General features: G+C 36.8%; 2 protein-coding genes across 8 annotated transcripts; both read left to right on the top strand.

The window, feature by feature from the left end:
* Positions 1 to 14,402: 14,402 nt before the first annotated feature.
* Positions 14,403 to 41,900, top strand: LOC106846095 (cytochrome P450 2C19-like). Of its 7 annotated transcripts, XR_011494847.1 has the most exons (12): positions 14,403 to 14,612; positions 15,806 to 15,968; positions 16,150 to 16,299; positions 22,561 to 22,721; positions 23,898 to 24,074; positions 30,256 to 30,397; positions 32,965 to 33,152; positions 34,700 to 34,766; positions 35,292 to 35,415; positions 37,367 to 37,416; positions 39,538 to 39,679; positions 41,409 to 41,900. XR_011494847.1 is itself a non-coding variant. In XM_070486806.1 (11 exons), the coding sequence occupies exons 1-11, from the start codon at positions 14,445 to 14,447 to the stop codon at positions 41,588 to 41,590; spliced, it is 1,590 nt and encodes a 529-aa protein (XP_070342907.1). In that variant the 5' UTR covers positions 14,403 to 14,444; the 3' UTR covers positions 41,591 to 41,900. The 7 variants fall into 7 exon arrangements, 4 of the variants coding, with proteins under 4 accessions (XP_070342907.1, XP_014720158.3, XP_044609709.2 ...); XR_011494848.1 differs by lacking the exon at positions 37,367 to 37,416; XM_070486806.1 differs by lacking the exon at positions 35,292 to 35,415.
* A 17,399-nt stretch (positions 41,901 to 59,299) lies between these two features.
* On the top strand, positions 59,300 to 95,300 carry LOC106846094 (cytochrome P450 2C19-like). The gene is made up of 9 exons (XM_014864671.3): positions 59,300 to 59,496; positions 60,954 to 61,116; positions 61,278 to 61,427; positions 65,696 to 65,856; positions 67,026 to 67,202; positions 75,508 to 75,649; positions 78,487 to 78,674; positions 84,827 to 84,968; positions 86,661 to 95,300. The coding sequence occupies exons 1-9, from the start codon at positions 59,329 to 59,331 to the stop codon at positions 86,840 to 86,842; spliced, it is 1,473 nt and encodes a 490-aa protein (XP_014720157.1). The 5' UTR covers positions 59,300 to 59,328; the 3' UTR covers positions 86,843 to 95,300.
* Positions 95,301 to 107,412: the final 12,112 nt, after the last annotated feature.

The following is a 107,412-nucleotide window of genomic DNA, read 5'->3' on the forward strand; positions in this document are numbered from 1 at the left end:
TCTTTGATCTAATTGATTTCACAAATCTAACAAACTCATTAATCAGGATTCGTAACTGACCCTGACTGTGGATGTTGAGCACACCTGAATCCAGTTCTGTGAGATTAACAAGGAGCATGTCTGCACCGGGTCAAAATGATCCTGACTCTTTGAATTAAAGAGAGGCCCTTTCCATTGTCCCCAGATTCCAAACACAAATAAACAAGCGAAAACAAGAGTCAGGAGAGTCAGAGAGCCCCAGGCTTCCCTTCCAGTCACTGGCTTGCTATGAATTCTACTGTAGAGCTTCAGTTTAAAGTTCTGAGTTCCATTAAGTTACAAATAGCCCTAGAACGGCTAACACCTTTAAATGTTAGGAAGGTGGGAGAAATCACAAGCACCCAGGAGGCCAACATGGTACCATGACAGAACAATAGGGCTTGAGACAAATCTAGTTTTTCTATTCCAGACTGTGGCTAGGAAGCTGCATGACCTTAAGAAAGTTACTTAATGCCTTTTAGGAATGAAACTTCTTCTCTGACAGATCATGATAATACCTACCCTTCATCTTATCCTGCTCTTGAGGCTACAGAGAGAATTGAATGAAATAATAGGTTTGAAAGTATTTTGAAAAGCTGGAACTCTTTTACAAATATGAGATTATTTTCTAAGGTAATTTCCTTGTCCTGTGCAAAGTAGAGCTGACCTTTTGAGAAAGATCAAGTACCAACAGTAAATTGGAAGTGAACTGATGCTTTCAAGAGGAAGAGTGTTGTCTATAAACAGTGCATGCATTCTTGGGAAATCTTATCTCCCTTAAGATATGATAAAACACAGTGGATAAACTGCCAGACAGTAATCCAGGAACCAGAGTGACTCTGTCTTTGCAGTAACAGGTGCTTAAGCTAGAAAATGCTTTATGGCAAGTCACAGTAGCCCACACCAGCCCACTGATAGCCTTGAGTTATTTTGGTTTGTCTGGATCTTGGCTTTTATGGGATCTTAACTGTCTTCTTTTCCAGAACTTCACTGTGTGCAAAAAGCTTTTGTTTTAAATGGTTTATTGAATTATTTCAGGTATCAGAATCAGAGGGAAACAGTCCTGGGAATGATAATGATTAGAAAGAAAAGTCTTTGAACGTGCTAGCCATTGATCCCCAGGACTTGTGAAGATGGATTTATTAGACTCCAAATTTCCCCACTTAGGTCATGGATTATCTGGACAATCAGAGGACAAGAAACACATCTAACAGAAAGATGTTTCCACCTGGAAGAATGGCTCAGTTCCAGCCGGACACCTTGTAGCTTTGTTAATTGGGTTTGTTCTTGCAATTAAGGCAAATCAGCATATATGCTAGTGTCGGGGAAGTGGGAGAATTCCACCCTCGCTTTTCCTTAAGGTTCTTATGGCTGATTAATTAATCAAAGAGGCAGGTTAGCAAGAGAAAATCAAACAAAATTTAATAGCATGTATACATGGGAGAAACCCAGAAGAAACTGAGGAACTCAGCCATCTGGCTGAGGCCAGCTGTTTAAGTATCTTCAGCTATAGACAAGGAGGACATTGGGGATAGTGATTTGGGGCTTCAAAGGGGAGGAAGGCAATTTACATAGAGATGGAACGCAAATGTTTGTTAAACAGGTTTTGCTAGGCCCATAACATGGGTTTGTTGGTGTCCTTTTATCACACCTATTTTACATCATATTACCGCTATCATACAGTATGAGCTCCTTCCTGGAACAGGCCTTCTATGTTAAAGTCTTTTAGGCAGTTTGGCGGAAGGAAGGTCGGATGCTCTTCCCGAGTCTTTTGAGCCTTTATTATCTTCAGCTGGAAATAGTCCGCATACCAGAGTGGTACATCTTGGGGTGGCCTGCCCTGAAGCCCATCACTAGTTTTGTGGTTTCAGGCACTGCAAAACGAATTCTGCTCAAGGAAAGGTTAGCCAAGAAATAAAAGCACTTTCTCAAGAGGTTTAGTCCCTCTGGACTGGAAGACAATTTACAAGTTAAGCAGAGTCAGAAAGGAAAGTGAAAGTTCTGTATGTCTAAATTATACTGCCTAGGATGGGAGATTCAGATGCAATGTATTTAAGTATTTCCACATACCAAAGAGGTGTGGCGTTAGGTAGCTCTTTGGGAAAAGTACATGCATACAGAGTTATGTGGCCACAGATCCAGCACAAGTCCCACCTGAACACTGTAGTCACATAAAGATCTTCAAAGATAAATCATAAAACTGTCCTACTTTTTAGAAGATGGTGCTACTGGCACTGCCATTAGCGAGTGCAGATGTACCTAAAAGACCCCTGAAGTGAAGAGTTCTTCCCACACTGGACATGTGAAGACTGTTCTTCACTTTGCAGCTGCTGCTGTTACTGTATGGCCAGTTCAGCTGGAGGAATTAAAGTGTGCCTGGGGTTGCGGGCCACTCAGGAGGAGTCACCTGCCCTGGAAAGCCTGACAGGACCTGGGTAAGGTCCAGAAGACAGGAGGCATGCAGTGAACAGCTGGGGTCTGCTGCATAGACTGGGGACGGGAAACTCAGAAGGTTATGGGGCTAAATGCAATGCACAATTCCTGATTGGACCCTGGAACAGAAAAAGGGCATCAGTGGAAGAAATGGCGAAATCTGTATAAAGTCAGCAGTCTCATTAATAGTCTTACACCAATGTTAGCTTCTTAGTTGTGATGAAGGCATCATGGTTATGGGAGACGTTAACACTATGAGAGCTGAGTGAAGAGTGTATGGGAAATCTCTGAACCATCCTTATAATTTTTCTATAAATCTAAAATTACTGTAAAATATAGATAGATAGATAGATATAGATATAGATATATATAAAAAGTCTGTGGAGGCTGGATGTAACATAGAGGAATGAAATGGGCCAGGTTGGGACAGTCACAAACTGGTCAGCCTTTGTCTTGTCAGAGAATACCCACTGTTAACCTCTAGCCAATTATTGCGACCTGGAAACGCAGGCCCCAGGTTATAGATTTTCTGAGTTTTCAAGAGAATCCAGAAATCTGTGAGTGTGTGTATGACTGCGATTTTAAAACAATGGCTCAAAAGTTTTAAAAACATGTTAAGGACAAAGAAAACAGAACTGCTCCTGAGGATAAGTGGCCCATGTGTATGACATCTCTTCTGGGCACCACAGGAGTGAGTGTACAGGACGATGATCCCAGAAGCTTTAAAAATGCATGTTCCAAGGTCCCAACTTAGAGGTTCTGATTAGGTAGATTTAGGGTCAAAGCCAGAATCCTGCATTTTCATTAAAAATAAAACGTATCCCAGGATTTTGACACAGAAAGTTCATAGATTCCACTCTGAGAATCATTCCCTTTGAGGAATGAAATTCCTTTTCCCTTAGCTTCTTCACTCCCTTTAATTCAACTTCTTCTTTCTCTCATCATCAGTGATACAACTCCAAGGCCAGGGTTAAAATATAGGTCCAGAACATCACTGTCTGGTTTGGTCACTACCAGCTGCACATGGTCAGTGAGCAGTTGGAATGTAGGGCCTGGGTGGAAAATACACACAGGCTTTCAAAGACTTACGACATGTTTAAAACACAAAATATCTTACTAATAAACATTTAATATTGATTAAATGGTGAAATGGTAATATTTTAGTTATATTGGGTTAAGCAAAATATTTTAAAATTAATTTCATCTGCTACTAGGAAACAATTACATATGGGGCTCATGATTGTGATTCCCACTACATCTCTATTGGACGGCACTGGTGTGGGGAACCGGGTGAAGAGAGTTTTCTCCCCTCAGGCTTTAGTGTATAGGGGCAGAAGGAGTGCTTAGTGTTTTATATGTGCCCGGTTCTGCCCAAATCGCCAGGACCAGGGATTTCACATTTGGGGACAGGGCTCTGGGCAAACACACACTGTTTATGTCTCAGCATCCTCCCTAGAGAGAGAACAGTAGGTAGCTGGCTGAGATTTAGGGCCCTTGGGTCCTGGCCATCTCTGCCTCTGCCACCAGAGGCATGACTAACAGCCATTTACATAATTAATATATCACAGAAGGGTGGGACAAATGTAGTTCATTGTAGGTACCATTTCCAAGAGACACAAGGAAAGCTACCAATTCTGCTAGGTATTAAAGTGGGCACAGATTAAGGCAATGCCCCTACTCTAATTTCATATTAAGAAATAGTGTTTTCAGAAGACATCTATAAAGAGGTTTTTAGAAACTTTTTTGGCTGATGTTAGAGTAAGAGTCATTCAATGAAGAAAAGTTAACAAACATGGACTCTGAGAGAGGATAGAAATTCCACCACAAAAATGACAAAGCAGGATTACGAGATCTCGTTGGTGCTTTGGGTTGAGTAGAACATCTCAAACTCTATTTTCCATCTCATTCATTCATCAGATCTCCAAATGTATTATGTCAACATTTCCTATTCTTAATTCTTTAAAAACACCTATGTGCTTCAAAAGAAATTTTATCTATGTCTTTCTGATTCATTTATATTTAACTAATCAAAATGCCATTTTGTAAGAGGCAGTTGATGTCCAAAAAGATTCTTGATCCCCTTAATAATCCTGTTTCCTTTCAACTTGAAGGTACTGACATGTCTATACGGGAACCTGGATTCAAGTTTAAAGTCAGAATCCACGCAGTTCAAGTTGTTTTACAACTTGGCAAGGTGAATTTTACTGATTCAGTTTTAAAGAGCTGTCCCAGAATCTACACCTACCTGCTCATCCCTTTGAGGATCCTTTTCTTGGTCTCACCTGCCTGGGTCGTGTGTACAGATCTTTGTTGGTGTGTTTTTATTGTGTCATCAGCAAATAGAGACAGTTTTACTTCTTTCTTTCCTATTTGGATACCATTTATTTATTTTTCTTGCCAAACTGCTCTGACTAGACTTGTAGTACTGTGTTGAATAAAAGTGCCTATTGTGAGCATTCTTGTCTTATTCCTGATCTTAGGAGAAAAGCTTTCAGCTTTTCACCATTGAGTATCATGTTAGCTGAGGGCTTGACATATATGGCCTTTATTATGTTGAGATATGCTTCCTGTACACCAACTTTGTTGAGAGTTTTTTATCATGAATGAACGTTGTATTTTGTTAAATGCTTCTTCTACATCTCTCAAGATGATCATTTGGTTTTTTCCTCCATTTTCTTAATGTGGTATATCACATCAATTGATTGGCAGGTGTTGAAACTTTCTTAGATCTCTGAAGCAAATCTGGCTTGATCATCATATATGATTCTTTCGATATATTGTTGAATTCAGTTTGATAATATTTTGTTGAGGATTTGTGAATCTATGTTCTTCAAGGATGTTGGCCTGTAATTTTCTTTTCTTGCAATGTCCTTGTCTGTTTTTGGTATCAGGGTAATGCTGGCCTCATAAAATGAGTTTGGAAGTGTTCGCTCCTCTTGTCTTTTATGGAAGAGTTTGAGAAGGATTGATATTAGTTCTTCATTAAATGTTTGGTAGAATTTACCAATGAAGGCTTCTGGTCCAGGACTTTTGTTTGTTGGGAGGTTTTTGGGTTTTTTAATTCCTCTGTCTTAGAGACAATCATCTCAGTAAACTACCTAATTTTAAAAATAGCAAGAATTACAACCACTTTGGATAACTTTTTGACAATGGCTATGAAAAATATTTTCTTATTTTATGACTCATTAGTTCCACTCCTACTTATATACTTAAGGATTTTATGTATATGCCTACTAATAGATATGTACAAGAATGTTTACAAAAGCTTTATTCCTCATTGTCCAGATTGAAAACAACTCAATTGCCCATCTACAGTAGAATGGATGCATAAATTGTAGTATATTCATACAATTGATTATGCATCAACAAAAAGAGCGATTGTTACTTCATGCAAATGTGGATGAAACTCACAGTCGTAATGATGAACAAAATAAACCAACACAAAGAGTGGATCTCATCTGTATCATTCCACTTATAAGAAATTAAAGAAGAGACAAAACTAATATAGAGTGATAGAATTCAGAAACAGTGGTTTTCTATAGGAACTATGATAACAAAGGGGCACAGTGGATCCTTCTAGTATGTCTGGAACGATCTAGGAAGAGATTATACATCACACTGAGTTATACACTTGTATCTTTCATGTTTTTTATACCTCAATTTAAAAAGACAGCAATAGTAGAATGGGCTAGTATGTGGAACTGAGAATTCTTTGTCAACAAAGAATCAAAAAAAATCTCTGTTCACGTTAAAGAAAAATCAATAAAGAATTTACATATTTTAAGTTGTTAGGAAAAGCACATATAAAAATATTTCAATATTGATTCTTTATGTCTGTTATTGTTTTACAGATACACATATCTGTTGAGGTTAGCTTTGATCTTTTGGTAAAATATGAGAAAATATGTTATAAAAAATGAATTTAAGTTTTGCTTAGCTGAAACAACATGCAGAAAGCAATGATCCCAGAGCAGGAGATGAAAGAAAGAAAAAAATTAAAAACTGATGATTAATTGGATGAATTATTTGAACTTATGTTTTCTGAAACTGGTATAATCTCGACGGTGAGCATAGGATGTGACCACAAAGATATGTTTAGGATGTTGCATAGAAAAAGGGTTTTACTAATTAACTCACCGAATGATGTTTGCTTCAATTTAGTGGGGTCCTTAGTCTCAGGTGAAATTCATTGTCTGTTAGTGACTACTCACAGTCTTCAAGAGCCTAGGGAAGGGCAAAGCCACCTTTGCTAGAAAAACAACTTTCTGCGGCAAAGCTTTCCAGGTCCAAATGCTGTCCTTTTGTCTCAAGGGATCAGTGGAGCAGCAGTTCTGGTGCTCACATGATTCTGGACATTTTATTGGACAGCACTACAGCAGATTTTGATCCTTGATGTTTTCCCATGGAGATAGGAGGAGCTTGCTTGTGGTTAGTTTTCTGAAGCCCCTTTAAACTCTGACCTGCATTAACACAATGAGTCTTCTCAATGCTTATGTTATGTTGTACCTATTTTTATAAGATTCTTATAAAAAGCCAGTACCAACTTTTTTTTTTTTCAGAAAGATCAGCCCTGAGCTCACATCGGCTACCAATCCTCCTCCTTTTGCTGAGGAAGACTGGCCCTGACCTCACATCCGTGCCCATCTTCCTCTACTCTACATGCAGGACGCCTACCACAGCATGGACAGCCAAGGGGTACCATGTCCACACCCGGGATCTGAACGGGCAAACCCCAGGCTGCCGAAGCTGAACGTGTGCACTTAACCGCTGCACCACAGGGCCTGTCCCCCGTACCAACGTTTTATGTGAGCTCCTTTATTTTCGTTTTTTAATTTTTATTTTTTTAATTGAGGTAGAATTGACATCCAACATTATATTGGTTTCAGGTATACAACATAATAATTCCATGTTTGTCTATATTGCAAAATTATCACCACAGTAAGTGTAGTTAACAACTGTCATCACACATTGTCACAATTTTTTTCTTGTGATGAGAACTTAGCAACTTGCAAATATGAAATATAGCATAATTAACTATACTCACCATGCCATATATTGGGAGATTTTTGATTATTGATTCAGTCTTCTTACTACTAGTAATCAGTCTGTTCAGATTTTGTACTTCTTCATGATTCAGTCTGGTAGGTTGCATGTTTCTAGGAATGTATTAATTACTTCTGGATTCTCCAATTTGTTGGTATATAACTGTTCATAGTAGTCTCTTATGATCCTTTGTATTTCTGTGGTATCAGTTGTAACATTTCCTCTTTCGTTTCTGGTTTTGTTTGAGTCCTCTTCTTTTTCCTGGACATTTAGCTAAAAATGTGTCCATTTGTTTAGCTTTTCAAAAAACAGCTCTTAATTTCATTAATCTTTTCTGTTGTCGTTTACTCTCTATTTTATTCATTTCCACTCTGGTCTTTGTTATTTCTTTCCTTCTACTAACTTTGGGTTTAGTTACTTCTTTTTCTAGTTCCTCAATGTGTAAATTTATATTGTTTATTTGAGATACTCTTGTTTAATTAGTCGTTCATCACTATGAACTTCTGTCAGAACTACTTTTTCTGCGTCTCATAAGTTTTGTGCCACACACCCAGTGATACATTCAAAAGAATGACTGCAGCCTAAATTCCAAATACCAGAGAAGATTCCAGTCTCTGCGTGTGATATGAATATATAATTACCTATACACCAGACAGAAAGCAAAGAACTATATTAGAATGACATTATTAATAAACTAACACAACTATGAGTATTATTATAAAGATGAGAAAATAGATCTCATCAAACTTCATTTTCTCCAAGGTGACATAGCCGTCTTATGTAAAACTGCACTTGGGTTGTTGTAAGTGGCTTCTTTCTCGTATTATACTCATTCTCTTTATTTCAGGTGTCTGACTTAAGCCTGACTACCTTAGAAATAGACTTTTGTTCCTTGTCTTTTTAATGATATCTTTCTAATTTTATCCATGATTATGAATATACGTTGGGACCTACAATATTGATAATAGTCTAAGATAAACAAGTGATGAGAATGAACTTGATCTGCATTCAAGATATTTTTTGATTTCTCTCAACTTCTTCTCTGACCCATTGGTTGTTCAGTAACGTTATTTAATCTCCACATAGTTTTGAATTTTCCAATTTTGTTCTTGTAATTTATTTATAGTTTTAAGCCATTTGGCTTGATATAATTTCATCCCTGTTAAATATACAAGATTAATTTTGTGGCATAAAATATGATCTATCCTGTAGAATGTTCCATGTGTGCATAGAAGAATATGTATTCTGCCGCTTTTGGTGGAATGCTCTGTAAATATCTAAGTCTGTCTGGTCTAACGTGACAAGTCCAAAATTTCTTTAATGATTTTCTGTCTGGATGACCTATCCATTGAGGAAAGTGGGGTATTGAAGTCCCTCCCAATATTATATTGCTGTCTAATTCTCCCTTTAGATCTGTTAATATTTTCTTTATATATTTAAGTGTTCCTATATTGGGCGCATCATCTTTTTCCTTTCTGTTCCTCTAACTGGCTAATTTCAAGTATCTCACCTTTAAGTTTGCTGATTCTTTTTTCTGCATGATTGAGTCTGCCTTGAAGCTCTCTATTGCAATTTTCAGTTCAATCATTGTATTCTTCAATTCCAAGATTTCTGTTTGGTTCTTTTTGATGATATCTATTTCTTCATTAAACTTCTTGTTTTGTTCATGTATCATTTTCCTGATTTTGTTTAGTGGTCTTTGTGTGTTCTCTTGCATTTCACTGAGATTATTTTAAATGATTATTTTGAATTTTTTTTCAGACAATTCATCAATCTCGGTTTTGATTGGTTATTGGAGTTTTATTAGCTTCCTTTGATAGTGTTATGTTTGCCTAATTCTTCATGATCTGTGTAGCCTTGTGTTTGTGTCTGAGCATTTGAGTAACAAACATGTATTCTAATCTTTCCTGGTTTCACCAGGAAAAGATCTTCTTCTATTTGGTCCCTAGGCTGATGGGGTTTCCTCTGTGATCTCAGGTGAATGGGGTTGGAGCTACTTATTGTGGTTACAGCTGAGTCTGCACTGGGGTCTGTGATTTATTACCAGGTGCTTACGGGGGTGTGTATCCTGCTTGATCTCTGGGCATATGGGACTGCCTCCAAGAGCTTTTTCAGTGGTACTGCTGTTGGGGAAAAGGTCTGCTTCAGGGTGCACTGTTGATGATTTGTTCCTAAAGCATGGGAGGGCGAGGTTCCTCCAGGATCACTTAGTGGATGGTGCTGGAGGTAGGACCATTGCTAATGGGGCTGTAGGTGAGTCCACAGAGGAATGGAGGTGTTTTAAGATCTGTTGTCAGGACCATGGTTGGCAAGTCTGCCACCTGGTTGAAGGTCTACCTTCTCAAAATGGCTCTCTTCTGTCTTGGGCTCCACTGGGGGTTTGCAACCTCCTTCCTAGATCCTAAACTCCTACAAAGGCAGTTTCATCCATGAATTGCTGCCAAATTATTGTTTCTGTGTGGGTATGTGAGTGGTAAATTTTCTATTCTACCATCTTGCTGATGTCTGGTGATAACTTTTTATTTTTTTTAATTTTTATTTTTTTCAGATGTACATCATATTTCAAATTCTGTATACATTACATCATGTTCACCACCTGAACACTAATTATAGTGCATCCCCTCACATGTGCCCCTAATCACCCCTTTTGCCCTCCCCCCTCCCTCCTTCCCCAACAGTAACCACCAGTCCAATCTCCAATGCTATGTGTTTTTTGTTGTTGTTGTTGTTTCTATCTTCTGCTTATGAGTGAGATCATATGGTATTTGACTTTCTCCCTCTGACTTATTTCACTCAGCATAATACCCTCAAGGTCCATCCATGCTGTCACAAATGTCCGGATTTCGTCATTTCTTATGGCTGAGTAGTAGGTGATAACTTTTTAAATACAACACGAAAGTCACCATGCATAAAAAAAAAGAATTGATAAATTACACTTCATTAAAACTAAAAATTTCTGCTCTGTGAAAGACACTGTCAAGAGATTGAAAAGACAAGCCACAGATTGAGACAAATATTTGCAAAAGACATATCAGATAAGAACTGTTATCCAACATACACAAAGAGCTCTTAAAACTCAATGATATGAAAATGAACAACTCAATTGAAAAATGGGCAAAAAGTCTGAGAGACACCTTGCCAATGAAGATATACAGATGGCAAATACGCATGTGAAAGGATGTTCAACATGATACATCATTAGGAATTGTAAATTAATTAAAAATGAGATGACTGAAATTTAAAATGCTGACAACACCAAATACTGGCAAGATGTGGAACAGAAAGAATTCTCATTCATTGCTGGTGAGACTGCAAAATGGTGCAACTGGTTTGAAAGACAGTTTGGCAGTTTCTTTAAAAAACTAAACACAGTTTTACTGTACAATTCAGCAGTTACACTCCTTGGTATTAAATAAGTGAGTTGAAAACTTGTGTCACACAAAAACCTGCACATGAATGTTTTTGCAGCTTCATCCATAATGAACAAAGCTTGGAAGTGACCAAGATATCCCTCAATAGGTGAATGGATGAATAAAACATGGTACAATTATACAATGGAATCTTATACATTATTCTTATATAAAAAGAAATGAGCTCTTTAGTCCTGAAAAGACATGGAGGAACCTTTAATGAATATGACTAAGTGAAAGAAGCCAAACTGAAAAGACCATATATTTTAGGATTGCAAGTATACGACATTCAGGAAAAGGCAAACTATAGAGATAGTAAGTGTTTCAGTGATTGCCAAGCATTTGAGCGAGGAAGGAATGAATAGGTGGAGCATAGAGGATGTGATTTTTAAGACAGTGAAATTATTCTGTATAATACTATAAGGATGGATACATGTCAGTACACCTTTTTCAGAACCCATGGAAAGTATAACACAAAAAGTGAACTCTAACTTAGACTGTCATCTTTCATTGAAAATGATGTGTTGATGATGAGTGGTTGATCAGTTGTAACAAATGTGCCACTCCAGTATGGGATGTTGATGGTGGGAAAGCCTATGTGTGAGTGTGGGAAGGAGTATGTGTGAACTCTTTGTACTTTCTGCTTAATTTTGCCATGAACTTAAGAGTTCTCTAAAAAATAAAGTCTATTAATTAAAAAAGATAACAGTCTAGTTCACAACTCAAGCCAAGACAAAGTTTGCTTTACTCTGTGACTTTGGAGAGCTTCACACTGATGCTCTCCTGTCCATCCATTTGGTCAGCAATGGGAAATCTCTTCAATGAGAGAATCACTGAACTGTGAATGTGGAAACCTGAATTCTAAGATAAGGTCTAGAACGGATGCATTGGTGACACTTCACTGAATTAAAATTGCTCATTCCTAAAAATAAAGATTAGATTAGTTGACCTCAGAGATATTGTCTATCTCCAAATTATCTATGACTCTTTCATGCTGTTAAAAAAAGGGCCAGGGAGGACCCTCAGTAGAGTGAAGGAGAAGCAGGGCAGAGATACTTTCTCTCTAGGAATAAAAAGATTACTCTAAAGAAAGCAAATGAGCTTATTTTATCTAAAATAAGCTAGTGAATGTCTCTCAGAGTTTAAACCTGAGTCAAGCAGCAAATACTGCTTCTCTTTGTCCTAAATAAATGGTTCATTGAGACCCGGACTGATTTACATTCTCAAGGTTACCAAACCAAACTTTTCTGAACCCCATTTTTTTTGTTGTTGTTGTTGAGAAAGATTTGCCCTGAGCTATCATCTGTGCTAATCTTCTTCTATTTTTGTATGTGTGTCGCCACCACAGCATGGCTGACAAATGGTATAGGTCCACGCCTGGGATCTGAACCCATGAACCCAGGCTGCCAAGGCAAAGTGTGCCTAACTCAACCACTAGACCATAGGGCCAGCCCCCTGACTCCCATTGTAATCAACAGTTGCTGTAATCATTAACTAAATTAATATTTATGTTTAACATCACTTTTTAGAGTGAATCACAAAATACTGAATCATAGTACACACTCAGTAAATGTTGGTCAACTTACTTGAACTCAGCGTTTTGCTTGGAGATAGCATGCAGGGCTTGAGGGATGTGGGGCCTGAGCTCTACCGCCTGCCATCTGTGTGTCCTTGGCCAAAGTGCTGAAACTCCAAGACCAGCTTCCTCATCATTAAAATGGGAATAATTCTATCTTAGGCAAATATAATTTAGAGAACCAAAAGGGCTATTATGGGTGTCAAAATTCTCTAATTGTTAGTCTCCTTGTAAACATAAGAACTAAAACATTTTGTAACTGAGGTCTTGACGCATGTTACTTTTTCCCTTCCTAAAAGAGTTTAGAAATAACTGCACTAATCAATTTAGAACAAATACAATGACATCTTTAAAGAACATGCCTTTGTTCAAGCTTTCCGATTAGTTGTCTACTAACATGTATCATTCCAGTGATATTTAGATCCTCACAACCACTAAATGTTATCTCCTGTCAGGTCTGCATGTTGTGCTGGTTCTGTACTATGGGTCTGTTTAATGAAGTCCCTGCCTTTCATCCTTCACTGAAGCCACACCTGTTTTTCTGTCTGCAATCCCATCTGCATACTATACTTCATTTCATTATTTCTGACAAGGACAGTCCAAAAAGAGCACAGAATAAGCTGTGTCTAGAGGCAACAGAGACGGGGGAAGCCATAGTTTCTGAAGCCCTCCCCCACTAAATTCTCTGAGATTGACTCTTCCCTCAGTTACACTGAGCAAGTTTCCCCTCTGCAGTGATAGAGAGAGGAATAGAGTGGAGAACCTATGGCCCTTTTATCCTTGGAGTCAAATAAGGAACATCTAATTTAATGTGAAGCCTGTTATCTTGTGAACAGGGTCAATGGGGTGTAAAATCAGAATAATAATTTGGAGGGGTTTTTTTTTGTTTTTCTGAAATTGTTCTTGAGGCAGAGTAGTGTAAGCTACAGTGCACCACAATGGGCATCAGAAGATCTCAGTTCTAATCTCGGTCCTGCCACCTATGAGCTGTATGATGCCAGAGTCTCCGTTTATCCATTTTAAAAGTAAAAGATAACAAACTCTATTCTCCTGTGAGTTTTAGCAGCTTTAATGGTAAAAGATGTGTATGTTTACTTAGCACTTTACTTGATATATATATGGTTATGCAAGATGTGATTTATGGTAGCTGTTTTATGTTTAGGTGGCTATGTTATTACAGTACACTAAAATATTTAAAAGGCTTCCATTTTCAAGGAGAAAGTACATTGGTGTTTGATAAAACATTGCAAGATGAACTTTGTTTTATAAATAAAAAATAGAATCTACTGATTTCCCATAAAGTCACAAATTCCCAACCGATCATTCTGAGAATCCAGAATGTTGAACAATATCTTGGACAAAAATGTTTACTTCAATGGTTCTTTATCTTGACTTCAGTTGAAACCTCCTGAGGATTTTTGTTTGTTTGTTTGTTTTTATTTATCAATTTTAAAGATTGTCACCTGAGCTAACATCTGTTGTGAATCTTTGTTTTTTTCCTTCTTCTTCTTCCCAAAGCCCCCCAGTACGTAGTTGTATATTCTAGTTGTAGATCCTTCTGGGTGTGCTATATGGGATGCCGCCTCAGCATGGCTTGATGAGCAGTGCCATGTCCATGCCCAAGATCCAAACCTGCCAAACCCTGGGCTGCTCAAGCACAGCACTTCAATTTAACTACTTAGCCACAGGGCCAGCCTGTTTGTTTTTTAATTACCGCTTCCTGGCCCTCTCCCAGACGAACTAAACCAGAATCCCGAGGTTAAGGGATTAGAAAGAAGAGGAAGGCTAAAGATCACTTTATTTTTGTCTTTGTCAGTTTGCCAAAATTCCATTCAGAAGGGATTAGAGTTGATTCAGCTGATTAATTGGTCACTTTACACATCAGTCAAAGAGTCACATGTTAAATTAGCAGGAAGTGTTTTAAAGCTTTCGATTTCACACAGTTTTCTGAGCAAGAAGAGACAATGGATCTGATTGTGGTGCTGGTGCTCTCTCTCTCCTGTTTGCTCCTCCTTTCACTCTGGAAACAGAGCTCCAGGAAAGGGAAGCTCCCGCCTGGTCCCACTCCTCTCCCTGTTATTGGAAATATCCTGCAGATAGACGTTAAGGACATCAGCAAAACCTTAATCAATGTAAGTATCTTTTGTGTCTTGCAAAGGTAAGTAAATTAATCTTTACTTTTCAATAAAATATATTCCTGATGGCAAATGATTAAAATAGATCATTATACAGAAAATACTCACTGTGCATTTCAATGTTTTCCTTGCTTTTTTTAGTTTGTCAATGTCACATAGTTGTATGAAGTAATGCATTTTGGAAGAAGAGACACATTTAAGTCATATAAGATAGGAACAAAATAATAAAGTGGCAAAAGTCTGGAGTGCTGCTGCTTTTATTTGTTTCATAATCATTTGCTGTGATTTTCTGCCTGAAGGCAAAAAAGATTAGAGATTTTATTCATGAAGTTATCTTCTTTATGAGCTATGAATTTTGTTCAGATTAGTTGTGAAAATTAAACTTCTCTAAAGAAGGAAATTATGTCTAATTTCAAGAAATAGCTAAGGGCTCAGAACCAGCAAAATTGAGTGAAAGAAATAATCATTCAGAATCCATTGGGTAGTAATAGAATCGTTTTGGATTCTGCACACAGCTGCTGTCTATACCCTATGAATGCTTCAGGAGAAAAGAAATTGTTCTTCCATGAGATGATGTATGTTCTGGCACTGCCTCTGTGATGGCTTGCTCTCCTTCTGTGTTAGTAATCCCACTTGTTTCAAACTGAATTAGGTGTTAGAATCATCTGGGCTCATTTTTTAAAATATAGATTTGTAATATTCATTACAGGGCTACTAAATCAGAATTCTTCCCATGGGAAGAGTTCCACAGGTGATCCTGAAGTAATCAACTGCATGTTGTTCCAAAGGTGGGAGGCATTGGGGACTGATAAATTGCTCGAGCATCAGATGTTGACAAAACATAAGTTCAAATTTGGTTCTTCTATTTATTAGCAATGTACACTGCAAAAGAATTTGTATTTCTCTTACTTCAGTTTCTTTCTTTGTGAAACAGGGCAAATAAACTTGCCGAATGTGTTGATGTGAGGATTATGTAATCTGTATACCAATTGCCCAGATCATGGCACAGCATAGGTCTTCCATATGTGGCAGCTGTAATAATCAACATGCTTAGGAATAAAATTCAGAAATATTTAAAGCTGTGATGATAGAATAAACATATAGAATATATGATGATAATATCATGTATAAAATGTAGACCAATTTGTGACATCTTTTCCTAATATTTACATTATCTTTCCATTTCCCAGCTCTCAAAAGTTTATGGCCCTGTGTTCACCCTATATTTTGGCATGAAGCCCACTGTGGTGCTGCATGGATATGAAGCAGTGAAGGAAGCCCTGATTGATCTGGGAGAGGAGTTTTCTGGAAGAGGCACTTTCCCAGTGGCTGAAAGAGCTAATAGAAAATATGGTAGGTGTGTGTATGGTTGTGTGCAAGTTCAGCACTGGTAAAAGGGATGAGAAGATAGAAAAGACTTTACAGACTTAAACATCTCCTCATCTGAGCTTGTCCCATCCAGGAGGCTGCCAAGTGTCAGCATCCTCTTCCTTGGCAAGAACCTGCCTTCCCATTTCTGTTTCTCCTCTGATAGGAATAGTACTCAGCAACGGGAAGAGATGGAAGGAGATGCGGCGCTTTTCCCTCATGACCCTGAGGAATTTTGGGTTGGGAAAGAGGAGCATTGAAGACTGTGTTCAAAAGGAAGCCCGCTGCCTTGTGGAGGAATTGAGAAAAACCAATGGTGAGTGATTCTATACTCTGTGACTCTGACCATAAACTACTCTCTTTAATCATGTCTTTGAAAGTATTTCAGGGGCGGCAAAATAGTTCATTATGGGTTGTGGCTACCAGCCCTCAGGCGGAAGAGGGACCTTTTGTGTATGTCTGCTTGTTGAGTGCGTACACCAATGATTGTGCATACAGTGTGGGTATAAAAGGTCATTTAATCCTCTTCTGTCCCAATTTGTTCTTTTATTTCCAAAGCATTATATCATAAAAGTAGAAGGTTTTGAGTCTCATCGTTTAAAAGTTAAAGAGCATTTTCTTTCCCGTAGCATAATTGTGGGTTACCTATTCCAGAACATCTCACCAGAGAACACTTGTGAAAAGTGAATAACCATTCACACCCTTATGTTGCTGAACCAACTGACACATGTTCTCATTTAATTGGATTGTATTTGCAGGGTCATCCTCCCTGTCAAGTCTGAGGGTTTTCCAATGTCCCTGCCTACAGTTTCCACCAGTAATTATGCTATATATGGTCTATAATTTAATATATAGTTTTAATTGTTTTGGCATATCTTTATGCAATTCTCATCAATTATAATTTTCCTGTAAACAAAGCATGATTTAAAAACTATCAACTTGAATTATTTTGTATTACCCAATACTTACTATATTGAGTTACATATTTTATGAATATGTATGCTACAGCAAAATTCTGCAAAATGCAAGAATACCAACAAGCATAAGGATTTATTTAACTAGACTTCAACTATTATTAATCCCTCTCTCTAACTATAATTGGCTCTGTTCCCAGTTTTGCTTATTTTTCCCCATCTTATTGGGTTTTGGATTAAAATTAATTGGTAATTATTTACCTTTCAGTGCCACCTCTACTAACCTATGAAGTGCTTTTCACAATTGACTCTGATTTTCTGCTTGGATTCCAAATTTCCCTGTTTTAAAATTTATCTGTGAAATGAAGTGAAAGGAAAGGCTGCAAATCAGATTTTACCTGTGAATCTCTCTCCCTCACACACACATCTTCTAGGTGTTTTAAATAACCCTCCACCTCCTTAGCTAAAATAAAACCTTTTTTGAAAGTTCAGAACCCTGGAATGTTTGAAGGAGCCTGTCATAGAAACAGAAAACTCAGTAGGTTTCCTGTTATTCAATGCCCTATTGTTTCTTCACATCATTTGTGATTCAAGTCCTCTTTAATTCAATCTGTAGAAGTGAATTCAGGAGCTTTTTACACATGAAGTTTTTTGACCATATGATTACAACTTCACTTTATTAATCTCCACCAAAAAGAAGACCTTTCCTCTACTTTAATTTCTTTACCTATAAAATGATAGAATTGACGAAATGATGGTCAAATTTTAAAATGTATTAAAATATACTATTCTGTTGATGAATATGCAGAATAATATCCAAGAGGTCCAACAGGGCAGTTTTGCCGAAATAAATTAAATTTGGGGACTGATTGGAGATGGTGGACTCTACTTCCTAATATAGAAATTATTTTTGTGTTCTGCACATGAATTAAAGAAATAAAAGGGCTCCATTTATCGATTCAAGCTCTTTTGTTTGCCTTACCTGAGATTCAGTTTGAAATAAAAATATCTCATATTGCTTTTATTTTAGACAAATAGATCTACTTTGTTATTATTTTTTAACTATTTTATTTGGCCTTATTGGTTTATAACATTGTATAAATTTCAGGTATATGTTATTATATTTCAATTTCTGTGTAGGCTGCAAAGTGTTCACCACCAATAGTCTAGCTGTTATCTATCACCACATATACCTGCCCCTTTACCCCTTTCACCCTCCCTTCACCCCTTTTCCCTCTGTTAACCACTAATCTGTCCTCCTTATCTATGTGTTTGCTTGTTTATCTTTCACATACGAGTGAAATCATATGGTGTTTGTCTTTCTCTGTCTGATTTATTCTGCTTAGCATAATGTCCTCCAGGTCCATCCATGTTGTCGTAAATGGCACAATTTGGTCTTTTTTCATTCCTGAGTAGTATTCCATTGTTTATATACACCACATCTTCTTTATCCATTCATCCATCGATGGTCACTTGAGTTGCTTCCACACCTTGGCTATTGTGCATGATGCTACAATGAACAGAGGGATGCATAAATCTCTTTGAGTTGTCGATTTCATATTCTTTGGATAAATACCCAGTAGTGTGATAGCTGGATCATATGGCATTTCTATTTTTAATTTTTTGAGAAATCTCCATACTGTTTTCCATAGTGGCTGCACAAGTTTGCATTCCCATGAGCAGTATGAGGCTTCCCTTTTCTCCACATCCTCTCCACCACTTGTTATTTCTTGTCTTTTTAATAATAGCTATTCTGACAGGTGTGATGTGATAGCTTATTGTGGTTTTGATTTGCTTTTCCCTAATAATTAGTGATGTTGAACACCTTTTCATGTGCCTGTTGGCCATCTGTATATATATATAGATACATATTTTTTTAAGAATTTTATGTACTTTATTCAGCGTGCTTTGACCATACAAAACATATCTGCATTTTATAAAGTTCTTTTAAGGAAAGCAAATATAATGATGCAAGAAACTATATGTTTTTAATATACTCAATAAAAGTATTGAAAATTTCCCATTTGTTTCACATCATATCCATTCTAGTAATTACTAATGATCAAATAATGCTATGATGTAAAATGTTTACTCAAATTATTCCTTAATAGTGAAATTGTGTTGTTTTCCATGACCATTCTTTTTTTTTTGATTAAGGAATTTTATTTTATTTTTAATTTGGCTGACTTTTTTTTATTGAGGTAACATTGGTTTATAACATTATATAAATTTCTAGTGTGCATGATTATATTTCAATTTCTGTGTAGACTACATCATCTTCGACACCCAAAACTAATTATCATCCATGACTATACACATGTGCCTTGTCAGCCATTTTGCCCTCTGCCCTCCCCCCTTTCTCTCTGGTAACAACCAATCTAATTTCTGTATCTATGTGTTTGTTTGTTGTTGTTGTTATATTCTACTTATGATCGAGATCATACAGTATTTGATTTTCTCCATCTGATTTATTTCACTTCACCTAATACCCTCAGGGTCCATTCATATTGTTGCAAATGGCTTCTTTTTTTATAGCTCAGTAATATATCATTGTTTGTGTGTATATATATACATATACATATATATATATATATATGTATATATATGTACCCTACATCTGCTTATCCTCCATTCATCCTTTGATGGGCACTAGGGTTGTTTCTAGTTCTTGGCTGTTGTGAAAAATGAGGCAATGGACATAGGGATGCATATACGTTTACACATTCATGTTTTGTATATCTTCTTTGGAAAAATGTCTGTTCATATCCTTTGCCATTTTTTGATCGGGTTGTTCATTTTTGTTGTTGTTGGGTTGTATGAGTTCTTTATAGGTTTTGGAAATTAAGCCCTTGTCGCATATATGATTTGCACATATTTTCTCCCAGTTACTGTGGTGTCTTTTTAATTTTGTTGATGGTTTCCTTTGCTGTGCAGGAGATTTTTAATCTGATGTTGTCCCATCTGTTTATTTTTTCTTTTGTTTCCCTTGACTGAGTAGATGTGGCATTCAAACAGATATCCTAAGCCTGATGTCAAAGAGTGTACTGTCTATATTTTCTTCTAGGAGTTTTATGGTTTCACGTCTGACATTCAAGTCTTTAATTCATTTTGAGTTAATTTTTGTATATGGTGTAAGATAATGGTCTACTTTCATTCTTTTGCACATGCCCATCCAGTTTTCCCAACACCATTGCCTTTCTCCATTGGATGTTCATGGCCCTTATGTTGAAGATTAGCTGTCCATAGATGTGTGGTTTTATTTCTGGACTTTCAGTTCTGTTCCACTGATCTCTCTGTCTGTTTTTGTACCAGTACCATATTGTTTTGATCCCTATAGCTGTAGTATAATTTGAATTTAGGGAGTGTGATACCTCCAACTTTGTTCTTTATTCTCAGGATTGCTTTGGATATTCAGGGTCTTTTTTGTTCCATATAAATTTTAAGATTCTTTGTTTTATTTCCGTGAAGAATGTCATTGGGATTCTGATTGGGATTGCAATGAATCTGTAGATTGCTTTACGTAATATGGATATTTTAATTATGTTTATTCTTCCAATCCATGAGCATGGAATATCTTTCCATTTCTTTATGTCTTCTTGGATTTCATTTAATAATGTCTTATAGTCTTCAGTGTATAGGACTTTCACCTCCTTGGTTAAATTTATTCCTAGGTATTTTATTCTTTTTGTTGCAATTATAAATGGGATTGTATTCTTGATTTCTCTTTCTATTAGTTTGTTATTAGTGTATAGAAATGCAGCTGATATGTATGTTGATTTTGTACCCTGAAATTTTACTCTATTTGTTCATTATTTCTAATACTTTTTTGGTGGATTCTTCAGGATTTTCTATATATAAAATCATGTCATCCGCAAATTGTGACAGTTTTACTTCTTCCTTTCCCACCTGGATCCTTTTTTTTTTCTTGCCTAATCTCTCTGGTTACAACTTCCAGTACTATGTTGAATGAGAGTGGATAGAGTGGGTATCCTTATCTTGTTCCTGTTCTCAGGGAACTAGCTTTCAGTTTTTCATCATTGAGCATGATGTTGGCTGTGGGTTTGACATCTATAGCCATTATTGTGTTGAGATTCCTTCCTTCTATACCCATTTTATTAAGAGTTTTTATCATAAATGGATGTTGGATCTTGTGAAATGCTTTCTCTGCATCTGTCGAGACGATGATGTGATTTTAACTCTTCATTTGGTTAATGTGGCTTATCACATTGATTAATGTGCAGATGTTGAACCATCCCAGCTGGTTCAACATCTGGAATAAATCCCACGTGATCATGCTGTATGATCCTTTTAATGTATTGTTGTTTTTGATTTGCTAATATTTTGTTGAGGATTTTTATATCTATGTTCATCAGTGATTTTTGCCTGTAATTTTGTTTGAGTGTATTGTCCTTGTCAGGTTTTGGTATCAGGGTAATGTGGGCCTCTTAGAATGAGTTAGGAAGCTTCTCCTCCTCTTCAGTCTTTTGGAAGAGTTTGAGAGGTACAGGTATTAAGTCTTCTTTGAACGTTTGGTAGATTTCACCTGCAAAGATGTCTGGCCCAGGGATTTTGTTCTCTGGGAAGTTTTTGCTTACTGTTTCGATCTCTTTGCTTGTGATTGGTCTATTCAGATTCTCTATTTCTTCTTGATTCAGTTTTGGGAGGTTGTGTGACTTTAGGAATTTATCCATTTCATCTAGATTATCCACTTTGTTGGTGTATAGCTTTTCATAGTATTTTCTTATAATCCTTAGTATTTCTTGGGTGTCCATTGTAATTTCTCCTCTCTCATTTCTGATTTTCTTTATTTCATTCTTCTTTCTTTTTTTCTTAGTGAGTCTGACTAAGGGTTTGTCAGGGTTTTTTTTATCTTCTCAAGAAGATATCACTACCTCTTTTAGTTTCCTTGAGCCTTTTTGTTGTTTTTTTTTTATCTCTATTTCATTTATTTCAGCTCTGATTTTTAATCTTCCCCTCCTTCTTCTGACTTTGGGCTTTGTTTGTTCTTTTTCTAGGTTTTTTAGGTATAGTGTAAGATTGTTTATTTGTGATTTTTCTTGTTTCTTGAGACTATTATTGTTTATATATGTTAGGTTTTTTTCCTAGAAAGCATTTATACACTCTCCTTTTTCACACTTGTTCCTTCAAATACACGAATTCACCCATAATCTCTATCTCTTTAATTTTCCCTTATACTATTTTACAAATAGTTCTTTCAATTATTCATTGAATATAAAAAGTTAGAAATCTCTAATGATTTTTCCCTATATCAGTCCTTAATTGTTTACAGACTTTGAAGATAGAAGTGATTCTGCACTGATAAATTGTTCAGTGTTTTAAAAAGTGGCCTCTTTAAATGTGGTCTATATATATCCCTCCAAAATAGGAGGTATCTTGGGTTAGAATGGTATAAAAACAAGATGATGGATGTGAATAAAGTATGGGAAAAACTATTGTTAAACTAGCCAGGATATAATGGTCAACTCTAGTTTATTGTAAAAGTGATATCTTAATTTTATGTGTGGTGAATTTTTACTATTGAGGTAATATCTAGGTAGATATTGCTTTAAAGTTCCTAAAATTACTTTTCTCTGTTATCTCAAAAACAAATACTTTTATATGTATATTTTAATGTTATTTTTTAAATGTTTCCAATTCTTCAGCCTCACCTTGCAATCCCACTTTTATCTTGGGCTGCGCTCCCTGCAATGTGATCTGCTCCATTATTTTCCAGAATCGTTTTGATTATACAGATCAGAATTTCCTTAACTTGTTGGAACTATTGAATGAAAATGTCAAGATTCTGAGCTCTCCATGGGTGCAGGTAAGACCAAGATTCTTTCTTTCTGAGAAACCATTGATACTCTTTTCTCTGACAAGTCCAAAATTCTATATGGACCAAACTGTGAAGATAATGTTTGAATACCACAGTCCTGCTCATTGCTTAGTGGCATGGAGTAAAATTCTGGAAAAGATGCCCAAGACCTTTATTTTTTACACAAGAAAATGAGTGCCCAAATACCGATCTTGAATTCAGGTCCATTTGCTCCCTGTCCAGTGGTTTTTCCACTAAATTTCAAAGCCCATTTTCCATAAATGATGTAGGTGTCCAAAAAGTATAGCATTAGCATTCAACGGACATCCAAACCCTTGCTGAAAAGCTTCCATTACCCACTAGGATTGCCCTCCAATCAACACTTAGAGACATCCTCATCACATTGCTTGGCAGAAATATGCTCATTTAGGATATCAAGGAGGCGGAATGTTTGGGAGCACAGATGCTGCCAAGAAACTTTGAACAGAGAGGGAATGTCAGATGCCTCAGTTCGGATCCTAGCTGACAAGATAACTGCATTAGAAATGAAAACATGATTGGGTTTTATTGTGTATGAACCCTAAATAAACACAATTTCACCTTATGCTGGCCTGGCATGTCTGTATTATGCCTGAAAGATAATTGTGTGATCTTAGAGAAGTTACTTAACTGCTCTTGTGCACAGTTATTTTCTCCATAAAATGCTCACTCAGATATCATGGTATTTTCAAGACCTTCTCCATTCTAAAGTATTGATTCTGTTTGTGAGACTGCTTGAGGCAAATGAGAAACAGCAGACAGTAGCCTATGTTCTCTATCAGGTTACTCAAACTCCCTCAACCTCTGTTCCCATCTACAAAATGTGAATCATAGCAATTCATGCCACTTTATATTTCCAGGCTGGAGGAAAGAATTGATGTAAAAGATGAGAAATTTGATATAAATATGTTTTTTATTTTTTAAAATGATGTATGAATGTAGGAAATGATTATCATCTGTATGCTCTGGACATGGTTCTCTCCCTGAAATCTTTGTAAGTATAGAGAATTACTTTATATGTACAGTGAAAGGTACACACCATATTTTTTCATTTTTGTAATAACAATTTCTAACTTGTATTTGCATATGACATACATGTCATCATTAAGTGTTTTTTATTTAAAAAGTATTTTTTTTCTCTTTCAGGTCTGCAATACTTTCCCTATTTTTATGGATTATTTCCCAGGAAGTCATAATGATTTACTTAAAAATTTTGCTTATATAAAAAATTATCTTTTGGAGAAAGTAAAAGAACACCAAGAATCTCTAGACATTAACAATCCTCGGGACTTCATTGATCATTTCCTGATCAAAATGGAACAGGTAAAATGTTAACACAGCTCAATTATTTTATTCCTTGTACATTTTGTGGTTCATTAATTAATGCTGTAGTTACGAGGGATGTTTACATGGTCAGGCAAGAAATGCTTCAGAAGCACTGCACTAAGCATCAGAGAAAATTTAAAATTGAATTGTTAAATGACTAGAATACATTGACCCTGTTCTTAGGTGCTAATAATATACTTGAGGAAGGACAGGATGCACACTCAGGTGAAACGGATACGATTACAAAAAGTTACAAAATACAAAATGTTGAGCCGTAAAATGAAGATGGAAATGATCATTTGCACTCAGTATATGGAAGAGGGAGAAGGAAAGATTTGACCAGGGTGGGCTTCCTGAATATTCTGAGGTTTGAGTAGATCTTGAAATGTGTTCAATGAGGGACAAAGTAGGGAATTGCAGGTGGGTTGAATGGTGTATGCAGAAGTTCAGATGTGTGTGTTAGCAAAAAGATTAGGTAGATGAAAAAGGGAAGCCTAACTGAGTGTAATCGGAAATGAATTTGGATAGATAAAGAGTTCAAAGTTGATGTTGTCAAGTAATGTGTAAACATGAATTCTGGCATGGATAATTTTGATTTTTTCAGGAAGAAGTATGAGTCAAAACAAGAATGGAATTCAGACAATTATTAGGAAAAATTATCCTGTAGAGAGATCTGTATGATGAGAATGGAGCTCAAGGACTGTCTCAAGGAGATTTTTCATCTCTTTAAACTTAGACTTGTTGGCAGTCTAGGCCGTAGAAGTGCAGAGGAATCTGAAATAAAATCAAGTTTGTCCATCTTATATTCTCAGAGATCTAAGAAGAGAATCAACTAGGCTGTGCCACAGAAGTCAAAGCAGAAGCAACATTTTAGAAAAAATATGGAACAGATAATATTAGGAAATAAAGAATGCTACTCCTGGGAAGTGCTTGGATTTGATTAGACTTTATGTCAGAGGAGTTCTATAGAGAGTAGTTTCAGTAGAGAGGGAAGGATTGGAGCCAAATTACAGGGGCTTGTGTAGGAAATTTCAGGGATGAGACCAAATGTCCCATATGGGAAGTTCAGACAAAAAAGGGAGTATTTGAATGGTGAATTTAAATAGTGATAGGATCAAGTTGAAAAACTGAGTAAAAAAGGTGATATAGATACCATGAAGACCCTTGTGTTGGCACAAGGTCTCGTTTATGTCTGGTGAAGTAGACTCCAGAATAATCTGAAAAAAGCTAACTTTAGAGAAGAAAACTCTTTCCCCTGAGGCCACTATTATTTTATTCAACCACTTTGTAGCACTGGGAAGATATGAAAAATCAATTATTAGCGCAAGATGTGAAGCAAGTCAAAGATGCTGAAGGGGGTGATATTCAAAGAATTACTTCTAGAATTTGAGCTAGACGTGCAAATCATATGTTCTAGATGTAAGAAAGTGGGAAGATGAAACGATTTGAAGAAACTGAAAGAAGGAAAAAGCAAACTACTTTTCCTGTGCCTTCTCTTCTGTTAGAGCAATGATTCTTATTCTTTTTGGAGTCCTGTCAATTTGAGAATCTGATTAAATGTTTGGACACTTTTCGAGAATAATGCACCTACATGAGTTCACCATATTTTATACACAATTATTGAGGTTTCCTTGATGCTGTGAAGCCTCTTCATTAATCTCAGGTCAGGGAGAGCTCCAAGACCTCTGATCTCTCTATTTCAAGTGGTTATTTCCTGAATACTATTTTTTAAACAATATTGTTTCTCTGGCCTCACAATGTAATTAAGGTCCTGATTAATTTATTTTGGTAACAGCTATATTAAGTTATCATTCACATGTCATTGCACTTGCCAACTTGAAGTGCACAATTTAATGTTTTTTAGTATTTTCACAGAGTTCTGAAACCATCATCACAATCAATTTCATCACGTTTTCATCACTCTCAAAAGAAACTCCATACTCTTTAGCAGTCATTCCCCATTTTTTTCCCACACATACCAGCCCTGTGCAACCACTAATCTACCTTCTGTCTCTGTATATCTACCTATTCTGTATATTTTATGTAAGTTGAATTTACAATCTGTGGACTTTTGTGACTGGCTTTTTTCACAAAGCGTAACTGAAAGCATCACTTTCACTTAGCATGTTTCCAAGGTTTATTATCATTGTAGCTTGTATCAGAACTTCATTCCTTTTTTGGATGAATAATATTCCATTGTATGTGTATATGACATTTTATTTCTTCATTCATGAATTGATGACATTTCAATTTTTCCATTTTTTGGCTATTATGAATAATGCTTCTATAAGCATTTGTGTCCAAGTTTTTGTATGGATGTCTGTTTTTATTTCTCTTGGATATCTATCTAGGAGTGGAAATGCTGGGTCATATTGTAACTCTATTTTAACCTTTTGAGGAACTGTGGCTGTATCAAAAATCTAAATGGAAAAGGCAAAACTGTAAAACTCCGAGAAGAAAACACAGACAAAATGCAGCTGTACCATTTAACATTCAAATTAGCAGTGTATGAGTTCCAATTTCTCCATATCCACATCAAGACTTGTTAATATCTATAGTTTTTATTATAGCAATCCTAATGGGTGTGAAATTGTCTTTCATTGTAATTTTGATTTGCATTTTCCTGATGGTTGATTCTGTTGAGCATCTTTTCATGGTTTTATTAGCCATTCACATGTATCCTTTAGAGTCATGTCTCTTCAGATTATTTGCCCATTTGTTCTCAGGTTATTTGTTTTTATTTATTATTGAGTTGTAAGGTTTCTTATGTATTCTAGATAGAAATCCCTTATCCGATATTTTACCAATATTTTATCCATTCTGTGGATTATCTTTTTATTTCTCGATTTTGTCATTTGAAGAAGAATTTTGTAATTTTGATGAAGTGCACTTTATCTGTTTTTTTCTTTTGTTGCTTGTGCTTTTGGTGTCATATGAAGAAAAATTACCTAATACAAGGTCACAAAGATTTATGCCTATGTTTCCTTCTAACAGTATTATAGTTTTAGCTGTGTCATGTAGGTCTACAATCTACTTTAAATTGATTATGTATATGGGAGGTGGTTCAAGATGGCAGCATAGGAAGATCTTGAGCTCGCCTCTTCCCACAGACAGCAAATCTACAACTCCGTTTGGAATAACTCCCTCTGAAAGGGACCTGAAGATTGGATGAACAGAGCCTCCACAAAAAATGATAAAAGGGCAGCATCAAGACAAGTAAAAGAGACAGAGTCATGGGCTCACCGAAGAAGAACCACACCACAGCCACAGCAATCCACACTGGGGAGAGATCTCAAAGGTATGAAATGTTTCCCCAAGGAGCAAGGGATTTGAGCTCCACATCAGTCACCACAACCTTTAGATCCTGCGCAAGAGAGACAAGCCCCCCAAACATGGGCTTTGAAAATCAGTGGGGATTATGCCTAGGAAGAGTATTATACTATAGGAAATGGAAAACGTGCTCTTAAAGTGATTGTGTGCAGATTTGTAACTGAACTCAATTGGCTCGTCTCTCGGTGACTGTGGAGCCAAAAAGCAGAACCAAGGCTGAAGTGGGTGAAGAAAAAACAGGTTTATTGCTTGCAGAAGCAATGGAGAACACTGGGGATAGCTGCCAAAGCAGGGCCCCATGCAACTCCCCCCCCCACCCCCCGACCACCACTGAGTTTAGTGCAGTTGGAAATTTTATACACCAGAGTGCAGAGGATATGTTATAAGTGTGTAACATCTGAGCCAAATCAGGCTGTGTGTGCAGGCCATTACACAACAAGTTCAATGCAACATGCTTTTTAGAGCTGGAGAAATTTGCAGGGGTCCTGCTGCAACCATGTCAGTTTTGCTGTAAGATGGCAAAATCTGCAAAAATGAGGACACCATCTTCTGAAATAGCACATTTTGTTTCCTCCTTGTCTGGAAAATATTTGACAGATTATGTTTAGTTATGGATCAGATTTTCAGTAACCCTTTCCTTGCCTGGTTTCTGGTCACAGATTCACTCAACCCAGAAACCAGCACAAAAACACTAGTTTGAAAAATGCATAGAACATGGGTAAAGGAGACTCATTTATTGACTTTAAAGCATTAGCCAGAGAGTCACAAATGAGTCAAGACTCCCTCCGGGGACTGATACACTAACAGGAGCCATTTTTGTGATCTCAGTCTACCTTGCTAATACCAGCGTTGGTAGGTGCCATTTTTGAATTCTCCCACTAAACTGCTAGTGCCTGTGGGTGCACCCCACTGAAAACCCACCAGCCAAATTACTTCAGCAGTCATGGGCCTGTGTCCCAGACAGACAAGGAGCCACTCATGCCTGCCAGTGTGTCACAGCACTCACAGACACACTGAGCAGACAGCCATGGACTAGCCCCATCAACCAATGTGCCAAAGCAGTCACAGATGCACCTAGTAGCAGACCTTGGGCCAGCCCCACCCAACAATGTGCTGCAGCAGGTGTGGATGCAATTGGAAGTTGGACCAGGGTCCTGCCTCACCTACAAATGCACCAGAGTGATTGTGACTGCAACCTACAGCAGGCTGAAAGCCAGCCCTGACCACCAACATTCCACAGTTATGGCCTGGTTGCAACAGGAGGGCTCACGCACAGTAGGGATGCTTCTTGAGTGCCTGGCTCAGGTAGCCAGGGAAGACTGCTCTTCTGGGTCCCACAGGAAATCTACTCCATAATGTCAGTCCTTCGAGACTGGGAGAGGTAGCTGATGTAGGTGATACATAGAAACAAACAGAGATTTAGGTAAAATGAGGAGACAGAAAAATATGAGCAAAATGAAAGAACAAGATAAAATATCAGAAAAAGAACTAAATACAATGGAGATAAGCAATCTACCTAACATAGAGTTCAAAGTAATGGTCATAAGAATGATCACTGAACTCAGGAGAAGAATGGTTGAACACAGTGAGAGCTTCAACAAAAAGACAGAAAATTTAATAAAGAATCGTTCAGAACTGAAAAATATAAGAACTGAAATGAAAATTTATCAACTTCTTTCTCATCAAGCACTCCCCTGGATGCTGTAAGTGTTCAGCTAGACTGCAGAGTCCCAAAATAGTTGCTTCGGAGAGTTCATACCAGGTCAATTGTTGTTTCTGTGGAGGTAGTCATTCCTGGAACTTCCTAATCTGCCATCTTTGTGGCATTACTCTAGTACTGTCACCTTAATAATATTGAGTGTTTTGATTCATGACATGGAATTTGTTTCTTTTCATTCAGGTCTTCTTTGATTTCTTTCAGCATTACTTTATATAGTGTAGCTTAACATTGATTGGCTATGTGCATGTAGCCACTAAATATTCAAATTCACATCAACAGATAAAATATTAATATTGGTTTATGAGTACCCTGCTCTTCTTACTGAGTTTAAAGTAATTTTAATTTGACAAGCTTAGAAACCTGTGAAAAACCAATGCTAAAGTGGGAGATGACTGTCCATGTCTAGGAAGTACACCTGTTGAGAGGGTTAAGTCTGTCTTAATTTTGTTGCCTTCGTAATATTAGACATGCCACAGGTCACTTGTTCCTGTTAAAGAAAGAGAATTGAAGACTCTTGGTTTAGGTTTATTGTATCTTCTATGATATGGCCCTAATTTACCCATTTCTCTCAATTAAAATCATGTTTGCCTACAAATAAGAGAAAACCCAATTAACAATGTCTTAAGCAAATAGTTCATTGATTTATCTTACATACAATGAGTCTTATGATGGGCCAGTCTAGGGTTAGTACAGTAGCTCTGAAACATCACAGACTCAGCCACCTTTCATTTTCCTTCATCATACTTAGTACATAGGCCTACATCTGCATGCTTAAATACTGCTGTCTGCCTCCTCTCAACTTTCACATCGGCATTTTGAGTAAGAAGAAGGAAAGAAAAGTGGCATCAAAAAGCTTTTGTTTAATCCCATTTGCAAAAAATATATTGCACGGCCCACCTAACTGCAAAAATAATGGAATTTTTAGGCAAGCAAGGAGTAAAGGAGTAGGAAATGAAGATTGGGTCCACTATTCTGCAATCTACCATACCATACAGTACTTTTTCTAATACTGCAATGTTCAGTTTCGATGATGGCTTTACTTTATAGCAATCTAAGTTATTTTGTATCCGTTGTAATTAAATATGTGGCAAACTAATTTGTCAAATAATTGCACTAAATCATTCCTAGGAAAAGGACAATCAACAGTCTGAATTTACTATTGAAAATTTGATAATTTCTGCATTTGATTTATTTTCTGCTGGATCAGAGACAACGAGCACCACCTTGAGATATGCAATCCTGCTTCTGATAAAGTACCCAGAGGTCACAGGTATGACTACACATGATGAACAGCAAGAATAGAAATCTGGCAAGACACTGTAGTGTACTGCATCTTATTTCTTTTAGAGAAGCTACATTATTGAAATTTCTGTGCCACTAGTTGTAATTTGTCCAAACTTAATGAGGGGATAAAAATGAGACAACTTTGCAAAACAGGGGTTGATGACTGAGAGAAGTGAAGGACGGTGTGGGTAGTAGAAAAGCAAAAAATATTTGGTTCAGTGTCTGGATTCCATTGGGAGGTGATTTGTATCGGGCAACAGCTATCATGAATTGGCCTAACATTGCATACTGGTTTTCTTTAGAAGAGGCCACTTTGAATGGTAGGTATGTTTGTGCAGAAATCTTTCCTCATTCTGAAAATACAGTGTTCTAATGCTGGGGTAGGGAAGATGGAAACTCTTTTTATAGAAGCATAAGTGGAAATTCTAGAAATTTAGTGAGGTAGCCTAGGAAAATTTCTACAGCCTGAGAAGTATTCTAAAGGTTAAATCATAAGAAAGATGTTGTTATTTAGGCAGAAGACATGCCTAAGGCAATTTTATTATTCCAGAAGTCTGTTTCCAGGAAACTGGATTCACAAAAATAAGACTTTGGGGGAGTAAATAATTTTATCTTTTACGAACATTTTATTTTACAAATTTATCTCAAAGAAGTTCCAGTTGTGCATAGCAGATTAGAAGTATACACTACCTTTTCTTGTGTCAGGATCTCATTAAAATGATTATTAAGTAATTACAAATGAGAATTAATTAGTCCTTTGACGTTGGAGAAGAAGAGTACAGGAAGCAGCCAAGAAGCGGTCAACAAATTTATGAAACACAGAAAGCAGAAAGGAGGGTGATAATTGCCTCAGCAGAGAGAATGAAGTTGTAACTTAAATGTCAGAAGAAGATTTATCAACGTGGAAAGGCTAATTTGTGTCCCCCAAATCCCCACAATTGTCACTATTTGGAAGTACCAAGTGTCTAATAAGTTAGGGGAGAATGAGGCAGAAGGCAGGAGGCCCCCTCTGCAACATCTACAGGTTTGTACAATTGTCCAGTTTCTCTCTACAGATTTTTCGAGAAGGTAACTGTTTTCCTCTCACAGGAAAGAGAGGTTTTCCAAAGGAAAGACCTACATATTCCACTATCGAGACAGAATATTCTCTCCAAGTGTCCAGCAGAGTAAATGAAATACAAGCACACAACCCAAGATACAGGGTCATGAAATTTCAGAACACCAGGGTAAAGTCAAAATCATAAACCTTTCAGAGATAAATCAAGTCATATGTATAAAAGATTAGGAATCGGAATGGTATCAGAATTCTCAAGATCAACTATCATCTTGTGTATTAATAGAAAAATGATATTTTCAGATGTTCATATTTACCAAAAGTCTTTTCTTCCTCTCTCCACTTTCTCAGAAAGATCCTGGAGGATATACTCCATCCAAATATTTGAAACCAAGTCAGACATGGTCATGGGCTACAGAAATCAGAAGACCTCCTGTAGGAGAATGAAATTTCAGGGAGGGTACTTGGGCCCAGGTCTTCAAAACAACCAGCTTAGATTGTGATAAGTAGATGAGGCAGATATGAGGGAAGTTAGAAAAAATGAGAAGTGATTGATCGTCTGAGGTTTGAGCATTTGGAAAATTATTACTAGGAGTTTGAAACATCTGCCTGAACATTTGAAAATAGTTCTAAATAGGCAACTAGAAATTTAAGAATTGTATAAATTGTTCAAAAATAAGTTTAAAATATGCAAAAAGAAAAATAATCATGGTTATCTTACCAGTGAACACTACTTATGTGATTGTAATGATGTAAATAATGTGTATTGATATAATCAAAATATACAGGTGAAAGTGGAGTTAAGGGAAGTGTGTGTGTGTGTGTGTGTGTGTGTGTATCTCTTCATGAGTATTTTGTATGGAGTGGAGATAGAGATGTAAATCCCCATCTCTCCTACCAGGACTTCATTAAATATTGCCTAAAATTGGGTAAATGAATAAATAGAAACAGAAATAGTCATTATTTAGAAATATATATATTTAATTTCAGAAGAAACTGTAAGAATGATTCAGAGGCTGCATCTAGGGACTGTGAAGTTGAAACGGATACCATTGCAAGGTGCATACATACACATGCAAACACACACACAAAGACTTACATCCATATAGATCCATTACTAGAATTTAATTTTTAAACATCGTGTATTACTTTGAAATAAATTAATATTTATTCCTGTTTTTCTTTCTGCAGAGACAATAATTTCTTGAGTTAACAATGTGATAACCTCATATTTTGAAAAATTTCATCATTTCTATTTGTATTAATTATCCTTAATGATGCTGTATAGGTATGTATAGATATATCTAATGCCTAGTGTGTAGGAGAGTTATATGTATCTACAATAGAATAATTCTCTAAGTCTTGGTGTACTTCTCGGTATATAACTTACATTTATAATGATGTTGGGACATCTTCATAATTCTTAATATAACCCCAAATTGCTGTGGCAAATGTGCTGTTTTACTTCTTTTCCATCTGTCTTACTTGTGTCTTATCAGTGAAAGTCCAGGAAGAGATTGACCGTGTGATTGGCAGACACCGAAGCCCCTGCATGCAGGACAGGAGCCACATGCCCTACACGGATGCTGTGGTGCACGAGATCCAGAGATACATTGACATCATCCCCACCAACGTGCCTCATGCAGTGACACAAGATATTAAGTTCAGAAATTACCTCATCCCTAAGGTAAGATTTGTTTCTTGTTTATATTGACCTCAACACTCTTGAAGTTCCCATATTCGCAATATGGTTCCAGTCTTCTACCAATACAACATGGGAGAAATGCAAAAATCATACATTTGGCAGCTTGAAGTACTTTGGTTTGTATCCAATTTGGGCTATAAAGCTTTATAAGAGGTCTTGATAGCTGACAGGGTAAGCCTTCCCCATTTCTTCTGCTTCTTCGAGATTTATTGACTACTCATAGCTGTCCACATTTCCAAATAAATTTTAGTATCAGTTTGTTAGTTTCCCAAAACATTCTTCTGGGCTCTTATCAGGGTGACATTAAATCTACAGATCATTTTGAAAAGAATTGGCATCTTGAAAAGAATTCATGTGTTGAATCTTTGAATTCATTAATATGGCATTATTTCCAAATTATTTGAGCTTTATTTTTTCAATAATGTTTTCTTTCAGTTCAATGGCTTGCACATCTTTTGTTAGTTTTTTCCTAGGAATTAATATTTTTGATGCAATTATCAATTGTATAATTTAAAAAATGCCTCTCCATTTCTTTCCATCTGGTATACGGAAATATAATTAATTTCATTATTTTGATGACCTTTTAAGTAGGAACTTTGCTAAATTACTAATAATTGCTAATAATTTGTGTGTAGATTCATTTGCAGTTACAATGTACACAATTCTGTTGTGTGGGTTAATGTTTATTTTGTTTCTTTTTTATTGAAGTGTAATTGATATGCAACATTATATTAGTTTCAAGTGTACGACATGATGATTCAACATTTGTTACACTGTAAAATCATCACCAAGATAAGTCTAGTTACCATCTGTCACCATACAAAGTTAACAAAAATTTATTTTTCTTGTGATGAGAAATTTTAAGATTTACTCTCTTAGCAACTTTCAAATATGCAATACAATATTATTGACTATAGTCACCACACTGTACATTATATCCTCATGGCTTATTTATTCACCCACCTGCCAATGCCCCTCCCCTCTGACAATCATCAACCTGTGCTCTGTATCTATGAGTTTTATTTGTTCATTTGTTTGATTTCTTATTTTCCAGTACTGATTATTTTAATTTTTCTTTATTGCATTATTGCATTGGCTAGAATTTCCAGAATAGTGTTCAAAAGAGTGGTGCAGGGCTGACCCCTTGGCCTAGTGGTTAAGTTTGGTGTGCTTCACCTCAGTGGCCCAAGTTTGGATCCCAGGCATGGACCTCCACAACTCTTCAGTGGCCATGCTGTGGTGATGACCCACTTACAAAAAAGTAGAGGAAAATTGGTAACAGATGTTAGCTCAGGGAAAATCTTCCTCAGCCAAAAAAAAAAGAGAGAGAGAGAGAGAGGGAGAGTGATTTTAGTGGACCTCCTTGTTTCATTTTTGATCTCCAGGAGGTGATAAAAGTTTAACATTGCACTATTGATAATGAGGTATTATATACATTTTGGTAGATAGTCTTTATAGATTAGAGGAGTTCACTTTCTCTTATTTTTGTATGTCATATTTCATCATGAATGTGTATACAATTCTATCAGGTGGATTCCCTGGATCTATTGGTAGTCATATATTTTGGCCTCTCTTTCTCCACTCGATATACATACTGTAAGTATAAGCACACAGCTGAATTGGTTTTGCTATATTTTGTTCTGGGCTTCTATTCTTATATTCGTAAGATAGATTGGTCTGCAATTTTTCTTTTTCAAAATTTTCTTGTCATATTTCTGATATCAAGGTAATGCTGGCCTCACAAAATGAGGTGGGAAATGTTCCCTAGTTTGAGTCTATTCTATTGCCTTCTCCTCCCACTCTTCTTGCTCAGTCCACTCAGTAGTTTCTTTGGAATTCCAAATAAATTTTAGTTAAATAAAAGATATTATATATGAAAAAATGGAGCATTTCAGAGATGTTTATCTTCCACTAGAAAGAGTTCTTCTGTCCTCGACTAGGCAGTCAGAATAATGTAATGCTTCCTGCTCTCATTCAGAGTTGGAAATGAAGACAGTCTAAAATTGACTGTAAGTGTCAGCTGACCTCTCTGAGATTCTCTCATCTCTGGAATCTTGAGAAAAGTTTTTGTTTTAAGAGATTTCCAACGCTTTCTAACATATGGTTTTTATATTTATCCAGATTTTATAGTTGCTATGCTGCAAGCTACTTCATTCCACTTGAAGCCAACACATATGACTAATTAAATAAGAAATAATATAACCAAAAATTCTATTTCCATGAGGGAAAAAGAACCGTAAACTTGGTAAGGTTGCAATCAATATCGCCATCTTCTGGGGAAGAGGGAATTGAGGACTTTACCAAGAAGTAATGGGGCTTGCCCTGAGGGTCACAGATCTGATGCAAAGGTTAGGACTTCAAGTCCATTGTTTTTTCAACAAAAACACGCTACCAGTCAAAGGTTTTTCTTTTTTAATTTTGAGGCACGAAGGTAATATTAATAAAAGTTGTTTCTCCTCCTATTACTAATTAAATTGGAAATAGGCTAAAGAATCAGATGGGGATTGCCAGTCTACTACATCAGATTTGGGGACCTGATTGAGGGGAGCATTGCATCTGCTGAGCACACCCATCAATTTTTCTGCGTGGCAGATCACATTGTGCCAGTGGCATTTGAGTCTAGACAGCCCAGAGCCCAAGGGAATGGCCTTTTCACTTCTTCATGGAACAGCCTAGTATAGAAATATGCAGCACTGAGTGGCTGGTTCCATCTATCCTCTTACTAATCAGATAAATGATTTCTTCTACCATGGAATAGAGCCATTGAGCTAGGTGGAAATAGTGGTCTAAGATAGGAGTTGGCAAACATGTTCTGTAGTGAGCTCGATAGTAAATATTGGGGCAACGGGTCTCTGTCGCCACTACTTAACTCTGCCATTGTAATACAAAAGCAGTCATAGATCGTGCATAAATGAAATAAGATTGTGTGTTCCAATATTTATGGACAGTGATATTTAAATTTCTTGTAATTTTTACCTGTCACAAGTATTATTCCTCTTTTGATTTTTTTTCAATTTTAAAATTCTTAGTTAATGGGCTGTATAAAAACAAGTGGCAGGCTGAGTTTGCCTGGGCTATGGTTTGCTGACAACTAATCTAAGACAGTCTTGTCCAAAAGAACTTTCTACAGTGATGGAAATGTTCTATATGTGTGCTGTCCAATACAGTAGCCACTAGCCACATATGCCTACTGAGTGCCTGTAATGTGATTAACACAACTAAGGAGATACATTTTTAAATTACATTTGCTTTTAATAATTAATTCAATTTAAATATAAAGAACCATGTGTGGCATGTGGCTACCGTGTTGTATAGCGTGAATCTAAAATTCTTTTCCTAATAGAGAGTTAGAAATCCCTCATTCTTAACTTTGCAATACTGAAAGTCTGGAAAATATAAATAAACTGTAAGTTTGGTGCAGTTTCACTGGGTGGTCAAAACCTCACTTGGCCTGAAGTGAACCATATATATTCTTACTTATCCTACTTTGTGTGCATATTTATGTTTTGCTAAAAAGTATATTAATGTGTTTGATTATATGGGATTCCTCTACAATCTTTTGGGAGTTTCATAAATTCTACAGAGTATACATCATGATCCTTTCTAAAATGTCAAACAATCCCAAAAATGGAAATACATTAGGATCCAATGATTTCATTTATACGATTGTCTATTTATACCTCAAGGGAAGACAAATGTTCAAATTTAATGGACTGAAGCAGAAGGTAAAATTGTCTGCCTATAGAGAATTTTGTGTTAGCTGATAAAACATCCTTTTGGGAGAGGATGACTTCCTCTGAGTTGTAGAAAGGCTATTTGTATTTCATGCGCCCAGATTATGTCCCCTTCATGTTTTGAAGTTCTTATTTCCCAGCCAGGAAAATCGTGATCAGAATCATTGTTATTTTTGCATGTAAATGTAGTTCATTCTCTTTTATTGCTGGGTAGTGTTCTATTATGTGGAATACCACAAATTGATGATCCATTCACCAGTGGTGGATATTTTAGTTGTTTCCAGTTTTTGGCTATTTGAATAAAAGCGCTATGAACATTTGCATACAGATATTTGTATGGACATATATTTTCATTTCTATTCAATAAATTCCTAAATATTGGGATTGTCACATGTGTTTAACTTGATACAAAACTTACAAACTGTTTTCTAATGTGGTTGTGGCATTTTGCATTCCCACCAGCAATGCATCAGAGTTCCATTTGCTCAGCGTACTCTCCATCACTTGCCATGGTTAGTCTTTTTAAATTTTGGCTCCTATAGTGGTTGTGTAGTGATATCACATTTGTTTCAACATCTGTTTCCTTGATGAGTAAAAATATATGGCTTCTTTTCTTGTCCTTATTGGCCATCATGTATCTTCTTTGTTAAAGTGTCTGCTCAAATTGTATGCCTACTTTCTGTGACCTTTTTTTATTATTAAATTGTTGTATCCCTTTATATATTCTGAATATGAGTCCTTTATCAGATATATGCTTCACAATGTTTACTCCCAGTCTGCGGCTTCTCCTTCTGATAGTTTCTTACGATCATCTTTCAAAGAACAGTAGTTTTTAATTTTAATGGAGTCCAATTTATCACTTATTTCTTTTATTATTTGTGTTTTTCTGTCCTATCTAAAAAATATTTGCTAGCGCAAGTTCCCAAACATTTATTCATATCATTTTCTAAAAGTTTTATACTTTTAGCTCATACATTTAGATCAGTGATCCATTTCAAGTTAAATTTAACTACAGTGTGAGGTAATGATCATGCATCATTTCTTTTTTATAATGAATGCCCAATTATTCCAGCACTATTTATTCAAAGTATATCTAGTTTTGTATCTTAAAGAAACATTTTTACATATGAATTGTGTAAAAACATACAAGGGGAAACTTTTAAAATCAAAATTATAGACTTTATATATGATAAAATTAAGAGGAAGAAATTTCCCTCAACTTTATATTTAAATTTTTAAAAAATCTCAATAACATTTCAAAACATATGTATACATATATGTGTTATATATATGGAAATATATACATATCTACTTTTATGTCTAAATATCTATGTATCACATTTCACACCTCAATACTTCAGTATGTATCTTCTAAAAACAAGGACTTTCTTCTACATAACAATAAAACGATTCACATTCAAGGAATTATCATTGGTATAATAATATTATCTAATATACAGCCTATATTTAAAATTTCCTAGTATTTTAAAAAGTATCCTTTATAGTTTTTTCTTTTGAAATCTAGTTTTCAATCAAGAAAGAAGCATAAAATTTAATTTTCTTATCCTTTTAGTTTCCTGTAATCAAGAATGGTTCTCTTTCCTTTGTTTGTTACTGTCCTTTCAATACAATGACATTTTTTGAAGAGTCCGGGCCAGTTGTCATATATAATGTTCATCAGTCTAGTTCTGTGTGATTGTCTTCTACAGATTATATTGTAGTTACTATTTTGTCAGGAAAACTACAGTGTTAGCGTGTGTGTCCCATTGAATTACACTGAGGAGGCAGGGGCCAACCAATAATATCACTTATCTCATTATTGTTGATGCCATGTTCCCCACTTAATAGAATGGTGTCTGCCAGATCTCTCCATTGCAGAGGTTCTGTTTTTCATATGTAATTAATAAAAATCTGCACCGCGGTATTTTAAGACCTTGTGAATATCCAGCTTCCCAAATGATTCACTCAACAGTTTCAGCATTAATTGAAGACCTTTACTGTTGCAATGTGACAATTTTTCTAATTTATCACTCCTTCTACCTTTTCTTTTTCCTTTTTTCCCTGGGATTCACCTTTAAAGAAGAGCTCCTCCACATTTTTAAATGAAGAGAAATAAATTTCATGTCAGTGATAAACAGTCAAAATTCTTTCTGTGCTTGTTGTCATTATTCCAGAAGAGAATTTCTAATTAGATCAGACCTCTATTTTAAAACTCCCTGTGAATAGAAACTCTGGACATTTCAAGAGCCTAAATAGACAGCCACCTTAGACCATAACTCACATATAAGATGTGTGAAAACTGAAATGATGACATAGCAGCAGAGGGGTACATATGCCAGTGTCTAAATGTGATGATAAGGAAGAGAAGTGGGGTTCAGAAAGCAGGGCATTCAAGTACCCAAGCACTCAGTACTTGAAATGTAATAGGAGGCTACTTTTGTAAGATCACTGCCATGGGCCTTAAAATCGGGACTATTTATTGCTTGGTATGTCTGCCTGGAAATGTCATTCCTCTTTTTTGCACCTGAATCTCCTCATCTATATATCATAAGATTGGACTAAGTATTTTCTAGCATTTCTTCCAGCTCCATAACTTCTTTATAACTCAGTTTATCCTCATCTGTTCATTCCAGGGCACAACTATATTAACATCTCTGACTTCTGTGCTGCATGATGATAAAGAATTCCCCAACCCAAGGGTGTTTGACCCTGGCCACTTTCTAGATGAGAGTGGCAACTTTAAGAAGAGTGACTACTTCATGGCTTTCTCAGCAGGTAATGTGTCCTTTGGTACTTCAGGGGACAGGTCACCTTCACAGGATCTGTTAAACTTGCAGTGTCTACTCTCATAGATGGGTTCATAGAATTTCTTTTTGTACATGATCAAGAACACCAGTTCCCAATGCCCATACACTTCACACCTCATGATACTTCTCATTATTGGCCCAGATTAGTGGGATTTAAAGAGCTGAACTACTTCTTCCAAAGTAAGAAAGCTAGAGAATGGTTTGATTGAGTTCTACCTCAAGGCACATCACTTTACCACACAGAACTTTTTCTAGCAGGTTAACCTCATCTAGACTGTCCTTATCTGCCCTAAGGAAGGTATCTAACTCCACAACTTTGAGTATGTTCTATGTGGCGCCTCTCACCCCTAGGTTGAGCTCTGGGGATACAAGTATCCACAAACACAGAATGGTCACCCAGAGGGCTCACACCCCAGTAAGTGAAGCAGATGAATAAACAGATAATTATAATCCAGTAGGACTAGTGCTGTGAGAGAGGGAAGGACAGGCTGTTGGAGGGGCGAGGAGAGGAAGAAGTTGCCTCCTTCCTGCTCTCTCATAGCACACACAAAGTGAGACATAAAATGGACTATGTGATTCCTTTCTTCTAATAGAAGAAAGGAAATTTGAGCTGCCTCATAAAAGGCGCAGAAAAAGATAAGAAGAAAGGCAGGACATTTTAACAGAGGTAATGGACCATAGAAGCAAGACATTTGCTCTAGTTCAAGGATTTCAGAGTGTCCTCCTAGTAACTGTGGGTCAGGGAAACCTTGGGAATGTGACAGACTACCCTTTAATGATTCCAAGACACCTTAATCTTCTTATAATTAAGGTCTCCCCTTTTGGTTATTGGGGTCTCTGTACCTGAACTGTGTGCTGAGTTTCTGGTCAAAGTATTGCCACAAGCCAGATTCATTCTTTGGCTTTTGATGCCTGCTTTTTGGATCTGACATTGTACATATTATGATGACAAGGACTAAGGCCTCCTTTTGAGAACTCACATTTTAGCAGGCTAGAAAAATGGAGAATTATGATTCAAGGTGGTCTGTGCTTCATTGGAAGCATGAATATGATACTGAGGAAACCTAGAGAGTGAGAATCTACTGCCTGAAGGGATCACAAAGATTGTAAGGAAGAAATGAAATTTGACCTAGATTCTAAGAGAAGTATAAGTAAAGTGCATCTTAGCCAAAATCAACAATATCAAATAAATCTTGAAACTGCACGTTATGCTGAAGATTAATGAAGTGTAGATGTAGCTAGAACTGAGAGTAAAAAATGTGAAGAATGCAAGGAAGATCATGGAACATCAGACTGGGAACAGGTAACACAAGCAAACATGGGTGTGTTTCTAGAAAGAGATTGATGGAAACCCAAAATGTCAAAATAGCAGTTATAAAGTAGGAATACTTAATGAAATGCTTGGCATAGAGCTGACACTCAGTAAAAATTTGTTGCATGAAGAATGCCTTTTAAAAGAAGGTATTAAGGTGGATAATGTGTGAGTCCATCTTTTTTCCATCTGTCTATCTAACCATCATTCCAGCTATCTTGCCTTCCGTCCATCCATCCGTCCATCCATCCATCCATCCGTCCATCCATCCATCCATCCATGTCAACCATTCCTCAAATGGTTACTATGTATTCTTTATTCTTTTTGTGCCAATCAGAAGCATACTGTCCAAGGAGTATTTACGTTCTGTGTTTGTTATTTTCAGGAAAACGAATTTGTGTGGGAGAGGGCCTTGCCCGCATGGAACTATTTTTATTCCTGACGAACATTTTACAGAAATTTACCCTGAAATCTGTGGTTGATCCAAAGGACATCGACATCACTCCAGTTGCCAATGGGTTTGCTTCTGTGCCACCTTCTTACCAGCTCCATTTCATTCCTGTCTGAAGAAGGGCAGACGATCTGGCTACTGATGTGCTATCATTTGCAACTCCCCCTCATTTGGGCTATTGTTCACCTCCTTCCCACTTCATCCCTTTCCCAGGAATGTCTTCTCTTTCCTCTCCTCTTTCCATTACCCCTTTATCTCAACATTCAGTGAACATCCAACCTCCATTAAGGAGAATTTCCTTATTTTCACAGCATAAATATACGCCTCCTTTTCTTCACAATGTGTAAATTGTACCAACCACCACATACATTAATACTTTCTGAGTTATTACTATGTTATCAGTATTAAACGGCAAAAACAATTTTAGCCAGCTTTATGGATATTTATTTGCGTATAATAACGTCTAAGTTTAAGATGCTCAACATGAAGATTTGATATATGTATATGTTGCAAATAGTTTAACACACTAAGTTTGGTTAACATATCTATCACCTCACATGGTTACCTTTTTTTTGTGGTGAAAGTGTTTAAGATCTAATATCAGCAACTTTCAAGTATACGGTACAGTATGGTTGACTATATAGCTACTTTGCTATACATTAGACCCCCGGAAGTTATACATCTTACAACTTGAAGTTTGTACCCTTTGACTAATATCTCCCCATTTCCTCCACCTCCAGTCCCTGGCAACTACTAGTCTAATTTCTGTTTCTGTGAGTTTGGGTTGTTTTTTAGATTCCACATTTAACATCTGAACATATACGATTTGTCTTTATCTGATTAATTTAACTTAGCATGATGCCTTTAGGGTTCATCCATGTGGTTGCAAATGGCAGGACTCCCTTCTCTTTTATGGCTGAACAACATCCCATTGTACATACATGCCACGTTTTCTTTATCCATCTATCCATGTATGGACATCGATAGATGATGTCCTTAGGTTGGTTTCTTGTCTTGACCGTTGTGAATACTACTGCAATGACATTGGTGTGCAGATGTCTCTTCCAGACAGTGATTTCACTTCCTTTGGATATAATCCCAGAGGTGAAATTGCTGAATCATATGGTAGTTCTCTTTTATTTGAGGAGCCTCCATTCTGTTTTCAGAAATGGTTGTGCCAACTGACATTCCCACTAACAGTATACAAGAGTTCTCTTTTCTCTACAACCTCGCCAGCACTTGTTATCTCTTTTCTTTTTGATAATAGCCACTCTAACTGGTGTGAGGAGATTTCTTATTGAGGATTTCATTTATATTTCCCTGATGATCAGTGATATTGAGCACCTTTTCATAGACGTGTTTGCCGTTTGTATGGCTTCATTAGAAAAATGTCTATTCAGGTCCTTTGCCCATTTTTAATCAGATTACAGTGGTCCCCTCATATCCATGAGGGATATTTTCCAAGACCCCCAGTGGATGCCTAAAACTGCAGATAGTACTGAATCCTATATATACTTTGTTTTTCTCTATACATACCTATGATAAAGTTTAATTTATAAATTAGGCACAGTAAGAGATTAACAACAGCAATTAATAATAAAATAGAACAATTATAATAGTATACTATAATAAAAGTTATGTGAATGTGGTTTCTATCTCAAAATATCTTATTACACAAATTTAATGTCTTTTTCATTGTAACTAAGCACTTATCACACATTGTGGCTGTGATCTATGCAGTTTGAGGTACTAGAGCAAAACTAAGACAAATTTCTTTTTCCTTCGTCATAATTTCATGGATGGAAGATTCGTTCTCACCATAGATCTTAGCAACCTGAGCATACACAGTTTTTTCTTTCCTTAAGTTGAGAACTTTCACCTTTTCAATTAGAGAAAGTAATTTATGGCTTCTCTTTGGCATATCCAAATTGCCAAATTCACACTACTCTTGTGCTTTGGTGCCATTATTTAGTAAAATAAGAGTTCATAAGATTACAAGCACTGCAATATCACAACAATCAACATGAAAACCAAGACAGCTATTAATTGAATAATGGGCAGGCTGTGTATACAGAGTGGATACACCGGGCAAAGGGATGATTTACATGCCAAGTGAGACAGTGCGAGATGGCACAAGACTTCCTCACGCTACTCAGAATGGTATACAATTTAAAATTTATGAATTTTTTATTTCTGGAATTTTCCCCTTAATATTTTTGGACTGCAATTGATCACAGGTAACTGAAACCAGAGAAAGTGAAACTGTGGATAAGGGGGGGACTACTGTATTTGTTTTATTGCTATTGAGTTGTATGACTTCCTGATATATTTTGCATATTAACCTCATCAGATATATGGTTTGCAAATATTTTCTCCCATTTCATAGGTTGCCTTTTCATTTTGTGAATCATTTTCTTTGCTGTGAAGAATCTTTTTAATTTGAGTTAGTACTGTTGGGAAAGGTCATCAAGGAGATGTTACTCCAGTTTGGCCCATGAGTTGGACCCAGGCAATTGGAGGCTCCTCTCCCTGAGAAGTCCCAATAGTTTGTACAGCAGGCAGGAGTGGCGATTGTCTGGGTCTGAGGCAAAGCGTCCTTTCCTTAGTGAGAGTTCCCCGACTGATTGTGGTGTGGATGTTGTAAGTACCAATGTGTTGTTCCCCTTTATCCCTGCTCCTCATTCTGTTTCCTTTTATCAATAAACTTTGATTGCTTAAACAACCAAGTAGACTTGGCAGTACCTGTCATTCCTTGCCCTTTGCAGCTGCAGACAACATCCTACTACAAACTAGAAATGCTCTCTCATTTCCACAAGAATATGCAAAAATTCACTTGAAAGAACATAACAGCAAAAGGGGATGCTTGTAAGTTTATCATCTTGATGGGAAAGTGAAGGGTTTTCAAGAATATGACCACTCAACTAGAGTTTTTAAAAAGACCTTAAACTTGGTTCCAAAGAAATGAGCTGAATTTTCAGTGGCATCAGCACTTTTAGACAATACTGCAATTTATTTGTGAATAACTGTGCACCCCAAGCAGCTCCCTTAATTTTCTGAAAAGCAAGTGCTGGTGTTGGGCTACAAACTGAACAGAATGGCCTCGAAGTCCATGACTAGTGCCCTGGACTGACATTATTGACCTGTGAGGCTTGGTCATTAATTTGTTCTGTAACCTGAAGGAAATAAATTCACCCTTTTGTGTCTCAATCTCCTCATTTATAAAGCAAAAGAACTAGATAAGGGTTTTCTTTTTCCAAGCTTCCTGACCTTCTTTATAATCCAGTTTATCTGTTTCCCTTTGTATCAGGGCACAGCCATAAAAACTTCTCTGACTTCTGTCCAGCACGATGACAAAGAAAGAGTTTCCCAACCCTAAGCACTTTGATCCTGGCCACCTTCTGGATGAAAGTGGCAACTTTAAGAAGAGTGACTACTTTATGGCTTTTTCAGCAGGCAAGCAAGCTTGATTTTTGTCTATACATCAAGTGTCAAGTGTGATGAGGAAGAGCTTTGCATGGAGGCTACTCTGGGCTGAAAAATAGTCGTGTGTATGAGGCCAGAGGCCCCACTCCGGAAGTCCAGGTTATTTCTCAATGTATTGGAGGATGCACTCATTAAGTTTGCCCCATAACCCATCAATGAGATTCCTGAGAGCTCCTCCCCAAAGTCCAATTCTACAAAGACTTTTTTCACCTGCCCTGAGAAGCCAGTTCAATCAATAAACTTCACTGAGGGCCTTATATGTAGCAGCCCCATGCTCAGATCCTGGGATCCAAATGTGAATCAGGAACAGATGTTCTCTCTAGGAGAGAGGAAGGCAAATTGACAAGCACTGTGACCCTTGAGTGACAAATGCTCTTTAAGGAGCTGCTGTAGGAGCCCAGAGAGAGGAGCTCCTAACTCTTGCCTTTTGGGTGGCAGAGGCAGAGGGCAGAGTAGTTCGAGGGTAAGGTAAATTTTCATGCAGGAAGTAGCATTTGCGTATGTCCCATCAATTTGTCAGGGTCCTGGAACAAAACAGATGGTACACTCAAAAAAAGCTTAATTAAAGAGAGTTTAATGAAGAGACTGTTTTCAGAGGTTTGGGCAGGACTAAGGCAAGTAAGAAGGTGCAGTGAAGTACTCAGGGACTAGCATCAGCAGGAAGACCCCGGATGGGAAGTGGCGAGGGAAGGAGGGTGTTACTGGAATTATGGTAACCCAAATAGACCTTTAGCAAAGAGAGAATGGATGCCTCAAGAGCAGATGCATCTATAGGTAGAGGAATACAGCCAGTGCCTAAACTGTGGTCTGGCAGGGAGGGATTGAGGGAATAAATACTCTGACTTTTTCAATATCTAATCCTCTGAATTTATTCAGACCGCAAAAGGGAACTACCTTCTGGGTTTATGCAGTCCATAGAAATCAGCTTCCTGAACACAGAGGAGGCTTGGAAGACAAATAAACACAGAATGGATCTGGAAGGAAGGACAAATGAAGAATATTCAGCGCAGTCCAAGGGAGAAGCAGGGGAAGAGTAGAAGGTGAAGGGCCTTTCCTACCAAAGTAACTGAAACAGGGACAAAAATAGGAGATTTGCCCCTGATTGAATAACTAAGAAAATAGGTATCAAGCAAGCCTTGGTATTGTGGCCACAGGATCATGTGCAGTGTCTAGAGATGATCTCAAAGCAAGACACGGCTGTACTACTGCTGGCCTTTCTCCCTGTATTTTAGGCCCACTATTGCAGAATGAGCCCGCTCCAAATTTCTATTCATTTCACAGGGTTTGCAGGTCTGCTTTTGTCCTGACATTGTGAGAATCACTGCAAGATCTAAGGCCTTACCTTAAGAGTTTATACTCTAGTCTGTGAGACAGATGAACAATTATAATTTCATGTGAAATATGCTGTATTAGAAGCATTAATAAATGTTGCGGAGAACAGACAAGGGAGTGAATTGTATACCTGGAGCACGTCAAGGAAGTTTGCATAGAATAAATGACATCTGAACTGGATCTAGAAGCGTGTGGAGAATATCAGCAGGCAGAGCAGAGGGGGAGACTATTTCAGTCGAAGAATGACTGGAATCTCAGATAACATTTGAGATTGTTGGTCTGTTTGGGGAGTAGTGAATAGTTCATAATGCTTGTGGCTAGCTTGTGATTTTTGTTTTATACTTGGCAATGGTAAGCTCTTCAAATTTTTTTAAAGTAAGGCCATGACAAGAATAAGATTATCCCTTAGATTCCAGATAAAGAGAAATAAATCTGCTGTTGAGCCTTAGGACGTAGAAGGAAAAGTACAGGGTGTGTCTCATGTCAATTGGGATAGATGAGTGAGTGTGTGTGTGTGCACGCGTGTAGAAAGATGTCACTTGCAAGCCTCAGCAAAGCGACTCCAATATGGCTGTACACAAAAGATTTTTTCATACAGCATGCACCCAGAAATATGTGCTGAGGAAATGAAGGAAACCAGGTTGAGTGTAGATGGAAGAAGCCATAGGTTAGTTTTTATTAGCATTTTTATTTGTTTATTCATTCCATATTTATTTAAGCCTCCCTTTGTGCTAACTCAGAAACAGAATTAAATGAATATTTACGGGGGATCTTGTCAAGATGGTAGTGCAAGCGGACTCTGAACTCATCTCCTCCCACAAACACAACCAGGTTACAACTATTTTTGGAAAAATTACCTTGGAGAGAAAAATGAAAACTGGATAAAAAGAATCCCCACAACAAGGGACAGTCCTGACTAAGGAGGAAGAGGCAGAAATTCCTGCTATAGAGGAAAAAAAGCCACCTTTGGGAGCAGGGGAGCTTCTCAGCTGGCCAGGTGGGAGCCACCCTAAGGTATGCAGCCCTCCCTAGAGGAGTGAGGTCCAGAGCAGGGGCAGATACTGCTATAAGCATACTTCAGACTCAGCCCAGCTGAGACAGGGGTCTTACTGTCTGGCTTTACTGGCTATTAACTGCAGCGAGGATACCCCCAGAAAAGCTAGCAGCTGAAAGCCAAAAAGACCAGGGTCTGAAAGGGCCCATGCACAAACTTACTCATTGCAGCAACCTAAAATCACCAAAGAGGCTGACAGTCCTTTGGTGAAATGAGACTCACCTGGTGTGTTCTGGGGGCATCTTGGTGAGAGGAAGGACCTCTCCAGAGACTGAGACATTGTTGGGGGCCATTGTTCTGAACTGGTCCAGGTGTGCTGACACAGACCCTGGAGGGTGGCTTTGAGGTTCATCCCTTGGCCTGTTAGCCCAGGGGTCTGTCACACCCACTAGAGCACAGATGTAATCCAGTTCAGCCAGGGCAGGCAACCCACCCTAGGGACAGGCCCCACCTAACAGGAAGCCCTCAGGCTACTTTTCAGCCTGCATCGACTGGGTGCCTTGATCCTCCACAGGCAGGCAAGGGTGTCTGCCTCTGTGGGGCAGGGCCTGTGTGAGGACCAGGTGAACTGTGGGGGCATTGGTGGAGAGGTGGGGACCTCTGCAGTGTGGCATTGGGGTATGCTCCAGGGGGTTGAGAAGTGTGCTCGGACCAGGACTATGTTGACAGCCTGTGTGGTCCTGGGGGTGAGGGGGTAAGGCTTATCAGCGGCAGAAGACCTGTGCTTCACAAATAGCCATAAAAGGATCAGCCCCACCTTCCAAAGCCTGAAACAATTGAGTGCTCCCATGCCTAGGGCCATCCCCACGCAGCTGTACTCCTAAGAGAACTGACAACAGCCTTATAAGCCTGAGGCCCACCACAGCTCTAAGCCCCTGAGCCTAGCAACCAGCTACACTGGGTACCAACACAATTAAGAGGAAAACTGCAATAGGAGTGTGCTGATAGACATTGTAGCCAACAGTGCTGAGGCTCCCCAAACCGGATTTAAAAACAGCTGGCCAGGGAAGGAAAGACCAGACTCCCTGGGTACCTGCAGTGGGAGCAACCCTGCCACAGCAGAAGGACACAAGTAGCCCACAAAGGGGTCACTCCTGGATCTCCTGGACTGGTGACAAGACGGAAGCACACTGCTGGCACAAAAACAGACAGACAGATCAATGAAGTAGAATCGGGAGCCCAGAAACAAACTCACACATTATGGACAGCTAATATTTGACAAGGGAGCCAAGAGCATACGATGGAGAAAGGAGAGTCTCTTCAATAAATGGTTTTGGGAAAACTGGGCAGCCACATGCAAAAGAATGAAAGCAGACCATTCCCTTACACCATGCACAAAAATCAGCTCAAAATGGATTAAAGACTTGAATGTAAGACCTGAAGCCATGAAACTTCTAGAGGAAAACATAGGCCGTACGCTCTTTGACATCAGTCTTGGCAGCGTATTTTCAAGTACCATGTTTGACCAGGCAAGGGAAACAAAAGAAAAATGAACAAATGGGACTAAATTAAACTAAAAAGCTTCTGCACAGCAAACGAAACCATCAACAAAATGAAAAAACAATCTAACAATTGGAAGAAGATATTTGCAAACCATATATAAGATAAGGGGTTAATATCCAAAATATACAAAGAACTCATACGGCTCAACAACAACAAAACCAACAATCCAGTTAAAAAATGGGCAAAAGATCTGAACAGAGATTTCTCCAAAGAAGATATACAGATGCCATCAGGCATATGAAAAGATGCTCAACATCATTAGCTATCAAGGAAATGCAAATCAAAACTACAATGAGGTATCACCTCACTCCAGTCAGAATGGCTATAATTAACAAGACAGGAAACAACAAATGTTGGAGAGGATGTGGAGAGAAGGGAACCCTTGTTCACTACTAGTGGGAGTGCAAACTGGCGCAGCCACTGTCGAAAGCAGTATGGAGTATCCTCAGAAAATTAAGAATAGATCTACCATATGATCCAGCTATCCCACTGCTGGGTATTTATCCAAAGAACTTGGAAACGCAAAGGCATAAAGATACTTGCACCCCTATGTTCATTGCAGCATTATTCACAATAGCCAAGGCTTGGAAGAAACCTAGGTGCCGATTAAGGGACGAATGGATAAAGAAGATGTGGCATTTATACACCATGGAATACTACTCAGCCATAAGAAATGATGAAATCCGCCCATTTGTGACAACATGGATGGACCTTGAGGGTATTATGCTGAGTGAAATAAGTCAGAGGGAGAAAGTCAAATACCGTGTGATCTCACTCATAAGTAGAAGATAAAAACAACGACAAAGAATCACACAGCAACAGAGAATGGATTGGTGGTTACCATGGGGGAAGGAAGGGGAGGGCAAAAGGGGTGATTAGGTTCACATGTGAGGGGATGGACTATAATTAGTTTTTGGGGTGGTGAACATGATGTAATCTACACAGAAGTGGAAATGTATTATGATGTACATCCGAAAGCTATACAATGTTATAACCCAATGTTACTGCAACTAAAAATAAATAAATAAAAATAAATAAATGAATATTTACTTTATCTGTCATTTTTAGGAAAAGGTTTACTCTTGGAGAAGGCCTTGCTCACATGCAGCTGTCTTTACTCCTGACCAACATTTTACAGCATTTTACATTGAAACCTCTGGTTGATCCATAGGACATTGACACTACCTCAGTTGTCAGAAGGATAGGCTCTGTACCACCCTTATATGTGCTCTGTTTCATTCCAGTCTGAAGAAAAGGCAGGCTACCAGATGGCAGAGTGAGCCTCTCCAGCCTCATCTGATCAAGTCAGATGCTTTCTGTCCTGTATGTTAGCCATTATCCACTCTTCTTTAAGAGCAGAAATGAAATTCCTGAGCCCTGTCTCATCTAATTTTGCCCATCCTTTAAGATTCAGTTCAAATTTCCCTGTATGAAATAAAGTTCACTCTTTTGTTTCCCGTAAAATTCTTCTTGTAATGCAATTTTGAGATCTTAAGCTACATCTCATCTTCAGTGTACACAAAATGGAAAGGATCTTATAAATGTATGTTGTTTTATTAAAAATTAAAAATTGGAAGTTATCCCATGAGTTAAAATATTTTAAAAAAATATGTATTTGAAACTCACTCATTTCTTACTTCTATCTCGGTCTCTAGGGGAATGATCTCTTGACAGTTTGGCATGTATGCTTTCTGTATTTTCTCTATGGCTGTTAAAATATAATTATGTGTGTGATGTATATGTTTGTATATGTATGTTTGTTTAGGTGTATGTATGTGTATGTATATACAGGTGGGGAGAAAACAGGGGAGGATCATTCCAGCAAGAGGGAATAACATGAGATAAAACTTGAATTTGCTAGTCTGTCTAAGGATGTCCTTCCTCTTTCCTCATTGTGAGTAAACACACACACACGTGAACACACGTAAACACATACCTGCACACAGAAATACAGACATATTATGGCAAAAAAGAGGGGAAGATAGTGTATATGTATGGTTATAGTTGAAAGCACACATACAGAAACAAATGTGTGTTTCGTGTGTATATGTGTATATATAAACATATATACATATTTGTATATTTTTATATGTAATACACTTGTTTTATATACATATATAAAATATGCTACAATTTGGCGGTGATATTTATTTTATATAATAACATATCATAGATAGTTTTACAAGCAGTATGAATAAATATATCTCATAATACCCTGTTGCATGGCTATAGTAATTTTTTAAATTATTTCCCTATTCAAGGATATTTAGGTTATTTCTGAACTTCTGTTAATATAAAAATGCTACAGAGTACATATATCTTCCATTATTTCTGTACTATTTCTTCAGGATAGTTTCCTAGATATGAAGTGGCTGCACATATTTGTACACTTTTATTTTTCATAGATACTGAAGTTTAACTCAATTATGTGTCTGCTTACTTCTCTATCATGACTGTAATCAAACATTATTTGATCAAAAATTTGTATATGCAGAAGACTGACTTCTTCGACAGATTTAGTAATTTTTAGTTACCTTTATGAATTTTTCAAGAAGGAAATTCTATCATCAGCAAAGGATGTTTCATTGCAACGGTCAGAAATTTCCAGAAACAACATCTATGTCTATGTCTCTATCTCTCTCTGTCTTACTCATCACACACAAACATACACGCACATATGTACATTTATATTTGTTTGGCAGCATGGAAAAGTGATAAAAATTGTGGGGACAAGATAACAGAGGGTTTGGGGAATCCATATAGGGAAGCCTGATATTTGATGTGATTTTACCCTTGAGGTGATTGATGATTTGAAATCAGGAGCTGCGAGGCTGAAAGGCTGACTGTAAAATATCATTTAGGAGCTTTAGAACCTGAAAAGAATTTTTGGCAGATTCTCGAGGCTAGAAGGAAAAAAAATGCAGTTCAGAGCTTGCCAAATGAGAAAGACCAAGTAAACACACTGACTTCAGTTGAAGCCTGAAGATCGCAATGAAGATCTACAATAGAGGATTAAGAATAAGCCTAAAGTTGAAGAGTTCTTGTTAAGACTAGAGTCCTGCTTTAAATAATTTTAATCGCTGATTGCATTACACTGATCCATGCCTAAACATTTTCTGTTGCTGGAGGCATAGTTTTCGCTAGAGAAAGGTAATGTCCTCCAGAGCCTCAAATTATCATTGCATTATTTGATGTACAATGTGTAGCACACAATTAAAAAAAATAGCTGACAAAACATGTGAACTTCTCAATAAATATGCAAAAATTGGTAAAGTTCTATACTTGGTTATGATAAACACTCTTGACAAAAACCCATTAAAAAAATGTGGCTTTCTTATTCTGCAAAAGGACATCTCCAATATCCTAGACAACGTTTATGTTAAGGGGTAAATACAGAATTCTTTCCCCATAAGTTTTTAAAAAGTAAAGATATCCCCTTGCCTGAAGGATGTCAGCAAAATGGTGTGGAGTGATGACTCCTAAAAATTCTCTCTGATGTAAAACAATGATCACACAGCCAAAAATTATCAGATCAGCATTTTCAGAATTCTGGACATTAACCAAAGGCTTGCACTGATCTGCAAAGTGTTTATTCAAGAAAAATGGATAAATCTCGCTAAGAACAATGAGCTTTGTGGTGTTTTAACTTGCCTTATTCCCTTTCTTTATCTCCCTTACCCTAAGGTAGCTTGGAAAGCTACAGCACATAAGCTTGGTGAAAAGCAGCAGCCTAAAAGCCACTGGAGGTGACAGAATGGAGTTGAAGCTTCTTCAAAGCCCACTTCCAAAGAATTGTCATTGTTTGACCTGTCTTGTGGTTCCATGGAAGAGCTAACTTGCAGGATTTCCTTTATTTAATCTGACCATGAACTTGCCCAGTACAAACAGCCTCTTCCCCAGGGTCACTTGTTGAAAACAACTAGAGGCCAATTTTCAGGAGTGTGGGTGCCTGAAGCTGTGGATAACAGTTGGGGAAAACAATAGACCAAAACGCTTTAAAAAAAAAGCTGGAGATTGAGTTGTTCATAGGAGTCTTAGAAAAACTATGACATATTCGTGAGACATTAGAAGTCCACACATGCTCAGGAAAGACCTGAGAAGACCCTAAGCTCTCGCCTCTGGCTAACCTTGGGGTTCTGTGTAAGAGGAAGTGAAGAAGGCTATGGCAGAATTAGCAACTGCCTGGATGAATGTTGAAGGCATCCTCTGACACAATGCACAGAGCCTTTTGCAAAGACTAGGAGATTGATTGATTCTAGATTACTAAGGAAATATCTGTCCAACTATTAGATGAGCACTAAGCTATATACCAGAGGCTTTAGTGGGTGCACGTGACAAAGAATAGAAATTTGATAGAATTAGCTCAGAATAGTCACAAAAGAGAAATAAACAAAGTAAACTGCTAAAAATGTTCTATTTAAGTCTTGAGGGTGTAAATGTGTGGCTGAATAGAGGTACACTGCTGGTGGTAAAGAAGCACAGCCATTGGAAGTGATTACAAGGTTAATACAAAAATGAGTTGCATTTATTTATGCTAATAAAAAATAATTAGATGATTATATTGTTAAAAGAACCATTTATGCTAACATAACCCCCTGCCTCAAATATCTAGGAGTAAATATAATGTATGATGTGCAACACCTCAAAATTGCAAACTACATAACATTTCTGGGAGAAATGAAAGAATATCCAAATACATGGAGAGTTATATCACGTTCATAAATAGAAAATAATCAGTACTGTTAAGGTGTCAGTTCTCTCAACATGCACTGTAGATTCAAAGAATTCTCAATCAACTTCTTATCAGAATTTCTGTGGGAATTGACCAATTTATTCTGAAATTGTGTGGAAATGCAAAGAAGCTATTATAATCAAGCCAATACTAAAGAAGAAGTAGCAGGATGGAAGACTTACATACCAGATATCAAGACTTACTTTAAAGCTATAATAATTAAGACAATGTGATATTGGCATAAGGATAGCAACTTGGAATAGACTAGAATAGAGTTTAGAAACAGAGTAACACCTATATGATCACGTGAGAGTACTACTTAATTTAGCAGAAAAAGGATAATTTCAATAATTGATGCTGGATAAATGGATATTCAGTTGGAAGAAAATGCAACTTTTCCCCTACAAGTTATTTGCAAACAGTAATTTGAGATGGATCATAGAAGTGTGAAAAATAAAACTGTATAGCCTCTAGTGTAAAACGTAAGAGCAAGTTTTTATGATATGGAGCTCTGCAAAGAATTAAAATTTTACAGAGGGCTATTTTCTGTGTTAATGGATATGATGTATATATACTGGCAGGGTTGTTGGATACTACAGGGGGTATAAAGTTGGTGTTTTTGTGTGACATGAATATATAATTATCTATGCACCAGACAGAAAGCAAAGAACTGTATTACAATGGCATTATTAATAAAGTAACACAACTCTGAATATTATTATAAAGATGAGAAAATAGATTTCATGAAACTTCATTTTCTCCAAAGTAACATAGCTCTCTTATGCAAAATATCGCTTGGGTTCTTGTAAATGACTTCTTCCTCTTATTATACTCATTCTCTTTATTTCATGTGCCTAATTTAGACTTATATACTTTAGAATTAGACTTTTCTTCCTAGTCCTTCTAATGGTGTTATTTTTCTAATTTTATCCATGATTATGAATATACTTTAGGACCTAAAATATTGAGACTAGTCTAAGATAAATGAGAATGAACTTGATCTGCATTCAAGATATATTTTGATTTCTCTTTAACTTCTATGACCCATTGGTTGTTCAGTAGCATGTTATTTAATCTCCACATACTTTTGAATTTTCCAGTTTTGTTCATGTAATTGATTTCTAGTTTTACCATTTGGCTTGATATAATTTCAATCCTCTTAAATATATGAGATTTACTTTGTGGCCTAATATGTGATCTATCCTGTAGAATGTTCCGTGTGTGCTTGAGAAAAACATTTTTTCTGCTGCTTTTCATGGAATGTCCTGTAAAAGTCTGTTAAGTCCTCTGGTTTAACATGTCATTTAAGTCCAAAGTTTCTGTATTGATTTTATGTCCAGATGATCTATCCATTGAGGAAATTGAAGTCTCTACTAATATTGTATTGCTGTCTATTTCTCTCTTTACATTTGTTAATATCGGCTTTATATATTTAGGAGCTCCTATGTTGGTTGTATCGTTGTCGTTTTTTTTTTTCTTATTGTTCCTCTAACTGGCTAATTTCAAGTGTCTCACCTTTAAGTTTGCTGATTCTTTTTTCTGCAGGATCAAATCTGCCTCGAATCTCTCTGTTCCAATTTTCAGTTCAGTCATTGTATTCTTCAACTCCAGGACTTCTGTTTGGTTCTTTTTGATGATATATATTTCCTTATTAAACTTCCTATTTTGTTCATGTATTGTTTTCCTGATTTTGTTTAGTTGTCTATGTGTGATCTCTTGCATTTCATTGAGATTATTTAAAATGATTATTTTCAATGTTTTACGGACAATTCATCAATCTACATTTGTTTTGATTGGTTATTGGAGCTTTATTACTTTCCTTTGATAGTGTTATGTTCACATGATTCTTCATGATCTGTGTAGCTTGGTGTTTGTATCTATGCATTTGAGTAAGAAACATGTGTTCTAATCCTTACATATTGGTTTCAATAGGTAAAGATCTTCTTCTATTTGGTCCCTTGGCTAATGGGATTGCCTCTGTGATCTCAGGTGAATGGGACTGGAGCAACTTATTGTGGTTACTGCTGCCTCTGCATTGGGGTCTGTAGTTTGTTACCAGATACGTAGGGGGACATGCATCCTACGGGTCCCTGAGCATATGGGACTGACTCCAGCAGCTTGGTCAGTAGGGCTGGTGTTGGGCCAAAGGTCTGCGTCAGGGTCCATTGTTGATGGCATACCTGTTATCACATGCAAGGACATGTGTGGCTCCTGTTGGTTCCCTGGAAGGGATCTTACTTAGTCACTAGGTGGGATCCCTTGGCAGGACTATTCCCCAGACTGTGACTGAGAGGGAAAGGAAATGAGTTACAGGTCCGCTTTAAGACCTCCCACTGTGGTCTTAAAGACAAACCACTAGATTGAGGTAGGCGGGCCAACCTCTAGGAGCACAGATGGGTGTGTCTCTTGCCTAATCCCTAGTTGGGCAGGACAGCTCCAGCACCATGACTGAAATGGGCTGGAGATGCATCATAGCCTACTTCAGTGTCCACAGCTGGGACGAAAGTTGGATGGCCTGTTACCTAAAGCGTGGGTTGGAAGGGTTCAACCAGGGTCGCTTGGTAGACAATGCTGGAAGTACGACTATTGCTAATGGGGCTGTAGCTGAGTCCACAGCGCAGTGGAGCTGTTTTCAGACCTGTTATTATGACCATGGTTGGCAAGCCTGCCACTTGGTTGCAGATCTACCTTCTCAAAATTTCCCTCTTTGGTCTTAGGTTCCACAGGGGTTTTGCGACCTCCTTCTGGATGCTAAAGCTCCTACAAAGGCACTTTTGCCCATGGATAGCTGCCAAATTATTGTTTCTGTGTGGAGATATGAGTGGTAAATCTTCTATTCTACCATCTTGCTGACGTCTGATGATAACTTTTTACATACAACACAAAAGTCACCATGCATGAAAAAAGAATGAATTGATAAATTGTGCTACATTAAAATTAAAAATTTCTTCTCTGTGAAAGACACTGTCAAGAAAATGAAAAGGCAAGCCACAGACTGAGAGAAAATATGTACAAAAGACATATCAGATAAGAACTGTTATCCAAAATACACAAAGATCTCTTAAGACTCAACAATAAGAAAATGAACAACCCAATTGAAAAATGGGCAAAAATCTGACAGATACCTTACCAAAAAAAATATACAGATGTGGCAAATATGCATATGAAAGGATGTTCAACATATTACATCATTAGGAATTGTAAATTAATCAAAAATGAGGTGGCTAAAATTTAAAATGCTGACAACACAAAATATTGGCAAGATGTGGAACAGAAAGAATTCTCATTCATTGCTGGTGGGACTGAAAAATGGTACAACTGGTTTGAAAGACAGTTTGGCAGTTTCTTTAAAAAACTAAACACAGTTTTACTGTACCATCCAGCAGTCACACTCCTTGGTATTAAACAAATGAGTTGAAAACTTATGTCACACAAAAACCTGCACATTAATTTTTTTTGCAGCTTCATCCAAAATGGACAAAGCTTGGAAGCAGCCAAGATATCCCTCAGTAGGTGAATGGATAAATAAACCACGGTACAATTATACAATGGAATCTTATACAATATTAAAAAGAAATGAGCTCTTTAGTCCTGAAAAGACATGAAAGAAACTTTAATGTATATTACCAAGTCAAAGAAGTCAAACTGAAAAGACCATATATTATAGGATTGTAAGTATAGGACATTCAGGAAAAGGCAAAACTGTAGAGACAGTAAAGGGATCAGTGGTTGCCAAGAATTTAAAGGAGGGTGGATTGAACAGGTGGAGCACAATGGATATGATTTTTAAGGCAATGAAATTATGCCTAAAATAAGATTGTGAATATCTCGTAGAGTTTGGGTCTATGTGAGTCAAGCAGCAAACTACTGCTTCTCTTCATCCTGGATAAAAGTTTCATCGAGACCTGGACTCACTCAACTTCTAAAGGTTACAAAACTAAACTTTTGAACCCCATTTTAATCAACAGTTGCTGTAATTATTAACTAAATTAATATTTGTTTTTGACATGACTTTTTAGAGTGAATCACGGAATACTGAATCAAAGTACACAGTCAGTGTGGGGAACTTGCTTGAACTCAGTATTTTGCTTGGAGGTGGCATGCATGACTCAGGGCATGTGGGGTCTGAGCTACCTGCAGTCTATGTGTCCTTGGCCACAGTGCTGGAACTCCAAGCCAGCTTCCTCATCATTAAAATGAGAATAATTTCACCTTAGACAAAGATAGTTTAGAGAACCAAAGGGGATATGATGGGTGTGAAAATTCTCTAATTGTCCGTCTCCCTGTAAAAATGAAAACTAAAACATTTTGTAACTGAGGTCTTGACAGATCTTAATTTTTCCCTTCCTAAAAGAGCTTAGATATAGCTGCACTAATCAATTTGGAACAAATACAATGATATCTTTATAGAACATGTCTATGTACAAACACGACCGTTAGTTACCTACTAATGTATATCGTTCCGTGATATTTAGATCCTCATGACCACTAAAGGTCGTCTCCTGTCAGGTCTGAACGTTGTGGTGGTTCTGTGCTGTGGGTCTGTTGAATGAACTCTCTGCCTCCCATCCTCCACTGACTCCACACCTATTGTTCTGTTTATAATCTCCATCTGCATATGGTACTTCATTTCAATATTTCTGACAAGGACAGGCCAAAAAACACAGAAGAGCCTGTGTCTGGATGCTACTGGGAAATGGAGGAAGCCATAGTCTCTCAAGTCCTTCCCCACTAAATTCTCTGAGACTGACTCCTCCCTAAGTTACACTGAGCAAGTTTCACCTGTGCAGTGATAGAGAGAGTAACAGAGTGGAGAATCTATGGCTCTTTTATCCTTGGAGTCAAATAAGGGCAATTTATTTAATGTGAAGTCTGTTATTTTGTGAACAGGATCAAGGGGTGTAAATTCAGAGTAATTAGTATTTTGGAGGTTTTCTTTTGTTTTTCAAAATTGTTCTTCAGGCAGCTGTGGCGTAAGCCATAGTGTGCCACAATGAGCATGAGAAGGTCTCAGTTCTAGTCTCAGTCCTGCCACCTGTGATATGTGAGATCCCAGAGTCTCCCTTTACCCATTTTAAAAACAAAAGATAATAAACTCTTCTCCTGGGATTTGGGGGGGAGCTTAATGATAAAAGATGTGTATATTTACTCAACTATTTACTTGATATATGTATGGTTATTCAAGATGTGAGTTTTTCTAGCTATTTTATGTCGAGGCGGCTATAATGTTAGTACAGTACATTAAAATAATTAAAAGTCTTCCATTTTCAAGGATAAAGTGTCTTAGTGTTTGGTAAATCATTACAAGATAAACACTTTTTATCTATAGGAAACAGAATGCACTGATTTTCCCTAAAGTCGTAAATTCCCAACTGATCATCAGTCTGAGAATCTAGAATGTTGAGCAATATTTTGGATCAAATCATTTACTTCAGTGGTTCTTTATCCTGGCTGCGTTTGAGGCCTAAGGATTTTTGTTTGTTTGTTTTTAATTAACACTTCCTAGCCCTATCTCTGACCAGCTAACCCAGAATCTTGAGGATAGTGGATAGGAAAGAAGAAGAGCAAGGCCAAACGACACTTTATTTCTATCTCTATCAGTGGACCAAAAGTCCACTCAGAAGGGAGATGAGTTGACTTAGCTTATTGATTGGTAACTTTATACATCAAAGAGGCACATGTTGAATCAACAGGGAGTGTTATAAAAACTTTGGATTTCAGGGTCACAGTAGTCTAAGTAGGAAGACACAATGCATCTGGTTGTGGTCCTGGGGCTCTGTCTCTCCTGTTTGCTTCTCCTTTCACTCTGGAAACAGAGATCCAGGAAAGGGAAGCTTCCACCTGGCCCCACTCCTCTCCCTATTATTGGAAATATCCTGCAGCTAGATGTTAAGGACATCAACAAATCCTTCATCAATGTAAGTATGTTTTATGCTCCTTCTGTGGCTTGCAAAGGGTAAGTAAATTAATCTTTACTTTTAAGTAAAGTGTATTCCTGGTGGCAAATGATTAAAATAGATCATTGCATGGAAAATACTCACTACTTTTTTTTTTTAAAGATTGACACTTGAGCTAACAACTGTTGTCAGTTTTCCTCTTTTTTTCCTGTCCCCAAAGCCCCCCATTATATAGTTGTATTTTCTAGTTGTGAGTGCCTCTGGTTGTGCTATGTGGGACGCTGCCTCAGCATGGCTTAATGAGCAGTGCCATGTCCGCACCCAGGATCCAAACCAGCGAAAACCCATGCCACCAAAGCAGAGGGTGCGAACTTAACCACTTGGCCACGGACCGGCCCCTCACTGTACATTTTAATGTTTCCATGCTTTTTCTAGTTTGTCATTGTTAGATAGTAGAATGATGTAATGCATTTTTGGAAAAGAGAAATATTTAAGTCATCCTGGGATAGGGTCAAAATAATAAAGTGGCAAAAGTCTGGAGTGTTGCTGCTCTAATTGTTTTATAACCATTTGCTGTAATTTTTTGCCTGAAGGAAAAAAGATTAGAAATTTCATTCAAGAAGTTACCTTCTTTGTGAGCTATAGAATTTGTTCAGATTAGTCGTGAAAAGTAAACTTCTCTGAAGAAGCAAATTATGTCTAATGTCAAGAAATAGCTATGGGCGGAGGATCAGCATAATTGAGTGAAAGAAATGATTATTCAGGATCCATTGGGTGTTAACAAGAGTCCTTTTGGATTCTGCACAAAGCTGCTGTCTATACCCTATGAATGATGCAGGGTAGAAGAAATTGTTCTTCCATGAGATGCTACATGTTCATGCATTGCCTCTGTGATACTTGATCTCCTTCTGTGTTATCAATACTGGTGGTTTCAAACTGGAGGAGGTTTTAGAATCATCTGGACTCATTTTACAAAACAGATTTTTATTACTCATTACAGAGCTACTAAATCAGAATTTCCAAGAGAAGAGTTCCACAGGTGATCCTGGAGCAATCAACCTCATATTGTTCCAAAGGTGGGAGGCATTGAGGACTGATAAATTGCTCAAGCATGAGATGCTGGCAAAACATACATTCAAATCTGGGTCTTCTATTTATTAGCCATGGTACACTGCAAAAGAATTTGTAGTTCTCTGACTTCAGTTTATTTATTGGTAAAATAGAGCAAATAAACTTTGCTGAATGTGTTGATGTGAAGATTAAATGTAATCTGTGCACCAATTGCCCAAGTCATTGCATGGCACTTCATGGGCATCTACAGGTGGCAGCTATAATAATCTTCATATTTAATAAAATTCATAAATATTTAAAGCTGATGACAGAATAAAAATATAAAATAAAGGACGATAATATCAGTTGAATCATGCACAAAATGTGACTTCTTTTGCTAATGTTTGCATTATCTTTCCATTTCCCAGCTCTCAAAATTTTATGGCCCTGTGTTCACTCTGTATTTGGGCTTGGAGCCCACTGTGGTGCTGCATGGATATAAAGCAGTGAAGGAAGCCCTGATTGATCTGGGAGAGGAGTTTTCTGGAAGAGGCAGTTTCCCACTGGCTGAAAGAGCTAATAAAGGACATGGTAGGTGTGTGTGTGCATATTCAGCATTGGCTGGGGAGGATGGAAAATATGAATTTAAGGATCTCTTCAGCAGAGCTTGGCTCATCCATGAAGCCGCGAGGTGTCAGCTTCCTCTTCCCTGGCAAGAACCTCCCTTAGAGTTTCTGTTTCCCCTCTGTTAGGAATACTGTTCAGCAACGGGAAGAGATGGAAGGAGATCCGGCGCTTTTCCCTCATGACCCTGAGGAATTTCGGGATGGGAAAGAGGAGCATTGAAGATCGTGTTCAACAGGAAGCCTGCTGTCTTGTGGAGGAGTTGAGGAAAACAAGTGGTGAGTGGTTCTATACTCTGTAAGTCTGACTTTAACAGACAGAACTCCTCTAATAATGTCCTTGAAAATATTTCAGGGGCAGACAAATCTTTCCTTAAGGGTAGTGGCTACCAGCCCTCAGGTGAAGGAGGGAGAGTGTGAAGCAGCGAGCTAAGGGAGTTTTTGCATATGTCTGCTTGCTGTGTGTGTACACTCATGATTGTGCATACAATGTGGGCATAAAAGGTCATTTAATCCTATTCTGTCCCAGCTTTGTTTATTTTCAAATCATTATACTGTAAAAGTGGAAAGTTTTGAGTCTATTTTTTTTTTAATTTAAAGAGCATTGTTTTCCCCATAGCGTAATTTGGGTTAACTATTCCAGAAGATCTCACCAAGAAGCTCTTGTCAAGTGTGAATAACCTTTCACACCCTTATGTTGCTTAACTAACTGGCTTGTTCTCTCAATTAATGGACTGTATTTGTTTGTTCATTCTCACTGTTCAGTCTGAGGGTTTTTTCCAATGTCCCTGCTTAGTTTCCACCAGTAATGATGCTATATGTGGCTTATAATTTAATATATAGTTTTAATTGCTTTGGCATATCTTTGTAATTTTCACATAAACAAAGCATGATTTTAAAACCATCAACATGAATTATTTCCTATTAGCCACTATTTACTATATTGAGTTACATATTTTGTGAATATACATACTATAGCATAATTCTGCAAAATAAACAAATATCAAGTTGTATAATGATTTATTTAACTAGACATCAACTAATATTAATCCTTCTCCCTAAGTCTAATTGGCTCTGTTTTCAGTTTTGCTCATTCCGCCCCCCCCATCTTTATTGGAATTTTGATTAGAATTAAATGGTAATTATTTACCTCCCACTACCAGCTCTAGTAACCTGTGAAGTGCTTTTCACGATGATTTTGATTTTCTGCTTGGATTCCAAAGTGACCTGTATTAAAATTTATCTCCCAAATGAAGTAAAAGGAAAGACTGTACATTCAATTTTACCTGTGAATCTCTCTCTCACACACACATCTTCTAGGTGTTTCAAATTGTTCTTCCCTTCCTTGGCTAAAGTGAAATTTTTTTTGAAAGGTTAGAACCCTGGAATGTGTAAAGGAGCCTGGTGTAGAGCAGATAACTCAACAGCTTTCCTGTTATTCAATGCCCTTTTGTTTCTTCACATCGTCTCTGATTCAAGTCACCTCTCATTAAATCTATAGAAGTGCCTTTGGGAGCTTTTTATATATAAAGTTTACTGATCATTTGATTACCATTCCATTTTGCATATCTCCACCAAAAAGAACACTTTTCTTCTCATTTCTTTACCTATAAAATGATAGAATTGACAAAATGATGATCGAGTTTTAAAATTTATTAAAATATACTATTCTGTTGATGACTTTACAGAATAATATCCCAGAGGTCCATAAGAGGGCCATTTTGCCCAAATAAATTAAATTTGGGGACTAATTGGAGACGGTGGATTCTATTTCCTAATGTAGAAAATTATTTTTGTTTTCTATGTATGAAATGAAGAAATAAAGGACTCCATTTATCAGTTTAAACTTTTTTGTTTGCCTTACCTGGGATTCAGTTTGAAATGGAAATTTCTCATTTTACTTTGGCGTATAGAAGCTTTTTAGTTTGATCTAGTCCCATTAGTTTATTTTTGTTTTTGTTGCCTTTTATTTGATGTCAAATACAAAACTTATTGCCAAAACTAATGTCAAGGAGCTTATCTCCTACCTTTTAGCTCTCCCGTTTAAGTCTTTAATCCATTTTGAGTTGATTTTTGGGTGTGGTGTAAGATAGTGGTCTGATTTCATTCCTCCACGAGGCTGCCCAGTTTTCCCAGAACCATTTATTAAAGAGATTCTCCTTTCACCACTGTATATTCTTGGCTCCCTTGTCATAAATTATTGACCATATGTATGTCATGTTGTTTTGATTACTGTAGCTTTGTAGTATATTTTGAAGTCGTGGAGTGTGATACCTCCAATTTTGTTCTTTTTCCTCAGGATTGCTTTGGCTATCGGGGTCTTTTGTTGTTCTATACAAATTTTAAGATTCTTTGTTCTGTTTCCGTGAAGAATGTCATCAGGATTCTGATTGGGATTCCATTGAATCTGTAGATAGTTTTAAGTAAAATGGACATTTTAACTATGTTTATTCTTCCAATCCATGAGCATGGAACATCTTTCCGTTTCTTTGTCTTCTTCAATTTCTTTCAACAATAACCTATAGCTTTCAGTGTATAGGCCCTTCACTTCCATGGTTAAATTTATTCCTAGGTATTTTATTCTTTCTTTTTGTGATTGTAAGTGGAATTGTATTCTTGATTTCTCTTTCTGCTAGTTCACTGTTCGTGTGTAGAAGTGCAACTTATTTTTGTATGTTGATTTTGTACTCTGCAACTCTACTGTATTTGTTGATTATTTCTGATAGTATTTTGGTGGATTCTTCAGCGTTTTCTATGTATAGAATCATGTCATCTGCAAATAGTGGCAATTTTACTTCCTCCTTTCCAACTTGGATCCTTTTTATTTATTTTTTATTCCATAATTGCTCTGGCTACACCTTCCAGTACTATGTTGAATAAGAGTGGATAAAGTAGGCATCCATGTCTCGTTCCTGTTCTCAGAGGATTAGCTTTCAGTTTTTCACTGTTGAGTGTGATGTTAGCTGTGAGTTTGTTATATAAGGCCATTATTATTTTGAGGTGCCTTACTTCTATACCCATTTTATTAAGAACTTTTACCATAGATGAATATTGTATCTTGTAGAATGCTTTCTCTGCATCTATTGAGATTATCATGTGATTTTTATTCTTTATTCTGTTAAAGTAGTATATCACATTGTTTGATTTGTGGATGTTGAACCATCTCTGCATCCCAGGAATAAATCCCACTTGACCGTGGTGTATGTACCTATTAATGTGTTGTTGTATTCGATTTGTTAATATTTGTTGAGGATTTTTGCATCTATGTTCATCAGTGATGGTGGCCTGTAATTTTTTTGTTTGTGTTGTCCTTGTCTTGTTTTGGTATCAGGGTAATGTTGGCCTCATAGAAGGAGTTAGGAATCTTCCTCTCCTCTTCAATTTTTTGGAAGAGTTTGAAAAGGATAGATATTAAGTCATCTTTGAAAGTTTGGTAGAATTCCCTGGAGAAGCCATCTGGTCCTGGACTTTTGCTTTGGGGATAGTTTTTGATTACTGTTTCAATCTCTTTGCTTGCGATTGGTCCATTCAGATTCTCTATTTCTTTTTGATTCAATTTTGGAACAATGTATAATTTTAAGAATTTATACATTTTATCTGTGTTATCCAGTTTCTTGGCATATAGCTTGTCATAGTATTCTCTTATAATCCTTTGTATTTCTGTAATGTCTGTTGTAATTTGTCCTCTTTTATTGCTGATTTTCTTTATTTGAGTCTTCTCTCTTTCTTCATAGTGAGCCTGGGTAAGGGTCTGTCAATTTTGTTTATTTTCTCAAAGAACCAGCTCTTGATTTCATTGATCCTTTTAATTGATCTTCAGTTAATATTTCATGTATCTCTGCTCTGATTTTTATTATTTCCTTCTTTATCCTGACTTTGGGTTTTGTTTGTTCTTCTTTTTCTAGTTCTTTTAGGTAGGGTATATGACGTTTATTTGAGATTTTTCTTGTTTCTTGAGGGTACTCTTGTTCATATATGTTAGATTTTTTTCCAAGAAATCCTCTGTGCATTCTCCTTTTTTACATTTGTTCCTTCAAATACAGAAATTCACCCATAATCTCTGTCTCTTTAGTCTTTCCTTCTACTGTTTTACAAACAGTTCTTTCAAGTATTCACTAAATACAAAAAGTTTGAAGTTACTAACAATTTTTCTTCCTATATCAGTCCTTGATTGCTTATAGCCTTTTAAGATAGAAGTGATTCTGTGTGGATAAATTATTCAGTGTTTTCAAAAGTGACCTCTTTAAGTGTGCACTATATCCCTCCAAAATAAGAGGTACCCTGCTTTAGAATGGTTTAAAAATAAGTGGTGTATGTGAATAGAGTATTAGGAAAACCATTATTAAACTAGCTGGGATGTAATGGTTAACTCAAGTTTAGCGTAAAAGTCATATGTTGATTTTATGCATTACAAATTTTCCCTGTTAAGGGAATAGCTAGGTAAATGTTGCTTTAAAGTTTCTAAAATTATTTTCTCTGGTATCTCAAAGATAAACACTTTTATATGTATATTCTAATGTTATTTTTAAATGTTTCCAATTGTTTAGCCTCACCTTGCAATCCCACTTTTATCCTGGGCTGTGCTCCCTGCAATGTGATCTGCTCCGTTATTTTCCACAATCGTTTTGATTATACAGATCAGAATGTTCTTAACTTGTTGGAATTATTCAACGAAAATGCCAATATTCTGAGCTCCCCATGGGCGCAGGTGAGACAAAATCCTTTCTGAGTATCCATTGATATTCTTTTCTCTGACAAGCCTAATATTCTATAGGGACCATACTGTCAAGTGAGTGTTTGAATACCAGAGTCCTGCTCAGAGTTTAGTGTCATGGAGTAAACTTCTGGGAAAGATGGCCAAGCTCCTTATTTTACACACAAGAAAATGAATGCCCAAATACAGATCTTGAATTCAAGTCCATTTGCTCCTTGTCCAGTGGTTTTTCCACTAAACTTCAAAGCCCAGTTTCCATAAATTATTTTGATGACTATCCAAAATTTATGGCCATAGCACTCAGGGATATCCAAGCTCTTGTTGAAAGGCTTCCATTATCCACAAGGATTGCCCTCCAATCAACACTTAGAGACTTCCTCATCACATTACTTGGAAGAAATATCCTAATTTAGGATATAAAGGAGAATGTTTGGGAGCACAGTGGCTGCCAGAAACTCTGAACAGAGAGGGAATGTCAGATGTTTCAGTTGGGATCCTAGCTGGCAGGATATCTGGGTTAGGAATAACAAAATGATTGGGTTTTGTGGTGTATGAACCCTAAACAAGCACAATTTCACCCTATGCTGAGCTGGATTGTCTTGTATTCAGTCTCAAAGATAACTGTGTGATCTCAGAGAAGTCACTTAATTGCTCTTGTGCATAGTTATTTTATCCATAAAATGCTCAGTTGGATTTCTAGGTATTTTCAAGACTCTCTCCATTCTAAAGTACTGATTCTGTTTGTAAGGCTCTTGATGTAAATGAGAAATAGCAGAGACTAGCTTATGCTCTTTATTAAGTTACTCAAACTCTCTTAACCTCTACTCTCATCTACAAAATGTGAATCAGCAATTCATGCCACCTTATATTTCCAGGTTGTCGGAAAGAATTGATGTAAAAAGTGAATGATTTTATATAATTGTCATTTTTATTTTTAAAAATTATATATGAGTACAGGAAATGATTGTCATCTTTATCCTCTGGTCATAGTTCTTTTTCTGAAAACTTTGTAAGCATAGAGAACTACTATATATGTGCAGTGAAAATTTCCCCCTCAAGGTAGAAATCATATTTTATTCATTTTTATAATAACAATTTCTAACCAGGACCTGGTGTATATATACATTAAATGTTTTTTATTTAATAATTCTTTTCTTTTTTAGGTCTGCAATAATTTCCCTGCTGTTATTGATTATATCCCAGGGAGGCATAAAAAATTACTTAAAAATGTTGCTGATATAAAAAGTTATCTTTTGGAGAAAATAAAAGAACACCAAGAGTCTCTAGACATTAATAATCCTCGAGACTTCATTGATTGTTTCCTGATCAAAATGGAACAGGTAAAATGTTAACAACAGCTCAATTATTTGATTGCTTGTGCATTTTGTGGTTCATTGATTAACTCTGTAGCTACCAGGGATGTTTAAATGGTCAGACAAAAAAATTCTTGACAAGCACTTTATGTATTTATTATATGTATGGATCTGCACTAAGCATCGCAGAAAATTTAAAATTAAATTATTAAATGACTAGAATACATGGACCCTGTTCTTAGGCGTAAATAATATGCTTGAGGAAGGACAGAGTATACAACTCAGGTGAAATAGATACAATTACAAAAATGTTACAAAATATTAAGACATAAAATGAAGATGGAAATAATCATTTCTAGTCAGCAGCATATGGAAGAATGAGAAGGAAAGGCTTGACCAATGTTGGCTTCCGGCATGTTCTGAGGTTTGAGTAGGTCTTTAAATATTTTCAGTGAAGGACAGGATAGGGAATTTCTGATGTATTGAATGGTGTATGCAGAAGTTCAGAGGTGTGTATTGGCAAAAAGATTAAGTAAATGGAAAAGGGAAGCCTTAATTGAGTGTAACTGAAAATGACTTTGGATAAAGAGTTGTAGGTTGGTGTTTGTCAAGTAATGTGTAAGCATGAATGCTGGCATGGAAAATTTGGATTTGATAAGGAAGAAATATAAGCCAAAACAAGAATGGAATTCATATAATAGTTAGGAAAATTATCCTGTGCATCCTGTAGAGGGCTCTGTATGATGAGAATGGAGCTCAAGGACTAGCTTGGAGATTTTTCATTTCTTCAAACCTAGACTTAATGGCAATCTGGGCCATAGAAGTGCAGAGGAATCTTGAGTGAAGTCAAAGTTGCCCATCTTGTCATATTCTCAGCCATCTAAGAAGAGAATCAATTAGGCTTTGCTGTGGAAGTCAAAGCAAAAGCAACATTTTAGAAGAAGTGATCAGACAAAATTGAGAAATAAAGAATTCTGTCCCCGGGAAGGTCACTGAATTTGATTAGACTTTGTGTCAGAGGAGTTCTATAGAGAGTGGCTTTAGTATAGAGGGAAGGATGGGAGCCTAATTACAAGGGCTCATGTAGGAGATTTCAGGGATGAGATGAAATGTCCCATAGGAGAAGTTCAACTAAGGTGGCAAAGATTTGAGTGATGAATTTATATAGTGATAGGGTTAAATTGAAAAACTGGATCAAAAGGGTTATAGATACCATGAAGACACCTGGTTCTCACTGATGTGAGGTGAGATAGATTCAAAAGTAATTTGGGGGCCAGCCCCGTGACCGAGTGGTTAAGTTCGCGCGCTCTGCTGCAGGTGGCCCAGTGTTTCGTCAGTTCGAATCCTGGGCATGGACATGGCATCACTCATTAAGCCACACTGAGGCAACGTCCCACGTGCCACAACTAGAAGGACCCACAACTAAGAATATACAACTATGTACCAGGGGGCTTTGGGGAGAAAAAGGAAAAAATAAAATCTTTTAAAACAAAAACAAAAAAAAACAAAAAAAAAACAAAAAAAAACAACGAAAGTAATTTGGAAAGAGCTAATTTTAGAGAATAAAATTCTTTCCCCTGAGGCCATCCCAATTTTATTCAACTACTTTGTAACACTGTAAAGATATGAAAAACCAGTTATTAGGGCAAGATGTGAAGTGAGTCAAAGATGCTGAAGGAGATGATATTCAGAGAATTACCCATAGAATTTGAGCTAGACCTTCAAATCATGTGTTCTAGATGTAATAAAATGAGAAGATGAAATGATTTGAAGAAACTACAAGAGGGAAAAAGCAAATTATTTTTATTCTCTGCCTTCTATTCTTCTAGAATAATGATTCTTATTCTTTTTTGTGCCCTGTTAATTTGAGAATCTGTTTAAATGTGTGGACACTTTTCCAGAAGAATGCACCTACATGAGTTCACCATATTTTGTACACAGTTATTGGGGTTTCCTTGATGCTGTGAAGCCTCCTCATTAATCTAAGGTCAGGGAGAGCTCTAAGATCTCTGGTATTTCTATTTCAAGTGGTTATTTCCTAAATACCATATTTTAAAACAATATTGTTTCTCTGGCTTCACAATGTATCTAAGGTCCAGATTAATTTATTATTTGTAACAGCTTTGTTGAGATATCATTCACATATTCTACCACTTGCCCACTTGAAGTGCACAATTTAATGGTTTTTAGTAATTTCAGAGTTCTGAAACCATCATCACCATCAATTTCAGAAGACTTTCATCACTCTAAAAGGAAACCCCATACTCTTTAGCAGACATCCCCCATTTTTCCCCAAACATCCCAGCCCTAGGAAACCACTAATCTACTTTCTGTCCACTAATCTCCTTTCTGCCTATTCTGCATATTTTATATAAGTCAAATTCACAAATTTATAGAAGTCAAAATTACAACATGTAGTCTTTTATGACTGGCTTCTTTCACTTAGCACAGCAGAGAGCACTGCTTTCACTTAGCATGTTTCCAAAGTGTATCATCATTGTAGCATGTGTCAGGACTTCATTCCTTTTTATGGATCAATAATATTCCATTGTGTGGATATACCACACCCTATTTATTCATTCATTCATTGATGGACATTTCACTTTTTTCATTTATTGGCTCTGATGAATAATGCTTCTATAAACATTTGTGTACAAAGTGTTTTGTGGACATATGTTTTTATTTCTCTTGGATATACACTTACGAGTGGAAATGCTGGGTCAAATGGTAACTCTGTGTTTAACTTTTTGAGGAATTGTGGCTCAATCAAAAATCAAAATGGAAAAGCTAAAACTATAAAACTCTTAGAAGAAAACACAGGCAAAAAAGCAGTTGCACCATTTTATATTCCCACTATGTGTACGAGGGCACTGATTTTTCTATATTCACATCAACAATTGTTATCATATGTAGTTTTGATTACAGCAATCCTAATGGGTGAAATGTTCTTTCATTGTAGTTTCGATTTGCATTTTCTTGATCGTTAATGATGTTGAGTATCTTTTCATGGTTTTATTAGCCATTTACATATATCCTTTAGAGTCACATCTCTTCAGATTATTTGCCCATTTTTCCCAGGTTATTTGCTTTTATTTATTATTGAAGTGTAAGGGTTCTTATGTATTCTACATAGAAATCCATTATCAGATATTTTGCAAATATTTTATACCATTCTATAGGTTATCTTTTTATTTCATGATGTCATTGGAACCAGATTTTTTGTAAATTTTGATGAAGTCCACTTTATCTGCTTTTTCTTTGGTTGCTTGCGCTTTTTGTAGGATGTGAAGAAGAATTACATAATACAAGCTCACAAAGATTTATGCTTATATTTTCTTTGAGCAGTATTATAGTTTTAGCTTTGTCATTTACACCTACAATCCATTTTAAAATATGTATATGGGAAGAAGTTCAAGATGGTAGCATAGGAAGATCTTGAACTCACCTTCTTCCACAGACACCAAATCTACAACTACATTTGGAATAATTCCCTCTGAAGGAGACCTGAAGATTGGATGAACAAAACCTCCAAAACTAATGATAAAAGGACAGCATCAAGTCAAGAAAAAAAGGCAGAGTCATGGGCTCACCAAAGAAAAAACACACCACAGCCACAACAATCCACAATCAGGGGAGATCTCAAAGGTATGAAACATTTCCCTGAGGATTAAAGGGATTTGAGCTCCACATCAGTCACCACAACCTTTAGATCCTGCACAGGAAAGACAAGACCCCCAAACACTGGGCTTTGAAAATCAAGGAGAATTATGTCCAGGAAAATTATAAAACTATATGGGATGCAAAACCTGCTCTTAAAGTGCTTGGTGTAGATTAACTTAACATGGAAACCAGCACAAATACACCAGTTTGAAAAATGCATAGAACACAGATAAAACAAACTCATTTACTGACTTTAAATCATCAGCCAGTGAGGCACAAAACCACCAAGACCCTTCTGGGACTGAGACACTAACAGGAGCCATTTTTGCAATCTCAGTCTACCTTGATAATATTGGCATTGATGGGTACCATTCTGGAATTCTTTCTCTAATCTGCTAGTCCCAGTGGGTGCACCTCACTGAAAACCGCACTGACCAAATCACTCCTGCAGTCATGGACATGCCTCTCAAACAGTAAAGTGGCCAATCCTGCCCACCAATGTGTTGCAACAGTTGCTGATGCACGTAGCAGACTGCCATGGAATAGCCCCATCAACAATTGTGTCAAAGCAGTCACAGATGTACCTAGCAGCAAGCCTGGGACTGGCCCTACCCACCAATGTGCTACAGCAGATGTGGATGCAACCAGAAGCTGAGCCATGGGCCTGACTCAACTGCCAATGCACCGTAGTTGTCATGATTGCACTCTGCAGCAGGCTGAGAGAAAGCCCCTCCCACCAACATGTCATAGTTGGAGCCAAGTTGCAACAGGAGGGCTTACACAGCCCGCATAAGGGATATCCCTTGAGTGCCTGGCTCAGGTGGCCAGGGAAGGCTGCATTTCTGGGTCCCACAAGAAGTCTCCTATGTAAGGACACTCCTTCAAGACTAGGAGAGTTAGCTGATTTAGGTAAAATATTGAAACAAACACAGAAAATTAGGCAAAATGAGGAGTCTGAGGAATATGTCCCAAATGAAAGGCAAGACAAAATATCAGCAAAAGCACTAAATAAAATGGAGATAAGCAATCTACCTGACAAAGAGTTCAAAGTAATGGTCATAAGAATGCTCACTGAACTTGGGAGAAGAATGGGTGAACACAGTGAGAGCTTCAACAAGGAGAGAGAAAATATAGGAAAGAAGCAATTGAAGCTGAAAACTACAATAACTGAAAAGAAAAATACACTAGATGGAATCAAGAGTAGGCAGAATGATACAAAAGAATGGGTCAGCAACCTCAAAGACAAGGTAATGGAAATCACCCAATCAGAACAACAAAGAGAAAAAAGAATTAAGAAAAATAAGAAGAGTCTAAGGGACTTTGGGTCCCCGTGGAGTTTTTTACTCTCAGACTAACCCACGCTAAGCCTCCAGCAATTCATTATTGTGGTTTAGCTTTTCCTACCCTGGTACCGCTTCCTGCAGGAGTTTCTCCTCATGGGTTTATGCTCTGCTAAATCATGATTCTCTGTATCTACTTGTCTGTCTCTCCAATTTTGGAAGCAGTGCTTTTCCCTATGACTTCACTTATCTGATGACTCTAAGAAGTGTTATTCATTTTTTAGTTTGTTCAGTTTTTATTTCTGTTAGGATTGAGTGGAAATTTCTAAGCTCCTTACCTGCCAGGACAGAATGTGGAAATTTATTCCTCTTTTTGATAATCTTTTGACTTGATAAGTCAGTTTTCTGTTGCTGCTTTAAATATGCTATCCCACTGTCTTCTGGCCTCCACTGTTTCTGATGAAAAAATCAGCTCTTGCATTTTTTTTATGATCCTTTGTACATGATGAGTAAATTTCTCTTTCTGTTTTCAAGATAGTCTCTTTGGGTTTCTTCTGGTTTTTTGTTTTTGTTTTTTTAGTAAGGAGGATTGTCCCTGAACTAACATCTGTGCCAATCTTCCTTCATTTTTATATATGGGATGCCACCTCAGCATTGTCTGATAAGTAGTGTGTAAGTCTGCGCCCAGGTTCCAAATCATCAAACCACCAGGCCAGCCCCTGATGTTTGGGGGATTTTTGAATTAAAATCTGTCTTGTGTGGGTCTCTTTAAGTTTATTCTGCTGGGATTTCATTGAGATTCTTGAACATGTAGATTCATGCTGGTCATCAAGTTTGAGAAGTGTTCAGCCATTATTTCTTCAAATATTTTTTCTGCCCCTCTCTATCTCTTCTGTTTCTGTGACTCCCATAATGTGTATGTTGGTATGTCTCACGGTGTCCCTTAGTCCCTGTTCATTTCTTTCATTCTTTTTTCTTTATGCTACTGCAACTAGGTAATTCCAGTTTTACTGTCTTTACTGAACAGTTTGTTGTTTCTTTCTTCTACCTATTCCAATCTGTTGTTGAACTGTTCCAGTGAATTTTTAAAATTTTTTCAGCTATTGTATGTTTTAGCTCCAGAATTTATATTTTTTAATATTTTCTCTCTCTTTTTTGATATATTATACTTGTTTATTACTGTTATCCTAGTGTCTTTTAGTTCCTTCTCCATGGTTTCTTTCAGCTCTTTGAGCATACTTAGGAAATTTAATTTTAAAGTTTTTATCTACTGAGTCTGATGTACAGGCTTCCTCAGGGATGATTTCTGTTAATTTATTTTTTTTTCCAGTTAATGGGCCATACTTTCCTATTTCTTTGAATGCTTTGTAATATTTTGGGAACTGAGCATTTTAAATATTGTCATGTGGTAACTTTGGAAATAAGATTCTTTCTGCTTGTAGATATTGCTTTTATTACTTAAGGAGGTCTTCAGTAATCTATTTATTTAGTGATATTTCCAAACAACTTTTCTAATCTTCTGAGGTCACTGAAGTCTCTGTTCTCTGATCTCCACAGTCAGTCAGTGACCTGACAGAGATTTCCTTAAATCCAATAAGAATTGGGAAAAAAAAAAAACATTCTATCCATTTAAATCACCTTGGCCAATGCAAGTGGAAAAGTTCATGCAACCTCTGGTAATGTATACAATGTCCAGCCTCTGTGCTAGCCATTTATGATCAAAAGCAAGCAATCAACACACAACCCTGATTTTTGTAGGACAAGGTCCCCATTGCCCACCCTATGACTAACAATCTGCAACAGGTATGAGGACCACTGTCCTTGTGGATGCCTGCAGGGAGCTAGTGTGTAGAGAATGGTAGTTGATACATCAGACACAGAAATTTATCAACTTCTTTCTGATAAATCACTCCCCTGGATTCTGTAAGTGTTCAGCTAGACTCCAGAGTCCCAAAATTGTTGTTTCAGACAGTTCATACCAAGTCAATAGTTGTTTCTGTGGCGGGAGTGATTCCTGGAACTTCCTATTCTGCCATCTTTGTGGTATTACTCTAGTAATGCCATTTAACAATATTAAGTGTGTGATTCATGACATGGAATTTGTTTCTATTTATTTAGCACTTCTTCAATTTTTTTCTACATTGCTTTATATAGTGTAGTGTAATTTTAATTGGATATGTACACATAGCCACTAAATATCCAAATTCACATCAACATATAAAATATTAATATTGGTTTATGAGTACTCTGCTCTTCTTACTGAATTTAAACTAATTTTGATTTGACAAGCTTAGAAAACTGTGGAAAGCCAATCTTAGTAAGGGCGGTGACTGTCTATGTCTAGGAAGTACACCTGTTCAAAGGGTTAAGTATGTCTTAATGGTGCTGATTGCATAATATTAGACATGCCACAGGTCACCTGGAGATTACAAGAGGACCATTAAATTAATGCTGGCCTAGTGTTTGGTTAGAATATATATATGTATTCCCTCTCTCTCTCTCTCTCTCAATATCTCAAATGTTTATCTATCCATCTATCTACCTACCTATATATCTATATAGAGAGAGAGAGACAGAATATCTAGAATATAATAGTAGCCAGCCCCATCTTGTCTTCGTGAATCCATTCTCTTTCTCTGCAATCTGCCCTAGGATGTGCTGCCATATTAGCTTTTGCACAACTTCACTTCATAATGAGTCTGTAGGTAATAGTGAGTCCAACTAAATTATTTAACAGAGAAGACAATTGCATACTCTTGTTTTAGGCTTATTACATCTTCCATGATATGGCCTTAATTTACCCATTTCTCAATTAAGATTATATTTATTTACAAATAAGAGAAAATCCAATTAGCAATGTTTTAAACAAATAATTTGTTGATTTATGTTATATACAAGTAGTCTCCTGGTGAGCCATTCTAGGGTTAGTACAGTAGCCCTGAATTATCACAAGGTCAGGCACCTTCCATTTTCCTTCACCATATTTTGTATACAGACCTTCACCTTCATGCTTGAATACTGCTGTCCCAAGATGATGTGTGCCTGACCTCCACTTTCACATCTGTGTTTTGAGTAAGAAGAATGAAAGATAAGTGGCACTAACTGGCTTTTGCTTATATCTCATTCACAAAAAGATACGTTGCAAAGCCAACCTAACTGAAAAAATGATAGTGAATGGAATTTTTAGGCAAGCAAGGTTTAAGAGGATAAGAAATGAAGATTGGTTCAACTATTCTGCAGTCAGCCTTAGCATACAGTAGCTTTTTCTAATACTGCACAATTCAGTTTCTAGGATGGTTTAGCTTTATAACAGTCTAAGTTATTTTGTATTCATTACATTCAAATATGTTGGTAAACCAACTTACCAAATAATTGCTCTAAATCATTCCTAGGAAAAGTACAACCAATACTCTGAATTTACTGTTGAAAATTTGGTAACTACTGCATTTGATTTATTTGCTGCTGGGACAGAGACAACGAGCACCACCTTGAGATATGGACTCCTGCTTCTGTTAAAGCATCCAGAGGTCACAGGTATGACTACACATGATGAAAAGGGTGAATTTCAGAATACAAATCTAGCAAGACACTGTCACTCTCCTGCAACTTATTTTTCTTAGAGAAGCTTCATTATTGAAATTTCTGTGTCACTAGTTATAATTTGTCCAAACTTAATGAAGGGATAATACTAAGACAACCTTGCACAACAGGGGTTGATGATGGAGAGAAGTGAAGTACAGTGTGGGTAGTAAGAAAGTAATAAAGTTTTGGTGTAGTGTCTGGATTCCACTGGGAAGTGATTTGTGTCAGGCAACAGCCATCACGAATTGATCTAAGATTGAATATTCATTTCCATAAGAAGAGACCACTTTGAAGAGTAGGTAGGTTCTTGCAGAAATCTTTCCTCATTCTGAAAATACAGTGTTCTAGTGCTGGGGTAGGGAAGATGGAAACTCTTCTTATAGAAGCATAAGTGGAAATTCTAGAAACTTAATTAGGCAGCCTTGGAAAATTTCTACAGTGTGAGAAGTATTCTAAAAAGTTATATTCATAAGAAAGGTGTTGCTATTTAGACAGAAGACATGCCTAAAAGAATTTTATCATTCCAGAAGTCTATTTCCAGGAAACTGGGTTTGCCAAAATAAAAATTGGGGGGGGGGTAAATAATTTTGTCTTTTATGAACAATTTTACTTTACAAATTACCTCAGAAGAGTTCCAGATGTACAAAGCAGAATAGAAGCATACATTATCTTTTCTTGTGTCAGAGTCTCATTGAAATTATCATAAACTAATTACAAATGAGAATTAATCAGTCCTTTGAAGTCGGAGAAGAGTATAGGAGGCACCCAGGATGTCTTCAACAAATTTCTGAAACACAGAGAGCAGAAGGGAGGGTGATAATTACCTCAACAGAGAAGATGAAGTTGTAGCCTGAAGGTCAGAAGAAGATTCACCAACATGGAAAAGCTAACCTGTGTCCCTAAAATCCCCACAATTCTCACTAGTTGGAAGTACCAAGTGTCTAATAAAGTTAGGGGAGAATGAGGCAGAAGACAGGAGGCTTCCCTCCTCAATTTGTACAGGTTTGTACAATTGTACAGATTCTCTCTACAATTTTTTGAGCAGGTAACTGTTTTCCTCTCACAGGAAAGAGAGAGTTTCTAAATCAAAGACCTACATATTCCACCATCAAGACAGAACATTCTCTCCAAGTGTCCAGCAGAGTAAATGAAATAAAAGCATGCACTTCAAGAGACAGTGTCATGAAATTTCAGAACATCAGGGATAAGTTAAAATCATAAAACTTTCAGAGATAATTCTGGTCATAGATATAAGAGATTAGGAATCAGAAGGGTATCAGAATTCTCAAGAGCAACTATCATCTTATGCATTAATAGAAAAAGGATATTTTCAGATGTGCATATTTACCAACAGTTTTACTTCCTCTTTCCACCTTCTTAGAAAGATACTGGAGGATATGCTCCATCCAAACATTTGACACCAAGTCAAACTTGGTCATGGGCTCCAGGAATCAGAAGACCTCCTGTAGAGGGATGGAAGTTTCAGGGAGGGTACTTGGGCCCAGGCCTGGGAAACAACCGGTTTGGATTGTACTAAGTAGATGAAGAAGGTGTGAGGGAAGTTAAGAAAAATAAAGAGAAGAAATTGATAATCTGAGGTTTGAGCATTTTGAAAATTATTACTAGGAGTTTAAAACATCTACCTGAACATTTGGAAGTAATTCTGAATTGCGAACTAGAAATTTAGGAACTGATATAAATTGTTCAAACATAAGTTTTAAAGCATGTAAAATTAAAAATAATTATGGTTATCCTACCAGTGAACAATATTTATGGTTATAATGGTATAAACAGTGCTTATTGATATAATCAAAGTTATGATCAAAATATATAGGTGAAAGTGAAGTGAAGGGAAGTGCCTGTGTATGTGTGTGTGTCTGTTCATGTGTATTTTGAATGGAGTGGAGGCAGAGATATAAATTCTCATCACTCATACCAGGACTTCCTTAAATATTGCCTAAAATTGGATAAATGAATAAATAGAAACAGAAGTAGAATCATTATTTAGAAATATAAATATGCATTTCAGAATAAACAGCAAGAATGATTCAAAGAGGCTGCCCTGGGGAGTGGGAGGTTGAAGAGGATACCATCGCAATTTGCATATACATATGTGCAAACACACACACAAAGACTTACATACATGTAGATCCACTTGTAGAATTTAATTTTTAAAACATCATTATTTTTTTTGAGGAAGATTAGCCCTGAGCTAACATCTGCTGCCGATCCACCTCTCTTATTTTGCTGAGGAAGACTGGCCCTGAGCTAACATCCATGCCCACATTCCTCTATTTTATATGCAGGATGCCTGCCACAGCAGGGCTTGACAAGTAGTGCCTAGGTCCGCGCCCAGGATCCAAACCAGCGAACCTCACGCTGCCAAAGCAGAATGTGCGAACTTAACTGCTGAGCCACTAGCCTGGCCCCAAAATCATCATATATTACTTTTGACATAAATTTACATTTATTCTTGTTTTCCTCTATGCAGTGAAGAAACAACGATTTCTTCAGTTAATATGGTAACTGTTTATAGTTTGAAAAGTTTCATTTCTATTTGTGTAAATTATCTTATATGGTAATAGATAAGTATAGACAGATATATCGAATGCCTAGCTTGTAGTAGAGTGGTATGTATCTATATTATAGCAATTCTCTAAGTTATGGGCATATAATTTATGTTTATAATGATGTTGGGACATCTTTATAATTCTTAATGTAACCTTGAATTGTTGTGACAAATGTGCCATTTTACTTCTTTTTCATCAGTCTTACTTATATCTTATCAGCTAAAGTCCATGAAGAGATTGACCATGTGATTGGCAGAGACCGAAGCCCCTGCATGCAGGACAAGAGCCACATGCCCTACACTGATGCTGTGGTGCATGAGATACAGAGATACATTAACCTCGTCCCCAACAACCTTCCTCATGCAGTGACATGTGATATTAAGTTCAGAAACTACCTCATCCCTAAGGTAAGATTTGTTTCTCTTATAGTGACCTCAGCACCCCTGAAGTTTCCATATTCACAACATGGTTCCACTCTTCTATCAACACAAGATGAGAGAAATGCAAAAATCATACTTTTGGTAGCTTGAAGGAATTGTATCTTACCCAATTTGTGTTATAAAGCTTTATAGCAGGTCTTGATAGCTGACAGTCTAAGTGTTCTGAATTTCTTCTGCTTCTTCAAAATTGTTTTGGCTACTCTTACCTGTTTACATTTTCAAATAAATTTTAGTATTGGTTTGTTAATATCCCAAAACACTCCCTTGGGATTTTGTCAGGGTGAGATTATATCTACAGATCATTTTGAAAAGAGCTGGTATTTCGAAAAGAATTGACGTGTTGAATCTTTGAATTCATGAATATGGCATATGCTTCTAATTTATTTGAGCTTTCTTTGTTTTTTTCAATAATGTTTTCTTTTCAGTGCAATGGCTTGCACATCTTTGGTTAGTTTTTGCCCAGGAATTAATATTTTTGATGCTGTTCTAAGTTGTATAATTTTAAAAATAACTTTTCCATTTCTTTGTATTTGGTATATGAAAATATAATTAATTTTATTATTTTGATGACCTTTTTTGTAGCAAACTTACTAAATTTACTAATCGTTGCTAATAATTTGTGTGTAGATTCATTGAACGTTTCAATGTACACAATCTTGCTGAATGGGTTAATGTTTTTTTAGTTTCTGTTTTTATTGAGGTATAATGACATACAACATTGTATTAGTTTCAGGTATACAAAATGATTATTCAACATTTGTATACACAGTAAAATGATCACTACGATAAGTCTAGTTATCTGTCACCATACAAAGTTAGCAGAAATGTTTTTTCTTGTGACAAGAACTTTAAAGATATACTTTCTTAGCAACTTTCAAATATGCAATACAATATTACTGACTATAGTCATCATGCTGTGCATTATATCTCCCTGACTTATTTTATAAGTGGAAGTTTGTCCCTCTTTCACCCATTTCACCCACATCCCTCCCCTTTGGCAAAGACCAATCTGTCCTCTGTATCTATGAGTTTCATTTGTTCATTAGTTTTGTTTACTTTGTAGTTTCTAGTACTCAAGATTTTAAGTTCTCTTCATTGCATCATTGCATTGACTAGAATTTCTAGGATAGTGTTCAAAAAAGTGGTGGTAGAGGACCTCCCTGTTTCATTTTCTATCCCCAGGAGGTGATGGGGGTTTAACATTGCACAACTGATAGTCATGTATTATATACACTTTGGTAGATATTCTTTATAGATTAGGGAAATTTGCCTTCTCTTATCTTTGTATGATATTTTGACATGAAAGTGTGTACAATTTTGTCAGAGGATTTTCTGCATCTATTGATGTTGTCATATATTTTGGCCTCCTTTTCTCCACTAAATATACATATGTTAAATATAAGCACACAGCTGGATATGAGTTGCTATTTGGTCTGGACTTTCATGTTTATAGTCATAAGAGAGATTGGCCTGCAATTTTCTTTCTCAAAATTTTCTTGTCAGATTTCTGATATCAAGGTAAAGTTGGCCTCATAAAATGAGGTGGGAATTGTTACCTAGTTTGAGTCTATTTTATTACCGTCTCCTCCAACTCTTGTTTTTCTGGCCGCATAGTTGCTCTTTGGAATGCCTAGTAAGTTTGGGATACTACATATGAAAAATTGGAGTGTTTCAGAGAGCTTGTCTTCTCCTAGAAAGAGTTCTTCTCTCCTCCACTAGGCAGTCAGAATGATGTAATGCTTCCTACTCTCATTCAGAACTGGAAATGAAGACAGTCTAAAATTGACTGTAGGCGTCAGGTGACCTCTCTGAGATTCTCTCATCTCTGGAATTTTGAGAAAAGTTTTTGTTTTAACAACTTTGCAATACCTTCCAACACATAGTTTTTATGTTTATTCAGATTTTATACTTGCTATGCTGCAAGCTACCCCATTCCACTTGAACCCAACACATATTACTAATAAAATAAAAATAGTATAACTAAAAATTATGTTTCCATGAGGGAAAAAGAATTATAAGTTTGATAAGGTTGCAATTACTATCACCATCTTCTGAAGAAGAGTCAATTGAGGACTTTATCAAGAAGTAATGGAGCTTGCCCTGAGATCACAGATCTGATGCAAAGGTTAGGACTTCAAGTCTACTGTTCTTTTTTAACAAAAAACACTAAGGCAAAGGCTTTTATTTTCTAATATTGGGGCATGAGGGTAATATTAATAAGACTTGTTTGTCCTCCTATTGCTAACTAAGTGGGAAATGGACTAAGGAATCAGATAGAGATTGCCAGTCTCGCCCATCTACTACATCAGATTTGAGGACATGCTTGTGGGGAGCATTGCGCCTGCCGAGCACGCTCATCAATTTCTCTGCATGGCAGACCACATTGTGCCTGGTGGCTTTTGAGTCTAGACAACCCACAACCCAAGGGAATGGGCCATTCCCTTCTGCATGGAACAGCCCAGTATAGAAATATGCAACAGTGAGTGGCTGATTCTATCTACCCTCTTTCTAGTCAGATCAATAATTTCTTCTATCACAGGATGGAGCGATTAAGCTAGGTGGAGATAATGGTCTAAGACAGGAGTTGGCAAACATTTTCTGTAATGGGCCATATAGTAAATATTGGGGCAATGGGTCTCTGTCACCACTACTTAAGTCTGCCATTGTAACACAAAAGCAGTCATAGACCATACATAAATGAAATAAGATTGTGTGTTCCAATATTTATGACGGTGATACTTAAATTTCTTGTAATTTTTACCTGTCACAAAATATTATTCCTCTTTTTATTTTTTTCAATTTTAATATTCTTAGCTAGTGGGCTTTCCAAAACAGGTGACAGGCTAGATTTTCATGGGCTGTGGTTTGCTGACAACTAGTCTAAGACAACCCTGTCCAATAGAACTTTCTGCAGTGATGGAAATGTTCCATATTTGTGCTGTCCAATGCAGTAGCCACTAGCCACATATGCCTATTGAGTGCCTGTAATATGATTAATGCAACTGAGGAGTAAATTTTTAATTTTACTTACTTTTAATTAATTCAACTTAAATATAAAGAACCAAGTGTGGCATGTAGCTACTGTGTTGGCTAGCCTGGATCTAAAAGTTTTTTCCTAATGTGGGGTTAGAAATCCTTCATCCTCACTTTTGCAATACTGAAAGTCCTGAAAATACAAGTAAAATGTAAATCTGGTGCAGTTTCACTGAGTGGTAAAACCCTGACTTGAATTGAAATGAACCATACACATTTTTATTTATCCACATTTGCAAATATTTTTATTTTGCTGAAAATATATCAACGTGTCTAATTATATGGTATTACTCTATAGTCTTTTGGGAGTGTCATAAATTCTATAGTGTACACATCATAATCCTTTCTAGAATGTCAGACAATTCCAAAAATGGAAATACATTACGATCCAGCAGATTCATTTATGAGATTGTGTATTCATACCTCAAAGAAGAACAATGTTCAATTTTAATGAGTTGAAGTGGAAAAGTAGGAAGAGGGTAAAATTTTTTGCTTAGAGATAATTTTGTGATGGCTGATAAAACAGTCTTTTGGGCAAGGATGACTTCCTCTGAGTTTTAGACTGGCCATTTGTATTTCATGTGCCCAGATTATGTCTCTTTCATGTTTTTAAGTTCTTATTTCCCAGCCAGGAAAATGCATGATCAGAATCATTGTTATTTTTGCATGTAACAGTAGTTGATTCTCTTTTATTGCTGAGTTGTATTCTGTCATGTGGAATACCACAAACTGATGATCCATTCAACAGTAGTGGACATTTTAGCTGTTTCCAGCTTTTGGCTATTTTAATAAAAGTGGTATGAACATTCTCATACAGTTATTTGTATGGACACATATTTTCATTTCTATTCAGTAAATGCGTAAAGAGTGGGATTGTCACATAAGTGTTTAAATTTATACAAAACTGATGAACTGTTTTCTAATGTGGTTGTGCCATTTTGCATTCTACCAGCAATGCATGAGAGTTCCATTTGCTCAATGTATTCACCATGGTTAGTCTTTTTGAATTTTAGCTACTATTCAACTTGTGTAATGATGTCACATTTTCTTTTAACATCCATTTCCTTGATGAGTAATAATGCACAGCTACTTTTCATGTCCTTATTGGCCATCATGTATCTTCTTTTTTAAAGTGCCTGCTCAAATTATGTGCCTATTTTCTACGACATTGTTTGCTTTTTGTCATTGAATTGTTGTAGCTCTTTATATATTCTGAATGAGTCCTTTATCAGATATATGCTTTACAATATTTACTCACAGTGTGTGGCTTCTTCTTCTTTTAGTTTCTTAAGATCATCTTTCAAAGACTAGAAGTTATTAATTTTAATGTGCAATTTATCAATCATTTCTTTTATTATTTGTGCTTTGGTGGCCTATTTAAAAAATATTTGCCAGCACAAATTCCCAAACACTTACTCATATCATTTTCTAGAAGTTTTATACTTTTAACTCAACTTTAAATCAGTGATCCATTCCAAGTCAATTTTTATTTATAGTGTGAGGTAATGGTAATGCATCATTTCAATTTTTAATGAATATCCAATAGTTCCATCAACATTTGTTGAAAACATATCTACTTTTGTATCTTCAAGAAACATTTTTACACATTAATTATGTAAAAGCATGTAAGGGGAAACTTCTAAAATCAAAATGATAGACTTTTTTCTCTGATAAATTCAGAGGATGGAATTTCCCCCAACTTTATATTTAAAAAAATTTAAATCTAAATAACATTATGTATATATTTATACATGTATTATATATGAAGGTATATATATATAACTACATTTATATCTAAATATCTACCTACTACATTTAACACCTCAATACTTCAGTATGTGTCTTCTAAAAACAAGGGCTTTCTCCTAAATAGCAATATGATTCACATTCAAAGAATTATCATTGATATAATATTATCTAATATATAGCCTATGTTTAAATTTTCGTAGTTTTTAAAAAATATCCTCTATAGATTCTTCTTTTGTAGTCTAGTTTTCAATCAAGAAAGAAGTATATAATTTTATTTTCTTATCCCTTTATTTCCTGTAATCAAGAATGGTTCTCTTTCCTCTGTTTGTTACTTCCCTTTCATGACAATGACATTTTTGAAGAGTCTAGGCCAGTTGTCATATAAAATGTTCATCAGTCTAGTTCTGTGTGATTGTCTTCTAAAGATTATATTCCAGTTACAATTTTGGCAAGAAAACTACATAGTTGGTGTGTATGTACCGTTGAATTCTATTAAGGATGCAGGGGCTATAATGTCACTTATCTCATTATTGTTGACGCCATGTTCATCACTTAATAGAATGGCGTCTGCCAGATCGCTCCATTGCAGAGGTTCTGTTTTCATGTATAACTAATAAAAATCTACCACATTTTATTTTAAGACTTTGAATATCCAGCTTCCCAAGTCATTCACCTAATAGTTTTAGCATTAATTGAAAACCTTCATTTTTGAAAAATGATAATTTTTCTAATTTATTATCTCATCTATCTTTTCTTTTCTTCTTCTTTTTTTTTTTGCTGAGATTCATCTGTAAAGAAGAGCTCCTCCACATTTTTAAATGAAGAAAAACAAATTTCATGTCAATAGCTGTTACTGTGCTTGTTGTTATTATCCCAGAAGAGATAATTTCTAATTAGATCAGACTTCTATTTTAAATCTATCTATAAACAGATAGTCTGGACATTTTGAGAGCCCAAAGAGACATCCACTTTAAGCCATATTTCACATATAAGATGTGTGAAAATTGAAATAATGAAATAGGCTGGCAGGTGGGGACATACTCTGGTGTCCAAATGTCATGATAAGGAAGAGAGATAGGGTTCAGAAGGCTTGACAATCAAATCCCTGAGTACTTAGGACTTCAAATGTAATTGGAAGCTACTTTAGCAGGGTCACTGCCACTGACCTTAAAATTATACCTGTTTATTACTTGTTATGTCTGCCTGGAAATGTCATTGCTCTTTTTTGGACCCGATTCTCCTCATCTATAGATCATAAGAGTGTACTAAGTAATTTCCAACATTTCTTCCAGCTCCGTGACTTCTTTATAACTCAGTTTTTCATCTGTTCATTCCAGGGCACAACCATATTAACATCCCTGACTTCTGTGCTGCATGATGATAAAGAATTCCCCAACCCTGAGGTGTTTGACCCTGGCCACTTCCTGGACAAGAGTGGCAACTTTAAGAAGAGTGACTACTTCATGGCTTTCTCAGCAGGTAATAAAATTTTATTTCCTTCGGTACATCAAGGGACAGATTACCTTCACAGAACCTGTTAAACTTGCAGTGTCTACTCTTGGGTTCATGGAAGTTCTGTTTGTACATGATCAGGAACTCCACTCTTATGTCCATGCACTTTCCCACCTCATGATATTTCTCATTATTAGCCCACATTTGTGGGATTTAAAGAGCTGACCTAGTTCTTCCAAGGTAAGAAAGCTAGAGAATGATTTGATTGAGTTCTGCCTCAAGATACATCACTGTAACATCCAGAACTCTTTCTAGAAGCTTAACCTCATCTAGACTGTCCTCATCTGCCCTAAGGAGAGTATCTATTTCCATAACTTTGAGTATCTTCTATGTGGTGCCTCTCTCCCCTAGGTTGAGATCTGGGGATACAACTATCCACGAGCACAGAATGGGCACCCAAAGAGCTCACACCAGAGTTAGTGAAACAGATGAACAAACAGATAATTATAATCCAGTATGACTAGGGTTGTGAGAGAGGGAAGGACAAGCTGTTTGTCAGGGAAGGGTGGGGAGAGGAAGAAGCTGCCTCCTTCCTGTTCTCTTATACCACATACAAAGTGAGGCATAAAATGCAGTAAGTGACATTCTACGAGAATAAAGGAAATTTGATTTGCCCCATTAAAAGGCACAGAAAAAGGAAAGAAGAGAGGCAGGACATTTTAACAGAGGTAATGGACCATAGACATAGGATATTTGCTGTAGTTCAAGGATGTCAGAGCCTCCTGCCAGTAACTGCGGGTCAAGGAAACCTTGGGAATATGACAAACTACCTTTTAATGATTCCCTGGCACCTTGACCTTCCTACAATCAAGGTCTCCCTTTTGGATATTGGGGCCTCTGCACCTGAACTGTGTGCTGAGTTTCTGGTCATGGTACTGCCCACATTCATTCTTTGACTTTTGATGCCTGCTTTTGGATCTAGCATTGTGCATACTTAGATGACAAGGACTGAGTCCTCCTTTCAAGAACTCATATTTTCAAGGATAGAAAAATAGAGAATTATGATTTAAGGTGATCTATGTTTCATTGGAACCATGAATATGATGCTTAGAAACCCCAGAGAGAGTGAGAATCTACTGTCTAAAGGGATCACAAAGATTGTAAGTAAGAATTGACATTTGACCTAGTTTCTAAAAGAAGTGTAATTAAAGCACATCTTAGCCAAGGGGAACAATATCAGATAAGCCTTTAAACTGTATGATATATTGAAGATTAATGAAGCGCAGGTATAGCTAGAACTGAGAATAAAAATTGTGAGGAATGCAAGGAAGATCATAGAACATCAGACTTAGAACAAGGAACACAAGAAACATGGGTGCGTTACTAGGAAAAGATTGATGGAAACCCAAAATGCCAAAATAGCAGTTATAAAGTGGAATACTTAGTGAAACACTTGACATAGAGCTGATACTCAGAAAAGACTTTTTGCATGAAGGCTACCTGCTAAGAGAAGATGTTAGGGTGGATAACATGTGAGTCCATCTTTTGTCCGTCTGTATATCTAACAATCATTCCAGCATTCCTGCCTTCCGTCCATCCATCATGCATCCATCCAAACAATCATTCCTCAAAGAAATACTGTGTATTCTTTATTCTTTTTGTGCCAATCAGTAACATACTGTCCAAGGAGTGTCTGTGTTCTGTGTTTTTTATTTTCAGGAAAACGAATGTGTGCAGGAGAGGGGCTGGCCCGCATGGAGCTGTTTTTATTCCTGACCACCATTTTACAGAAATTTACCCTGAAATCTGTGGTTGATCCAAAGGACATCGACACCACTCCGGTTGCCAATGGATTTACTTCTGTGCCACCTTCTTATCAGCTCCATTTCATTCCTCTCTGAAGATGGGCAGACCATCTGGTTGATGATATGCTGCCATCTGCAACTCCCCCTCCTTTGTGTTCATCTCCTTCCTGCCTCATCCTTTTCCCAGGAATGCTTTCTCTTTCCTCTCCTCTTTCCATTACCCCATTCCCTCAATATTCAGTGAAGATCCAGCCTCCATTAAGTAGAGTTTCCTGATTTCACGGCATAGTACATGCCTCCTATTCTTCATACTGTGTAACACTTGTATTGGCCACTGCATACATTAATACTAGATTATCCATATTAAACAGCAAAATAATTTTAGCCAGCTTTATGGAAATTTATTTGACATAGAACATTGTGTAATTTTAGGTGTACAACATGATGATTTGATATATGTATATATTGCAAACAGTTTACCACAATAAGATTGGTTAACATATCTATCACCTCACATAGTTACCTTTTTTTTGTGATGAGAATGTCTAAGATCTACTATCAGCAACTTTCAAGTATACGATACAGTATTGTTAACTATAGTTACTCTGCTATACATTAGATCCCCAGAATTTGTGCATCTCACAACTTGAAGTCTGTACCCTTTGACCAACATCTCTTCATTTCCCCCACCTCTAATCCCTGGCAGAGGATTTGTCTTTCTTGGTCTGACTTATTTAACTCAGCGTAATGCCCTCAGGGTTCATCCATGTGGTTGCAAATGGCAGAATTTCCTTCTCTTTTACGGCTGAATAATATCCTATTGTATAGATATGTACGACATTTTCTTTATCTGTTCTTAGCAACCTCAGCATACCATTGTTTTTCTTTCCTTAAGTCAAAAACTTTCACCTTTTTACTTAAAGGAAGCACTTTACAGCTACTTTTTGGCATATATGAATTGCCAGCATCACTACTCTTGTGCTTTGAGGCCATTATTCATCAAAACAAGGGTTACTTGAACACAAGCACTGCAATACCACAACAGTCAATCTGATAACCAAGACAGCTCTTAATCGAATAATCGGCGGGCCGTGTATACAGAGTGGTTACACTGGAAAAAGGGATGATTTACATGCCAGGTGAGATGGAGTGAGATGGCACAAGACTTCATCAAGCTACTCAGAACAGTGCACAATTTAAAAGTTATGAATTATTTCTGGAATTTGCCATTTAATATTATTGGACTGCAATTTTCACAGGTATCTGAAACTACATAAAGTCAAATCATGGATAAGGAGAGGACTACTGATTTGTTTTATTGCTATTAAGTTGTGTAACCTCCTTATATATTTTGGATATTAACCTCTTATCACATTTATGGTTTGCAAATATTTTCTCCCCTTTCATAGGCTTCCTTTTCATTTTGTGAATCATTTGTTTGCTGTGCAGAATCTTTTCAATTTGATTAAGCACTTTGGGAAGAATCATCAAGTCATTATTGCCAGTTGGCCTGTGAGGTGGACCTAGGCAATTTGAGGCTCCTTTCTCCATCCCCTGTCCTTGAAATGTGTCCTTTGCTTGCTGCCCAAGGACACAGCCTTGAGATAATAATGTGGTATCGAGACCATCTGGACTAGGTACATGACTGAACCCAGTCAAGGCCTTTCTATATAAACGTTTAAGATTTAGAGAACAGGTGCAGAAAATTACTCATCTTGTGGCCATCCTAGACAAGCCTCATAACTAAGTTCCCTTGCTTATTAAACCTGCCACCCAGAATCACAAACTGTTTGCCTTTTTCTTCAGTCTCTCCTTGCCCTCCATATGCAGAGTCCAGTTTCAGATTACATCCAGGAAGCTTCCAGGCAGGTTGTGTACCAGTAAGTCCCATTTGTTTATTTTTGCTTTTGTTGCTGGTGCTTTTTGTGTCATATCCAAAAAGTCATTGCCAAGACCAATATCAGGGAGTTTTCTCTCTATGTTTTCTTCTAGGAGTTTCATGGTTTCAGGTCCTACATTTAAGTCTTTAGTCCACTTTTAATTAATTTTTGTGAGTGGTATAAAACAGAGGTCTTTCATTGTGGTGTCCTTATCTGTCTTTGGTACCAGGGTAATCTTACCCTTGTAAAATGAATTTGGGAGTGATTCTTACTTTTCAATTTTTTGAAAGATTTTGAGAAGGAGTGACATCAATTATGTCTTCAAAGTTTTGGTAGAATTCACCAGTGAAACCATCTGGACCTGTGCTTTTTGTTGTTGTTGTTGGGCGGTTTTGACTGTTGCTTCAATCTCCTTAGTCATTATTGCTCTGTTTAGAATTTCTATTTCTTCATGATTCAGTCTTGGTATGTTGTGTATTTCTAAGAATTTATCCATTTCTTCTAGGTTACCCAATTTGTTGGTGTGTATCATAGTAGTCTTTTATGATCCTTTGTATTTCTGTAGTATCATTATTATTTCTCTCTTTATTCCTTTATGCTTGAATTCTATCCCTTTTTTTCATGGTTAGTCTATCTAAAAGTTTATCAGCTTTGTTTATCTTTTCCAAAACTAACTCTTAGTTTCATTGATTTTTTTCCATTGTTTTTCTGGTCTTCATTTTTTATGCCCAAATCTTTATTATTTTCTTCCTTCTGCTAACTGTGGGCTTAGTTTATTCTATTTTTTCCTGAGGTTCTTGTAGTATAAAATTAGCTTATTTATTTGAGATCTTTCTTTTTTCTTAATGTAGACATTTATTGTTTAAACTTCTCTGTTAGGAGTGCTTCTGCTGCATCCCATAAGTTTTGCTATATTGTGTTTTCGTTTTCACTTTTCTTGAGGTATTTTATGACTTCCCTTTTGATTTCTTCCTTGACCCATTAGTTGTTCAGGAATGTGTTGTTTAATTTTCACAATTAGAGAATTTTCCTGTTTTCCTCTGGTTATTGATTTCTAATTTCACAACATTGTGGTCACATTTGATATGTTTTCAACAATTTAATTCCTTTCTCTTATCTTTTGTGTATGTACTATAGGCTTTCTTTGGAGTTACCATGAAGCTTACATAAACATCTCTTAGTTATAACAGTCCATTTTAAGCTGATAAGAACTTATTTTCAATGGCACACAAAAGTTCTGTGCTTTTACTTCTTTTCTCCTCACACTGTTTGCTACTGATGTCACACTATGCATCTTTTTATATCGTACTTTCATTTGTAAATTATTGTAGCTAGAGTTATTTTTAATACTATTGTCTTTAAAATTTTATATCAGAGATAAAAGTGATTTACACACCACCAACAGTATGAGGGTATTTTTAATTTAATTATATATTTACCTTTACCAGTGAGAGCCATACTTTTATATGTTTTCATGTTGTTACATAGCATGTTTTCATTTCAACTTGAAGAGTTCCCTTTAGCATTTCATGTAAGGCAGATGTAGAGTTAATGAACTCCCTTAGCTTTGTTTCTCTTGGAACATCTTTATCTCTCCTTAATTCTACAGGATAGTTTTGCTGGGAATAGTCTTGTTGCTTGGCAAGTTTTTCTCTCTGCATGTTGAATATATTTTCCCACTCAATCCTGGCCTGCAACATTTCTGCAGGGAAACACATTGATGTCATGATGGGTGTTCCTTGCATGTCATGTGTTGTTTTTCTCTTGCTTCTTTTAAAATCCTTTCTCTAGTTCTGACTTGTAACATTTGACTATAATGTGTCTTGGGGAAATAGTCTTCCTGGAGTGCTTTGAGCTTCCATATCTGGATGTCCATATCTATCCCATGAATTGGAAAGATTTAAGGCATTATTTCTTTAAATAAACTTTTTGCCCATTTCTCTCTCTCTTCTCTCTCTGGGACTCCCATAATGAGTATATTAGTTGTTTTAATGGTGTCCTGTAATTTGTATAGCCTTTTTTTCACTCTTTTTCATTCAATTTTCTTTTTCTCCTCTTACTGGCTAAGTTCAAATAACTTGTCTTCACGTTCACTGATTCTTTCTTCTGCATGACTGAGTCTCCTGTTGAAGGTCTATATTGAATTTTTCAATTCCAGTCTTTACAGTCTGGTTTCAGCAGGTAAATATCTTCTCTTGTTGGTTCTTCATACTTATGGAATTATCTCTGGAATCACAGTTGTATGGGTCAGATCTGGATATGAGCCTGTTTCTGGGTATGCAGTGGATTCTGTAGTTGATGAGCTTATTACCAGGGGCTCAGGCAGGCATTGATTCCGTCTAGTCCCTAGGTGGATTGAACCACATCCAGGACCTTGTTCAGTTTGGTGGTGATGTAACAAGGGTCTGCTTTAGGGTCCACAGTCTGATCTTCTGACAGTAGGTTTCTTACTGGGTGCATAGCTAGGTGTGTGTCCTGCCAAGTCATCAGGAGAGGTTCTACCATGTCCCTGGGTGGGTCATTAGGTTGTTCCCTGGGTGGGAAGGACTGGCCTAGACTGTAGCAGTAAGAGGCTAAAATTGAGTCTCAGGGCTGTTTTAGGATCTACAGACAAGAATAAAATATGTAGATGTGTTTCTGGAGGCATGGATGGGCATGTCTCCCTCCAGGTCCCTGGGAAGGTTGGACTGCTCCTTCACCATGGCTGGAGCTTGGAAAACTTACTATAGGGCCCTTCCAGGATCTCTAGGGGGAAGAAATGGAAGTATCTCCTGCTGAGTCCCTGGGAAGACTGCACTACTCTCTTACTATAGCTGGGGGACTGGCGTAGATTATAGGGCCATTTTAGCATCTTTGTGAGCACAGACATGCATTCTTCTGCTGGATCCCAATGCTTGCAGGAGTAGGCTGAGAGGGGCTAGAGCTCATTTGCAGAGCACTTTCATAACCTACAGTCAGACTGAGTTTGATAGTCTTAACTCTAGGGTCTTCCAGTTTGGCGCCAAGATGGGCAAAATTTGTCCATGGGCCACTTTAGGGCTCAGAGCCAGGACGAAGGTCTGTGTGACTATCACTTAAAGCATAGGTACACATGACTGTTGCCAGACCTTTTGGCATATGGGGATGGTGACAAAATCAAGGACAAATAAGGATTTAGTCAAGTTCTTAAGTTTTAGAGCTGTTTCTGGATCTGTAGCTGTGACCATGGTCAGGCAGTCAGGAACTGCCTTCTCAAAATGGGTCTCCTCAGTCTTGGATTCCACCAGGGTTTCACAATCTCCTAGCTGGATCACAAACTTCACACAAAGGCACTTTTTTTCTGTGAATGGCTGCCAAATTATTCTTGCTGAGAGGAGATATGACCAGAGGACCTCTTATCCCATCATCTTACTGATATTGCTCTTCACAATTTCATTAATATATGCCAATCCACAGTCATTTCTCCTCTGCACGTTCTAAAGAAAAAGTGTTATAATTTTCTGGTTTGGCTCTCAGACTTTCTCTCTTTTGTATATAATGCAGGTTAAAAAATTAAAGGACGTAGAATCCAAAGAGGCCATGCTGATCCTAATAATGATAAGCACAGAAATAGGATAAAAGAGATGAGGGCAGAAAGGCTTTCTTGGTTGAGTGTCATGTAGAGTCACTCATGGCTTGGATGTGAAAGTGAGAGAAATTGTGTACAGGTGTTTCTCCAATCTGTACACAAATGAGATAAGTAATTGCAAAGAATGAACATTAAGTGTTAGAAATCATGGCCCTGCTTTTCTGTTACATAAAATTAACACAAAACAAAAATTCGAAATATTATTTTTTTCCTTTTTTACATTTAAAAAAATTAAATTTGTATACATTGAAGGTGTACAACATGATGTTTTGATAAAAATATACATCATCATATTTAGAGAATATATCTATGTATAGATGTTGATATGTACCTATACATATATGTATATAAGTATATATACATAAATAATATATATCATGAACACAAACACACACATACACAAGGGATTAAAAGTGGTTCTGTATGAAATTGGGCTCATATAACACATATTATTCTACAACTTGCTGTTTTTCTTCTAAAAACTATTTCTAGAAAACCTCCAAGATAATAGAAACTTTGGCAAATGATTCAACAGACAGCTGATAGAAGAGGAAATGGAAAAGGATATTAAACACGTGGAAACAGATTAAAAACACAAAAATGCAAATAAAAACCACATTGCATACCTTAAACAGTCTTGATTAGCAAATGAAAATATGCTAATTAAGTGACGGCAAAGGTCTGGTCAAGCACACAGTCTTGTACATTGATATAATGTCACATTCTCAATGAAGCCTACCTAAGTGTCTTCATTCTATAATCTCTCCTCCATCACAGTCTTCCCAATTGTTCTATTTCTTATTCCCTTACATTGGTTTTGGCACTTTGCATGTTTTATTTTACTTAAACTTTATCATAAGTCTATGAAGTAGATAGTATTTTTATTAATCTTGGTTATTGCCTTAACAAATTACCACAAACTTATTGGCTTAAGATGATGAAAATTTATCATCTTACATTTCTGGAGTTCAAAAGTCAAATATCACTTTCACTGGACTAAAACCAAGTTGTCAGTAAAGCTAGTTCCTTCTGGAAGCTCTAGGAGAGAATCCATCCCTTTTTCAGCTTGTAGGCCAGTATTCCTTGGCTGATGACTCCTTCTGTGCATCACTCCTTCCTCTTGTTTCAGTTATCACATCTCTGACTATTGATTCTTATCCTCTTATGTCTCTCTTATAAGGGCCATTGTGATTACATTGAGCCCACTTGGATAACACAGGATGATCTGCCCATGTCATGATCCTTAATGTAACCACATCTGCAGTGTCTATTTCATTATGTAGAGTAACATGTTCAGAAGTTCCAAGGATTAGGATGTAGACATCTTTGTCAGGGGGAGTGAGGTTTTGATTCGTCCCACCACACTATTATTATTCTCATTTTACCACCAAACTACTGAGGAGATGCTCTGTTACCTATCCTGTTTCTTGTTCCAGGTCACAAAGATTTAAGTGGCAGACTCAGGAGATGAACCAGGTCAGTCTTACTAGAATGTAGAGGTTGCTAGCCATTTTGCTATTAACTTTTATGGTCTTTATTATTATTTATTTTCCTCTACTACAATACATATTCCATGGTCTTCTCTAGTAGCCAGGCACAGGTTTAGTCCCTGGTGGAAGTTAGCTAAATGATCTCTGTGGTGTGGGATAGACCAACTGACCCTAGTGTCTGCAGGGGCCACTATGTAAAAACTTCATCCTGCCAAGGATCTGTGCTTGTGGCAATCCTGTGAAAAGGCTGAAAAGTTTCATGGCAGAATCCACTGATGAGACACCATGTCTTACTGTCCCTAGATATTAGTGCAACATAGTGGAAGGATCACTGATAGTTCAGGTGTTCTTAGCTGTTGCTTTCAGGCAACCAAACAAAGACTTTATCTACAGAGAGACAAGGGACTTTCCAGTAGCAATTCAGCACGAGTTATAGCAAAATATAGCACTCTCAACAAGTTCCAACCTGCTGTAAGAAGATACAAGTGCTGGAGTGCCTGATACCTTGGGTATGCCCACTCCTGTGCTAAGGAACATTATGTGCACTGTAGTAAACATCATTGAAAAATTCTTAGCATTCAGAGCAAGAACAGTTGATGTCTCCTATGGGTAGAGGGATTCATATGGTTAAGGCCAGGGTAAGGGCTAGGATTGGTGCGATGATGAATATGGATGTTGATGATATTAGTGGTTGTAGTGGTCCTTTGATAAATAGTTTGAGAGCATCGGCAATGGGTTGTAGTAGGCCATAGGGGCCTACGATGTTGGGTCCTTTGCGAAGTTGTATGTAGCCTAAGACTTTTCGTTCAACTAGTGTGAGGAATGCTATGTCGAGCAGGATTGGGACAATTAGAAGGAGAACGTTAATTATGAACATGTTGTTAGGGAGAGGAGTTGAACCTCTGGGTGTAAAGGTTTAAGTTTTACGCAATTTCCGGGCTCTGCCACCCTAACGAGCCCTGTTCTAGGGCGGTGGGGTTAATAAATTAGTTAGATTTAGATTATGTCATCTATTAGTTTGAGGGCGCTTCTTATAAAGTGGGCCCTACTTTTCTTGTCCTTTCGTACTGGGAAAAGTGTAGAATAGATAGAAACCGACCTGGATTACTCCGGTCTGAACTCAGATCACGTAAGACTTTAATCGTTGAACAAACGAACCCTTAATAGCGGTTGCACCATTAGGATGTCTTGATCCAACATCGAGGTCGTAAACCCTAATTGTCGATATGGACTCTGGAATAGGATTGCGCTGTTATCCCTAGGGTAACTTGTTCCGTTGATCAAAGGTTTGGATCAATAAGTGATTATGTATTTTGACTGGTTAGTCTAGATTTAAATCACTCGGAGGTTGTTTTGTTCTCCGAGGTCACCCCAACCGAAATTGCTGATTCAATCAAAAGTTTTGTTGTCCCTGAGGGTTAGGTTTGTATGTTGTTTTTTGTGAATCAGTTAATTAAAGCTCCATAGGGTCTTCTCGTCTTATTTGATTATTCCCGCCTCTTCACGGGAAGGTCAATTTCACTGATTGGAAGTAAGAGACAGTAAAACCCTCGTGTGGCCATTCATACAAGTCCCTATTTAGAGAACAAGTGATTATGCTACCTTTGCACGGTTAGGATACCGCGGCCGTTTAAACAGATGTCACTGGGCAGGCAGTGCCTCTAATACTGGAAATGCTAGTCTTACTGTCCCTAGATATTAGTGCAACATAGTGGAAGGAGCACTGATAGTTCAGGTGTTCTTAGCTGTTGCTTTCAGGCAACCAAACAAAGACTTTATCTACAGAGAGACAAGGGACTTTCCAGTAGCAATTCAGCACGAGTTATAGCAAAATATAGCACTCTCAACAAGTTCCAACCTGCTGTAAGAAGATACAAGTGCTGGAGTGCCTGATACCTTGGGTATGCCCACTCCTGTGCTAAGGAACATTATGTGCACTGTAGTAAACATCATTGAAAAATTCTTAGCATTCAGAGCAAGAACAGTTGATGTCTCCTTTTGCAAGAAAGATCTAGGCTGTGAAAGATGAAACCAATTCCGTCAAAACACAGGTAGAAGCTAAGATGCAATTTAAACTATTATGGGCAACTGAACAAAGGCTCAGGGTCTCCACAGTGAGCTCTGGAGCCTGAATGAAGAGTGAATTCAATTTTCTGAAGGTGACAGGCTCAACTCAAACTCCTGGCATCTTTCTTTTGGTAAAAAGAACACAGGTAATAACACGGAATCAGGAGATGGAGAGACTGTTAATGACCTGCAGGTAGCATCCAAGAGAACACAGAGTTCTAGCTCTCTGCTAGAGGAGAAAAGGAGTTTACACACATGGAAGTGGGTAAGAGGAATAGCTTGACTGTCAGCATCACTACTTCCTCAAGGTGCACAGATTAGGGCTAAATGAGATGGCCCATGATTTCTCCCACAGGGAAAGGTAGAGAGGGTGAGGGAATGCCCAACTTCCACAGTTGTGGAAGATGCTGAGAAAGAGACTCATTTTTCTCTTGCATCACCCAGACTATTAAATTTGGATCTCTATAACTAGGAGGGTGGACCAGATAGGGCATATGAGATCCCAAGAAAGCATTAAGAGGATGTAGTTCCTGTTGATTGCATTCTGAACTCCAACAAGAAGCTTGTCCAAGAGCTTGGGGAAACCTCCCTGACAGATCCTCCCAACTGGCCCAAAGGCCCATCTAGTATGATGCATACCAAAAGCACACCTTCCCCACTCTGTGGTTTGCTCCCTGTTCATGTTCTCCAGGCTGGCAGTGAGACTGAGATTTTGTAGAAGGCTTAATAGCATGTACAGAAATCAGGCCAGTGTCTGTGGGCAAAGGAGAAATCATAAACTTGACTTCTTTTGCCATCTTCAGGGAAACAAAAGAATTACTAACAACAGCCAGCCTGGTGCATTGTAGTGTTGAGAGAAGAAATATAAGCTTAAGAATTTTGACATAAGAAGCAGCAACAAGCATGGAGTGGCTGTATCTAAACCAGGTCTGAGAAAGCCTCAGAATCTTAGCAGGACTGACAAGAGATGTTTCTACCCAGAAGGCAGTTTGTACAAATTAGAGGAGATAAATGATACTTTAGATGCAAAAACAGCAATGCAAAACTCCAAAACACGTGAAAAATCAAAGAAACACCATATCAAAAAAAATAACAATAATCTTCCACTAACCAAACTCAAAGAAATGGAGATCTATGATTTACCCAATAAAGAATTCCAAATAGCTGTTTTAAGGAAATGCAGTGAGCTACAATAAAACACAGAAAATCAATTCAACAGCACCAGGAAAGCAATACAGGATCAAAATGAGAAATTAAACAAAAAGATAGAAGTCTTTTTTGAAAGGCAAAGAGAAATTTTGGGGCTGAAAAATTCAATGAGTGAAATGAAAAGTTCAATAGAGAACATCAATAGCAGAATAGACAAACAGCAAAAAAATATCGCTATAAAGGATAGGAACATTGAAATAATCCCATCACAGGAAAAAAATAGAAAAAAGAATGAATAAACCATACATGATCTATGGGACACCATAAAAAAAAATTATGTCATTAGAATGCCAGAAAGAAAAGAGAGGAAGAAGGATGTAGAAAGTTTATTTAAGGAAATAGTGGTCAAAAGCTTTCCATAACTGGGCAGAGATTTGGACATCCAAGATCATGAAGATAACAAATCACCCCATTTTTCAATCCAAACTATCTTCTCCAAGACACAATATAATAAAACTATCACAAATCAAAGCAAAGAGAAAATCGTAAAGGCAGCAAGGGAACAAAGTATTGTAACCTACCAAAAAAAAAAAACCAATTAGGTTATCAGCAAATTTCTCAGCAGGAACTTTACATGCCAGGAGAGAATGAGATGATACTTTCATACTGCTGAGAGAGAAAAATTGCCACAAGAATACTCTATCCAACAAAGTATTTTTCAGAAATAAAGGAGAAATAAAGGTGTTCCCAGACAAACAAAAGCTGAGGGAATCATCAACACTAGATCTGCCTTACAAGAAAGACTGAAAGGAGTTCTTCAAGCTGAAAGGAAATGATGCTAACAATTAACATGAAAACATATGAAAATATATAACACACTAATAAATACAAATATATAATCAAATTTGGAAAAATCTAATACTGTAATATGGTAGTGTGTTAACCACTTAACTATAATATAAAGGCTAAAGGGCAAGATATCCAAATAACTATAGCTTCTGTAATTTGTTAATGACTATACAATATAAAAAGAGGCAAATAGTGACATTAAAGTAAAGTTGTTATGTTATCAGCATAAAAAGACTGTTACATCTATAAGAGGTTTTATGTAAGTTTCATGGTAACCACAAAGCTAAAACCTATAGTAGATTTATAAGAGATAAACACAAGAGAATCAGAGCATATCACCATGGAAAATAACCATTTCAGAAAGGAAGGCAGAAAGAGAGTCAAAAAGGAAAAAGAAATACTACAAAACAACCAGAAAGCAATTAAGATGGCATTAGTAAGTCCCTACATATCTATAATTACTCTAAAGGTAAATGGGTCAAATTTGCCAATAAAAAGACACAGAGTGTCTGGACGGATTAGGGGGAAAAAAGACCCTAGGATACACCACTCATAGGAGACTCACTTCAGTTTTAAGTACACACAGGGTCAAAGTGAAGGTATGGAAAAAGATTTTCCCTGCAAGTATAAGTCAAAAGAGAGCAAGGGTAGTTACACTTCATTCAGACAGAATAGACATTAATCCTAAAATGGTAACAGGAGACAAAGAAGGTCATTATAGAATGATAAAGGGGTAAATTCATCAAGAAAATATAACATCATCACAAGAAAAAATTTATAACTATGGGTGGTGATGGATTTTAACTAGACTTGGTGTAGTGACATTTTGCAATGTATGCAAATATCAAATCATTATGTTGAACAACTGAAACTAATATAATGTTTTGTGCCAAATATATCTCAATAGAAAAGATACAACTAACATAAATATATACTCATGCAACATTGTAACAGCAACACATACTAAGCAAATAGTAACAGATCTGAAGGGAGAAATAAATAACAGTACAATAAAAGAAGGGGACTTCAACACTCCACTTTCAGCAATGGATAGATCATCTAGACTGAAAATTACAGGGAAACATGGGCCTTGAACAATACTTTTTTTGTTGGTGAAGAAGATTGTCCCTGAGCTAAAATCCTTGGCAATCTTCTTCTATTTTGTATGTGGTATGCCAGCACAGCAAGGCTTGATGAGTGATGTGAGGTCTGTGCCTGGGATCCAAACCTGAGAACCAATGGAACCCGAAGCAGAGCATGCAAGCTTAACCACTATGCCACTGGGCCGGCCCCTTGAACCATGCTTTAGACTAAATGGACCTAAGAGAAACATAAGACATTCCATCCAACAGCAGTAGAATATACATTTTTCTCAAGCATGCACAGAATATTTGCAGGATAGATCATATGATAGGTGACAAAATGAGTCAGTCAATTTAAGAAGATCAAAATCATAGCAAGTATCTTTTCTGAACACAATGGCATGAAACTAGAAATCATCAAGAGGAATCCTGAAAAATCTACAAACAGTTGGAAATTAAGCATCATACTTCCAAACAGCCAATGAGGCAAAGAAGAAATCAAAAAGAAAATTTAAAAAAAACCTGAAAGAAAACGAAAATGGAAATGCCACATACCAAAAGCTATGTGGTACTGCAAAAGCAATTCTAAGAAGAAAGTTTCTAGAGAAAATTCATATATTAAGAAATAATAGAGGTCTCAAACAACCTAACTTTGCACCTCAGGAACTAGAAAAAGAACAAACTCAGATCAAAGTTAGCAGAAGGAAGGAGAAAACAAAGATCAGGGTAGAAAAAAAATCAAATGGAGAAAAGAAAAACAATAGAAAAGATCGATGAAATGGATAATGATTTTTTTGGAAAGATCAACAAAATTGACAAACCTTTAGCTAGACTAAGAAAAAAAAAAGACAAAAAATAAAATCAGAAATGAAAGAGGAGATATTACAACTGACATAACATAAATACATAGGATCATAAGAGACTACTATAAACAATTATAGATAAACAATTATATGCCAACAATTTGGATAACCTAGAAGAAATGGATAAATTCCTAAAATCATACAATGTGCCAAGACCAAATCAGGAAGAGATTGAACATATGAACAGACCATAAATGGGTAAGGAGGTTAAATCAATGCAATGTATGTCCCTGAGATGAACCTATTGATTGCTGAGGCATCCATTTCAAGATCCACCTATCTAGAATAAACATATCGCCAGCTGTATGACACAGCCACTAGTAAAACAACCGAATAAGGAACTAGATCCCCCACACTCATGAATTTCTCTTTTCAGAAAACCCTGGGCAACTTAGATAATTGACCATTTGGGTGACCCTGCCTCCAGTCTCCCACAACCTGTTTTTCGCTCTTATGTTTCAAATTAGCCAATAATGAGTGACCCTTAAAAACCCCAGACACCATGCCCTTGCACTCCAATAAAGGCAGGGCCCCAGGTCCTGGCTTTCTTTCTCTCTTTCTCTGCCTGCAACATTGTTGTGTGACCCTCAAGTATGCCATGTACCTTCCAGTACCTGTGAGTAATAAGTCTTGTTCCTCAAACTTCCCTAGTGGTTTTTGCTGAAGTGCATCCTGCAATAAGAGGATGAAACAGAAGGGTTGGTCTGGCCACAACATTGGCCTGGTGGGGTAAATGTCTATGGGGCTCACTACAAGTTATATGGGCCCAGGCAAGTGCTTCAGGCATTCTTAACTGAGAGCATCTCTATCAATAAGCTGGGATCAACACAAAAATCAGTAATCAAAAACTTCCCAACAAAGAAAAGCCCATGACCAGATGACTTCAGTGGTGAATTCTGCTAAATATTTAAAGAAGAATTAATGCCAATCCTTCTCAAACTCTTCCAAAAAGTGAAGAGGAGGGAACACTCTTAAACTCATTTTATGTTTGAGATTCTTGCCCTGATACCAAAATCAGATGAGGACACTATGAAAAGAAAACTACACGTCGATATTCCTTATGAATACAGATGCAAAATTCTGAATGAAGTACGAGCAAAACAAATTCAACAGCTGATTAAAAGGATCATTCTCCATGATCGAGGGGGGTTTATCCTTGGGATGCAAGGATGGCTCAACATGTAAATTAATAAGTGTTATGCACCACATTAATAGAGTGAATGATAAAAATTATATGATCATCTCAATAGATGCAGAAAATGCATTTGACAAAATTCAACATTCTGTTATGATAAAAACTCTCAACAAATTGAGTATAGAGGAAACATACCTCAACACAATAAAGGCCATATATGACAATTCCACAGTTAACCTCATACTCAATGGTGAAAGGTTGAAAGAGTTTCCTCTAATATCAAAAACAAGACAAAGGTATCCATTCTAACAACTCTTACTGAACACATTACAAGTAATACCAGCTAGAATAATCGGGCAATATAGAGAAATGAAAGGCACCTTAATTGGAAAGGAAGAAGTAAAATTGTCTTTATTTGCAAATGATATAATCTTACTTATAGAAAATCGTAAAAGCTCAACAAAAAAATTGTTAGGTATGATTGACAAATTCAGTAAAGTTGCAGTATATAAATCCTACACACAGAAATCAGTTGAATTTCTAGACATTAACAATAAAATATATGAAAAAGAAATAAAGAAAAGAATCATTCACAATAAGATGAAAAACAATAAGATACTTAAGAATAAATTTAACCAAGGAAGTATAAAATCTATACATTGAAATGCATAATGGATTGATGAAAGTAACTGAAGAGGACACAAACAGAGGGAAAGATATCAGATGTTCATGGATCAGAATGAATGAATATTTTTAAAGCATCCATACTACTCAAAGCCATCTATAGATTCCACACCATCTCTCTCAAATTTCTAATGATATTTTCCACAGAAATAGAAAAAAGAATTCTAAAATTTGTACAGAACTACAAAAGTTCCCAAATAGCCAAAGAAAGCTTGAGAAAGGAAGAACAAATCTGGAGATATCACACTTCCTGATTTCAAACTATATTACAAATCTATAGTAATCAAAACAGTATGGTACTGGCATAAAACAGACACATAGTGCAATGAAATGAAATCAAGAGCCCAGAAATAACCCCATGTATATATACTCAATTAGTATTTGACAAGGGGGTCAAAAATACTCAATGGGGCAAGGATACTTTCCTCAATAAATAGAGTTAATAAAATTGAATATTCACATACATAAAAATGAAATTGGACTCCCATCATACATCACTTGCAAAAATTAGCTCAGAATGAATTAAAGACTTAAATGTAAGACCTGATGTTGTAAAATCCCTAGAGAAAACATAGAGAAAATACTCCTTGACATTGGTCTTGGTAACTATTTGTTAGATATGATGCTAAAGGCACAAGCAATGAAAGAAGAAATAAATAAGTGAGACTACATCAAAATAAAAAGCTTTTGCACAACAAAAGAGGGAATCAAAAAAATGAAAAGGCAGTCTATAGAATGGGAGAAAATATTTGCACAACACATATTTGATAAGGGCTTCATATCCAGAATATATAAAGAATTCATACAACTCAATAACAAAAATGAGCAGAGGGAGAGTGATGTCAGCATCGTGTCAGAATGAGCTCTTCCCTTAGTTTCTCTCCTCTAAGATATAATGAAAAAGACACTCATAAATCAACAGAAGACATACACACAACACAACAGATGTCTGAGAGATCCATGCAGCCATACATCTGAAAGTGGGGGTGCTGGAACCCCTAGGAGATGATGGAAGGAAGTAGGAAGATCTCCTCTCCCTTTCCAGAGGCAGCGAACTATACCTGGAACCTATACAGTGGCCAGTGTGCAACTCTGAGAGGAGAAGGAGGAGAAGGCAGCCCTCTGCAGGAGAGCTTTTGCTCTAGGAATTGCCTCCCACCTGCAGGAAAGATCCACACTGAGGTGGCAAAGTAACAGCAGGGTCTCCCTTACCAAGCAAAGCAGCCCAGACATGCAGCCAATGAGTACAGAGCAGGAGTATGGGCAGGAAAGAAGCCCCCCCACACACATCCCACCTAGGGCATCAGCTCAGCCAGTCAGCCCAGGCAGGGAATTCCCACCAGAGACCCTGTGCCTATGTGTATAAAGCACAGTGGCCAGACACAAAGAGCTCTATCAGCACAGCCTCCAAATCATGGACACAACTGCCAGATGTCATAGCGGGCTCAGAAAACACAGCTCCTGCCCTCACCCCAGTGCTGGCAGGTGGAATCTGCCACCAAATACTACCACTATGAGACGGTAAAGGTCCACCCCACCAAACAGCATGCAGAAACATATTAACACACCAGATAGAAAGAAATGACAAGCACCCAGAAACCAATCCTGAAGTCATAGAAATCTACAATCTAAAGGACAGCAAATTCAAATAATTATCATAAGGAAACTCAATGAGATACAAGAAAACTCAGCAAGACAGTTCCACGAACTGAGGAATAAAATTAATGAGCTGAGGGAATTCTTCACAAAAGAGATTGAAACTATAAGAAAATCAGAAACGTTGGAGACAAAGAATGCAATGAATGAGATAAAAAATATCTGGAATCCTTAAAAAACAGAACTGATATTATGGAGGGCAGAATTGGTAACTTAGAGGACATAAATATAGAAATGCTTCAGGTGGAGGAAGAGAGAGAACAAAAACTAAAAAGAAATGAAGAAGTTATCTGAGAAATATCTGACTCAATTAGGAAATGCAGTATATTCCAGGGGGAAGAGGGAGCGAGAAAGGAGCAGAGAGCTTGTTCAAAGAAATAATAGTGGAGGACTTCCCAAACCTGGGGAAGGGTCTAAAATAACACTTAAATGAAGCTAATAGAACTCCTAATTGCATAAATACAAAAAGACATTGTCCAAGGCATATATTAGTAAAACTGGCAAAAGTCAATGACAAAGAAATAATATTAAGGGCAGCAAGGCAGAAGATAATAATCTACAAAAGAACCCCTATCAGACTTTCAGTGGATTTCTCAACAGAAACCTTACTGGATAGGAGAGAGTGGAATGACATATTCAAAATACCAAAGTACAAAAACTTTCAACCAAGAATACTCTATGAAGCAAAACCATCCTTCAGATGTGATGAAGAAATAAAAAATTTCCCAGATAAACAAAAGCAGAGGAAGTTGATCACTGCAAGACTTCTCTACAAGAAATGATCAAGAAGGCCCTCATACTTGAAAAAGAAAAAAGAAATGGTTTACAAAGCCTGGAGCAAGGAGATACATAGACAAACGTAGAAAAGTGTAGCTCTCTATCAGAACAGGTTAGCAAACACTTAATTTGAGCATTAAAGATAAAGGGAAGGACATCATCAAAAATAATTATAATCATTTCGTTTTAATCACAAACTCACAATGCAAAACGGACTAAGTTGTGACAACAATGACTTAAACGGGAAAGAGGTAAGGGATGGAACCTGCTTAGACTAACGAGATATGAGGCTATCAGAAAATTGACTATCTCATCTATGAAGTCTTTTATACAAACCTCATGGTAACAACTAAACAAAAAATCAGAAGAGAGACACAAATGATACATAAAGATAAAACTGAGAAAACCATCATAGAGAATCACCAAACTGAATTGGCAGTCAGAAATGCACTGGAAAAGAAACAAGGGAAATAGAGAGAACTGGAAAACAAGCAATAAAAATGGCAGTATTAAGCCCTCATGTATCAATAATCACTCTAAATGTAAACATATTGAATTCTCCAATCAAAAGACAGAGAGTGGCTAGATGGATTAAAAAACAAGACTCAACAAGATGCTGCCGCCAGAAAACATGTCTCAACTCTAAAGACAAACACAGGCTCAGAATGAAGGGATAGAAGATGACACTCCAAGCTAATGGCAAACAAAAGAAAGCAGATGTTGCCATACCTATATCAGACAAAGTAGACTTCAAGATAAAAAAGTCAATGAGAGACAAAGACAGGCAGTATATGATAAAAGGGACACTCCACCAAGAGGACATAACATTTATAAATATATGTGCAACTAACACAGGAACACCAAAGTACATAAAACAACTATTAACAGAACTAAAAGGAAACATTAACGGTGACAGGATAACAGTAGAACACTTCAACACCCCACTTTCATCAATGGATAGATCATCCAAACAGAAAGTCAACAAGGGAATAGTGAAATTAAGTGAAAAAACAGAACAAATGGATTTAATGGATATATATATATAGAACTCTCCATCAAAAAATAGCAGAATACCCATCCTTCTCAAGTGCACATGGAACATTCTCAAAGATAGACCACATGCTCTGAAACAAGGCAAGCCACAATAAATTTAGGAAGATTGAAATCATATCAATCAACTTTTCCAAACATAATGCTATGAAACTGTAATCAACTACAAGAAAAAAGCAGGGAAAGTGACAAATAAGTGGAAACCAAACAACATACTACTGAACAACCAATGGATCAATGAAGAAATTAAAGGAGAAATCAAAAAATATCTGGAGACAAATGAAAATGAAAATACATCATACCAACTTATATGGAATACAGAAAAAGCAGTCCTAAGAGGGAAATTCATAGCAATACAGGATCACCTTAAGAAACAAGGAAAGTCTCAAATAAGTAATCTTAAACTACACCTAACAGAAGTAGAAAAAGAAGAACGAAGTCAAAAGTCAGCAGAAAGAGGAAAATAAGAAAAACCACAGCAGAAATTAATGAAATAGCCCAAAAAAAAACAGTAGAAAGAATCAACAGCTAAGAGCTTGTTACTGAGAATATAGACAAAACTGAAAAACTCCTTAGCCAGACTCACTAAGAAAAGAGAGAGAAAGCTCAAATAAACAAAATTAGAAACAAAAGAGGAGAAATTCCAAAGGATACCACAGAAATACTAAAGATATAAGAGAATACTGTGAAAAACTCTATGCCAACAAATTGGACAATCTAGAAGAAATAGATAAATTCTTAGACTCACAGAACCTCCCAAAACTGAATCAAGAGGTAATAGAGAATCTGAATAGACCAATCACAAGTAAAGAGATTGAAACACTAATCAAAAAACAAAAGCCCAGGACCAGATGGCTTCTCTGGAGAATTCTACCAAACATTCAAAGAAGATTTAACACCTATTCTTCTCAAACCATTCCAAAAATATTGAAGACAGAACACTTCCTAACTCATTTTACCAGGCCAACATCACCCTGTTCCAAAGCCAGATAGGGCAACATAAAGAAGGAAAATTATAGGGCAATATTGGTGGTGAACATAGATGCAAAAATCCTCAACAAAATATTGACAAACTGAATACAGCCATGCATTAAAAGGATCATGAAACACGATCAAGTGGGGTTTATGCCATGGACTCAGGTTCAACATCCACAAATCAATGAATGTGACACCACATTAACAAAGTGAGGAATAAAAACAACATAACAATCTCAATAGATGAGATGACCTATTGCAGAAAAAGCATTTGACAAGATTCAACATCAATCTATGATAAAAACTCTCAATAAAATGGGATAGAAGAAAACTACCTCAACATAGTAAAGGACATATATGACAAACCCATAACCAACATCATAATCAATGGGGAAAAACTCAAAGCAATCCCTCTGAGAGCAGGAACAAGGCAAGGGTGCCCACTCTCACCACTCTTGTTTAACATAGTACTGGAGGGTTTGGCCAGAGCAATTAGGCAAGAAAAAGAAATAAAAGTTATCCAAATTGACAAGAAAGAAGTGAAACTCTCACTGTTTGCAGATGGTATGATCCTAAATATAGAAAACCCTAAAGAATCCATTGGAAAACTGCTTGAAGTAATCAACAACTACAGAAAAGTGGCAGGGTACAAAATCAACTTACAAAAATAAGTCACATTTACATACTCTCATAACAAACTAACAGAAAGAATATTCAAGAATACACTCCCATTTACGATTGCAACAAAAAATCTAGAAATAAATTTAACCAAGGAGGTGAAAGACCTATCCAATGAAAACTATCACCCATTATTGAAAGAAATAGATGATGACATAAAGAAATGGAAAGATATTCCATGAAGATGGATTGGTAGAATAAACACAGTTAAAATATCCAAATTCCCTAAAGCAATCTACAGATTCAGTGCAATCCTAGTCAGAATCCCAGTGACATTCTTCACAGAAACAGAACAAAGAATTCTAAAATTTGTATGAGGCAACAGAAGAACCTGAATAGCCAAAGCAGTCCTAAGAAAAAAAAGAACAAAGCTGGAGGCATCACAATCCCTGGCTTCAAAATATACTACAAAGCTATTGTAGTCAAAACAACATGGTACTGGTACAAAAACAGACACAGGTCAATGGAACAGAACTGAAAGCCCAGAAATAAAACTATACATCTACAAATAGCTGATCTTCGACAAAGGAGCAAGGAACATAAAATGGAGAAAGGAAAGTCTATCCCATAAAAGATGTTGGGAAAACTAGACAGCCACATGCAAAGGAATGAAAGTAGACAATTTGTTTTGCCATACACAAAAGTTAACCCAAAATGGGTTAAAGACAAGATGTGAAACCATAAAACTCCTAGAAGAAAATATAGGCTGTACACTCTGACATCA

This window comes from Equus asinus, chromosome 2, assembly GCF_041296235.1.
Source record: "Equus asinus isolate D_3611 breed Donkey chromosome 2, EquAss-T2T_v2, whole genome shotgun sequence".
NCBI lineage: Eukaryota > Metazoa > Chordata > Mammalia > Perissodactyla > Equidae > Equus > Equus asinus.

Coding starts and splice junctions, on each gene's coding strand:
- LOC106846095 (XM_070486806.1), top strand. CDS start 14,445: ATGGATCTGATTGTGGTGCTGGTGCTCTCTCTCTCCTGTTTGCTCCTC. Junction 16,300..22,560: donor GGAATTGAGAAAAACCAATG/GTGAGTGATTCT, acceptor CCAATTCTTCAG/CCTCACCTTGCAATCCCACT. Junction 39,680..41,408: donor CTTCATGGCTTTCTCAGCAG/GTAATGTGTCCT, acceptor TGTTATTTTCAG/GAAAACGAATTTGTGTGGGA.
- LOC106846094 (XM_014864671.3), top strand. CDS start 59,329: ATGCATCTGGTTGTGGTCCTGGGGCTCTGTCTCTCCTGTTTGCTTCTC. Junction 59,497..60,953: donor TCAACAAATCCTTCATCAAT/GTAAGTATGTTT, acceptor TCCATTTCCCAG/CTCTCAAAATTTTATGGCCC. Junction 84,969..86,660: donor CTTCATGGCTTTCTCAGCAG/GTAATAAAATTT, acceptor TTTTATTTTCAG/GAAAACGAATGTGTGCAGGA.